The following is a 139861-nucleotide window of genomic DNA, read 5'->3' as shown; positions in this document are numbered from 1 at the left end:
GCATGTGTGCAAGAGTTTTTTTAGGTTATAGGAACAGAGTCATAGTGCCTATGGTTTTTCAATTTTATGATATGGAAATACAGGACTGGAAGCGTTTGCAGATTCCCAAGTGAGGTTGAGGCCCTCAGTGACTGAGCTGAGGCAATGAGAACAGAGATAAAAGCCAGGATCATAATGCTAAAATGGCCAAGAAGCTTCCTACATCCCCGTGAGATCTTTGATGTCTTATTTTTCTAGGATCAGTTCCCTCAGTGGAATAATAGATCTTGAGGTGAAGAAGGCACATGTCCAACATTTCGTTTTTTTGTCAAGCCAAGGGCATTGAGACAGAATAAACACTGGCGATTTTGGAGCAGTTTGGGTACTGATCACGTGTAAAGGGAAAGGAAGAACACTTAAAAGATTAATTTCTAGAGAGGTACCATCCAGAAGGCTGAATAAATGTGTACAGATAAATATGCTTGTGTGTATCTACAGTTACAGCTGCTTCCCGCTATAGAACAGTCTGTGAGAGATGCTAATGGTAGAGTTCTAAATAGTACTGCGACCATCCAGCTCTTCATCGTTGCTGACGGGGACGTTTTATTAGCCTTCTGACTGCTCTCTTGCCGATCTTAAATGCATTTTTCACGCTGCAAGTACAACTCATAGATCTACAACGAAATCAGACCCGGTCCAAAGAGCAGAACTAGCTCGAGTACAGCAAATAAGAGAATCCCCCCATACTAGCGCTCATCCAGGATGGCCCTTGGCTTCCTCCGTCTCTTGCGAAGGTTTAAATTCTGTGCACCCGCAAGCCCTTCAAAGAGCAGGTCGCCTCCTCCTCGCTGGGGTAGGCCCGCGTGGGGGACCCCGGAGGAATCCCAAGAAGCTCCAGCAGCCCAAGTCGAGGAAGGGCGAGTCCGGGAGACACGCCGGCGGTGACGCACTTCCGGTGCGCCTGCTGCGGTGCGCCGGCCGCCCGCCGCCGGCCGCTCGCCTCCTGAGGTGAGTGCGGAATGAGAGGCTTCGTTGTGGAGCCTGAGGCTGGCAGTTCCGTGATTCCCGAGGCCTCTGGGAGATCGTCCCGGGAGGCTGACCCAGGAGGGAGTCCGGCGACGGCTTCGCTATGGAGGAGAGCGGGGCGGTTTGCGGGCTGTCCGCCCCTTCCCGCCGCGCTCCTTCACTCGCTGCGGCGGCCACTTCAGGAAATGGGGGCCGAGGCTGTGGGCCGCCGGTGGAAGGTGCGGCCCCCTTGGGTGACCGACGTGCCGCAGTTTAGGCCGCTACCCTCGCTGAGCGCAGGTTAAGTGCAGTGTCATTCCGGTTCCGGGGATGCAGCACTAAGGAAGACAGCCGCAGGGACTTTGAGGCTAACGGGGAAGTGGCTGCTAATTCTGATCATGCCTCTGCCCCTGCTCGTAATATCCCCATTGATTTTGGACAAAAACGCGCGGAGTGTTCACGGGCCCCGCTTCGCCTGGTGTCCCGCAGCTTCTTTCTCCTCGGTCTTGCCCCACACTCCCTCGGCCCCAGCTACAGGCTTCTTGGCCTGGTACTTGTAAAACATGCACCTTTTGGCCTAGTTAATTGCACTTCTCAAGTCTTCCCTCGACTGGGGCAATCCCCTGCTTGCACTGGCACTGTTGACCTCATCATGGGTTTTCAAACCACCGAATACTTAGCACATAACAAATGTTGTAACCTCACACTTAAGTTTTAGTGTAAATTGCACGAGAAGTTGTTTGAATCCCTAGTGCCAACCACATTGCCGTGCACACAGTATCTCGATAAATATTGACTGAAAGGGCTGATGTATTTGTAATTGCAGCGTAAGGTTATATATATCTAAATAGATAGATAGGTAGATACTTGATATAAGAAAAGGATATATGCCCACCAGATCTCACTTAATTTGGATCTTCCAGGATAGGACTTTCAGATTGAGTTCTGAAGCTCTGAAGAGGAGTTAACAGGTTAAAAAAGGTGGGCAAGTTGGGAAAGGCTGTTAGAGGCAGGGGGAAATAGGTGCTAGGATGGATTTGGGACCCAATAAGCCATTTAATAGTTGCACTATGACATTTCTTTTAATTTGAAAAGTAGTGTATTTCTAGTAAGCAGACTGGGGAAATAATTAAAGTGGCATGAAGGAAAAAAATCATCAGTAAGACTACCATTCCCTGTTTTCAAATTTATATCCATCGAGTGGTTTTGTGGATATTTGTAAGCACACACATGATTTTTATGCAATTGAAGGTTGAAGTAATGAAATTTTCTCACAGCATTTGAATATTTTCCTATGTTGTGAAATATCCTACAGCATGGTTTTTAATGGCTACTCTTTTTCTGATTTGTACCAGATATTTGGATATTCAAGTTTGCATCTTTTTCATATTAGAAGTGACTGTGATGAATGCTTATGAGTAGACATGTCTTTGAACACATCTCAGATAAGTTCCTCAAGTTGGAATTTTAAAAAATTAACTACCTAAGCAAATTTAAACAGTACTACATGTGTGTGGTAAAGAAAAAGGATTACTTAAGATTGTATAGTAAAAAAGAAATCTCCCTCTCTATTTGGACCCACAGGTCCATTCTCTGGAGGTAACCACTACTAACAGTTTTCTAAATTTGAGCAAATCACACACAACTGAATTGGCATTTTATACTTAACAGTATAGATAGGAATATTTTTAAGTAGGTATTTGTTTTGAGGAAAAAATGGAACAATTTACATTCCTACCAGCAGATACTGGTTTTCTGTACTTTCTTCAGTATAAAGCATTATCCCTTTTTTTTTTAAGTTCCCAATTGGATAGATAGAAAAGTTACATTTTATTGTTTTAATTTTCCATCTTTATACAGTAAAGGGTAAACAGCTTTTGGCATGTTTGCTGGCCACATATAGGAGAATTGCCTATCAATGGTATTTTCTAGAATGTTTGACTTTTTCTTACTGGTTTTGTAAGGACCTGGACTGTTTATATTTTTTACATATTTTGTAGAGGTAGTTCCTAGTTTGCTTTTGAGTTTTCCTTAGTCATTTAAACCAGAAGTTTTAAAGTAATTTAATTTGTCATTTTAAGACTTTTCTCTTTGTTTCTTTGTCATTTGGCTTGTGATCCTACCACTGTGCTGGAACTGCTTGTGCTAGATGTCTCTGCACCCAGGGATATAGACTTACCTTTATTTTCTTTTAGTGTTTCTTTGATTTTGTTTTTCACACTCAGAATTTTAGTGCATATGTAATTTATTTCAGTATATGATAGGAGATAATTTAAAGATTTTTTTTTGTTTGTTTTTATTTATTTGACAGACAGAGATCACAAGTAGGCAGAGAGGCAGGCAGAGAGTGAGAGAGGGAAGCAGGCTCCCCGCTGAGCAGAGAGCCCGATGTGGGACTCGATCCCAGGACCCTAAGATCATGACCTGAGCCGAAGGCAGCGGCTTAACCCACTGAGCCACCCAGGCGCCCCTGATAGGAGATAATTTAATTACACATTTTTCTTCAGTAGTTAACCAGTTTTTCCAATGTTGTTCATTGAATAATCTGTCCCTTTTCCCCACTGATTTGGAATGCCATCTTTCTGATTTACTTTTATGCTTTAGTCTTTCCTGGGTTTTAGATTCTGTTTTATTGTTCTAGCAGTTTGTTCTTGTACGAGTGTACCTTTTTCGTTATACATTTCGCATCTGGTATTGCAAGTTTTTTCTTTCCTATTTTCCGTTTTTATTTATATTTTAGTGACTATTTTGACTGTTCTGTATCAACTTTGGAATCACTTTATCAGATTTCTAAATAAATTATGTTCATAATTTGCTTGAAAGTAGTATTGGTTAGCTGCTTACAAGTATGGCTCTTGGAATCTGACAAACTTGAAATCCAAGTTTGGCCTAAAATCCAGGTTTGATTCTCTATTCTTTGTGTGAACATGGTGAAGTTAATCTCGTAGCTTTTGTTAATCCATCTGTTTGGAGGGGGGTGGGAACCCAAAACCTAAATCTCTTTTATTTTTATTTATTTTTTTTGAAGCTTCTATTTGTTTATTTGACAGAGAGAGAGAGAGAGAGAGAGAGAGAGAGAGGGAGGAAGCACAAGTAGGGGGAGTGGGAGAGGGAGAAGCAGGCTTCCCGCCAAGCAGGGAGCCTGATGCGGGGCTTGATCCCAGAACCCAGGGATCATGACCTGAGCTGAAGGCAGACTCTTAACAACTAAGCCACCCAGACACCACCCTAAATCTCTTTTAAAGGAATGTTGTGAGAAGTAGATGAGAAGATGGGTATAAAGCATTGTAGTGTGGTGCTGAGCATGCACAAGCTCTTTGTAAAAGGAAGTTATTACTAAATATGTAGATTAATTTGAAGGAAAGTCAGCATTTACAAGAAGTTTAACATTGATTGTTTCAATCCAGGAACATGTTTTACCTTTTCATTTATGTTTGTCAATAATATTTTATGTAATTTTCTTTACATAAATTTGTTATATTTCTTACTGAGTTTACTCCTGGGTTTTTTTTTTTTTTAAGATTTTTAAACAAGCCATTATATTTAAAAATGTGTTAAGGTACATGCTAAAAATTTGAACAGTTCACAAGGTATGGAGTGAAAAGAAAGTCTGTTTTCTGTCCTGGATTCCAATTTCCCAGTCTTCCTGCACCAGAAGCAACTTCTGTTGCCAGTTTCTCACATGGATTCCCTGGGCTCTTTTTTAAATGTTTGCTTTGTTTTGCTTTTGTTTATTTATATTTTTGCCCTGCTGTATTGTTTTTACTGAGGAGAGATAGCACTACGTAGTGGTTATGAATACAGCTCTTGTGGCCTAAAATAATTACTTAAACTTTCTAAGTCTCCTTTCCTTGTTTTGGTAAAATGAAGACAATGGTTTTACATATCTACTAGTATTTTTTTAAAGATTTTATTTATTTTATTTGACAGACAGAGATTACAAGTAGGCAGAGAGACAGGCAAAGAGAGAGAGGAGGAAGCAGACTCCCTGCTGAGCAGAGAGCCTGATGCGGGTCTTGATCCCAAGACCCTGGGATCATAACCCGAGCCGAAGGCAGAGGCTTTAACCCACTGAGCCACCCAGGCGCCCCACATATCCACTAGTATTATAATGAATATAAAGTGTTGAGTTCTGAAGCTGGCACACTGCAGGCCTAGAGAGAATGTCAGTTGTTATTAACAGCTAGTACAGGTTTGCACATTTAAAGGAAGGTCACTGACTGGGCCAGGCTCACTCTTGGTTCTCTTTGCTTCTTCCCTCAGCCCCTGCCCTTCACTGAGAGGGAGCCAAGGTGATGGCAGCCATGCCCCTGAATGCCTGGCACCAGGTGAGCTGTGCCTCCCTCAGATCCATCAAGAAATCTTATTTGAGGAAATGGGAAATAAGAGGAGTGATTTGGGCAAAAGTGTTAGAGCCAAAGCAGCAGGAAGGCCCCGCTTCATCCCCACAGCGTGACTGGACAGTGACAGATTGAGCAGCCAGAGACCCCAGCGTCCAGGAAACAATGGCTGGAGATGGCTAGAGAGAGTGAGGAATCAGAAGTACAGCCTCTGGGGATCTCTGCTGAGCTGGAGAGCTCCCACGTTCAGTAGGGACCCCGACACAGGGATCCATGAGATAAGAGACTTGGACTGGTGGTGGAGGCACCAGTGTCCAGTAGGAGTATTCAAGATCAACAAGGTGGCAGGATTCTTGGGAGGTGGGATCAGAGGGATGGTGGGAGAAACAAAAGAAAAAGGGAGCCTATCGCATTTGTCCTCCAAAAAGAGAGCAAAGTTAGAGGCTTGGGATCAGTGAGGAAAGAATTGGTTCCAGGAAGGGCACATGAATGTCTGTCTTGAGAGTCAGTACTTCTGGTTGAGGCCAGCAGCATGCTGCAATATGAAATGTGATACGAGGTGACAGGAAATTTAATTTCAGAGGAGAACCCCATCAGCCCTCAGGGGCACTGTGACTTTGAGCTAGTCACCTAACCTCTTTGTGCCTCAGCTGACCTCATCTGTCAGATGACAACAGTGCTGCGCGTTCCAGGTTAGGAGAAAGATTCTGCCAGGTGCCTTTCAGCTCTGCAGTTTGCTGGGTTGTTGAGTGCAGCTTGATGGGCTCAGTCTTCTTCATGTCGCATCTCGTCGTCCATCATCCTATCCCTAGTACCATTCCCAGATCATCCATTATCTGGGTTCCTTTCCATTAGTATGGCTTTGCCTGGAAGCCTGATCTCGATGCATCAGTTTATTGTACCCATTGTACCTCCCACTCCTCCTGCACTTCCTGATAATTGCTAGTTTCCCCATGCCACTATCCATGGTCACTGTTTTCAGATTTTTATCATTAACTCTTCACTCTTCTTTGTCACCTTATTCATTCAATCCAGGTTCGTTTGTTCCTATCTCAGCACCCATTTGTCCCTTCTTTGGCTTTCCTGATTTTTTTGGAAGGTTTTATTTATTTATTTTTGAGAGAGGCAGAGAAAGCATGAGTGGGGGGAGGGGCAGAAGGAGAGGGAGAGGGACAAATAGACTGCCTGCTGAGGGAGGAACGTGACACAGGGCTCAGTCCCAGGACCCTGATCTTGACCTGAGCTGAAGTCTGACATTTAACTGACTGAGCCACCCAGGAGCCCCTGGCTTTCCTAATTTTATCATCCCTTTCCTGGATATTGTCAGCAGAGCCTTTCAGTAATTTCGTTTGTCTTCTATCTTGGGCCATCCTGTCCTCTAACATTTATTGCCTTTAAAACTCAGGCTCAGGTTCTTGAATTTGAGTTTGTTGTTGTATAGTGATCCATCTGAGTGCATTAGCTCACAGAGTTGAGGTCAGACTCGCATTTTATAAAGATCTTTCTATGTGCTGGACAAAGGTGGACTTGGAGGATAAGCCTGGAGTCAGGGATTGCAAGTCGCCATGGTCCAAAGGGCAGTTGCTGAGGAGTTGAATTATGTGGTGACTCATGGTGTTGCATAGGAGTCAGATTCAAGAAATATTTAGGAGAGAGAATTGGCAGGATTTGATTACTGATTGCTTGCCAGAACTAAGCAGTGACTAGGGAGATAGTTGAGAATGATTCTCAGGTTCCCATCCAGGGGGACCAGGCTGAAAGTGTTGCTACTGGCTGAGACTGGGAACCAAAATAATGACCAGCATCAGATGTGAGCACTTACCATTTGTTTCTCCTTGTACTGAGCAGGATTAGAAGCACTTTAAGGGAGAGTGAGGGTTCAGAATTGGACATGTCAGAATTATAACTGGCATGTGGGTCATTGACATCTGAGGCAGGCATGTGACTGATGCCAGGACCACATGAGACCTTGGAGTGAGGATCATGTTCACATGGGGAAGGCACCAAGGAGACAAGAAGGACCACATCATTGTGCTGTCTGGGAAAGAAGAGTTTGGGCTGGCAGCTGTTTGATTGGCAGAGGACAGCTTATCCAAGAGGTATAGAGACAGCCAAGGAGCCACCCAGCAGCAGTTAGAATCAGGAAGCATTTTGTCCTAGGAAGACTGCCTGGAGTTAAAGAGGCTCTCCCAACACCAGAGTTCTTTCTGAGGGAGGGGCTCAGGCAGAGGCAGCATAGGCCCCTTTGGTGAGGGTGGAAGGGTGGATGGCATAACAGGGTTCTGTATCAGGTGAGGGCTTCAGGGGGCGGGGCCCCTTTGGACAAACCATGACTATTCTCAGTAGGTGGCTGTAAGGGTTGGGGTAGGCAGGTAGATGTGGACATATAGCAGGGCTCGGTGTAAGTGCAGGGAGCAGGATGGGTAGGCTGGACTCTGATCAGGAAAGTGGGGACGGCAGCAGAGACATCCCTGGGATGTCACTCATGAGAAGTATAGTTGGAGGCCAATCATCTGTTCATAGAGTGTCTGAAACACCAGAAGGGCATGTGCAAAAATGAAGAGGGTTTATTTCAGGGAGGCGAATTTGTGAAAGATTTTCTTGCTTCCAGTTTTCTATATTGTGACATTGCCTCTTATAATAGTAAGTCTTATGCGTAATTAGAAGCTGCTCTGACAGTGAAGGGAGTCTCAGAGTTGCTGATTGTAGGTGTGGTCATTCGTTAGCACTCAGCGCCATGTCCTTTTACTTTTCATTTCCTATCCATCATGGGACTGTCCCTCAGAACCTCACAATGTCCCCTGTGCTCCACACTCTGGTTCTGAGCCAGATGATTGGCTCTGGGGTAGCAGGAACCTCTTGTTTTAGGAGGCGGTGACTTTCAAGGATGACTTTCAAGACATCCTTTCAAGGATGTCTACTTCACCTGGACAGAATGGGCTGGCCTTTCTCCTGCACAGAGAGACCTGTACAGGGAGGTGATGCTGACAAATTATGGGAACTTGACTTCCCTGGGTAAGGCTACTTCGCCTTTGGGACTCAGATGCCTAGGACGAGGGTAGGGTGGATTGTGGTGTGAATCTCATAACCTTTTACATATTTACAGGGGAAAAACTGCTACACCCTCAGCCTCAGAAGATGTCAGGCAGGGATGGAGGGAGAAGTCTGAGGTTAGTTTGGGTCTAATGTGGATTGGCCATTCTCTGGTGAGAACACTTCCCACCATAGGAGTTCTGTGCAGGGCACCATGGGAAAGAAGTATCTTCTGTTGAAGGTAGTGCCTTCAGCTCTTCCAGTGGTCTAAAGAAGACTTCCCTCATTGCTTTTCTTTGCTTGCATGTGTCTCACAGGATTTCACTGACAAACTTTAAGTGATTTTTCATAAAGAGGTCACAAATACTCAGTTTCCTTTTGATCAAAAATCTTGGGTTCCCCATTTTCCAGCCCACTTCTGTGGGCCTTATCCTTACTGAGCTGCTTTGGGGTTTCCTCCTCTGACTGCATACACAGCCTTATGTGGTATCTCAAGAACACTAACATGAGACTCCCTTTCAGTGCCATTTTCTGCTTCCTTTTCAGCATACCCAGTTTGCAGACTTGCCCTGATCTCACTTCTGGAAGGAGGGGATTTGCCTTGGGGTCTGGAGACACAGGATGATCCCCCTGCAGAGGGTACCAGTGATGTCTCTAAAGGTAGGTGAGGCAGGTTTAGAACCATCAACCATAGTCCTTTGTTAGATGCGTGTTTTGCCAGTTTTTGAGCACTTGCTGTGTGCTAAAATAGCACTTCCTTGTTTGAGAAGCTCTGGATGATACCAGTTACGGAGACAGAGTTAGAGAGCTAAAAAAGAGTTAAGTACTTTTAAGTACTGTTGGTATATTGTTGATATATACGCAGCAGGCTATGGGACAAGCAGGAAGGGTTAGACGAATTCCCGCCTCGAATATCAGGTGACGCTTCTTCAATGGCAGGCTATATGTTCTGCATGCAGCAGATAAGAACACATTGCAGATGGGGTGGGGGAAGATAATCTGGCTGGAGGAAAGGAATAATATAAGATCCAGTATAATTCCTGGCATAATATAATATCTGGAAAAGGATTAGTGTCTGGAATATATAAGCAACTCTGAAATCTCAGCAACAAAACAAAAAACAACCCAGTTAGGAAATGTGCAAAAGATATGAACAGACATTTCACCAAAGGGAACACAAATGAAAGCATGCTTGACATCATTAGCCATCAGGGAAATGCCGTTTAAAACCACAGTGAGATATCACTACACCTTGGTCATGTATGTCACCATATAATTGTGAAGAGCTTCATAGTTTGATGTGCAGGAGAATTACCTGGAGAGTGTATTTTAAAATGGACATTTTGGGTGCCTGGGTGGCTTATTGGGTTAAGCCTCTGCCTTTGGCTTGGGTCATGATCTCAGGGTCCTGGGATTGAGTCCTGCATCAGGCTCTGCTCCGCTGGGAGCCTGCTTCCTTCTCTCTCTCTCTCTTTCTCTCTTTCTCTGCCTGCCTCTCTGCCTACCTGTGATCTCTCTGTCAAATAAATAAATAAAAATCTGTTTAAAATCGACATTTCTGGGGCCAACTGTGAGCATTCATTGTTCTGTCTTTTTAAGTAAGTGTTCAGGAACATAGGCTTAGGACTGAAAGCCTAAGCAGGACTTCCTTTTGTCTACTTCTGTGCAGTTGACATGGTGGCCACTGGTCCTGTGTACTTACTAAACTCGTAAGCACTTGAAGGGGGGGCTAATTCAAATTGAAATGTCCTTTAAGTATAAAATACCAGATTTTGAAGACTTAGTAAAAAAAAAAAGTGTAAATGATCTCATTGATAATTTTTTTTTCATTGATAATTTTTATGTTGACTTCATGTTGAAATAATGTTTTAGTTTTATTGGGTTAAATAAAATACATTATTAAAATTAGTTTTACCATTTTCTTTTTACTTTTTTAATGTGGCTCCCATAAAAACAAAATTACATATGTAGCTTTTGTTTATGGCTCACATTATATTTCTTTTAAACAGCCCTGCTCTACTACAGAGCATATCCTTAAGCCCTCTTATTTAGCCAACCATGCATAAACATCGTAGGTGTGTCTAGAAAAGCCTAGAACATAGAGGTTATGGCAGATAACCATAGACTTCTGAAGGCTTCTGTCCTAGGGAGCTTATTGCATGGAAATAGGAAATGAGAGAGCTGGCAAAACAACATGGAGCAGGAGTGGGGACCCCTGCCACAGTGACCTTGCCACTAGCGGCAGATGACGTAAGCCCATGATTGCTATGTTTTAAAAATATTGGCTGGACATCATATATTGGACATCATTGATTGGACTATGGGGGAAATTAAGGTATAAAATCCTGTTACATTATTACTGTATTGCAGTTAGTAACTTCAGAGGCCTTCATAAGGGTAGGGACAGGGTGATGCAGGGATAGAAAGGCTTGTAGACGTGTCAGGGTAGCACTGGTAAAGCTTACCAGTAAACATAAATGAGCCTTGATATGGTGACAAGCACAGTAGAATTATCCCATGAAATTTTCTCTGGGACATACAGCTCCCTGGGTATAGCAGGCTCTTGAGAATGCAACTGTGATGTTGGGACAGGGTCAGGGCTGGGATTATACAGGGTGTCAAAGTCTGGAAACCTAGGCAGGCATACATAATGGTGTCAAAGACATTTTAATCTATTAAAAAATATATCTTCTTCCAGACTTTATGATCACCCTGTATATGTGAGAGTCCTCTAAATCCGTGGTTCTCACAGGGCCAGCCACTTTTGTTCCCCCAGGGGACATTTGGTAATGTCTGGAGACATTTTTGTTCAGTAGACAAAGGAGGGCACTGTGCGGTCTCTGGGCCTCAAAGCAAACCGTGTTCTCCCCTTTCTAAGTGGTTGAGCGGTCCCACAAGTCCCACAACAGCACATACTCAGCCATTTCTAACAGTTAGATGGCATATGCTCAACTCTTGTAGCTCACCAGGTGTTGCTTCTTGCTCTTAGATTCTGTGTTTCTTCCTCTGTGAGCATTTTCAAGCATTTAGGTACTATGAAGTTACAATTTATTGGGGACATACAGGGACAAACTCAAAATCTCATCTCCTCTTCCACAGCTACTATTTTCTGCCTCTGTGATATTTGGCTCTTCCAGTTTAACAGGTTTCTATTTCTGGCAGGCTACATGGAGGTTGGGATAGTAATCTCCAAAGGCTCTATAATTTTAGTGCTCTATTGTTTCCAGAATAATTCTCAGGTGGCATATGTCTTCCATTTCTCATGTCTGGAATGTTGCCGAGACCAACATTGACAGTGAGTCCACATCAACTCAGGGAATTTCTGAAGAAAGAGATGTGATGATATCACATGGGCTGCCACAGAGTGTTTTTCTGGAAAGTCACTTTCCAGAGACATGTGATCCAGAGAAACACCAGGAAATCTCCACGGTGAAAAATACTTGAAGTAAGGATGAGAGTATCCTCTGTTCGAGGAAACGCTTCAGATGTGAGGAGTGTGGGAGATGCTTCACCTTTTTTTCTTACTACGTTAGACACCAGAGAATCCACACTGGGAAGAAACCCTTTGAGTGTAATGAGTGTGGGAAATCCTTTAATGGCAATTCTTCATTAATTTGGCACCAGAGAATCCATATTGGAGAAAAACCCTATCAGTGTGAGGAATGTGGGCGAGCCTTTAATAATAGTGCAGATCTGATCAGGCATCAGAGAATCCACAGTGGAGACAGGCCCAGTGTCTGCCAGGAGTGGGGAAACGGCTTCCTCAGTAGTTCTGAGTTGGTTATACACTAGAGTATCCACACTGGGGAGAAACTTTATGAATGTAATGAGTCTGGAAAAGCTTTCATTGTTAAGTCAACACTAAGTAGGCATCAGAGGATCCACAGTGGAGAGAAACCATATGAGTGTCTTAAATGTGGGAAAACCGGTGGAATTTCCTCCGCTACATCATCATGTATGCTCACCCTAGAGAGAGACCTGTCCTGGATCTTGGTTCCTTTGGTCTCCCAGCATTTTTTACCCCCTTTTCATGGTAATTACCCTTCTGCTTTTTTTTTTGGAAAGCCACTCAACTCTCACTCAGCAGTTGATATGGTATGTAGGTGGGGCTTGCTACCCCACTGTAGGGGCGCAACATGTGGCCTAGTCTAACCCATCTCTATGTTCCTTCCCCTGCCACAGTGTTGGGTTCAGGTGATGAGGCCCATCTAATCAGGCGCTGAACCTACCAGGAAGCAACATTTCATTCTGCCGGACTCGGGTGTTAGCTCTGATCCATCATGAAGGGTGAGAAGAGGCTAGCCCTGCATATAAGAGAGAAATGCAGAGAACCAGATCTACCTCTGGGTGTTTCAGTGACATGAATCAACAAATTTCAGGTTTTTGCTTAGGTAATTTTGAGTTGGGTTTTCTTTCCTTGGTGATACTGATCCATTTCAATGTCTCACATGTTTCAAAGCCTTCAGAGTTAGCATAAACTTAATTTGGAGTCACTAAGTCCATGGTATGCAGAAACCTTTCGTACGTATGGTATGTTGGCAACACTGTAGCTGTGATTTTGATGGTTTGTGCAGAGGCACTTTAGTATGAATGTGGGAAAGCCATTAACTCTCAGTTAAGGCATGTTAACATTCAGGTATCCCAAATGAATGGAAGTTACAGCAATTTAAGCACTGAAATGAAAATTTCAAGTTACTGTAAGTGCTTTTCTTTGTTTTAAGTAGGATCCCTGCCCAACACAGGACTTGAACTCATGAGCTAAGAAGTCACATGTTCTACTGAATAAGCCAGCCAGGCTTTCAAGTTACTCAAAAACTAAATCTTGGGACACCTGGCTGGCTCAATCTGTTAAGCATCTGCCTTTGGCTCATGATCTCAGGGTCCTGGGATCGAGCCCCACATCAGGCTCCCTGCTCAGTGGGAAGCCTGCTTCTCTCTCTCCCTCTGCCGCTCTCCCTTACTTGCTCCCTCCCTCTGTCAAATAAATAAAATCTTTTAAAAAAAACAAAACAAAACAAACAAAAAACTAAATTCTATCAATGAATATTCTGTAGGGAAGATGTATGGTATTAAATGGAAAGCCTTGTTTACTTCCTACTCAGTTTCTGACAGAAGTGGATGCTGAATTTTTAATCTTATTTTAGATCTTACCAGATGTTTCCTTTTTGACCTATCTATAGTTAATTATACTAGTGTTTTTCTAATATTTAGTCATATTTATATTCTCATAATCCTAGTTGGATATGGTAGTACACATTTCTTTATATCTTGCTGGATAGTATTTGTTAGTATATTTAGGATCTTGTCATCTATATTCATATGTATGAGTGCCCTGTAATTTTTTTCCATCTTTGTCAAGATTGGGAACTGAGTTATATGAGATTGCTAGAAATAGCTAGGAGGCTCTTCTTTTTCTGTACATTAGAACAGTTTCAAAAGCCTAGCAATTATCTGTTCCCTGGAAATTTGGAGAAAAGTCCACCTAATAATGCTGGCTAGGCCAGTTGCTTTAGTTGGGGGTAGCATAGAGGACAAGAGATCTTTGATTACTTTATCAGTTCCTTCTATGGCATTGATCCAATTTCACTTTTTCTTCTTGAACCAATGTTGGTAATTTATAATTTCTTACTGACATTTACAAATCATTAGCCCTGCCTTTTACCCAGACGATCCTATTTTTAAAAATATTTTCAATATATGTTCCTTAGCATTCCTAAATCTGTTGGTCAGCAAAATCTGTATGAAGAGTTTTTATTACTTATACATTTGCATGCAAAATCTTGACATTCATCCTTATAATGCCTGGAATAACATGGCTACCATGACCTTTGATTTGGTTAGGGGACTCTAATAACCAAGGAAATGGCCTTGGTTATCTGTCTACAGCAGGATTCCTCAAACTTGATTCTGTCAGCATTTGGGACCTGATGATTTTTTGTTGATGCTATCCTATACATTGCAGGATGTTTAACTTACCCACTGACCTCTCCCCACTAGATACTATTTGTAACACTCTGCCTGACCCCAGTCATGAAAATCGAATTTTTGTCCCCTAATCTAGAGAGATCATAAAGGTATATTTTTGTAAAATTAGGAACAAATCCTCTTCTTTGCATGCATGTCAGTCTGTACCTTGTTTTGTCCCATGCCTCCCCGTACTATCGTCTGCTTGTCAGGACAGTTCTCAATTCCATATTACCTTGCTGTCTGCAGTCTTGCCTTGAGAAGACAACTTTATCAACTCCTTATTTGACAGCAATTTCCCCAGTGGGGAGGACATTGGGAGGTCATCTTTTAGTAATGGACTTAAAATTGTGCAGAGATGCCCAAAGTCATTCAAGCAAGGAAATGGTTGAAGTCACTTGAGTTAAAGTTTGTTTCAATTGTTGCCTCCCCAACAGAATATTAGTCTTTTATTGTTATAGCTGTTCTTTAATAAACACTAATAACCAGTACATTGTGTGTGCTTTCCTATGCTAGGTAATTCCCATTAACTGGGATCCTCCCAGCATCCTTTGAAGTAGATACTGTTACCTTGTTTCAGTTAGGAAATTGAAGAACAAAGAGGTTAAGTAGGTTGCCCAGAGATACAGCAAATAAGTGTAGGAGCTGAGACTCAAACCCAGGCAGTCTGACTTAAGAGCCCTTGCACTATTACCCAGTATTGCCCTCCTGTCTCTACTGCTTGTTGTTGTTGTTGTTGTTAGCTTTATTGTATGATTGACATATAATTGAGTCATTTTATTCACTTCTGCAAAAGGTTTTGCTGGGATTTTGATTGGATTGCTTTTAATGTATAGATGAATTGGGGAGAATTGACATCTTAACAATATTTTTCAGTCAATGAATACTACATCTCTCTGTGTGTTAGGTATTCTTTCATTTGTCATTATTTTGTAGTTTTCAGCATGCATATCTTGGGTATATTTTTAGATTTATACCTAAATATTTTGTGATTTTTTTGTGCTATTGTAAATGGTACTGTTTTTGAAAATTTATTAAAATTGTATTTGTATCATAGAAAAGATTACTATTAGAAATTTCAGTTTCCAACAATTATTTTTTTTTCTTTTTTGTACCTTGACTTTAATTCTGTGACCTTGCTAAACTCACTTGTTAGCTCTAGGAAATTTTGTAGATTCTTTGGGATTTCCCTTTCTTTCTTTCTTTCTTTCTTTCTTTTTCTTTGACAGAGAGAGAGAGAGAACACAAGCAGGGGGAGCTGCAGGTAGAGGGAGAGGGAGAAACAGACTCCGCACTGGCAGTGATCCCGACATGGGACTCGACCCCAGGACCCTGGGATCATGACCTAAGCCGAAGGCAGACTCTTTTTTAAGTTTATTTTTATTTTTATTTTTTCAGTGTTCCAAGATTTATTGTTTATGTACCACACCCAGGACTCCATGCAGTAGGTGCCCTCACTACCCACCACGAGTCTCACCCACCCACCCATCCCATTCCCCTCTAAAACCCTTGAAGGCAGACTCTTAACCAACTGAGCCACCCTGGTGCCCTGGGATTTTCTGGGTAGACAGTTATGTCCTTTTGCAAATAGTAAGTTTTATTTCTTCCTTTCCGATCTGTATGCCCTTTCTTTTCTGGCCTTCCTTGTACTTGTTAGGACTCCCAGTACAGTGTTGAATAGTAGTGGTAAGAGCAGACATACCTGCCTTGTACCCAATCTTGGATGGAAGGCGTTCTTTCTGTCACCATTCAGTATATTTTCAGCTGCAAGGAAACAATCCATACCAAATCCTGTGTCTTTGTAGCCACTGCAACAAAACATTGAGTTTTAACAGTGCCTTTTGGGGCAGCCAAGTTTTGTGTGTGGAACTTAAGTTCCACTATAACTTCAATCCATTTGTGGCCAGGCTTTTCAGAGAGCTGGGAGAGAAGTTGATATTTCCCCCACCACTTTAAAGTCAGGAATAACAGCAAATGTGTCGTGATCATATGCTATATTCTGGGTCCCCTGACTTACAGTGCTCTTAGTCTAAATTTAAGTTAGATAACATAGGAGTTAGAGGGAGAGCCGGTTATTCAGGCCATGAAGTGACCAAGACAGGAAGTGGCCTCTATTGGAATCTGGGGAGTGGCCAAGGCTTTAAGATAATTATGTTTGATGGTAGATATCACAATAGACCTGGGTATGAGTATACATTTTCTTGTAGGTGGTACAATAGAACAGTACCAGTTAGCTATTTATTAACCCTGAAGACTCAACTGGAATACCATGTGGGCAGCTGGGAGTGGAAATTACTCATCATTTAAGCAAAAAGAATTTCAGGTGGCTAGCTTTTCCCCATTCTAATGATCCTAAGGACATTGGATTAGAGTCTTGGACAGGGAAACCCAGATTGCAAAATCCTGCTGAATTTCTCTCTAAATATCAAGAATAGTATGCACTCTGATTCATGAAATGTGACTATGCAGGAAATAAGTAACACTGCTTAAGTTCTAATTCTCCCCCATAAGTCACCTGTGACAGTAATTGTTCACCTGCCATTCACCTGTGACAGTAATCTTGTTATATTTACTAAATAGTTTGAAGGGGAAAAAAAGACTTGCATAAAAATCAATACAATGTCATGGAGAAATAGGGCACCTAAGTTCAAGTCTTGGTCGGACACATCTGCTAATGCTCACGGCCAGGGTTGAAAGATGACACAATATGTAGTTTGTCCAAAGTACTTCAGAGTACAACTCAAATCACACTGTCTCTCTGCTTGGAGTAGTCATTGACCAGAGATAATTGAGACATTTCTCCTCATTGGGGTAGTCTTTTGCTGTTGTTGTTTTTGAGTTTGTGCAGATTAAAAGTATAGCAACCTTCTTCCCCAAGCAAATTAATCAAGCTCTTCCCAAGTCTTGCCACTCAGTAAACACATAGGTTTCCATTATTCTAAAGACTAATAAAATTACCAACAGTAAAAACTTTGTTTGTTTCTTGTCCAGATTTAATGGACATTATATGAGTAAATGCCCAGAATAGGCAAGTCTGTAGATCTGAAAGTAGATCAGTAGTTGTTTGGGAATGGAGGAAATCTTCACATGGGGGTTGTATTAATTTTCTGTTTGCTGCTGTAACAAATTACCATGAACAGTGACTTAACACACACTTACTCTATGTGTTTATTAATTTATCTTACAGTTCTAGAAGTCAGAAGTCCAAAATGTGTTTCATTGGGCTAAATTCCAAGTGTTGGCTAAGGAAGGACTATTTTCTTGCCTTTTCTAGTTTCTAGAGGCCACTTTTCTTGGTTTGTGGCTCTTTTCCTCTAGCTTCAAAGCCAGCCATGTTGGGACAAGTTTCTCTCAATCTGTCACCTCTGTGGTTCCAGTGACCTCTTCCTGTGATCTCTCCACTTTTAAGGACTCTTATGAGTATACTGGGACCATCTAGATAATCCAGGATAATCTTATTTTCAAATCAGCTGATAAGCAATTTAATTCCATCTGCAACCTTACTGTTTCTTTGTTACGTAACCTAACATGTAAGTTCCAGACATGTTTGAGGGGACCATTACTCTGCCTATCACAGGGAAGATGGAAAGTGAATGCTAGTGCTGATGGTTATAGGGTTTCTTTTTGGGAATGATGAAACTGTTCTAAAACTGATTGTGGTGATGGTTGTGCAATTCTTTTAATATACCTAAAACTACTAAGTTGTATACATTAGTGTGGGATATGAATTACATTTTAATAAAGCATGTGTTTGTGTGTGTGTATTCAGTATTTCTAGAACCAATTTCTATAATCTTCCTGCCTGAGTCCAGCTCCTCTTCCTGAATTCCTGAATTAACTGAGTCTTAGTTAATGACACCTTCATCTATCACGTTACCCAAACTTTGTGGCTAGAATAGATTGTTCCCTTTCCTCATTATCCGTTATTTGATCTTTTTTAAAAAAATCTCCACTATTTTCATTTCCTAAATAGTTCTAAAATAGTATCCCTTCTCAATCCTGGTCTTTCTTAATGTGACTGGATCTTTACCCCTGAGGACAGGATTTTTTGTTTGTTTGTTTTTGTTTTGTTTTGTTTTGGTTTGGTTTTATTGCCTATCTCTTTGGCATTGTGATGACATCTGTGGACCACTCTAAAACTAGTTATATTAAAATATAGTTAAATGGTTGGGGTGCCTGGGTGGCTCAGTGGGTTAAAGCCTCTGCCTTCGGCTCAGGTCATGATCTCAGGGTCCTGGGATCGAGCCCCACATCGGCCTCCCTGCTCGGCAGGGAGCCTGCTTCCTCCTCTCTCTCTGCCTGTTTCTCTGCCTACTTGTGATCTCTTTCTGTCAAATAAATAAATAAATAAATAATCTTTTAAAAAATTAAAAAAAATCTGGGATACATTAGTATATGTGTGCCTTTACCACTGTGGTAAAATGAAATGTCAAAATCTAAAGGTGAGCCCTAATAACAACAATGACAATTTCAAATTAGGGATGAGAATAGCTTATATTTTGAGATACCTGCATTAACTGTGATATGATATGAAAATATCTGTGATTTCTTTTGGTGGCAAAGTCACAGGTTACTGCTGATAGTAATGTGGTTTGTTGCCAATACATAATTGAAGGAAATGCTAAATGTCAGTTAGAGATCAGCGAAAACAACCGTCCGCTTTCTCTGCCATTCAAGGTCTCCGAGGACCGCTGGTTAAGAAGCCCCCGCCCCCCGGGGCCCGAAGCCTGGGGACCACCGAGCGGCGCGCTCCGACGTCCTAGAGAGGAGCTCGTGAGTCTCGGGCGACGGGGCCCGGCGGTGACGCGCTTCCGGTCACGCTGCACACTGCGCCTTTTCTGAGGTGAGTGGTGGGCTTCGTCGCCGGGCGTCTCTGCTAGGGGCGCACCCTTCGCCCTTGGAGGAGGCCGCCTCCAGCGTCCCGGAAGCCGTGGTGGAGGGAGGCGGAGGCTGGCTGCCTGCCGGCCAGTGCTGCCGTCCCTTGGGTGGCTTCGCTCGCCCCAGCCCACAGCTGCCGCTTTGGGACGAGGAGCTGTGGACGGAAAGTAGGCGCTCTGTGTGCGCGACACGGCGGCGGAGCCCTGCCCTTCGGCTCCACCACTACCTACCGAGCCGCTGCCGGGCAGCTGCGGCTCCAAGTTCCGGGGATGCGGCTGGAAAGGAGCCCAGCGTGGGCCTCACCCTCCGGGAGCTTTCAGTTTAGTGGGAAAGTCACATAGTCCTCAAACGTGATCGATGGACGCCACCTGCTTGCAGCCCAGTAGCTGTGGCCTGTTGCGCTCCGGCGAAAGACCAGCTCCTTAACGTGTGCACAGGTCCCTGCATGGCTGCGTCTTCTACAACTCTACACCCTCGTTTTGCAGCACACTCTTCCTTGGCCATGCTACAGCCTTCTTGGCTTTTCACCTCCAGAACATGTGTTTGTTTTTTTTTTTTTTTTAAGATTTTATTTATTTATTTGACAGAGAGAGATCACAAGTAGAGAGAGAGAGAGAGAGAGAGAGAGGAGGAAGCAGGCTCCCCGCTGAGCAGAGAGTCCGATGCGGGACTCCATCCCAGGACTTTGGGATCATGACCTGAGCGGAAGGCAGAGTCTTAATCCACTGAGCCACCCGGGCGCTCCCAGAACATGCGTTTTTAACTTAGTTAATTCCTATCCCTAAGTCTTCCCATCTAGGATAGGTTTCCCTGGCACTGATCGCAGTTATGATCTTTGTTATTTATGAGAATCTTTGATTTGTATGTGTCCTTCCTTTAGTGTGGACAAAGCTCCATGACAGAAGGTCACACCCGTTTTCCCTCTCTCTCCTGTATCTCACACTTGGCCTGGAGTGAATGAGGTATACGATAAATGTTGAGTGAATAAAGCACAAATTAATGCAAATGTATAATCTCAAACTGGGAGAGGTGGTATACAGTAAAGGGAACACGGTATGAGTGGAGATTCTAACATGGGAAGCTAACTTGGTTTGTAGAGGACAATCTGAAGGATGATCTAGTATTATCTAGGTGAACTAGGGTCAGGCTGCTGGAGAGTATTGTAGGCAGACCCTATCAGTTACAAAGGTCCTAAGGCTGATGAAGACTAGTTCATACAGAGGCAATAGCAGGTACAAAGGCCTGGGATTAGCACAGTAGAGAACTGAAGGAAGGCCAGAGTGGCTGAACGAAGGAGGGGGTGGCACAAGATGAGGCCAGCAGGAAATGACAGCATACAGTGAGGTTAGGGAAGATGGTGGCTTTGGGGCAGGATATGACTGCTTAGTAAGAATACAAAGTGTCGGGGCACTTGGGTGGCTCAGTTGTTAAGCATCTGCCTTTGGCTCAGGTCCTCATCCCAGGACCCTGGGAACTAGCCCCGCATCAGGCTCCTTGCTCAGCAGGAAGCCTGCTTCTCACTCTCCCGCTCCCCCTGCTGGTGGTTCTGCAGTGTCTCTCTCTGTCAAATGAATAAGTAAAATCTTAAAAAAAAAAAAAAATACAAAGTGTCTGTAGGGGATGATATGGTTAAAGTAATAACCTAGCATTTTGGCTTGGTGAGGTGGCCTTTCATGGTCCTTTGCTAATCAGTCACCACTGGGTCCTAGAATAGAGTGGTGAACAAAAAGAAAAGAAAGACTTACTCTGTGATTCTCTTCTCTCGATTTTCTTGGTGACTATTCCATATTAACCTCAGAATCACTGTATCAGGCTCTAAAAGATCCTTTTGGGATTATTACTGGAAGTGATCTAGTGTAGTTAACTGAAAATGTGACCTTTGGAATATGGTACATCTGGTTGGAATCCAGGTTCATCTACCACCTTGTGACCTTGGTAAAGAAAATTATTCTCATAGCCTTGTTTTCTCATTTGGGAAAAAGAAAATTCAGAGCATTAAAGTGGAGACTGAATGGATTTTACATCCAATAACATTTTTTTCCTTTTTAGGTTTCTCTGTAAAAGTTTTGAGTTTTTAAAAATTTTTATTTATTTGCTTGTTTGACAGCACAAGAGTGCGAGCAGGGGGAGGATCAGAGGGAGAGGGACAAGCAGACTCTGCGCGGAGGGCTCGGGGGGTACTCAACGTGGGAGTAGATCCGTGATCCCTAGATCCTGACCTGAGCTGAAATCAAGAGTTGGATGCTTAACAGACTGAACTAACCAGGATCAGTTTTTTTTTTTTTTTTTTTTTTAAATAAAAGCCTGGGTTTCCTCTTCTTAGGTTTTGCTCTTTGGTCTTTGCTTGTTTTGCTCTTTGTGTACTCCTGTTCCCCCCGCACTTACATCTTACCCAGGACAGGCGGAATGGCTCGATGGTGGTACAGGCTCCGGTGCCTGAGGGCAAGTTACTTACCCTTTCAAAATCTGTTTCTTCCGAAGTCACACTTCATTTTATGGAGTGGGTGAAGGAAGAAATACATGCCACTTCTCCAATGGGCATTGGATAAATGATGGCTGCTGTTGTTATTGGCCCCAGGTTTGTTGGTTTAAAGGAGAGCCTTTGACTGGGCCAAGCTCACTCATGGTTCTCTTTGCTTCTTCCCCTCAGCCCCTGCCCTTCACCGAGAGGGAGCCAAGGTGATGGCAGCCATGCCCCTGAACGCCTGGCACCAGGTGAGCTGTGACTCCCTCAAGTTAGCCTTCAGAGATCTAATCTGAAAGAAATGGGACAAGAGAGGGATAATTCTGGCGAGACTCTTAGAGCCAAAGCAGCAGGAAGGCATCTTTTCTTTCTCTCCTGTAGGACTGGATGTTGATGGTGAGGGGCTAAGCAGCCAGAAGCTTGGCAAACACTGGCTGGAGGAAGTGTCCGGGGAATCAGTGGTCTCCTGTTCTCTAGCTCTCTGCTGAACTGGAGAGCGCCCAGGTTCAGTAGGGACCCCCATGGAGGGATCTCTGAGAATGAGGGACTCAGGTTGGTGGCATAAGTATCCAGTGTTTGGTGGAAGTGATTGAGATCAGTGAAGTTTCGAAGTTCTTGGGAGGTGGGGGCAGAGGGCAAGCAGGAAGAAGACAAGAAAAAAGGGGCTCTTAGCCTTTGTCCTCTTAAAGAAGTTTGGCTTCATAACCAGGGAAAATATATCATCCTTAATGTCAATATTGCTGGCTAAGGTGAGGCACCAGCAGGCTGTGATGGGGGAAATCTTCTGCGCTAGGATGGGACACCCATCAGGACTCTGTGGTCTTGAGCCAAATGGTTGAACTCTGTATTCTGATGGACTTTCATTTGTAAAGTAAGCCTTAAAGACTTTACATTTGTGGAACTGGGAAATTGATTTCTTGAGTTGTAGTTCACTTTTTAACTGGGGAGTCGCTAGGTGTTGATTATCATTTCCTCTTTTTGGGACTTATTTATCCAGTAACTTAACATCCATGAATCATATCCCAAGTCCCAATCCTGGATTTCTGACATCTTTTAGGTCCCTCTCCTTCACTTTAATCGATGCAGTATCTTCCCGATAGCTTCCACCCTCTTCCGACCTTCTGTAAGTGCTAGTGAGTCACTGGTACCACCATATCACACAGTCCTGACCAGTCAGTTTCCAGACTGTGGAGCGATTGTTGACTCACTCTCCTTTGATACCACTTCTAGAGAGGCACCAAGTCCCAGCTCCTTCTGCCTGCTATCTCTCACTTGTCCCATATTTTATATTGCCATCATTCATGGTTTATCATTCCTTTTCTGGGATTTTTGTTGGCAGATCATTCCAGCTAGTTGCTCTGTGTACAGTCTCATGCCTTCCTCTCACTACTTACCACCTGATGAAGCTCAGTGTCCTGAGCTTTGGTTTTATCCTCTAGTCCAGGGTTCTCAAACTTTAGTGTGCTCCAGAATCATCTGGAGGGCTCATTAAAGCAGAAATTGCTTTCAGGTGGGGCCTAACAGTTTGATTTCCAAAAGGTTTTCAGGTTCTTCTCCTCCTCCTCCTCCTCCTCCTTTCCCCTTCTTTCCCCTCCTTCTCTCCCCCACCCCCCCAGTCCTCTTCCTTCTCCTGGTCTTCCTCCTGCTGCTGCTTATGCTCTGGGAAACCACACTTTAAGAACCACTGTTGTAGTTAGTGCTGACTCATTAAGTCATTGAGTTTAGTGGGTCATGTTGTCATTTTTAAAATAGATCATTGTATATGCTGGCTGAGGATGGATTCAATGCAGGACAGCCTGGAATTGGAGCTGTTTAAGTGTCCCCAGCTGTTGAGCTAGGGTACTGATTATATGATGGTGAAGAAGAGTCAGATTCTGGAAATATTTGGTCAATGAAATGGCAGGATCTGATTACCAGCTGCATATGAGAAATGGGGAGTGACTGGAGTGAGTTAGTCTCGGGTAAATTTTAGGTTGTAGTGTAGGTGTCCGGGCTGAAATTGGTACTGTTAACTGAGGGAAACAATATTGTCGCTCATTGTGCCGATTAGTTTATGTGAGTTAGAAAAGCCAGTTTTGGTTGGAAGATAAATTTGGTGTAGTTGATGGGTCAGGCATATTAGGTCACCAGGGAGTGCTGGAACTAGTGGAAGATGGGGATCTGCAGAATCAGCTGAGGCATTAGGAAGTCGGAGGATATTCATTGCATGTTCAGGTAACCAGGTTGATACTGAAGTCTAAGGAGTAGGTAGAGGGTCTAAACCAGATGGTGGCACTTTCTGGGGAGGTAAAGCTGGGGCCGTCAGAGAAGGGAAAGGAGGGGCTGTTGAAAAATCTTGAGACTTGGTTGGTAGAAGCGACTGTAGATTGTCTTGGATGTATAAAGAAAATCCCCTAAAAGAGCTGTCCAGCAGCAATTTGATTCCAAAAGCAGATTCTCCCAGGAAGACCCATCAGGAAGTCCATCAGAGTAGACTGCTCCAGGCGGCACTAAGATCTCTGCTAGATGTTCTTGAGGACAGGCAGTATAGCTCTTCAAACACAGATCGGGATTGGATGAGACAGGCTCATCAGAGCAGACCATGATGCTCTTCTTGTTAAGGTGGACTTGAGATCTGGGGCAGAATGAGCACTTGTGGGCGCCTGGGTGACTCAGTTGGTTAAGCAACTGCCTTTGTCTCAGGTCATGATCCCAGAGTCCCAGGATTGAGTCCCACATTGGGCTTCCAGCTCCACAGGGAGTCTGCTTCTCCCTCTGAGCTTCTCCCCTCTCATGCTCTCTCTCACTGTCTCTCTCTCAAATAAATAAAATCTTTAAAAAAATTAAAAAAAAGAATGAACATTTGTCGGGTACAGATGGATTGATTACCTGGGCACTGAGGCAGTGAAGGGGGAACAGGTAGGTCCTGACATGCTACCTGTGAGTGGGAATCTAGATCGATTGAAGCTAATGTCCATTCGTAGGTGTAACAACAAAATATTAGAAGTATTTATAAAATCAAAGAATTTGCTTTGGGAAGTTTAATTAATGGGAGATTATCCAAGGTTTTTGAGTGTTACCATGTTATGAAATATTATATTTCATGTCCTAATGGAAGCCCTTCTGTTAATTAAAGAAGTTTTGGATTTTGGGTTGTAGAAATAGTGATTTATTGGTACAACATCCAGTTTCTTCCCTTCTTCTTATTAGCTGTCCCTATTAGGACCCCTCATACATAGTGTCCCCTGTGCCCTGTACTCTTGTCCCTGAGTCAGAAAATTGGCTCTGGGGCAGCAGGAACTTCTTGTTTTAGGAGTTGGTGACCTTTAAGGATGTGGCTGTCTACTTCACCCGGACAGAATGGGCTGGTCTTTCTCCCACACAGAAGGCCCTATACAGAAGCGTGATGCTGGAGAATTATGGGAACTTGACATCCCTGGGTAAGTCTGCTTTCCTTCTGGAACTCAGAGCTGTGCTTTCCTGTTTCCTTCCTTGTTCTCTCCTAATAGGCTGGGTGTGCATTGTGGAGAGGGAGTGGTTGTCTCTGGTATCCTCCACTCTGGCTCCAGGGCTGAAACCAAATGACCCACTTCAAAGGTTGCTGGGTAGGGAGAGATCTTGGGTCAGTTTGGTCGCAATTTATGGAATTGCTGTCCCCTGGTAAGAGTACATCCCATCTTCTAAGGGGCTCTGCACAGTAAGGAGTACATAGTTTTCATTGCCAGAGCTAATTTCTTAGCTTGTCTAGGGAAGGGTGTGACCCCTTCCCTGTGTGTGTAGGATCTCACTAACTTATCTATTCTTTTTTTTTTTTTTAAAGATTTTATTTATTTATTTGAGAGAGAGAGACAGTGAGAGAGCGCATGAGCGAGGAGAAGGTCAGAGAGCGAAGCAGACTCCCCATGGAGCTGGGAGCCTGATGTGGGACTCGATCCCGGGACTCCAGGATCACGCCCTGAGCCGAAGGCAGTCGTCCAACCAACTGAGCCACCCAGGCGTCCCTAACTTATCTATTCTTTAAGTAGGAAAGGATCACAGATGCTTGGTTTCTTGATCAAATCTTGGCTTTCTCCAGTCCTGAGCCTTGTTCTGTGGATCTTATCTTACGAGGCCCTTGGGGTTTTCCTTCTTTTGACACATTGGACACACAGCTAAAAGGTGCTGTTTTCTCCCCCTTTGCAGGATACCCAGTGCCCAAACCTATCCTGATCTCACTTCTGGAGGGAGAGAATTTGCCTTGGGGCTTGGAGGCACAGGAGAACCCATCTGCAGAGGGGACCAAAGACATCTGTAAAGGTAAGGAGGAATGTTTAGAACTGGCAACTATGGAACTTTATAGGGCACTGTATTTTCAAACAAACCATGCTGGGAAGAATTTAAATAAATGGTTGATTTCTTTTATAAGTAAAATATGAAACCTTTCCCATTAATTTTAACTCTTAACAAGATAACAGGTTCCCCTTAGGGTTCATGTAGTTTTTGAATCCATTACTCCTTTCTGAGTTTCAGCTTTTCCTATCTAAGTGGTTCCCCCTTCTTTGGACAAGATGGATTTGTTCACAGGTGGTTTCCAGCCTTGCCATGTGCCAAGCTTTGTTTAAAAACCTCTGGAGGATACATGCTATGGGGATAGATGTAAAGAACTTTTAAAAAGTGTGTTAAAAGCTGTTGTTTGTATATAGGTAGTGGGCTGTGGGAGCACAGCAGAAGGAGAAGTTGAGAAGTTACCAGCTCAAGTAAGCTGCTTCAGTGGCAGGTTTTATGTTCCAAATTTGACTTACAACAATGGATCCCATATGGAAAAAAAGGAGGTAGATTATCTGGCCTAAGAAAAGGAGTAGAGTATCCAGTAAATTGTTCGGAAGAATTTTACAGTTTAATGTCCAGGGACAGTCACCTGGAGAGCATATTTTAAAATGGGTATTTCTGGAGCACTTATAAGTATTTGTCTTTTCTAGTAAGCAGTAGAGGAGCATGAAGCTTAGGACACAAAGCCCAAGTAAGCTTTCTAGAGTCTGAGGTTGGCCTAGTTTACAGTATACCCTGACCCCCTTTACTCAGCCAGTGATGTGGATGAAGGTAGTTGCTATGTCTTAGCCACTCAGCCTGTGTTAAAAATCTAGAATGCAGGGTGTGTGGTGGATCTGAGTGCTTTATCCTTTTTTTTTTTCATTTATTCATTTGACAGACAGAAATCACAAGTAGGCAGAGAGAGGTGGAAGCAGGCTTCCCAGTGAGCAGAGAACCCGATGTGTGGCTCGATCCGGACCCTGATCATGACCTGATCTGAAGGCAGTTTGAAAAACACTGCTGTAAGAAAAGGTTGGATGTGAAGGGGTGATCATTAAGCCCAAGTGGTTTTGAGGGTCTGCAGAAGGAAATGGTTGGTGATGAAGAGGAGGGATGAGAGAGCTGGTAGAGCAGTGAAGCTGGGGAAGGGAGGAGACGGCCTGAGGTGGCTGGGAAGCACGAGATGTAAGAGGGCAGCACATGGCTTGAATGAGTGGGGGCAGAAGTGGGAGGGAAAGACCTTGAGGGCACTGCATCTGGGCAGCTTTGTGTTTTCAGCAGGAAGGTGGCGGTAATGGCTAGGAAGGTGGTGTCTTGGAAGAACTGCTGAGGGGATCCTGATCTGGATGATGGCAGATTATGAGGCAGCAGGAAAAGAAACAGTATTTTGGTCATTGATTGCCCAAGTCCTGGTTTCGTAAATGAGCACCCTCGTAGCAAGAACGAGGCCGGGTGTAAAGAGCAGACCGCCAGGGCTCAGCTGTGAGCACTCTCTTCCATACTGCTCGTTGCCCTGTTCCCTTCAGTCTCCAATGTCTCCTCTCCCACCGCCTTTCTCCAAGGGCTCTTGCTAGTTTAACTCACACTGGAAGGATGAACTTGATTAATGAGCAGAAGAGTCCCAGGTAACCCAAATTAATGTTAAAACAAAATTAGTCCAGCATTTTATATAAAACAGATTGACTTGGGGACACCTGGGTGGCTCGGTTGGTTGAGCATCTGCCTGTGGCTTGGGTCATGATCCCAGGGTCCTGAGACTGAGCCTGGCCTTGGGCTAGTTGCTCAGCAGGGAGCCTGCTTCTCCCCCTGCCTGCTGTTCTCCCTGCTTGTGCACTCTCGCTCGATCTCTGGCAAATAACTAATCTTAAAAAAAAAAAAAAAATTAGATTGACTTTAACTGAGGTAAAATGGCATCCAGTCTTGGAATACGAATGCCATTTTACAGGTGGCTGTTTGTCTTCTTTTTCTAAAATGAGAAGAACTGCTCTGCAGTCTTGCTGTATCTTGCTGTATTCTTCCTTTCCAAATAAAGTTTCTGCATGTTTGAGAGTCAGACTTTTGTGAGAGTCTGATAACAAGACAGGAATTTCCAGCAATTTTAGGGAGTTCGTTGTCCTCTGTGAACCTGCAGTGAACAACTTTGGGGGGATGTCCTGCAGCTGAGAACCTCTGACTGGGATTTTCTTCTCTCTCTGCCTTGTCACAGCCTAGTGCCTTTAATGCTTAGTGTCTCCAGGCTTTGGGGCCATTTGAGTGTATGAATTTTTTAAAAGAATCTTTTTCCTTCATCACCTTTGTATTCTGACTCTGTTCTTTTGTACATTCTGACTCTGAGTCTCGCAGCCCCAGTGTCACCACTTGCTCTTAGGGCCTGTGCCTTTGCTATTTTGTAGGTCTATGAATATGGTAGGGTGGAAAGATAATGGAATGTACCAGAGAGAAGTTATTCAAAAAGTCTGGAGTCTGGAAAACTTTGGGAAGCAACCTGGTGTGTGCTGTGTATACCGATACCCTATGTCTCCTCGACTGTTCGCACTTTGATTTTAGTCTTGCCAGCAGTCCAGTGTGGGGGTTGGAATAATAATCTCTAAAGGCTCTATAATTTCCAATACTGTTTTGTTTCTAGCATAATTCTCAGGTGGCATTTGTGTTTTATGTTATATTAGATACTGAGACCAGCATTGGCAATGAGTCCACATCAACACAGGGACTTTCTGAAGAAAGAGATGTGATATTGTCACATGGGTTGCGGAAGAGTGCTGTTCAGGGAGCCAACGTTCTAGAAGCCTGTGAACTGGAAAAGCACCAGGAAATCCCCACAGTGAAAAACATTAAAGGAAAGGTTCCGAGAATGCACTGTGCAAGGAAACCCTTCAGCTGTGAGGAGTGTGGGAAATGCTTCAGTTATTTTTCGTATTATGTGCGACACCAGAGAATCCACACTGGGGAGAAACCCTTTGAGTGTAATGAGTGTGGAAAAGCCTTTAATGGCAATTCTTCATTAATTCGGCACCAGAGAATCCACACTGGAGAGAAACCCTATCAGTGTGAAGAGTGTGGGCGAGCCTTTAATGATAACGCCAATCTGATCAGGCATCAGAGAATCCACAGTGGGGACCGGCCCTATCTCTGTGGAGAGTGTGGAAACAGTTTTACCAGCAGTTCCGAGTTTGTTATACATCAAAGAATCCACACTGGGGAGAGACCTTATGAGTGTAATGAGTGTGGAAAAGCTTTTGTTGGTAATTCACCACTACTTCGACATCAGAAAATCCACAGCGGAGAGAAACCCTATGAATGTAATGAGTGCGGCAAGAGCTTTGGAAGGACGTCCCATCTTAGCCAACATCAGCGTATTCACACGGGGGAAAAGCCTTATTCTTGTAAAATTTGTGGGCAGGCCTTCAATTTTCATACAAAATTAACTCGGCACCAGAGAGTCCACAGTGAAGAGAAACCCTTTGACTGTGTAGATTGTGGAAAAGCCTTTAGTGCTCAGGAACAATTAAAAAGGCATCTGAGGATCCATATTCAGGAGGCCTCCTATTTATGTGATGCGTGTGGGAAAGTCTTTACTGGCAAAAGAAATCTTCTTCAGCATCAAAGAAGCCATACTGCAGAGAAAACCTATGAGTGTGTCAAGTACGGAAAAACCTTTAGGACTTCTTCCAAGCTAGGTCATCATGAGCGTGTCCACCCTGGAGACAAACCTGTCCTGGACATTTGTCATTTTGGCCTTCCAGAGTTTTTCACCCCCTTTTACTGGTAGTAGATTACTGAATTTGCCTTTGGCTTTTTTGTCTTCCACTCAGGAGCAGGATGTGTGACACAGGCCCGGTTCAGTTGCACATTCCTTTCCCTCGGCCATGGCTGGTGGTTCAGATGTCAGTAGTTTGCCCAGCGTGGTCCAGTCACAGCTGCAGGACTTGGCAGGAGTTACTAGGAAGAAATACTCTTCTTTTACCCCCCTAGTCTTAAAGCTGAGAGGAGCTCTTAGATTCTTGTGGAGGCTGAGGAGAACGTCAACGCAGCAAAAGAGAAATCAGAGTTGAAGAGCAGTCACCCTCAAAGCTTCTGTTTGAACAACTACATTAAACTATATTTGAAGCCAGAAATACAGCCTGGCTTTTGAGTTCCAGTAACCAGTACAATTTAACTCTGTTTTTGTTTCGTTGTCTTTTTGTTCAAGCAAGGTTAGGGTAGGTTTTCTTCCCTTGCAAAAGAGCCACTGTAACAAAAATCTTCAGGAATAATAAACCTGGTGGGGAAATGTTTTTATGTGTATAATGTGTGGGAAAGTCTTTAGCTGTAGTCCCAGCAGTCCCTGTGGACTGCTGAGGACCCTGGGATCATGACCTGAGCCGAAGGCAGATGATGCTCAACTGACTGAGCCACCCAGGTGCCCCGGGGGGAGGCGGATTATTTTGAGGGCAGATCATGTAAAAGTCACTTAGAATAAAACTGGTGAGAGTAACAGGCTCTGGGACTTAGTTTCACATGTTGCCACGTCAGCCATAGCTGCCCTTCAATAAATGATGTCACAGCAGTGATCTGCTTGTGACACATTCTGTGCCAGGCACTTTTCCTAAATCACTGCATATACTTAAACAATTGTATGAAGTAGTTGTTGTCATTAGCTCCATGTTACAGTTGAGGCAAAGATTAATTTGGCGACCCAAGGACACAGTAGCAGAGCAGGGGTTCAAATACAGGCAGCCAGATTTCAGAACCCACCAGTGTCCTGGCCATTCCAGTATTGCCTTGTTGAGATCAGAGGGAAGGTCAGTAACAGTAGAGGGATTGTTGGAGGAGACTGGTAAGTTCCTTAGAGGTGGAGGAGAACATCAAGAACAAATCAAGGAGTTCTGTGAAGTGTGTAAACCTGGCGATTCACAGACCTGTACCCCTGGGGCTAATAATACATTATATAGTTAATTTTAAAAATTAGAAAAAAAAAAAAAAAGAACAAGTCAAGATCAGGCTGTACCTGAGGGGTAGATGGGAAATAGGCAACAGCGAGGGAAAGCATAGATTACACTAAAACAGACATGTCTACTACAGACAGTATCTTAATATGGCACACCCAGGAGGCTGCAGACCTGACTTTTAGGTCCCTTCTCCCTCAGAAACACCATTTGAAACTGGGTATTTTCCATCATGTACCCAAACCAGACAGCTGGGTCCTCTGAGGTGTTTCAGCTTTGAGATGTGGTGACAGCCTGAGAGATGTGTAGCCGTTTTCATCTTTGTGGACTTCTTTATTGAGTAATTAGCATCCATGGTCCCTGACCCCATTGCCACTATCAGGAAGCCCTCTCCAACTTAGTAACTGTCTTTGAATTAGTGATGGTTAGTGTATTAATTTCCTGTGGCTCCGTGACAAATTACCACAAATTAAGTGGAACAGAACAAAACAAATTTATTTTCTCAGTTCTGGAGGCCAGAAGTCTGAAATCCATTTTCTTGGGCTGAAGTCATGATGTTGGGAAGGCTGCACTCCCTGGGGCAGCTCTAGGCCAGAATCCATGCCTTTCCTCTTGCAGCATTTGGTGGCTGCCAGCATTCCTTAGCTTGTGGCCACATCGGTCCTCAGTCTGTGCTTTTTGTCTTCACATCACCCCCCCATGTCTGATCTCTATTTGCTTCTCTCATAAGGAAACATGGCATTTAGGACCCACCCAGGCGATCCATGTTACACCAGCAAAAACTGCCATTTACGGCAATATTTACCAGGTTCTAGAAGTCAGGACCTGGTATCTGGTTGGCTGTTACTCAGACGCACAAGTCAGGTGGAAGAGGAAAGAAGTTAACTATTGAGCAATGCCTGAATCCCAGGCCATACTGTGCGCCTTAAGTGAAACAGCATATAATATGTACAATAACTGTGTGCTCTTACCCTTTTTTCAGATAAATGAGTGAAGTTCCAGAAAAATGAAGAGGTTGCCCAGTGTGTCATAGCTAGTTAGTTAGTGAAGGAGCCAGTGAATTGCATTAAACTGTATATCAATTTGGGGAACACATGACATCTTTCTTAGGCTGAATCTTCCAACCCATGAACCTGGTATTTATTCCCAATAGTTTAGATCTGATTTGATTTCTTTCATCAGCACTTTGTGGCTTTCACCATGCACATCCTTTACATGTTTTGTTAGTGGTCATTTATTTTTAATTTTCTTTTCTCTGTGTGTTACTTTCTTTTTTTTTCAAATTTCAGTTTGTTTTACTATGATTTAGATTTTTTCCAAAAACAACAAAATTTTATATATAGCATAAAAATTCATGTATCAGAAAGACTCAAAAGGCTGTTTTTCACTTTGTTCAAGTTTTGTTTCCAAGCATTTAGTGTGTCATACAGTTGTTGCCACTGCTGTTTTCCAAATGTCCGATGTGTACTATGACTGACAACTACTTTCCTCTGGGTCTGATCAATTTTGCAGTAGACCATTTTAGTTCTTACTGCATCAATAACAAATGCTTCAACATCATCGGCTCCAATCTGAAGTTCTTGCTGCATTGTGTCAAAAGAAATTTAGAGAACAGTATTCAGGAAGTGGGACTGAAGTTGAGAGAGGAGGAGGAATGGGAGAGCTAGGAGGCTGGGAGAGTGAAGTCGGACTGACTGCCAACCACATTCCAGTGCTGTAGCATCTCAGGGATCAGAGCTAGAAGAAAGGCCCGCACTATCAAGATTGGGAGGGAACTTAAGGATGGTCTAATCCAGTGGCTTTAGTGCCGTTCCCCTTCCCCCTTGGCTCATTTTGAAATTTTATGGGAGTATTTTCCACCTACTTGGAAAAGTTTTCACAGACTTTTTGGTCTTTGTGGATGTTCATGTAGGGAAAACTGTTTATAAATGACCCGAATCTAGAACCTGTTTTTCAGCTAAATGAATTTTTACACAGTTTTAACATACGTTGATTTTCCAGGAATATAACTACTGTATAATCAAAAGAAGATTATACTGTTTCACTTAAACCTTACCAAGAAGCATTCACCATTTTGGATCACAGTTTGCGATTTTTTGAAACATCAGTAAAAGACAGCACTGTGGCTTTGGCGTTCAGGCACATTCAACATGAAAATGCAAGTATCTGACCTTTAGGTCTATAGCAGTCATGACCAGACATTTACATATTGAAATGTGTATTTTTACAAATCATTTTCCTTTTATATCTCCTCTATGAAAGCATAGTATTATGGGGTTTTTTTGGTAGTTTCAAGTATTTATTTAAATTCTAGTTAGTGTATTATGCAGTACTAGTTTCAGGAGTAGAATTTAGTGATTCATCACTTATATACAACACCCAGTGCTCATCACAAGTGCCCTCCTTTATACCCATCATCCATCCAGCCCATCCCCCACCCACCTCTCTTCAGGATCCCTCAACTTATTTTCTATCCTTAAGAATTTGCTTTATGGTTTGCTGCTTTATCCCCAATGTTCATCTGTTTCTTAAATCCCACATATGAGCCATATGGTATTTGTCTTTCTCTGACCGACTTATTTCACGTAGCATAATACTCTCTAGCTCCAACCACATTGTTTCAAATGGCCAAGGTTTCAGTTTTCATGGTTGAGTAATGTTCCATTCATCTATCTACCTATCTCACAACTTCTTTATCCATTCATCAGTCTTTAAAACTTGGGTTGTTCCAATGATATTCTAAGGCGTGATCTGTGAGCTTCATGACAGGAGACTAAAGCGGTCACTAGAAAACAGTTGTTACAAAAAGGCAGCCTTAGGTGTGACAGCCTGTGATAGATGCACAGGCAGGCCCAGCCCAGAACTCCCCAATCCGGTTGCACCTGCAGCTTTACTAAAATACAGATACCTGGCGCCACCCCCAGGGGTGAATCCAGCTCTCCCCTCTGATGCTTTCCCAGCCCACCTCGAGGAATAATGGCCCTTCGGCCAGGTCCCGCAAGAAGGGGGCGCGGGGCCCAGGAGCCCCTGTCACTGAGACTCGGGCTGCAGGGGCGGGGACAGAGCACCACCAAGAGGGAGCAACGCTGCTCCTAGAGAGGCTCGGCCGCGGCGTGGTGACGCACTTCCGACTGCGCCGTGGTAACTTCCGCGGCAGAGGTGAGTGTCGGGCTGCGGTCGGCGGGGGCGGTGCCCTGGCCGCTAGCTGTGGGTTGGGTAGGGATGCTCCTCCGGCTCTTGGGGGAGTGGGTAGGGCGATGGTCCGCGGTCCTCCTGCGTCCGTCCTAGATTCCCGCTTTGGACTTGGTGACCGAATTGGAAGGCGCGGCGTGGATTACTGCCACAGCACTCTGTTCCGGGAAGATGCCGCTGACCTTTCGGGAAGATGTGTCGGAGCAGCCCCGGGGTGGAATATTTGCAGGGGTGAAGCAGGTTATGATATCGCGAGTCTTGACATGTTGAAGTCGTACAGGGGCTGTTACCTATATGCGTTTCAAGTATGGACTGTATGCCCCCTGACACCTAACATTGGGTCGTGAATCAGGGTTCCGTGAGCACAGAAAAAGCAGAGCCCCTCCGGGTCACCGGGGAGTAGAAGCAGTCCGGTTTTTCGAGACCATCGTCTTCTGGAGCTGGCAGTTCCAAAAGGTAATTTGGCCGTGTCTCGGGCTGTTGGGATGACAACGACTTGGGCATGATTTCTACGTTGTAATCACTTATTTGCTCAGTTGTAGAATACACATGAAATACACATCATAATATAGTTCCAGAGTGACTCATTCATACCGTAATGAAAGTTGTACGAAAATTATACTACGCTAAAATTATGAAATAGTAATTAAAACATGAAACACAAAAAAGAAAACCTCTGTAATGTGGCTAGTCATATATTCAGAGGAAAATTTACGTTCTTATAGGTTTTCATTACCAAATAAGAAAGCATGAAATAATAAATCGTGCATCCTCAAGAAGCATTTGGACAGAGGTTTTTTAACCTTATAGTACCTAGTTCCTACTTAAAACACTCCTTTCCGAAGTTATTTAGTTCTTTTCTTTCCCACCACTTCAGTGTGGTTATGTTATTCAGTTGTAGTATAATTAGACTCATTTGATGTTTGTATTCCTTTTTGATTTGTCACCCCATCCCATCCTGGTTGGTTTATTTAATATACATATATTTGTTTATTTATTTATTTGGATATATGAAACATTACTATGGTTATGAAAGTCAGAAGAAGGGGCACCTGGGTGGCTCAGTGGGTTAAGCCTCTGCCTTCGGCTCAGGTCGTGATCCCAGGGTCCTGGGATCGAGCCCCGAATCGGGCTCTCTGCTCAGCAGGGAGCCTGCTTCCCCCTCTCTCTCTGCCTGCCTCTCTGCCTACTTGTGATTTCTCTGTGAAATAAATAAGTAAAATCTTTTAAAAAGAAAGAAAGAAAGAAGGTCAGAAGAGAAAGGCAAACTCAGAAGCTTCACTCCCCCCCTCCTCTCTTCTACCCGATTTCCTTTCATCCTCTTTTCCATCCCAGACTCCTTTCATTTCCTGTCCATATCTGAAGCAATGATTCTCCTTAGTTTCTTATTTATCCTTCTATTTCTTTTTTGTACAGGTGACCAGATACACACATATTTTTTTTATACTCCTGTTTTTTGTACACAAGAGGTAGCACACTGCCTTTTGCACTTTGCTTGTTTCATTTAACAATATATTCTGGAAATCACTCCTTATTATAGAGCTAAGTATGTTTTTTTAAATGTTACTCATGCATACTGAGCACATCATCTAGCATGACATTTAAGAAGCATAGTAGTAGCAGGGCGCCTGAGTGGCTCAGTTATTAAGCATCTGCCTTTAGCTCAGGTCATGATCCCAGGATCCTGGGATTGAGCCCCTCATTGGGCTTCCTGCTCGGAGGGAAGCCTGCTTCTTCCTCTCCCACTCCCCCTGCCTGTGTTCCCTTTCTTGCTGTATCTCTCTCTGTCAAATAAATAAATAAAATCTTTTTAAAAAAAAGAAAAAAGAGGAAGCATAGTAGTAAAATGTGTACCCATGAACACACCGCCCCGCTAAGGAGGACGTTTCCAGTACTGCTTCTCAACACAGCTCCCAGCTTCCCAACCCTCTAGAGGTAACAACTATCTTGAATTTTGTGTTAGTCATAGTCTTACCTATTTATAAAAATAATTTTATCTTATAAAATATGTCTGTAAACAATATGTTTAATTTTTGAGCTTTATGCAAATGGCCTTGTAGTGTATATAGTCATCTGGGACTTGTATGACTCAATATTATGTTCCTGAAATCATCTCTGTTGTGGCGTATAATGTGAGCCATTCATCTTTGCTGCTGGATAATACTCCTTTTTAAAGATGAGGACAGTTTATTTATGTATTCTAAATGGATATTTGGGTTATTTACAGTGTTTGGTATTCAGATACTCACAATGAATAATTTTGTACATGTTTTCTACATAATGAGGGTTTCTCTAAGGCATAAATTTTAAAATGTAAGCATGAGTATTGAATTTTATCAAATGCCTTTGGCATCTGTTGGGATGGAGAGTGTTTTTATCTTTCTTTGATTTATTCATGTGGAGTATACTAATCTGTAGTATTGGGCTTTACTCGCATTCGTGGGATGGTCCCTTTTAGTCATGGTATGTCACTGTAATGAAATACTGAAGTGTAATCCTTTATATTGGGGATTTTTCTGTCAGTATTCATAAATGAGACTGATTTGTGGTTTTTGTATCAGTGTTGTGCTGGCATCATAAAAAGGACCAGGAAACTTATTTTGCTGTTCTCTTCTACAGTTTCAGTAGTGTTAGAATTACTCATTTCTTAAAGACTTGAAAAGATTTGTCCATGATACATACAGGCTCAGTGTTTTGTGAGAGTTTGCTCTTTACTGGCTGTCTCAGTTTAATTAGGTAAAAGTAATCATGGATTCCAGAGAAATGTCTACATAATAAAACTAGTAGAGTTGATTTATTAGATCCAAATAGAATTACATGTTCTTCTATCATAGAATAAGTTTTCTTTGTAAGTACTTACACTTCAGCCAACAGAAAAAGACTCAGAATCTGTAAAGCAGAAGTAAATAGATCAGGTTATTTAAACACTGGCAGTAAAGCCAGAAATTATGAACAGAAGAAATTAGCAACAAACTATCCTAACAGTCTGTGGTCGGAGACAAAACACAGTTGCTGACAGGCTACGGAATGTAATTAACATAATTAAAACATGAAATATTAAAAAAACACCTCTGGCATGTGGCCAATAGTGTATTCAAAGGGAAAATTTATGGGTTTACAGATTTTAATTGCTAAATGGGAAAGAATGAAAGTAGATGAATAAATCATGCAACCTCAAGAAGGTAGAAAAAAAGGATGCCTGGGTGACTCAGTCGATTCAGTGTCTGCCTTCAGCTTGGGTCATGGTCCTGGAATCCTGAGATTGAGCCCCCGCCTCAGGATCCCTGGAGAGCCAACTTCTCCCTCTGCCTGCTGCTCTCCCTGTTTGTGCTCTTTCTCTTTCTCACTCTCGCTCTATCTCAAATAAATACAATCTTAAAAAAAAAAAAAAAAGTAGAAAAAAGCCTGTAGTCCAGCTTCCCCCAAAAGCAGAACACAGGACAGAAGCTTGTGTGCAGGCATTTTACTCGGGAACATTTTCCCAAGGGCAGAGTGGAAGACAAGGGGAGCAAAACAAGAGGGAGAGCCAGTCCAAGGGCACATTGTCTGGCTGGCCTGTCGACAGGCTACTGGTGCTCACTTTTGTAGGATCCTTGAGGAGCCTTGGAATCTCACGTAGGAGACTGAAGGGGAAAGTATTTATCCACTGACCTCTGTCCCCTGTTGGTAATGGGTATTCTCATAGGCATTAACTTCTGCCTTCAGGACCTAGCAGGTGTCCGTGGGTATCTGCAGATGCCCCCCACAGGACACCAGAGAAGCCCCAGGGCAGGAATCAGCTATATGTGGTATAGATAGATCCTTGAGGATGCATTGGTGGGTTATACCCGCACAAAGCCGGTCAAAGTCTCTGGTACTGGACTGAGACGAGAGGATTTAGAGGGGAACAGAAGGTGTACCTCCCACAGAAGTACTGAGGAAACAAAGAAAGCAGAACTTAATGAGCTAAAAGGAAATAGAAAAGAGTAGTGTTCTAAATAAATAGAAAAAATTGTTCTTTAAAAATAAAACAGCATTCAGGTACACAAACCATTGTTCAAGTTAACTTTATTAGTTTGCTCAGGCCACCATACAGAATACCATAGACTGCATGGTTCAAACAACAGAAATTTATTTTTCTCAGTTCTAGAGGCTGAAAGCCCAAGTTTAAGGTGCCAGACAATTTGGCTCTTGGTGAGGGCTCTCCTTGGGTTGCAGGTGGCTGTCTTCTCACTGGGTCTGCACGTGTAGAAAAAGACGTCTGGTGTTCTTCCTCCTTTTTATAAGGACCAACCCTATCAGAGTAGGGCTCAGACTTATGGCTTTGTTTAACCTTATTACCTCCTCACAGGTTCTATATCCAAATATAGTCACATTGGGGGATAGGACTTCAGCGTATGAATGTTGGAAGGGACACCTTCCATCTGTAACATTAACAATGGGGAAGGGGTCTAGAAAACACATGTATCCATGTATTCAAAAGTGGGAAAAGCAAAGTAGCTCCAGATATGGAAGAAATGGAAAGAATCCTGAACCAGTGGTTTCCACAACTCTGCACTCAAGTTGAAATCTTAGAAGACATGAGGGTGTTTTAGGAAAACATGTATTTTCAAGACTAACTTTGGCAGCAATAAAAACCCGAAAATAAGCAGTCCATATGTTTTGAATACAGTGAACAAGGGGTGCTGGGTCCTGGGACCCTAGATGATACAGTGACCCCCTCTCTCAGGGAGCTGAGGCTCTGGCTGCTTCACTGTCAGAGGCTGGAGAACATGAGGAGGCGGCCTGGGACCTCAAAGGTAAGCCTGGGCCATGCGGAGGCTGGCTTCCCAAGGTCTCTACAGAGATAGTGGGGCTCTTGAGGACACTCAGCTGTGTGAGGGAGCAGGCGGATTTTGGGGGGTGGGGGAAGTGGGCAGCTGTCTCCTTCAGCTCCCAGGGGCCTGGCTCAGGTCTCTGTGCGGGGGCCGCAGTCCTGCCGGCGTGGCTTTTCTTGCAGCGTAATCGAGGGTGTTGCTTGTTTAGAGGGAAGCAAGTAAGTCCAACATCTTGGTAATGTTTTGTTAAGCTGAATTGTTGCTATGTGGATCTTTGTTTATTATCCTTTAGGCTCTGATTACACTTTATGTCTGCCCTGGTGTGTGTGGTATGTGTCAGAATTGTGAAATCCTGGGGTTCCTGACAGCATCCGTGTCCTGGCTGGGGGGGGGGGCTGGGCACTGAGCCAGTGAACGGATCACCCCCTTCTTCGTGTGGCAGCGCCTGCTGCTCTCCTGTCTGGACAGTGGCTGCCTGTCCAGGGCAGCCCCTGTGAGGGGCTCTGTGGTTCCTTCTGGGACGGGGTTCACCTCACACTTCTCTCTGTTTTTCCTCAGCTCCAGCCCTGCTCTGAGAGGGAAAGCACGTGATGGCAGCCATGCCCTTGACCGCCCGGCCCCAGGTGAGCTGTGGCTCCTTCAGCTCTTCCTCCGAACAGTTTCAAACTGAAGCAAACCGAGAAGGGAAGCTGGTGAGCTTTGTGGTGGAGGCTGGAGGGGCCCTCCTCGCTTCCGCCTGGCCCTTGTGAGAAGAGCGGAGATGTGAAGGGACGGAAGCAGCGGGAGAGCAGCCCCGAAGGCAGGAGTGAAGTGCTCTGCACACCGAGGTGCTTTGCTCCTCTGGTGACAAGGAAGCATGGAGCCGCCCGCAGAGGGTGCTCCATTCGTGGGTGTGCGTGGAGGGGGTAGCAGAGGATGAGGCTGCCCAGGGCCGGGCCGTAGGCGAAGAGGAGCGGTGGGACTGGGTCATCATGAAGGCTGGCTTGGTGGGGGCAGGGAGACAGAAGAGTGGGGTCCAGAGAGGGGGAAAGAAAGTCCTGTGGGACACGATGTCTCACTGTGTCCCGGAGAGGCCTTCAGGGCTTGGGGCAGGAGCTCCAAATTAGGTCTCTGATGAGAGCTCTGGACCCTCCCCCGGCTCAGAGAAATGCAAACCACATTCTCCATACAGTTTCAGGGACTTCATGGACGCCCTGAAGCGCATCCATGGGCCTCCATGGACTACAGGTTGCCAATAGCGGTAGTCACAGGAATTCCAGTAACCTTGTTTGAGGCCTGCTCTCCTGCGGGCACCACACTCAGCGCTCGGGTGGATCGCTTAGTCCTGACACCCGCCCCTGCGCTAGGGGCTGGGTCGTGCTCTTTCTGCCACAGAAGACACGAGGGCAACGGGGAGTAGAGCGCCTTGCCCAAGGTCATACAGCCAATGTTTGATTTTTTTTTTTTTAAGATTTTTATGTATTTATTTGAGAGAGAATGGGAGAAGGAGAGAGCACGAGAAGGGGAGGGCCAGACGGAGAAGCAGACTCCCCACAGAGCAGGGAGCCCAATGCGGGACTTGATCCCGGGACTCCAGGATCATGACCTGAGCCGCAGGCAGTTGCTTAACCAACTGAGCTACCAGGCGTGCACTCCCCTCCCCCGGGTTTGATTCTTCACTGCTCGTCCTTATGATACGTGTGCGGCCCGTGAAGTTAACACGGTCAGAGTTGCGATGGCTTTGTAGGGAATAATTTTAAGGGGTGATTTGAAAAGAAGCTGACCACTTCAGTAAGAATTCCATTGGTCCAGGTTGATGTGGGCTTCGTCAGGGAAAGTAGTTAAAGAAAAATAATCCAGCTCAAGTAATGCTTAACATGAAAAGCTTTAGGATATTGAGAGTCAAAGGACTGGGTTGGGGGGTAGGTAAGGGAGAGGGAGGAGTCAGGAACAGTCCCCAGGGTTCTGGCTGAGGCTTCCTGCATACATGGTGGGGATGTTGGGGTTCAGGAAGAGGCGCCAACTTCCTAGGGTGAAGGGTGGTGGTAGCGGCAGTGAAGGCATTTAATACTGTTCAGAGAAGTTCCATGACCCATCCAAGGTCACAGACAAGTGACTTGCAGACTCACGCAGAGGTTGGACTAGAATTGCTGATGGCTGAGGTCAGTAGAAGGAAGCTAGACAGATCCTGGAAGAGAGGAATTGAGGGCCTATATCCCTGCCAGTGTGTCTCCAAGGTTGTTGGGAAGGGGGCAGAGAGAGAGAGAAAGCAACCAGAGGCTACAGCTCCTCAAAAGGGAGGCATCAGCCCTGATGGCGGAGCCTGTGCTGGGCACATGGAGTAGTGATGCAGAGACGAGCAGCTGGCCACCCGGAAGGCTGACCTCCCCTGTTTCCCGAACCTTCTCGGAGAAACAGTGAATTCTTGTGTAAAGTTGAAAAGGATGAGAGGCTTGAACGGGAGAGGGTAACAGAAAATGTTGGATTTTCAGCAGATGCCTCTGGAAGCGGGATGGACCGCGGCCCCACCTTAGCCAGTCAGGACAGTGCTGAGCGGCTGGTGTGCTCAGGCAGCTGCACTGCCTGTTGTAGCAGCAGCAGTGACAGCCGGGCGCTGGGCCAGATGGAGGCCATAGCTCTTCTTCGGGGGTGGATGGAGGTTATCAGGGGAGGGGAGCAGGATGGAGAAGCCGAGATTCCAAGTGGTAACGCTGGTGGGTTGGTCCTGAGCTGCATCTGCCTCTAAGGATGGGGCCTAATGGAAACAGTTGGGTTGCTTTGGGGAACTGGATTATGGGAATTTTCTTCCTGTCATCTCAACTTAGGATATCGTTTATAAATGTAAAATATGGCATGAGGTTCCCTGCTGTGAGAGAAGTCAGATATTCTCCATCATGTATTTTTCAGGTGCTATTTCTCAAACCTGTCCCCTTTTCATTAATTCTGTGCTCTTCGCAAGCTCCCTCCCCAAGCCCTTATACTGCCCTCTGCCCCTCACTTAGGGCCTGAGCCATGGAATTGGCCCTAGGGCAGCAGGAACCTGTTGTTTCAGAAGTCGGTGACCTTCGAGGACGTGGCTGTGTACTTCACCCAGACGGAATGGGATGGCCTGTCCCCTGCACAGAGGGCCCTGTACAGGGATGTGATGCTGGAGAATTATGGGAATGTGGCCTCCCTGGGTAAGGCCTCTCTCCCCCTGGGACCCGGACTCTGCCAGTTGGGGTTTCCTGGCTTATTGCCCCCTAACAGGTTGCAGGTGGGGTCTCTGGTAATCCTTTACTGAGTGGGAACCCCAGGGGCTGAGATTCCTAATCCCCCCTTGAGTCAGGGGCTGCTGGGAAGGGTGAACCTCAAGCCTTTTTTGGGCCCATACAGGACTTTGCCAGGACTGGTGTGCCCTCTCATCCACCCTCTAGAAGTTGTGGTTTGGATACAGTGTGGAAAAAAGAAACTTACTGTTTCACACAGCATTATCTTTGGGTCCACCCTCACCCAACCTGTGTATTTTGAGGCCTTCTGGGCCCAAGTCTGGGCCATTCTCAGCTCCTCCCACACCGTCTCAGGCACTCCCCCCCACACATATACCTTGCAAGCCTCCCATCTTTCCACTTGTCCCCCTGAACCCTCGCTTTCCCATAGTTTTTAGGCATGGGATCCCCTAGCACTCTTTATTTTGCCATCCCATTGCCAAGACAGTCTGAGGAGATGCTTAAGAACTCATCTGTGGGACATTAATTCACCTGTGTCTTCCATTTCTTTCCCCCTAAACAGGATTTTCGATTCTCAAACCTGCTGTGATCTCACAACTGGAGGGAGCAGGTGAGCTGGGGCGCCCATCTCCACTGCTGGCTGGAACAGAAATAGGCCCCCAGGGCCTCTGGACTGGTAAGGGACATACAGGTTGCCTAATATGGGGGAAAGTTTAAGTCTTTTAAGAAGGAGGTCAGCTCAAGCCAGCATATAAGCCTGCCACATTTACGAGCCAGCTATACAGAGAAAAATTTAAATAAATGATGATTCATAGAGATAGGTACAGTTGGACCTCTTTTTCTAGTTTGTTGTTTCTTTCTGATTCCAAGAACAGATCTTTTTTCAGATGTCTCGTTCTGATTCTTTCCAGTCCTAATTTTGGAATTCTACCTTTCTCAGATGAAATTAATGGATGCTGTGTTTAGGTCCTTGCTACTTCGAAGCATTGTACACTTAATGTGATGGGTGGAGAATTAACAGTCTTTTTATACAGAAAGACAGAATAGCCTGGTGGTTAAAAGTACAGTCTTTGGAGTAGACTTCCCTGAGGTACCATCCTAACTGCTCTTCCTAGTTATATGACTTCCTACTTGTGACTTTAAGCACGTCCATTATTTGAGTTCTCGAAGGTTCAGTGTTTTTAATCCCTGAAAGTAGGGTAACATTATATGAGAAAATAGTGCTGGTCTTATGGGTTGAGGATTACACAAGATAATACATATTAAGTGCATAACTTGTAGTGTGTGCTCAATGAAGTATTAGTTTTTATTAGGTTTTTTTTTGTTGTTGTTTTGTTTTTTTGGAGGAGACAGCTGTATAGTAAGCTGTGGGAAATAAGGTGGAAAGGAGAAAGTGTTCTCAATTCAGTGCTTCTCAAATGATACGCAAATGAATCCCTTGGGTGTCTTGCAGATATGCATATTGTCATTGAGTAAGTCTGGCGTAGGGTTAAGATTCTGCATTTCTGTTAATTCTCAGATTCTGCCAATGTTTCTGGTTCCTAGACCATAGCTGAAGTAGCATGCTACTCTTTGGCTTAAGCAGAGTTGTTGCGAAATGATTTCCCATTTCCCACTTGTATGTGAGTGTCTTCTTTGCTTGGGGTCTAGATTTTAGTGAATCCTTCTTTTTAAAAAGACAGTTTCAGGGCACCTGGGTGGTTCAGTTGGTTAAGTGGCTGCCTTCGGCTCAGGTCATGATCTCAGCAGGGAACCTGCTTCTCCCCCTGCTTGTGTTCTCTCTCTCTTTGTCAAATAAATAAAATATTTTTCAATAAATAAAATAAATAAAATAAAAAGATAGTTCCAGTGGATTTTTGTTCCTTGTGACCATTCCAAGGAAGACATGTTTTGCAAAATGAGGAGTTTAAAGCGGATCGCATATCGAAGGGAAAAGAAGTGATGTTGTGGAGCTCCTCAAAGGAGTCTGGAGTTCATTCTGTAGTTAACAGAAAACCCCAAAGTCTGAAGTTTTCAAATAACCATCATGATCTATGCTGAGAATGGAAACATTAATTAGTGTGTGAAGGTTAATTGGAACAAGGAATCAAATGGCTTGTAGGCAGACAGAAGGGGAAGGTAGGTACAGGGCCCAAGGCCCATGTCAGCAGAGTGGACTCTCTTCTAAAAGAAAAAACTTTCAGAAAACAAAAAAACAAAAACTTTCAGAAGTCCTATTTGGTGACTTCTGTTTAAATCTCATTTGCTGGGACGCCTGGGTGGCTCAGTTGGTTAAGCAGCTGCCTTCGGCTCAGGTCATGATCCCAGCGTCCTGGGATCAAGTCCCACATCGGGCTCCTTGCTCGGCAGGGAGCCTGCTTCTCCCTCTGCCTCTGCCTGCCATTCTGTCTGCCTGTGCTCGCTCTCTCTCTGACAAATAAATAAAATCTTTAAAATAAATAAATAAATAAATAGATCTCATTTGCTGGAACTGTCTTATGGCCTCCCTACTGCAAGAGTGTGGAAAATACAGTTTTTAGCTGTAGTTTTTATTGCTACCTCAAAAAAAATTGGAAAACATATTAGTAAGGAAGAAAGGGAGAATGGAATTGGTTAAGCAACTGATAGCATCTGCCACACCGTAGGATTTGGTAAATAGAAGGTCACTAGTATAGAAAAATTGGCAAAGAATATAAGTGTGATCCACATAAGAAGTACAAATTTTAATAAATGTGAAAAATCTTCACCTGCTTAGAAACCAATGAAATACAAATTAAAATAGAGATGTTCTACCTGACACACTTGACATAGGTAGGCTGCGTCCAAGGACCCGGGGGTGAGGAGGCTCCTGTAGGACCAGCCAAGAGGGTCCTGGACTTTGAGCAGGAAAAACATCAAGTGCGAGCCAAGAGGAAGTGAGAGCAGAGTTTATTGAACAGCATAAGTGATAGAATATAGCAGATGGAGTGTTTGCGAGACTCAAAGGAAAGGAGAGTGAGTGTCTTCTTTGGGGTCTAGGGTTTTTACTGAGGATTGGGGTGGGTCCAGTATACATGTCCTCTTCAGACACCCAGGAGCTGGTCAGAACAAAGACAAGTGCCTAGGTGTCCTCCGTAAAGCACTTACTACCTGGAGCTAGGTGATTTTGGCATCAAGAGTTCTAGAGTCAGTGGTCTAGAAAACGTATGTGACGACCCTGCTTGTCATTAGATGTTATCACCTGTGCTGGAAGACTCCAAAAAATCATTAACTCCTTGACCCTTGTAAGAAGGACATACATCATTTGTACTATAAGGCATGTACAAGGCAGGGGTACAGGTCCTAGCAAGAACAGAAGCAGGAAAATAAGCAAAAAGCAGTTTTCATGGAGTTCCTTCAGTTTCCCTAGTTCATACAGAGAACAGTTACATTGATGGAGAGAAGACACCAAACTGGAGTAGACTTTGGGAAGTGAATGTGAATCTATAGTCTTTCTAGAAAGTACTTTAGCAGTACATATCAAGAGCCTTTTAAAGTCTGTCCTTCATAGTCTGGATATTCTCTCCTAGACTATCCTAATAAAGTAATCAGAGATACAGACAAAGATGTACATGCACAAAAGTTCATCATAATTTTATATAATAAAATGTTGGAAATAACATTTCCAACAGACATTCAGTATAGAGACATTCAGTATAAAGAGAACTGGTTAAATTAAGATACCTCTACAGGATGGAATGCTATTTAAAAAAATAATTTTATAGTGGAGCCTGGGTGGCTTAGTGGGTTAAAGCCTTTGCCTTTGGCTTGGGTCATGATCCCGGGATCCTGGGATCAAGCTCTGCATCGGGCTGTCTGCTCAGCAGGCAGCCTGCTTCCCCTTCTCTCTCTCTGCTTGCCTAACTACTTGTGATCTCTTGTCTGTCAAATGAACAAATAAAATCTTAAAATTTTTTTTTTTTATGAACTGAAGATACTGGAAAATTGTCATTATTAGTGTTAAGGAAGAAAAATATTTTCAATTTTGAATAAAAACATTTTTAGAAAAATGATTGGAGGAAAAATCTTTGGGGAAGGAGATAACATCAGAAAAGTAGGTATAGTTGTTAGATGGTTATATTTCATGTAACTTGAATTTTCTTCTTTGCACGTTTCTGATATTAGGGATGAATACTATTTTTATAATTAGGAAAAGACCAGCAGTGTTTTGAACATGATTGCTAGGGAAATCCACGTCACTTGGGTCTCTTGAGGGTGATTAGAATGAAACCTGGGGCAGGGGGCTTATGACATGTGTTGAGGAGAGATAGGAGATGAAAAATAGGCAGCATTTTGAGGTCAGTTTTGAGAAGTTTGGGAACAAAGACATCCCTAGCTCTATTGGGACTGTAGGGATTCCAAAAAGAATGTTAGGAACAGGATCTCCTGGGTGGCTCAGTCCCCCTGCCTTCAGCTCAGGTCATGATCTTGGGGTCCTGGAATTGAGCCCCGTGTCAGGCTCTCTGCTCAGTGGGAAGCCAGCTTCTCCCTCTCCCTCTGCCTCTCCCCCTGCTTATGTGCTTTCTCTGTCAAATGAATGGATAAAACCTTTATGTTACTGGTTATTTGTGTAGAGGTTGGTAATCTTTTGAAATTGTTCATGCTCAAAACTGTACAGGAAGTGTGTAAAGCACATTGGAGAACAAAGTCTCCCAGACTTCCTGTACTAATTTGCTCAGTTTTTTTGTGTATTCTTCCAGGAGTTTTCTAGGCATGCCCATACAAATATATAAGTACATATCGGCCCATTTTATTTTTCCTTCATACAAATGGAATTTGCCTTACATCCATTTGTCAGCTTGTTTTTCCATTTAATAGTGTATCTTGGACATCTTTTCACATCAACACATATGGATTTGTTTCTTCCTTCCCCCCCCCCCTTTTTAAACCAGCTACATATTACTCTACCTTGTGGATGAACCTTAGATTCTTTGACCTAGTTTGGTGATATTCAAGAGACCCTTGATTAACTAAGATTCTTTATTCCTTTTACCATAGTTCTTTTCTCTAACATGGTTCTTACATGATATTTTATGTTTTCTGGGTTTTCTTAATAGTAGATATTGATATCCAGACTGACAATAATTTGACAAAGGAAGTGTTTGAAGAAAAACACAATACATCATTTGAACTTCAGAGGCACTTTTCCCAGGGGATGGACTTTTCAGAAGCCTGTATTCTAAAGAAAGAGCAGGAAGTCCATTTAGTAGGAAGCATGAAGAAAGAAAATAACGTCATAGATGGAACAGCGAAAGACAACACAAGCCCTGTGGAGGAGTGTTTGTTTAGTCAGAGTCCAAACTTGGGTCAGTGTCACGTCGTCAGCCCTGGAGAGCAGCCTCCTGAATGTATAGGATTGGAGAGAGCCTTCAGCTTTGACACAAAACTTATTCAGCATGAAATAATAAATTCTGGGGAAAGACCTTTTAAATGTGAAGAATTAGTGGAAACCTTCAGGTGTAACTCTGAGCATCAAGATGGCCACACTGGGGAGAAGCCCTATCGGTGTAAAGAGTGTGGCAAAGCCTTTAGCATTAATGCAAAATTAATTTGGCATCAGAGACTTCATAGTGGGGAGAAACCCTTCAAATGTGTGGAGTGTGGGAAAAGCTTCAGTTATAGTTCCCATTATATCACACATCAGACAATCCACAGCGGGGAGAAGCCCTATCAGTGCAAGGTATGTGGGAAAGCCTTCAGCGTGAATGGGAGTCTAAGTCGGCATCAGAGAATCCATACAGGAGAGAAGCCCTATCAGTGCAAAGAGTGTGGGAGTGGCTTCACCTGTAGCTCTGCATACATCACGCACCAGAGGGTCCACACTGGAGAGAAGCCCTATGAGTGCAAAGACTGTGGGAAAGCTTTCAACGTGAATGCAAAATTAATTCAACATCAGAGGATCCACACTGGAGAGAAACCTTACGAGTGTAATGAGTGTGGGAAAGGCTTCAGGTGCAGCTCCCAGCTGCGGCAGCATCAGAGCGTCCACACTGGGGAGAAGCCCTATCAGTGTAAGGAGTGTGCAAAAGCCTTCAGTAATAATGCAAAACTCATTCAGCATCAAAGAATCCACACAGGCGAGAAGCCCTATGAGTGTACTGAATGTGGAAAAGCCTTTAGTGTCAAAGGGAAGTTAATCCAGCACCAGAGAATTCACACAGGTGAGAAACCCTATGGGTGTAACGAATGTGGGAAAGCCTTCAGGTGTAACTCCCAGCTGCGGCAGCATCTGAGAATCCACACCGGGGAAAAGCCCTATGAGTGCAGTGAGTGTGGAAAGGCCTTCAGCGTTAATGCAAAACTAATGCAGCATCAGAGGATTCATACTGGGGAGAAACCCTTTGAGTGTAACGAGTGTGGGAAATGCTTTACTTCTAAAAGAAACCTGCTCGATCATCACCGAATCCATACTGGAGAAAAGCCTTATCAGTGTAAGGAATGTGGGAAAGCCTTCAGTATCAATGCCAAACTAACGAGGCATCAGAGAATACACACTGGGGAGAAACCTTTCAAATGTATGGAATGTGAAAAAGCATTTAGCTGTAGTTCTGACTATATTGTACATCAGAGGATCCATACTGGAGAGAAACCCTTTCAGTGTAAGGAGTGTGGAAAGGCCTTCCACGTTAATGCCCATTTAATTCGGCACCAGAGAAGCCACACTGGGGAGAAACCGTTCAGATGTGTGGAGTGTGGCAAAGGGTTCAGCTATAGTTCTGACTGTATTATACATCAGACTGTCCATACTTGGAAGAAACCCTACGTGTGTAACATGTGTGGGAAAGCCTTCAGGTTTAGCTTCCAACTTGCTCAGCATCAGAGTGTCCATAGTGAAGGAAAATCCTAATGAGAAGGATGTGGAAAACTCTCAAAGCTAATGAAATGGATCAAGTATCATCAGATTCACTGTGGTGGAAAACCTTGAGGGAAATGAATATGGCATCTTCCCAAGGAAACACATCTTTCCCCTCTTACTTTTAAAATCAGGAATGATGACTGGCTAAAAAGTAACAACCAAAAATATATAGCTTGTCTTACACCGACAACCAATTAAAAAATATGAAAAGATCCCATTCCCAACATCATCAAGAAAAGTGGCTCTCCTAGGAATAAACTTAAGTGTTACACAGGATTTATATGGAGAAAGAAATCTCCACTGAGGGCCACAAAAGGAAAAATAAATGGGGAGAGAGGGAAACCTTGTTCTTGGATAGGAAGACTCATGAAGATCCTCCCTCTACGTAAATTTACTTCCCTTTCATTTTGGACACCAAGCATGTATCCCTTTTGTAAAGAGGATAAACAATAAAGATTTCCTTAGAAAGAAAAGATGAGTAAATTCTTTATGTTCATGGAAGGGAGAAAACCTTTCCTAAGCATCATATGAAAGCTAGAAACCAACCATAAGGGAAAATATCAATTTGCTGGTTTTTCAAAATTAAATATTTATTTTCTAGATAACCCCAAATAAAGTTAAAAGATAAAGCACAAAAAGTAGAAATACCTTTGTGCAATTTATAAGTCTTTAATATGTAAAGATAGATTTTATAATCAAGAGAAAAGTAATCTAATAAAACCCAGAAAAATGACATCAGCAGGCAGTTTTTAAGAATATTAAAATAATAAAGAGATGTTTAGTCTCTGTCCTCTAAGGATTGAAAATGAAACATGCACACAGTCATACATGGGGAGCCCTCCGACCTCTCTTCCACAGACCCTCCAACAGACACACACATAGCCACAATGTCCCCTATGTATGCAGAGACAGTCCACCCCCAGAGGCCACTGACACCTGCCCTTCCGTGCTCTGTAGCTCAAGCAACCACTGTTGGCTAGGGATGCTATCTTGAATATTTCAAAGGAACCATTCCTGTTAGAAAGCAAATGATGTGATATAGGACCCCAGCAGATTGTTGGGGGGATGCCATTGTGTGTAACTCCCATTGCTCTGCCCCCAGGCTCCTGGCAGCTAAGCAAGGGTGGAGGCCAGACCCTGGAGCCCCCCCAGAACATAGGAAGGAGCATGGCCTTTCTTCCCACTGACTATCTGACCCTGCTCCTCTGGCAGTTCCAGATGATACACTAAGACCCAAAAGTGCCCGAGGCCATGGGTCCAAGTCCTTCATTTACTTAGAAACAGGCCCAAAGATGGATGGTACTACCTCTGGTCACACAGCAAATGAGCTGCTGATGTGGTCTCTTTACCCAGTCCACAATGCCACAGCACTCCCCAAACCATCCTGGTCCATGAGCAGCCACTAGTTGAGTTTATAACCAACTAGGCCTGGTCCTGCAGGTCTCCCAGGAGGGTCTGGCAGTTTCTCTGCCATGGCAAGACCAAGGTGGGGATTCTAGGAGGGTCAAGAACCACTAAGGATAGAACCTACTGTCTGGAATCGGCTACCAGTGTCCTATGTGACCATGGTCTCTCTCTGGGTCTCAAGCTCTTGTCAATGGGTAAGGGCTGGTCCCAGAATTCAAGGTCCCCCTTCCCACCCAGATGGCCCTTGAGGGTTTTCTTCCTCTCTGTAGGTTTGTTACTGTCCAGGACAGGTCCTCTGCTCAGAGCCTAAGGACAAGAGAAGGAAGAAAGACACCTGCAGAACCTCAGGAAGTTACGTGGCTCCATCACCCAGTAGCCCGCCATCCTGTATCCTCAGTGCTCTTTACTGCAGCCCAGGGCTGCCTGGGTCCAGTGGAAGCCTTATCAGGAACAAAGGAGCCATGGCACTGAAGACCTCGGCCACCTCACAAAAGCTCTTCTCTTTTTCTGAACTGGAGCTGTGGCCCCGGAAAGGCCAGGATTAAATAAACCCTTTCTCCCTTGGTCCCAGTCAGTGTGTTCTACCCCTATAGCACACCCTTCCAGCCTGGCCTGTCACACTGGAAGGGCCCTCAGAGGACATCTAGTTCTGCCCTGTCCAGGTCAGGAGGACAAATTGCCATGTCCAGGTCAGGGGAAAATGGCTGTCCACAGTCGCCCAGCAGGTCAGGGGACAACCTGGGGAGAAAGGCCAAAGCAGGACAAGTCTTCAGTGTCATCTGGGGGAACAAGAGGCCAGGCATAGCTACTCCCGGGTTGGTAACCCCCTCCTGGCACTGGGGCTGGGGGTTGTGAGGAGAGGCTTCTGGACCTCTACCTCTGAGGTCCCCACTATCCCCAACCACAACCCCACTATGTGTCATCCTGTCTCCATAGGCAACTGAGGATACCCTTCCCCTTCCACAGACCAAGTCTGACCAATGGTGGGGAACGGAAGATGAGGCCAACCTCGGTAGTCTGTAGTCCATAGTCCCCGTCTGCGGTCTACGGGCGGGGAGAGCTCCCGGCAGTCCCCTTCCCCGGCTCTCAGGCCCGGGCGCAGCACAGACCACGTGGTCCTCAGCAAATCCAAGCCGTGCCAGGGCTCCCGGGCTCTAGCCTGGGTTTGAGCCCACTCTGCGGGGCCCTGGCTCCTCCGCCTGTCCTGGACTGCCAGCGGCCCGAGCCTCTCTTCCGCTCCAGCTCTCCCTGCCACGGCTTGCCAGCCCTGGGTGGCTCTGGGATCCTGCAGTGTGACCCACCCTTGCCGGCCACCGAAGTCCCACCCGCGCTCAGCCGAAGCCCAGCCTCCGGGAATCCCCCCGCGCTGCTCCGCCGGCTTCGCCCAGCCAGCTACGGTAAGGGGCAGTTGAGCCACCAGTTCCGCGTGTCGGCCACCCTCCTTTGGCCTGTGAGCCCTTGGCCCACGTGTTCCCAGGGTAGGGACTGGAGGCTCCGGATCCCAGCCGCCCCGGGCCACCGCGCGTGGGTAGGGAGCCAGGCGATGGCTTTCTGCGGCCGCCTCACTCCCCCCGCCCCCGCACCGGGGCGCCTGGCCGCCCTGGCACTATTTTGGCCTCTGTGTGACAGCGGGCCGGGCCGGGCCGCGCGCGTCCAGGGCCCTGTGACCTGCACTTGAGCATGAGAAGCCATTAGCAGCCAGTGGCCGCCAGCCTTGAGCCCCTGCTGTCCCCGGTGGCCGGTTCTCTCCCTGCAGGGCTCCTGACGCCCAGCCGGCTCTCCGCAGAGCCACCACCGTGAGGCTGCCGGCCGCGGGCCGCTCCTCCCTGCCCTGATCCCTGGAGCAGAGTCCTGGGGCAGCCGAGCCTGAGCTTGGTGGCAGCTCTCCTGGAGGTCCGGCGGGGGTGGGGTGGACCTGACCTTAGATGCCAGGCAGGGCGGGGTCCGCAGGACCCTTAGAACGCTTAGGCCAGCGTATTGCAAACTTCTCAAGAAGTAGATCCCTCTCGACCCATCCCCTCTTCCCCGCTCCCCACCCCACAGGGAAATCTTAGAGGCGCTTATTGTATACTCTTAAGTAGAGCCTGTGTGGAAGACCCCGGGGTGGGGTGGGGGGCAGATGCCAGTGGGTCCCAGAGTCAAGGGAAGGGGTTTTGCTTAAGGATGATGCCTTGGAAGGTAAGAGGGGATACAGGACGGAAACTGGAACGTCTTCCACAGAATCCAAGAGTCCCACGCAGGACCACAGATGTGAGGTGGCTGGGAAGGACAACAGATGAGGGAGATGGGGTCCCCAGCTGGGCTCCCCGGTGAAGGATACATAGAAAAGAATGGTGAGTTGGCCTCCCCATGGCAGTGGAGGAAGAGAGTTAGTACAGGCAGCAGAGACCTAGTCATGCTTTGCCCTGTCCCTTCTGCCCAGAGGGCTCTCCCTGCCTTCCAACTGAGCTCACTCAGCCGAACTCCACACCCGCCTTGCTGGTCTCCCTGGTCTCCTCCACCAGCACTGGGTGCCCCGCGCTGGGTCCTCCACCAGTTCTCTGAGCCCTCGATCTGAAGTTGCTGTTTCACGACCTTATCCTGTGGACCACGAAGTCACTGGGGGGTAGGCGTGGGGGCAGCTCATCTGGCTAGGCCAGACCTTGCTGGTCGAATCATTTCAGTTGAGCGGATAATGTTAGTGAGTCAGTAAGGGAAGACGTGTTTCGTGCCTGTGTTTATATGGTTTATATGTCTTCATCAACAATGGGTGTCCAGGTGAATTCTCAGGGAGGCTCTCATGCTGAAAGAGAAATAAATTCCCCGGGCTTGGGAGCCATCAGACAAGCACAGCCATCCAGCGCACTGGGCTAGGAGCGCTAACATCTTAGAATTTGGTTGCATTCCGGTTGCCCACCAGAGGGCGCTCCACCCCCAAATAAAGATCCGGAGGCTGACGTTGGAGATCCCGCTCTGGTGACTCAAGTTCTCTGACCTCAGTGTTTGCCCCCTCCCCTGGCCCGGCCCCGGTGCTGCAGCGCACCGTCCCCGCCCCCAAGCTGCCATTAGACTATAGCTGGCCAGGGTGTCTGGGGACAGGGGCACCTGCAACTGGCTGGCTCTTCTCCTTGGGGAGCAAAGATTAAGAAAACCACCAGCTAAACTGCCTGGTGTTTGCTAGATGAAGGAAGAAAAAAAACGCCGTGGGAACTTGCAAGACCTCTAACTCATGACAGAACGACCGTTTTTATTTCTTTATGGTGGTTAAATACACATGACATAAAACTGACCATTTTAACTATCTCAGAGTGTCTAACTCAGTAGCATTAGTACATTCACAGTGTGGCGTACCCATCACCACCACCTAGTTTCAGATCTTTTCCATCAACCCGAAAGGAATCTCTATTACAAAAGCAGTCTTCCATCCCCAGCGCCTGGCAAGCACTAGTCTGCTCTCTGTCTCTGTGGATTGCCTATTCTGGGTATTTCATATGAATGGAATCAGACAATATGTGACCTTCGTGTCTGGCTTTTTTCACTTAGTGTAATGTTATCAAGGTTCCCCCGCATTGTAGCATGAATCGGCACTTCCTTCCTTCTTATTGGCCACTAATAAGTCATTGTGTGGATATAGCACATTTCATTTATCCATCCATCTGTTGATGGGCACTTGGGTTGTTAGCTTCTGTTTTCAGTTCTCTTGGGTATATACCTAGGAGTGGAATGGCTAGTTTATGTGGTAATTCTGTGTTTAACTTTTTGAGGGACTGCCAAACTTGTTTCTACAGGGGCTGCACCATTTACCTTCCCACTAAGAGTGCCCAGGCATTCCAGTTTCTCCACATCCTCATCAACATTTATTACTTGCTGTAATTTGTGTTGTTGTTCTATCCATCCTAGTGGGTGTGAATTGGAATCTTGTTATGGATTGGATTTGATTTCTATTTCCCGGGTGAATCCTAATGTTGGGCATCTTTTTTTTTTTTCAAGATTTTTAAAAAATTATTTATTTCTTTGACAGAGATACAGCGAGAGAAGGAACACAAGCAGGGGGAGTGGGAGAGGGAGAAGCAGGCTTCCTGCTGAGCTGGGAGCCCAGTGTAGGGCTCGATCCCAAGACTCTGGGATCATGACCTGAGCTGAAGGCAGACACTTAACGAATTTAGGAAATATGTCTTAAATAAGACTCAAAAAAAAAGAAAAGAAAAGAAAAGAAAAAAGGGCTAACCTTAAAAGACTAGATAAGCTGGACTGAATTAAAATTAAGAACTTCTGTTCATCTACAGACACCATTAGGAGAGCTCAAAGGCCAGTCCGAGACTGGCTGGAGACACAGCCGGGGCATATGTTCTGCCAAAGGATTCATAGGCAGAGCAGAGAAAGAACCCCTATGATTCAATACAGCTCCCTCACAAACATATTTTTAAAAATCACGTAGGCCTGGCTTTGGACCCTAGCCCTTCTCCCCTGTTCAGTGAGATCCTGTCTACGAGGTTCCGAGCCCCTGAATTAATTCTTGTATTTCCAAACTGGGGATAAAATCCCTGCCTCACTGTTGTGTTTCCTGTAAGAATCAAAAAAGGGACTCATTCGCCAAAAATGGATCATCGGTCAGCTGGGGAATTCTATCAATAGCCCTCTGTCCCTCCCTCACACGTCAGAGCTCCCCAAGTACTTGGGGCAGGTGTTGGGCTGGTCTCTGGTAACCTGTTCAGAGTACAGGGGAGTGTGAATGTAATATGTGAGTGGACAAAGACCAGCATTCCTGGCGGAGGGAACAGCATGCGAGAAGTGTTGAGGGTGGAAAGGTACAGTCAAGTTCTTTGGGGGGTCGGGTTAAGGTACAATCAGGGGAAAAGTGAGAACAGGCTGGGCTTGGCAGGGGACAGATCTTAAATACCGGACCGAGGATAATGCCAGGCATTAACGGGAAGGCCACAGGCAACCATAAAAGTTGTGGGACAAGGGGTGCATAAATGATGGGGAATGAAGGAGAGACGGAGAGCTTTGGAGAGAAGAGATGAGGGGTAGTAAAAGATTTCTCTGTACACAGCAGCGATTTCAGGAATTCTGCTTCGAAAGAAGGAAGAAAGGAATCGGAGTGAAAGAGAGTATGTGTTCAGGGGGAGGGGTGGGCCAGAGGTAGGAGGTTCCTGGGGGAGAAGAGCGGGAGGGGGATCACGCTTCAACTCCCGCTCACTCCTGCGGAAGAGGACCACCAGGCAGAGGGGCTGGCCGGGGTTCTCCAATGGGGCACCTTTTTGGAAACAGTTTGGGTCCCCATCCACGCCAACAGAATTAGGGTCTCTGGGGTGGGTCCTGCAATCTAGGGGATTCAGGTGCTCAAATTGGAGACCGTCCTGGCCTGGCATGACAGCCACTGAGGAGAGAGGCCTCCCTGGTCTTCCCTTTCAGAGACACTGGTGAAAGACAAAGCCTCACAGAGCCAGGCGCATTCAGGGCGGCAGAGGTGCCCCCCCCCCCCTCCGTAGCCCATAGTAGCCTCAGCCCAAGCCAGGCTTCACCCTAATGGGGTGCACCTGGTGATGAGAATCCGCACCCCTTCCTGGGGACAGCTCAAGCAGCTCTCCGTCTCTCCGCAAACACTGGCTCTTGGGGCCAGCCCGAGCCCGAGCCCGAGCTTAAGACCTAGCCCTTAAAACTTTCTCCATCTTGCCTCCAGCCCTTGACTTTCCTCCACGGACCTCCATCCCATCCCTCTCCCAAGGCCACGGGGGCTAATAGGAAGACGTCAGTGGTGGCCACGCCCCGGAAGACACCTGCCCCAGGTTCTGACCCAGGGCTTGATTATCAATTAAGCTAAGGTTTAAAAATAGCAGCCCTGCAGGGGAGAAGGCTGTACCTGGGTGTGGGAGGGAGGGTCCCAGCGCGGGTTCAGTTCTGCGGCCTTCCCTGCTCCGGCTTTGACCTTCTACCTTCAGGGGTGAGTTTCCTGCCAGTGGGGGGATTGGTGAGGGCCTGACTTGCCGGCAGGAGGGACCCGTTCCCCTCCAACACCCCCCCCCGCCCCCCGCAGCTAACATTTTGTACTGAAGCTTGCACAACAGTTGCCGGTAAGGGGAGGAGTCCCTGCATTTCCAGTTCTGGGGTCAGAGCATAGGGGGTTTCAGTGATGTTGATTCTTCCCTCTGCTGAAAGCCTTGTCTTACTCTTAGGGTGAAGTCCTCTTCATATGTGAGATCCTGGCTAAATGGCCTCACTGCCTTTAAGCTTCACCTGAGGGCCACTTGCTCGTCCCTTCCCGCCTCGCCTCACCACACTGGCCGGCGGGGGCGGTGGGGGGCGGGTGTTGCTCTGCGAATTGGCCCACTTCGAGGAGCGTGTCAGGGTGCATTTATTAAAATTTTTAAACAAGTACGTAGGTAGGCATCCAGAGGACCCCAAATTTTAAATTTTAAATTTAGGTTCAAAGAGCCACACCTGTGCAGAAACGAGCCCAATTTGGGCAGAGACCCATCTTCCTCCTGCTCTTCTTGCCCGCGTGGCAATTTGCATTCCCAAAGGCAACTCCTCCTCCTAGGTTCTTAGGTGCACACAAACATATGCAAAGACAGGTTCTAATGGCCACGCTCCTCTCTAAAGCTGCGTATTAGGCACTTTGTTCTGAACCTTGGATCCACCCCTCCCCGCACTGACCCACCTGGGAATTTTCCTGGTCCTCCAGGTTGTGTCCTTTTTTTTTTTTTTCCACAGCGGCTTTGTATTCCAGGCGATGCAGGTCCTGTAACGTTTCTCCGGTCCCTTCCCGTGGACGGGGGTTTGTCCAGTCACCTGCTGTCCCGGCCGGCACTGTGGCTAGAGCCTCCTGTTGCCTGGACTTCAGTGTTAGGTCAGAGGGCAACGGCCTTTGTACCGTTTTTGTTTTGGGTTTTTTTTTGTCCTAGAGGGAAGAATCAAATGGCTGAAGAAGCGGCTGTTTTGTCTTCCTTCTGGTGGGGAGGCAGGAAGGACACTGTTCAGAGCCAGACCTGGGCAGGGTGGGCAGGGAGGAGGAGGTGGATTTGAACCTTTTCCTTGTGTTTTCTAGTTATTTGTTCACCTGAGCTTCAGTTTTTAAAATATGTAAAATGTGGGGAGGATGCTGTGGGATCCCCTGTGTCAAGTGTTTAGTTCAAGGCCAGATGCAGAGCGAGAGAGCTCGAGGCGTCCAGTAGCGTCCAGAGTAGTGGCGATACAGCGGCCCGACATCGTCCCTGGGGTGACCGCCGGTGCACGTGGGGAGCGTGGGGGTCTATGAGCAAGGACCAAGTTTGGTCGGCCGGCAGTGGTTCCCTGGGGAAGATCCCTTCGTTTTGTCCCTGAGCCGCTGTGCTCCACTGTGGAACACTGGGGCTCCCCAGGCCCTTTCTGGGGCTCCCCGTTGGGAGGCCTGGAGGGAGAAGGCACGTGGTCTGCCTTAACGTCCTCAAAGCTCTGGTCCCCGGCACAGTCCACAGATGAATGCACTCGCTGCCGGTGACAGGGCTGCCGCTACCGTACAGAATTCTGTGTATTCTACCTGCGTGATTCCATTCATTCCTCAGAATTACCCCGTAGGGTAGGAGACACGAATAGCCCCACCAGCCAGCCCCTCGGTCATGGGGGGGCCTAGCTCCATCCAAACGGAACCTCGTGTTTGCCGCACGGTTCTTCCACGCTGCCCCCCTCAAGGCAGGGAAGGAGCCCGTGACACGAGCAGAGTTGCCCCATGTTCACACTGGGCAGGAGTCCTCCGTGGAGAGGTATGGTGCCAGACTAAAGGGTGACTTGGATTTCGTAGGACTAGAAATGTCCTCTGTGGGTCTGGAAGGAAAAACAAACACCTGCTACTAACATCTCGAAACGTCTGTGTGCACTTTCGCCCTTAACACCATCACTGCCAACATGTAGGATAAAACACTGGTCTGCAGCCAGTCTTTGGCATCCTTTCTGCAACACCGTGTTCTCGGACCCTTGCAAACAGACCCCCAGCAGGGCCCATGCCTGTATCTGCGTCTGTTCTCTTGCTGCAGGAGCTCAGGACGAATTGGCTGCCCGGACGCTGTTGGAACAGCCCCAGAACTGGGTGACTAGGGGACGGCACTGACCTGAGAGCATGAGTGGACAGAAGGATGAGGCGTTGTTTCGCATACTCCGTATTTATGATGAGCCAGAGGAGACGAGCAACGTGCCCAAAAGCTCTGACATTTCCTCCCAGTCCCACCAAGCACAGTCCCAACCGGAGGGGGTGTATGGAATGCCCCCGCAGGCCCCCGGTTTCCTGACACCGCGGGGCCCGCTTTATCAGGAGACGAGCGCCGGGATCCCACAGCAGTGGGTCCTCCAGACTCTGGGCAGATCTGAGCTCCAGGCCAGTTGTCTCCCCCAGGCAGAGCCAGAAGCAGCCGCAGAGCTGGCCCCCAGGTAGGTGTTGTTTGAACCAGACCACGGGGGGAGGGAGCAGGAGCTGTCCTGGGGAGAGGAGATCCTGGCACCGAGCTCTCCAGATCACACTGTGTCCCCCTACCCTTCGTCCACGTGTCATAGCTTCCTGCCAGGACCCATGTTTGGTAAGTCCCAGCTTGGACGCGTGGGCAGGGAAGGTGGCAGCCCCAGGCCGGGCCTCAGATGGGGGGACGAGGCGTGAGGCCTGGTGTCGGGGAAGCAGGCTTCTCCTTGGGTCCTGCGGTTCTGTTGCTGTGGGCCGCCCTCTCCGTGAGCCGGTGGGCCTTGATATTTCCCTGCAGGCCAGCCTTGTCCCTCACCTCTGCCCAGTGAAGAAGTCTGGTCGTTCCTCGGGACAATTGTAAGTGTCTTATTTTTCCTACGCTTGGGATCTTTGTCTTCCCCACTCCTCCCCAAAAGAGAAGCTAGTAAGGGAAGGGGAGGGCATGTGGAGTGCCTGGATTCTCTCCCAGAGCGGTGGGTGTCCTGCAGCTCCCTGCTGCCTTTGAACTTGGCTGCCAGGCGCTCGCTGCCGCTGTGTGGGGCCTTTGGCTCACAGTGTCTCCTCTACTAGAGCTGTGTCGGGAGCGGGGGGGGGTGTCTGAGCCGGACCCTGCTGTCCGTGCTGGTGCCGGAGCTGTCTCAGAACCTCGGGTGAACACTGAGGAATTCAGTCAGAGGACTGGGCAGGTGGTCGCCCATGGGCGACGGAAGGCTGGGACTGTGCCCTCTGATGGGCACCCGCGTTCTCCTCTCCCTAGCCGCCTGTTCCCAATGAAGTGGTGGTCAGGCAGAGGGTCCCCCGGCGGTGCTGGAAGGTTGGCAGGCTCCGCCACGGGAAGAAAGTCTACGCCGTGGCCATTAGCAGCTCGACTCACCACGTGTACACGTGTGGCCACGGCTACATTAAGGTCTGGGACGAGAGCGCCCTGCATGCCCGCAGCAAGGCCCCACAGGCCCAGCTGGACTTGCAGGTGAGCGGTGTTCGGGAAGGGCTGGGGGGACCTAGACGTGACTTCTGTCGCGTGACGCGAGCCTGGCGCTCGAGGAGGTTAAGTGAGGGCGGGGACTGTTCCTGCAGGACCGCCAGAACTGTGTCCTGGCCTGCAAGCTGTTCCCGGACGAGCAGTGCCTCATCACCGGGGGTCTGTCCCAGAGCCTGACCCTGTGGGATCTGGCGCCCACACCGCGCGTCAGGGCCCGGCTGGCCTCCACGGGCCCCCTGTGCTATTCCCTGGCGCTCTCCTCCGATGCCCAGATCTGCTTGGCGTGTTTCAAAGGATTTGTCGAGATTTGGGATTTGCAGAACCAGATCTTGATCAGGTACGCCCCCGGGGAGGGCTGGACGGTGAGGTCTTTGGGAAGCCCTGTGTCCCTTTCTGGACCTCCCTCGCCCCTCTGTGCAGTAGGACTCGGTGAGTCCGTGTGGAGACTAGATGTGGGGGCTTCCTGGGCCCGAAATGTCCTGGTGTTGACACAGTGCGTGAACCTCGGAGATCTTCTCCTGTCAGGAAGCATGAAGTCCCTGAATATGGGTCCCGCTGCGTGGACATCGCCGGCAATAAGTTCTGGACAGGAGGTGAAGACACCAGACTCTATTCCTGGGACCTGAGGAGCTACCAGAGGTTGCAGGAACACGAGTTACGGCATGAGGTGTCTGGCAGCCCCCGGTGGGCTGCGGGCGGTCCCCGTGGCCGGGAGTGGGGGCCCGAGTTCCACAGGGGGGCGGGGTGTGAATGACTGTGTAGACGGCTTGGACCGCTGACTCCGGTCCTCCTTCCAAACAGATCCTCAGCATTACCCACGAGCCCACTGAGGAGTGGGTGCTGGTAGGCCTGAGAACAAGCGACATCATAATTCTCCACACACACCGGCCAGAGAAGTTTAAGGCAGTCTTGCATAAATACGTCAACCACCACAACCTCAAGTTTGCCTCCTGTGGTGAGTGGAAGCCAAGTGACCCCTCTAGGGGTCCTGTCCCTGATCGCCCCCAGGATGTCTGGTCCTCTGCAGAGTCTGGGTCCAGCCTTGTTTCAGGCTCTGCTCTCCCCTCCCCTCCCCCGCCCAGCCCCACGCCTGTTGGAGTGGAGACCCAGGTGTCCGGTTCCCTGCTGCTGTCACCTCTGCAACCGCTTTCCCACTGCTGCCTCTCCCCCCATCTCCTGGCCTCCTACCTGTCTTCTGTCCCCATCTGTCTCCTCTCCGACTCTTCCTGTAACGGTGCCTTCCTACACAGAACAGCAGCCTGGAGACCAGGGCCGACAGAAAAGGCATGAAGCCCCATGTGATTGTCCTTTTGTGCAGTGATACTGAGCCCCGTCCCGTGTGGGGCTGGAGGGAAGGGCCAGATGAAGGAATGGTTTGGCTCTTGTCTCTGGTTTTTCTAGATGGGCACAGTGGGCCAGAGGAAGAGCTTCTCTCTGCTCAGTCACCTTGGGGAGGGACCTGGGCCCGGAATGCAAGCTTGGTCTCTGGCTTCTCCACCTGCCTTTCCTTCGCCAGGGAGCTACTTTGTGACCGCGATCGATGAGTCGATCCACTGCATAGCCGCACCTTCTCTACAAAGGTTGTTTCAGGTATCGGGAGGAGGGTTCTGCAAACCCAGGCTCTCCGAGCTCACAGGCCCAGATCCCAGTGGGTCGGGTCCTGAGGACAGTGACAGAAACCATCCCTGGGGTAGTATATGGGGCCCTTTACTCGACCCAGGGGAATGGGGACTCCAGGTTCTGTGACCTCATGGGCTCTGCCATGAGCCCCGAGACCTGCCCCGTTGTCTCCAGACTGAACCTCAGGTCTGTCCTTCACCTTGAAACTGCCCCCAAGTGTGGTCTTCATCTGTGGCCCACGCCTGGCCCCTGCCTGTAATCGATCTTCTGGCCTCCTTCCCTGTAGGTAGAGGAGCCAACAGATGTCCTGTGTTGTGATGTGTCTGCTGACAACCAGTATCTGGTCACGGGCTCCAAGAACAGTGCCACGGTTTACCAGCTCTTGTACTGAAGTTTGCATGCTGTGTTCCTGCTGGCGAAGACCCAAAGGAGGCCAGCAGGCCGAGGGCACGGCAGCCTCTGTGGCCCGATACCTTCATGTGACCCTCGGTGGTTGGGCCTCTGTCTGCTCCCTCTGCCCCGGACACACCTTGCCTGTGCTCGCAGGTTTTTATGATACGATGTAGGGGGTTTTTCCTTTGTTACTATTCTTACTGCTGATGTCTGGGTTTGGGTGGGGAAACTTGCCTTCGTAATTAACAAAATAGAAAAGCAGAAACCAAAATGGCATGATAACATGGTCAGTTTTTTTCAAAGAGCAAACCCTTGTGATGGATTTCTTAGACCCCACTCAGCAACTTCCAAGGTGGGGAAGGAATTTTATAGCAGACTTAGTTTGGCTTGCAACTTTTTTGGCGGGTCAGAGATGTCTTGGAAACTTCAGAAAGCTCAAGAAGAAAGGTATGCGCCTGTGCAAACCTTCAGGCTGTGTCACGGAGTCAGCACCCCATCAACTCTCCATTCCTGACCCAGGTTAATAGTCCATGAGCTGGTCTAACCATATCCCAAGGAAGGGCTTGCGCTCTCCCTCTCTCTCTCTCTGTCTCCCCCTCTCTGCTTTTAGTCACTGTGTGAAGATATGTGGCTTTATCTGAGTCTTTGGAAGGCTTGAGTTTTGTTCTGGCATTCTGTAATATTTTTGTCTGGTCCCCAGCAGGTGGATAAAGCCCAGTTCCTGAAATCAAGCCATGTAGGCCTGCTTCCTTATCCTCACCCATTCTGCCTCCTCTTTGTTTGCTTAGGGTTGGCACGGCTGAGACAGCTCAAGTTTGTAGCTCAGAGTTGTCATTGGGAGGAGATGCAAAGCCAGGGACCAAGTGTGCCATCCTTTGACCGAGATACAGTCAGGTGCCTAGCTCTTGCCGACGGATCTTGAGTGAGGAATGAGTCTCTCATTCCTGGATCAAGGCTAAAGGAGTCAGGGGCATTCCACCCCCAGGTTCTGGGTCCCCTTCTACCAGCTCAAGGCAAGGAGGTGGAGGTTCTTGGGGACTGCAGGGCCATGAGGTGGAAGCATCCACTGCGCCAGACACAAAATTACAAGTGTCCACTGATAGATGAATGGACAAGGAAAATCTGATATATCGGTAATACACACACAAGGGAATGTCGGGTTCAGCCCTTAAAAGGAAGAAATTCTGACCTCTGCTGCAACACGGATGAACCCTGAAGGCCTTGTGGGAAGTGGAATGTCCCAGAAGGACAAACACTGTGATTCTACTCCTGTGAGGGCCTCCGATCACTCACAGAGACAGGCAGCAGAAGGGTGGTTGCAGGGGGCTGAGGGAGAGAGAGAAATGGAAGGTGAGTGTTTGATGGGGACAGAGTTTCACTTCTGCAAGGTGACAAGGATTCTGGAGATGGAGGGTGGCCCCAGTGACACAGCAGCTTGGGCGTGCTCAATGCTGCTGACCTGTACACCTCCAGGTGGTGGCGATGGTGTAAGATCTGTTACGTGCATTTTACACCATTAAATCAACAACTAGGGAATTGCAAAGATCAAGTTCAGAATAGTGGTGATCTCTGGGGAGGGAGGGAGAGAAACTGGGCCGTAAAGTGAGAAAGAGGGAGCTTTGACTCCATCTGCAGTGTTTTTTTTCTTCAAAAATGAAGTTAGTCAAAATGAAAAATGAGCACCTGGATGAGACCATCAGGAAAGGGGACCGACAGGCCACAGAAGGGGAGAGGATATTTGCAAATCCTATTTCTGGTCAGGGACTTCTATCCAAAATACACCAGGGATTCTTATAACTCAACAATAAAAAGACGAGTAAGCCAATTGTACATGGGGCAAAGGATTTGAATAGGTTTTTCTCCAAAGGAGACACACAGATGGCCAGTAAGCACGGGGAAGGCTGCTCACCATCGCTGGGAAAGTGCCAATCAAATCCACCCTCTAGGAAGGCTAGAATAAGACAGACAACAGCAGGTGTTGGTAAGGATGTGGAGAAAGTGGAACCGTAAAGGGAGCAGCTGCTTTGAAAAACAGTTGGGTAGCTCAGAGCGCTCACCCTAGTTACCCGATGACCCAGCAATCCCACTCTCGCGCATGTGTCCGAGAGAACAGGAGGAAGAAGAAAACCATGTAAGGGCGGAGGCAATAACTAGAGTGATAAAAGAGTTCTAAATTTTTTTCTGGGGAAGTAAAAGTCTGGAGTGCTTGGCTGGCTCAGTCAGTAGAGCACACCACTGTTGATCTCTTAGGGTTGTGAGTTCGAGCCCCATGTTGGGCAAAAAGATTTTTATTTTTTCTTTTTAAGATTTTATTCGACAGAGAGACAGTGAAAGAGGAAGCTGGAGCAGTGGAAGAGGAAGAAGCAGGCTCCCTGTTCAGCAGGGAGCGGGGCTCCATCCCAGGACCCTGGGATCAGGACCCGAGCCCAAGGCAGACGCTTAACAACTGAGCCACCCAGGTGCCCAAGATGACCTTAAAAAAAAAAAAAAGGTAAAAGTCCCAGTTAACAGTAGTCTTCATCAGTCAAGTAGTGGCATTGGGACTTCTAGGTTAATTACTAAAAGAATATTAAACAAGGGTACAGTTTCAAAATAGAGGGAAAATGTTGGCATAATAGAATATAAGAATAACATTAATATTAGTATTTAGAATCAGTATGATCTTAATATGTATAATTTGATATTAATCTATGAATATAAATATAATAATAAAGCATTCCAAAAGAAGAGAGGATATATGTTAACTAACTAGAATTTTTAAAAAAATTTTTAAAAAGATTTTATTTATTAGAGCGTGTGTGCGTGAGTGGGAGCACATGTGTGTCCACATGTGAGTGGGCAGGGGGGAGGGGCAGAGGGAGAAGCAGGCTCCCCTTTGAGCAGGAAGCCCAATTCGGGGCTTGATCCCAGGACCCTGGGATCATGACCTCAGCCAGAGGCAGACACTGAACAGACTGAGCCACCCAGGTACCAGTAAAATAACTAGAATTAAAATAAAACAGGCAGAACAAAAAGGGAAACCTTATTCAAATGGTAGATTTAAATCCAAACATACCAGTAATTATATTAAATGCAAACAGAGTAAATATTCCTATTAATCTGTAGCGGTTGTATGACTGTGTTAAAAATACCTCAAATATGTGTTTAAGAAAGATATATATATGTATATTTAAAGAGATGTATATTTAAGAGAGACATATATATTTAAAGATTTTTTCAGAGAGAGCAGAAGCAGGGGGAGCAGCAGGGTCCCCACTGAGCAGGGAGCCCAATGCAGGACTGGATCCCAGGACCCTGGGATCATGACCTGATCTAAAGGGAGATGCTTAACTGACTGAGCCACCCAGGTGCCCCTAAAAGAAACATTAAAACAAGGATAGAGTATGAAACTCAGAAAAAGATGCTTCTACACACAAAGCAAGCTGATATTACTGTTAGACCACACATTTAAAATGAAAAGCAATACTGGCAGTAAAGGAAACACTTCGTAAGTGTTCAATTCAGGTTCATTTCAGCAGGAAGACAGGAGAATTCTATGCTTCATGCATTAATATGGGCTCAAAATATATACAAATTGACAAAACAGACAAATTTATCAATAAGTAATATTTCAAGCAGACCCAAAAAACCATAGATTTTAAAAAAAAGAATATAGAAGATGAACAGGAGTAGAAAATGTAGTTCATTGCCTATGACCAATACAAAATACATACTTTTCCCCACATACACAAAAAGCATTTACAAAATGTGATCATACACTGAGCTATAAATTTCAGTGGATTTAATTCTTACAGAGTATATTCTATGACCAGGGTGCCTGGCTGGCTCAGTTGGTAGAGTTATGTGATTCTTGATCTCAGGGCCTTGAGTTCAAGCCCCTCACTGGTGTAGAGCTTACTTTAAAAATTAAAAATAAGGGGCGCCTGGGTGGCTCAGTGGGTTAAAGCTTCTGCCTTTGGCTCAGGTCATGATCTCAGGGTCCTGTGCCGCACATTGGGCTCTCTGCCTCTGTCAAATAAATAAAATCTTTAAAAAAAAATTAAAAATAAGTAAAAAATATACATATATAAAAACTATATAATATATATGTTTTATTGATGTGAAGAACAAAGGCAAAATGAGATAAAATTAAATTTTCTTCTAACTTGCTGCCCATTGACAAATACTTGAGGCAGGCCTAGTATGACATTCCTCCAGAAATTCCCGACGGTTTTACTGTTAATGCTTTGCTAAAGGGAAAAACCACCTTGGCTAGACGATCCCTACCTAGGCCTCCAGGATCCTCTAAATCTTTAACATACGAAAATCCTTTTGGAAACTTCCTTTGTCTTGACCTCCCCCCAGCTCCAAAGCAGATCGTCACTTGCCCCTCAACAATCCCAGCTCAGCTCCTGCCCAGGGTCCTACCTCGGGTCTATAACAAAGCCCCCCTTTTTGCACCAAAAACCTCTCAAGGATTCTTTCTTGACTTTTTGCTCGGGAACCCCACTTCAAACCACATCGCTATGACCACAGTGCGACCAATTAAGATAGAAATCAATAATAAAAACTAGAAATTTCCCTATTTTGGAAAATAAGAAATATCCTTCTAAATAATAAAAGACTAAATCACAAAGTAATTGGAGGCTATTGTAAACCGAATAATCAAAACTTGCAGGGGTCAGCTGGAGCTATGGGTAGAGCCGTGGCCTCGCCCGGGCCGCCAGGGTCGCGGCCCACCTTGCCGTCCTGGGCCACGTGGGGGGCGCCCCCGCCCTGAGCGCCCAGGTCCTCCCCCACCACACCTGGGCGGGCTCTTGAAAGCGGGGTCTGGGATGGAGCGAGGACACAGTCTCCGGAGACAGCCGGAAATGAACGTAGAGACCTGGTCCTGCTCCGAGTGAAGTTGGGGCAAAGCGAGGGGTCCAGGAGACGCGGTTTCGCAAGTGCTGCAAAAGCAGGCGCACCACTCGGCCACGCTCTGTCCATCTCCCCGCTGTCGCGACAGCACGGCGAGTTTTCTCACTTACGGCTTTTTATTCTTGGGAGGGGACCATGGCCCTTGCTCCCGCCTGGGGCTCGCGTTCCCGCTGAGTGAGGTCCCCGGCAGCTGGGGTCTCCGTCCCTCCGTCCGCGGCGTCTCGGTGTCCGGGGGGCTTCAATGCACCGTCGCAGCAAGTTTTTCTGCTCACAGTGCATTGGAGCGCGGCAAAACCCCCATGCCCTCTCTGAGGTTCGAACTCAGGACCTTCAGATTATGAGACTGACGCGCTGCCCCCTGCGCTAAGAGGGCCCCGGGAGGTCCGTTTCTTTTTATCGCTAAAGGGACGTGTCTCTCCCCGCAGACCTGGGGGTCCCTGCCCCGCGGCGGACCCCAAGCGGCTGGCTTGTACCGACACGCGGGGGAGGAGGGTCGCTCCTGGGAGAGGAGCGGTTTCCGCGGAGAGAACGCGCGCCGAGCCGCGGCGCGCCGGGCAGGTGCCCAGGCTGCGAGGGTGACCCCGCCGGCGCGCTCCGGCACTCGGGGGGCGCGCGCCTGGCTCGGGTGCGGACAGGTGAGAGGGGGCCTCCGACTCCAGGTGTCAGTCCAGAGGGCGGGGGCGGGAGGGAGGACCGAGGGCTGGCGGTGCTGACCCTCTGGGACAGAGGCTGCGGGTGGGCGGCAGGGGGCGCCCCCGAGTAAGGGGGGGGTGGGTAGGGCCCCGGTTGCAGGCGTGGGGGGCGGAGCGGATGACGGGAGAGCGGGGCATGAAGTCTCCAGGCTTGGTCCTGGATTAGGGGTGGGAGTGAGGTAGGGCAAGGGAGAAAAGATTTCAGAGGACTCTTGGGATGTGAATTCGGGAGGGAAGCACAGGGAAGAAACTATGGTAACTTTGGACTTGCCGGTATTTTTGTATTTTCTTTTCAATGATTTGCTCCCTTGTTACACATAAGGGTATCTCATCTGGAAGGTCAGAAGGCCGGCACCATTGCCCCCAGCAGGGTTTTAAGTTTCATTTTAATAAGATGGGTGAGTGGCAGAACATACAACCATCCCTAGAAAGGCTTTCCTTCCTTATTCCTTTTTTTTTTTTTCTTTCCCCTCTTCCTTATTCCTGAAGGGAAATTTCTGCTGCAGATACCCGGACAGATGGCTCCCAAGGAATCATTCATTGCCTGTCCCATGTACCCAGCGATTATTACAGGTAAGATGACTACGTTGGACTTGTCAGCTTATTTGCTCCCCAGCTCTTGTGGGATTCTTGCTTTCACCCAAGTAGCAATATATTTTCATATCTGGTAGGACTAGCCCCTTCCCCCTCCTTGCACCTTGAAGGGTTTTGGTGCTCCATTGCAAACAGGTTTCAAGTCACTCTTATAACACAGTTCACATTGATTCCCTCTTATTTCCCCGATTTCCTATCCTGTGCTTCCAGATTGTTCTCAGTTGTTCCCTCTGTGTCAGTTCTGTCTCCTGTCTTGACTGGGTGATCCAGGGATAGAAGCTGACCCACCTCTAAGTACGCCACATTCAGAAGGATGGGTGGCAGGGCTCTGGGCCCCACCCCAAGCCACCCTCTGCTGCCATCTCCTGCCCAGACTCAAGAGCGGGTGGGAGAATGTGCACTGAGCAACGAGTACTGCATGGAGAGTCAACGGCTTGGGTTTGGTTTTCTCTCAGCTGCTACCCAACCTTGACTTTGTGGCTTCCCCTCCTTTTCATCCTGGGGTGGCACAAACTCTGCCCCAAGAATAGGAGGCTGAATCTGACAGGGGAAGGGCTTTTCGGGGGACAGGGTGTATCAGAGCCGTGAAGCCCGAGTTCCCTCTACCTCTCCCACCTTGAGAAGTTGCAGAGGGAAGGACACACTTTGTTCTAGGAGTCTCTCTAAACATGCTTTGCAAGGTGTCCCCATGCCTAGGCTTGAGCCGTTTCTCACTGTCCTTTAGGGGAAATAGCCATTAGGGCCCTGCAGTGGTAAGACAGACCCTTGGCCTCCCAGCCAGGTGAGACGTACTGTCCATCCAGGGCCTTCCTGCCTTCCTCCCGTCTGCCGGCTCCTCCTAATCTGTTTCCTGGGCTCCTCTTGCACAGCGGCCTGAGACCAGCAGAGATGCTTTTCTCTCTCCATCAATTCTTCGAAACCTTTGCTATTCCCCTAAGATGATTGCTTTTTCTTTGGGGCAGAGCTGGGTATGGAATCTTCTGGATCCTCTGCAGCAGGTATATAAGAACTAGTTTTAACTCATTGATAGGCCTGAGAGGGGAGGGCCTGAGAGGAGAGGCAGGTGCAGTGGGAGGGGTGGGGGTGGGGGCTTATTGTGAAGAGTCAGTGTTGGGAGACACCCCCCCCCCAGGACTTGGGTGGGCAGGGAGTGAGGAGCTGAGGGGAAAAGCAGACCCCAGGAAATGTGAGGGGGGTCTCTACTTTCTTTCTTTCCCTGGGGCTTTCTTACTGGCTTCTTCATTACTAAAATCATTCCCTCTTCACACTTAGCTCAGCTATGATGCCTCCCATGAGCCCCTCCCTTGATTCGCTGGTGGGTATTTGGTCCTCCCTTCTGTTCCCCTCCAGCTTTCTGGGTGCTGCACATTGTGTTTGAGATGCCCAGCACCTTATCACCTCCGAGGAGACAGACAGGTTTATCTTCTCACAGTCGGTCTCCTCGGCATCCATCCCAGGACCTCGCCCATGAATGAAAAGCCATTCTCTCTAGGTGTTCCTGCAGTCTGTGATTTCAGGGATGCAGGGAGGAAAAACTGCTTTGTGTATGTTGGGTCCCTGATAGGACTTCGTTGACAGGGTCCTGGGGATTCGGCAGGAGGGCACTAGCAAATCAACTAGAACCTCCCGCCCTTCTGCCCTGGCAAGGAGGGTCAGGGTCTTGAAATCCACCAGCATGCAAAGTGAAGCCTTTCAGGGTCCCAGGAAAGGATGCCTGCAGTTTTCCAGCCCTTCCACCAGGGGGCAGCCTTGCATCGCCTCTAACATCCAAATGATTTGCATTGAATGCCAGGAGCCTTGCCTATGAGATGGGGCCTCTGGTTTCTGTTTTGGCTTTGACCGGCTGCATGATCCGCAGAAAGTCTCTTCACTTTCTGGATTTGTTTCTCCTCTATGAAGGAACAGGGCCAATCCCTTCCATCTTATTCTAGGTTGCCAGCATCCCATAAATTCCCTGAGCCGTGCCCATGCCTCCAGGGTGGGGGCACTAAGTCCTCTGCCGTCTACTTCTCATAATACCCTTACAAGACCAGGTCTTGGAGACAGCCGTGCACGGCTGCTGGAGTGAGGGGCCTCTGTTCATCTCCAGGTCGGCCGTGATGGGTGGCCTTGACCTCTCTATTCCCATAAAGTGGTGACCACACCTGCACCGGCCTTGACAGGCTGCAGCCTCCAACCTAGCATGGACAGGCAGCCGTGGTGACTGTTATCACTGATCGTTCGAGCACTGTGAGTCGGAGGACCTTTCTGGCTTTGCTGAGCTCCGCTGCTCACTGCCTGGTGTGGAGGGTCCAGCATTCTCAAGGGCATCTGCTAGGGAACAGGAGCACCCCCCCCTCCCCGAGCTGCACCACCCCAGTCCGCTTGGTTCTAGTCCCCTGGTTTCCAAACCTGGCTGCCCATCAAAATAACTGAGGAATGCTTGTTATTCACCCACAAGAAAAGTACTTATTTAAAGCGTTAAATTCATCGTCAATTTCTGAGTTACTTGTAGAGCTGAGAAGAGCTAACCCTAACATGAGAAGGTCATTCGGTAGGAGGAACGCGTTCAGGCAGTGGTCTTTGTAGTGGTCAGTTTTTGAAACACCCCAAACCTCAGATTGTTGTCTGCGTGCACCTTCTTGGACAAAAGGAAATTCTCAACTTGGGGAAGGTGCATATTGCGTCTTCTCAGTAGGTCTCAGGGAACTAACTGTGTGTGAAATCCTTGGGGGGGGCTCAGGGGCTCCTCCTGGGTGGGGCTGTGCTGGAGCTCCCTGGTGGACGGGGCGTCTTTGTTTTGGGATGTTCATGGGAATCACAGAGATGACAGGTGGCCTGTGACATCCACTCTTTCAAGGAGAAGGATTTCTTTCTTTCTTTTTTTTTTTTTAAGATTTTTATTTATTTATTTGACAGACAGAGATCGTAAGTAGGCAGAGAGGTAGGCAGAGAGAGAGGAGGAAGCAGGCTCCCTGCTGAGCAGAGAGCCCGATGCCGGGCTCAATCCCAGGACCCTGGGATCATGACCTGAGCCGAAGGCAGAGGCTTAACCCACTGAGCCACCCAGGCACCCCAAGGAGAAGGATTTCTCATATCTATTGGTGGGACCCCAGCTAGGCGAGCCAGGAGGAGGCCTGCCATTCACTTGACACCCCATGTGACTCCTAGGAACTGGTTTTGGGGCTTCTGGTCCATGTGGAAGGCAGGAAGAATAAGACCCCACAGATTGGCTTCTTGTTGATGTCGCCAGATTTCACCTGTGCTGATGGTGGGCCAGAGGAACTCTCTGGCCATTGGGGGTATCTTCTAGGAAGTTTCTGGTGACTTCTTACTTCTTGGAGTTGTTTTGAGGGATGGGGTTTGTTGATAGTAAGATTCATATGAAAAATAAACTTGCTAGAATATCCAGGGAAACATTGCAATGTTGAAAAGGGGGAGGGTCCATTAGTGCTTGTTCACCAGACATTAAAGCAAAAAGTAAATCCTCGTAATTAGAACAGCGCGGCCGTGGCACATGAGTAGACCAGTGGAATAGAACAGAAAGTGCAGAAATAAACCTAAGTACAAAAGGAAATTGAGTGTGGGATAAAGGTGGCATCTCGAATCTCAGAGGCAATGATAGCCTTTTTAATAAATGGTGCTGGGAAATGGGGCAGTTATTTCAAAACAATTAAATTCGTAGGTCACATCGCATGGAAGAGTGCCCTCAGATGGTTCATGAATGTAGATGTAAAAAAATGAAGCCATATAAGTACTAGTGTGAAAAGAAAAAGCACGGGTAGATTCTACTTAAGCTCCATGTAAGGAAAGGATTTCAAACACCATAAAGTCCAAAGACAACTAAAAAATAGGGAGAAAATATTTGCAACACCCAAAACGAAGGGCTTCTCGACAAAGATGGAGAGCTTATGCTCCCTAATACATAGAGAACTCTGGAGAACGGAGGGACAGAGGATGAAATCTCCAAAGGAAAAATAGAACAAGACTTGAACAGTTTGCACACACGCCCGAAGACCATGGTCCGCGAACATGGGACATAGTGAATAAGCACATTCATAGCCCGAGATCCGTCGGTTCCAACAGCTGAGGGCTGGGTGCTGCCCTGGCTTGGCTCCTGGAACGTGGAAAGGACATTACTGAGCAACTGACGAAATGTGAGCGCGGTCTGTGAATTAGTTAGCATCTCCACGTTCATTCCCTGCTTTTGCTCCTGGCGTTCGCCGTTACCTAAGTGTTAACATCTGGAGAAGCCGGGTGAAGCGTGTGTGGGAGCTTGATTATTCAGTCGGAAAATTACTTAGAGAAAAGTTTTAAAAATTAAAAAAACAAACGGATAAAAGTGAGCACCCTCTGGTCTCCCTCTAGAGATTCTTATTAGTGACTCTTAGAAAGGGGGCTATGGGGGTTCTATTTTTAACAAGCTCTTCTGGTATTCGGGTGCAAAGCCCCCTGGACCAGGTGGGCTGTAACATCTGTTTTATTCATTGGCGCAAGAGATGTTTGAGAGTCTCCAACCTCAATAAATAATCAATAAAACCTGCAGGCATAATGGCTGCCCGAGTTGGAGCACAGACCTGGGCCGTGGGTGTGCCAGGCAATTTCATGTTTCTCTGTCAGGAAATACATCTGATATTTTTAAAAAAATGTTTATTTTTTAAAAAAGATTTTATTTATCTATTTGACAGAGATCACAAGCAGGCAGAGAGATAGGCAGAGAGAGAGGAGGAAGCAGGCTCCCCACTGAGCAGAGAGCCCAATGCGGGGCTCAATCCCAGGACCCTGGGATCTCGACCTGAGCTGAAGGCAGAGGCTTTAATCCACAGAGCCACCCAGGTGCCCCCATTTTTTTTTAATCAAAGTCTCCCTATGGATCAGATACTTCGTGCATTAACTGAATCCCCAAATTCATTTACTCAAAATATATCGATGGCTTTGTGTGCCAGGCTGACCCTGTTTTGTGGGGATGAAAAATGGAAGAAGAGTCAGTTCCCGTCCCCAAGGAATTTATGATTCACTGGCTGAGACATACCGTACCCTGGGAAATAACGCTAACAGACGCCAGAGTGTGGTCAAGTCTCAGGGGGCTTGGATTTGAGCTGGGCTGCAGATGGGCGGTTGGTCAGTTGGAATGTGGGGAAAGGGAACAGCCTGAGAGGCAGTTGGGGGGGTTGGTTCCAAGCAGAGAGGACCGTTGGGAGAATGAGAAGGTTCCTGGAGAGAGGTGGCTCAAGGGGACAGCTTCAGGTCTGAGATGACTTGATGAAAGGTAGTGCTATGAACCAAAATAGGGGAGCCGGGAGGGCTCGCTGGTTTGAGATAGGCGAGTCTCCCTTACCGTGCTTGGGTCTGTGAGGGGCCCCTGAGGACCCTACATTGGGGGCAGGAGACCAGCATGGCCACGCTGAACTAGCCTTCTGGAGAGAGTGGACCCAGTGCTCTTGGGGGGGGGGTGGCAGAGGCTGGAGGGAAGAGTCAGGCACTTGGAGCTGGTTGGGTTTCAGGGGAAGACAGACGTCCGTGTGCATATATTTCCCTGGCCTTTGAAAATGTGGGTGTGTTGAAAGGAAAAGAGGGAGACTCAAAACAGATGCCCCCCCCCCCAGCTGCCAGGGGAGGGGTTATGGAGGGAGAAGGCGTGTCTCAAGGGTCCTGGGTGGGGCCATGTGCACCGGGGCTTAGGAGAGGGGTGTTTGATCCAGTAACCCCCGTTCTGACCCCTATTTGTGTGCATGTGGGAGCTCTGTCCTTCATGAGTTTTCTCGCCTTAAAATCCAGAAGGAACACAACACGTCTGGAAAGCACTGTGGTAGGATTAAATGGCTCACATATGTAAAGGGACTTCAGGTTGTGTGCAGGACTTAAAAATGCTACCATTTAATTAGGGGTCAGGAGGAGACTGAAGGAGCAAGTCAAGGGGCTGCAGAGGCTTCCCAAGCCCTGGGAAGAGTGAGTCCTAAGAAGTGGAATGGAGTCGTCCTGATTTCAAGCAGCCGTTAGATGCCAGGTAGGGAAGGCATATAGCATAGACAGTCCTCACTCTAATCTCAGGAGGGATTTTTTGGTTACCATCTCCAGTCTATGCTGAAACAGGCTGAAGATACAAGAGTGTGACTTACATATTCTGTTCTGATCTGGACTCTGAGTATTAAGTGGCCCTTGGGTTAAAAGTTGGCCGCCTCTGGAGATAGTCATTTGCAGGATGTGTTTAAGTGCTGAGGCTCTGCTAAGTGCAGGTGACCTTAAGCTGTCCCCACCCTCCCTAGCTGGAGTGCAGGTTGATCATAGCTCCTGCAGAGAGACTGGCCATCCTTTGTCCTGGAAGTCTCTAGAAGTATACTCACTATGTCTCTTTCCTGCATCCAACCTTCCAGCTGCCATCTGGGAAATCACTCCTTGAGACGTCCCACATCCGGCGGACTCATCCTGAGCCTTCCTGCTCCAGGTCTTTTCTCCTGACTCTGCCTCTCCATCCCACCCATGCAGAACCTGCCACCATTGCCCATAGGGACCACATCCCTTCCTCCCCACTTCCTCTGGCCTTAAAAGGGGCCAGAGTGAACTTGATCCTTCCTCTGAACTTGTAGAGAAACTTCCCTCAGCATGACTCCCTTATACCTTTCCTGCTTGCCCCGGAGGATTTCTGTTTCTTCGGCTGGTTTAGACTTTGCTGAGTTCCCTGGGTAAGAAACATCTCCCAGGGATTGAATTCTCAAGTGTCCGGATTGTGGACAGGTTTGTGCAGGATTCAGGAAACCCAAGTGTTCATCAGCAGGGCTGGGAGAGTCCCACGGATCCCGGCAGACGTGGACCTGGCCAGAGTGGCCGGCCCAGAGAGGTGGGTAGATTCTTGAGGTGGACAGCCACTGTGAGCCATGGTGAGTTAGGGGGGAGAGCAGAAGGAAGGAAGAGGAAGCAGTTGGGACAAGGGATGAATGAGGAGGGACGTTGGCTGTGTCTGTTCCTGCCCCCAGAAATGCCTTTCCATGTTCTTCTGCCTCCCTCTGTTTTCCTCTAGAGCTCACCGTATCTGCCACTAGAGTACCCCATCCCCCAATCCATTTGCTTGGTACTGGGTCCCCCATCCCTCTGCACTCATTCCTCAAATCTTTGCTTCACTGTTTCCTTGGTTATCTGCCTCACTCTGGAAACTCCACGGGGGCTGGAACAGTGGCTCACCATCGCTGGTTCTTAACGTACCAGAGCCCAGTGGCTGGGCTGCCGAAGGCCACCAGTATGTGATCCTGACCAGACACATTCAGGGATGCAGCAAGGGAGAGAAAGGAAATGATGGTGGGCATGAGTTTCCCATTAACAGGGATACTGGCGGTTCCTCCGGGGTTGTCTAGAGCGAAAGGAGAAACTCCCCAGGGAGGGGGTATGCACTGAACCCCACCCTCAGCTTCCCTGGGCAGGGACCTAAAGAAATCTGTGAGGCCTACCTGAGGTTTGGGTTCCTTAGCAGTTAGACAGCAGGGGGCGCTCTGGCCCCACCTAGAGCCCTACCTCGGACACGCTAGTCCTCTCCCTCCTGCCAGGAAGTGCTGACCCCAGCTTCAGGATGCCCACAGGTGACACTGTAGCAGCTGGGAACCTAGGGCGGTTGGCTGGCTCCTCTTCGTGGGGCTGAGTGTGGGGAAAGAGACCCTCCTCTTCACACCCTCCAGCCCGTTCTAGGATGCAGACCATCTCCCAGACCATCCCGGGCTGTGGTGCTGCTCTGTGGAGCCTTCATGCTCTGTGGCTTTAGACATTGCCCTTAGGGGACCGGAGTCCAGAAAATCCACGTCCTCCTGCTGTGGGGACTGGCCCTACACCGGGTATTTCCCGTCCCCTTCCCAGAAGCCACCCAGACACGACTACAGGGACGAGCAAGCCAGGCAAGGAAAGAGGGGGGCCTCGTAGGGAGGAGCCCCAGGCGGGGCGGATGGAGGCCGCGTTGCACACACGGCAGATGGGGAAGGGCTGTCGCCCGGGGGTGGCGGCTGTTTTCTGAAACAAAAATTTTTCCATTGGAATATGACTATTTGCAAACTATCAGAAAAATGTGCCTGGGAAGACAGTTGGCTGGAACGCAGTCTCCTGCTTGTCACAGGCCTTCCGGGGACACGAAGGTGCCACGCTGGGTGGCTTTCCACAGGAAGCCGGTGGCGAGACTGGAGAGTCGTCGGCTGGAAATGAGGACAGAGGAGGAGTCCCGTGCGCGGGTGTCGGAGCGCGGGCATCGATCTCAGCTGGAGGAGGAGAGTCCCCTCGGTCCCCGCACCACAGCCAGCCCGCCCCGCGTCCCCAGCCATCTCTTGCCGTGGAACAAAAGCAGACACAGACTCCAGGACCGAGGAGAGGTTTAATGGAGGAAGGATGAGGACTCCTCGGGGGCTCCGGTGATTCGTCATTTCCAGAGGCTGACTGGCAGCGGGGCCCGTGAGGAGCTCAGAGAGGGGCCCAGAGGAAGCCTGGCTGGGCGGCTTTGGTGCCCACAGATGCACAGGCCATGTGCCTGGGAGCTGACTTCGCTGGCCCCGTCCGTCGATCGCCGGGGTGGCAGGTGGTGTCCACAGGTGAGCGTGGTCGGAGATGACCAGGCGCTGACCCAGACTGCTGCTCCCTGCCTGGCCTGAGCCCAGGGTGGCCCCTGCCCCGCCCTGCCACTCAGGGGAGGCAGCACAGGGCCCTTTGCCCGCAGATGGGGCCTCCAGGGGAGGGCACTGCCTCCACATGGGTGGGTGTCCGCACCCAGGCCAGCGCCTGTGGAGCTGCGGCCCTGCACAGGGTGCTGTCACCGCGCTGGCCCTCGAGTGGAGGGCGGCCCAGGAGCGTGAACCCCATGGAAAGCCAGCCTGGAGCTGGAGTGCCGGGGCCTCGCCCGCGGCTCTGCTACTTGCTGGCTGTGCCACCTTGGAAAAGTTTTCTTAAGGCTCTCTGTGCCCCAGTGTCGTCCTCTGTCTCATGGTGATCATAACAGTCGTGACCCGGTTACTGGGCTGTGAGGTCTAAATGAGGTAAAACGGGCCACAGGTTCTTTTGAGCAGGATTTCTTTTACTTAGAAGGATTTAAAAAAAAAAAAAAATGGAATACTTCCTAAGAAGGGTTCCTGATCTCAATATCTTTGGGTTCCTGATATTGCGGGGGGGGGTGGTGTGGAAGGGCATCAGGGGTTGAATGGCATCAAGGACTCCTCCAGACCGCAAAGCCTTGTGTCTGTGTGTCTGTGCGTAAGTCACTTGCCCCTCCCTCCCCAGCACAGGTTCTCTATACTAAGATGCTCAGGGGGCGGGTCCTGACTGGAGATTGGATGCCTGGGGTGGTGGTGGGGGGTGGTTCAAGTGTCTTTATTTGAGACCAGCGTTTCTCAGCCTTGGTGCTATTGACATTTGGGGCCGGATGACTCTCTGCTGTGGGGTGCCGTCCTGTGCATTGTAGGATGATTAGCAGCATCTGTCGCTCTTCGCCACGAGATGCCAGTTGTGACAATCAAAAATGTCTCCAGATGTTGCTAAATGTCCTCAAGGAGGGGAGAGGGGGACAGGGGACAGACTGCCTCTGCCGGAAAGCTCCTGCTTTGTCCAGTTTTCTAGGCAGCGAGCCCTCCCTAAGTAGACATTATTCACTGTCCTGAAATTTATAACAAAGTCACTTTTCTGAGCCTCCCATTTGTCTGCGTCGTCCTGTGCACAGTCCACATGGGGTCCAGTGAAAATCCTGGCAAAGGGTTTTTCAAAATTGGTGGACCATGGGCTTTGCAAACCCCAGTCCCGTCTGATAGAAATTACTGGTTCCTTAACCTGGCTGGGCAGCTGGATCAATTGGAACTTGGTTTTTATTATATTTCTTTTTCGCTCAAACCTAAAGGGTTTTTAGAGCATTAAATGCAACATAAATCACTTAGTCCTTTACTATTAAAACCCGAGCTATGATGAAAATGAAACAGTTAATTCTGTGGAGAACAAGATCTTGAGGTAATCTTCTTTTGTGGTGAATACATTTTTTTTTTTTTTTTAAACCACAGACCTCAAATGGGTAGTTCCACATTCAGGGGAAAGGCCAGAGAAGGGTTTTAAGGAGAAGACCCAGCAAGAAACAGATGTGGAAAAGGATTCGGAAGCATTGGAGGTTCCCACTGTTTAGGTTTCCCGGCACAGGTACCCTTGTGCTGAGGCATCCTGTTTTTTTCCTAAATGCTGTGGAGCTTGCTTTGGGGCAAGTCCTTTCAGCCGTGGGTTTGCCAGCACCAAGGCCCCCTGTCTCGGGACCAGGGTGCCCAGGAGCGGGCATCAGAAGCAAGCTTTGGAAATATTGGGGTTGCAGCCGGGAGCGCCTCTGGGTGACGGATTGTCTTAAACGAAGCGGCTGGTGTTTGCCCTGTGGGATTTGGGGGGTCTTGTCAGTAACACGCGGGTTCAGAAGCAGCATGGCGTCCAGCTCGCCGAGGTGTGTGTCCGTAGCACGGAGTGTGGTCATTTGAGTCCCCTTTGTATTTGGTGGCCTGGGCTGTCATCTGCACAGCTGGTCCTGTGGGCATGGTGATTAAGATTCCAACCAGCGCCTGGGGACACCATGGCTGTACCAGGATAGATGGAACCTACACGGAGACATGTAGGGTCCGTTAAGGTGTGTGCACCCTGGCAAGGATGCTGGCTGCTTGGAAGGCATCAAGATGGCTTGGGGCAGAGCAAATGCGGGGTTTCTTAAGAATGCACTTGGATGCTGTTCCGTGTGGACAAAGTGGATGCTGTGGGTCATCCCAGCCTGAGCTGTAGGAGACTCATGATTGGCAGATGGGCGTGGCAGCCCCAGGGCAGGGATATCTGTGATGAAGTTAGTTGCAAATGGGCCCCTCAGAGAGGAAGTTTCTTCAAGCCAGACAAGCTAACACCAAGGGTTATGGTGCAAATCGCCCTAACCACGTAAAGCTGTTGTGTAGACGATCTTTCTGTGTAGACGGTCTAGCTGATGCTAGAGTGGATCCGGTCTCCTCTGGTGGGGCCACAATCTCATTTAGAAGAGCCAGGGAGGACGGATGGGGCAGACGATGACGGGGTTGGCCCTGGATTGGCCATCTTTGTGGGCACCGAGTTGGGTCCTCTTTGACACTGTGACACAGTGGTTCTCCTGCACCTGCCTGCCGAAGTGAAGGGTTTCAGCAAAGCACAGAGATGAGGCCAGGAGCCCGAGACCTCAGACAGGCCTAGGACAAGCTGTGGGGGCTTCCTCTGCAGGCCTGGACTCTGGTGGAGGCTAAGCTCCTCCAGTGAACCATGAGGAGAATCTTACGGTTTGGCTCATTGCTGGCGCTGGAAAGAAGCAGTTTGAGTGATGGTCTTTGTAGTGCTTAGACAGTTTTTTGAACCCCCAAACCTCAGATTGTTGTCTGCATGCACCCTCTTGGGCAAAAGCATGTTCTTACTTGGGGAAGGTGCAGATTGTGTTTTCTCAGTAGGTCTAAGGAGAACCACAGGTTCTGAGCCTTCGTTTGTCTGCCTCCTCCTGTGCACGGTCCACATGGGGTCCAGTGAAAATCCTGGCTAAGGGTTTTTCAAAATTGGTGGACTGTGGGCTTTCTAAACAGAGGGAAGGACAGGAGGTCCTTCTGGGTGGGGTGGTGATCTCTGTCCCCAGTGGGCTGGGCATCTCCATCTTGGAAGTCGTGGAGTCGATGGAAACAGCAGGTGGCCTGTGACATCCGGCTCTTCAGAGGGGAGGATTTCTTGCCTCTATTGGTGGGACCCCAGCTGGGCCAGCGAGGAGGCCTGCCGTGCCCTCAAGGCCTCAGATGACCCCTAGGAATCAGTGTTGGGGCTCCCAGTCCAGGTTGGACTCCTTCAGCAAGAAGACCCTGTGGGTTGGCTTATTTCCGATGCCAAGAGGCAGACCCCACCTGTTATGGTAGCTGGGCCAGAGGAGCTCTCTGGTCATTGAGGGCGCCTTCCAGGAAGTTTCTGGTGACTGCTTACTTCTTGGAGCTGTTTTGAGGGACACTGTTTATTGAAACTCTCTTTCTATCTTGGTGTGTTTGTCCTGAAACATATCTCCGATTGGAAGCTTCCCATCTCTGTGGCAGGAGCTCTTGTAGTGTCCTGTGCCATGGATGGGATTTCATGGCTTTCCTGTTTAAAATGCAACTGTAAATTTTACAGGACCTTTCTTGATGGTGGTTTTTTGCTTTTGTTTATTTTTTTTTTAGTTTTTTCTCCAGGGCCTGGATTTCCTGCTGGTTCATTTTCCCTTCCTCAAGCAGCTTCTGCTCTTTTCCCTTCCTGCTGGGTTGTCCGTGCGTGGACATGACGTGTTGCCCGTGGACTTCATTAGGGCCTGCGGGGTGCTGCCTTCCTACCCCATGCGAGCAGTCACCCAGGGCAGGGAGCACCTGCCTCCTTCGCTGCTTCATGCCCTCTCGCAGTTCTGGCCGCCGGCCCCATGGTCCCGCGGGGGACTGGACGGCTGCCTCTTTCTCAAACCACTCTCTTTCTTCCCGACTCTGTGTTGCAGGGCCGTGACCCGCTGCCAGCGGCCTCCTGAAGGCTTGTGTGATGTTCTTCTCGATTTTTGGGTAGTGTCTGAACCCTACCTATTCTTCCTTGTTCTTCCTGCTACACCCTGGTGGCCCCTCCCTATCCTGGTGGAAGAGAAGGAGGCTGCCCGTTTCAAGCCAGGGTGGACAGTATTTCTGTCTTGGGGTGATCATGATCAGACACGATCATCAGACTTTGTCTTTTCTCAGCCTGGGATAAAACTGCTTTCTGACTCATTGTGAACTGCACGCTGGTGGGGGAGGGGGTTGGCGGTGTGAGCCAGGGTAAACGCCCCCGAGGATGTGGACTCCTGTCCAGCCTCCTTGGTGGAGGGATGCGGTGCACGTGTCAACTCTCCGGAGCTTTTGTAGCCTCCTCACCTTTGGGGGCCCATTTCTTTTGCCCTTGGCTCTTCCGCTTCTTCCCAGTTAATCCAGCTGTGGCTTCAGCTGTGTGGTCTTTGATGCAATATCCTGCCTTCTGAGGAGTGTCTCCTGACTTCAGTGATTTTTCACGAAACCAGAGGCCAAAGAAACAGTGGCCCCGGAAAGGGGGTCGCAAGCAGCAGCCCGGCTTCTCAGGACTCAGGCCACCTTTGGAGACGGACTAAGACTCTGCCCTCTAGGCGGTCGGTCCCTGCCTTCAGTTTCACCTTCATTTTCTCCTTTCCGGGGGCGCTGACAGTAACCCCTGGGGGTTGCTCCGCCCTGAAGCCAGGGCCCGCCTTTTGTGATTTAGAGCTGGATTTTGTTGTGGGGGGAAGAACCCTTCTGAACTTCACTTTGGTTTTTAAAATTACCATTCCAAAACCTTGCTTTCCTTTAACCCTTTAAAATCTGTTTGCAGTTTCTGCTCTAACAAATTGTATCGATCCCTTTTAAAGAGGGGGGGAGTCCGTGAGATTCTGGGTCCTATTAGTGGTGAGAGCCCGGGACCGGGTGTTGCAGGCAGGTCTGTCCTGTAAGGCCCAGGGCTGGTGGTCAGCAGCTCACTGGTCTCTCTGTGTCCCAGAGGGGCAGGGTGGGGTGGGGATGGGGGGCGGGCGCTGGCTTCAGGGACTTGCCCCCTCTGCTTGGTTTAATGCTCTGCTGTCATTGTCTTGAAATTCTTCGTAATTTTTGGAAGAAGGAAGCCATGTGTTTTCTTTTAGCACTGGGCCCTACGAATCACTGACGTGGTTCGTCCTGACCAGGGGCAGTTCGGTGAGGGAGCTGTGGAAAGAGGCGGGGGTTGACGAGCGGGGGGGTAGAGGGTGGGTGTGGATGGGAAGGGAAGGAGCCGTCTTAAAATCAATGGGATGAGGAGGGCGAGATTAGGCATTTTGTATGGGACTCAAGGCAAGAACATCCGTGTGATCATCCGCCATCTCATCAGACTGGGAGCTCCGGGCACGCGGGGACAGGTGCGCTTTGGTTCTTGGCTCTGTCACCCCCCGCATGGGTGCAGCACAACTCTTGGTTGTAGTTAACCCCCCGGAGAATGGTTGTTAGCCAGTGACAGGCCTCAGAACCCAATTGAGTGACAGCGGAATGTGCTGCTTTGGCAACTGGTGAGTTTCCTCCTGGTCAGGGCACTGGCTAAGCAGAAACCAGCTCCTTATTTGATGTTGTCGTGATGGTTTTCTCGTTGTTTTCACACAACGGGAGCATGCCGCCTTTGGTACCTTCCTTTCCGTGGCCCTGAACGTGTGGATTACTCTGCGCCTTTTGAAGAGCGTTGTTCTCCCAGCCTCCGGCCCTCCAGTCAGGATTCTTTGTGTCTCTGCTGGGTTGCTTTTTCCTAACCCCCACGACCTCCCCCAGTTGGGCACCATGACATTCTTAACTCACGCACCTTAAAAACGTCCGCTGAACGGGATGGCGGAGGCTTCCTGCGCGGGCCTCCCCACTGGCTGGCCCTCCCGCACTCATCCCTGCAACTGAACCAACGCTCCGGTCACCAGTGAGGTGGTCTGAACATAGTGAAGATGCTCGCATGGACCTCTGAGCTCTCTCCCTACCCCGACCTGCCTTCCCTGTCCTGGGAGCTAATCCCTCCCAGCTTGTGGGTGTGGATGTTTCCCTGCTCTTTACTGTGCGTGGATTTGCTGGAAAAACTGCCTATAGGTGATATGTCTTTAGGAAGGAGGTAGTGCTGGAGCCTATGAGAGGGTCTGTGTGTGGTGTCTGCTCTGTCCTGGGCAGCTACAGCTCAGTGGGGGAGCCCAGAGGTACTTTGTTTTGGGGGTGGGGGCTTGGGATCCTCCCCTCCCACGTGCAGAGGGTTCCTGTAAGCACACTTCTCAATTCCTGGCAGGTCATTATCAGTGGTCTATGCCGGGTTCCTCTCTTGGTGTCGCACTCCCTTGGGGTGAGATTTCCCACAGCCATTCATCCCCCTTGGGGACAACCATTTGGGATGTTCAGTGGGGGTCCTTTTTTTTTTTTTAATGCTCTAACAAAACATCGTTACTGTCTTGTGTATAAGCACATTTAGTTCACATAGATGAAATTGTTACGCCATTTCTTATTCTGTTTCCTTCCTCCTTTAGCACTGTGTTTTAAGGTGCAGTCTCCCGCTCTACGTTCTTCAAATGTATTGCGATTACCCCAAGAGCTTTTGTTTAAGTGGGTTAAAACTATCGATACTTGCCTCATTAGAAATCAAAACAGACGTTTACAAATTTTTTTTATTCATTTGCAAATAGAAATGGTGAAAACATTGCAAGTTAAGATAAATAATATTTTAGCATTATTATGAAAATAGTTTTGACCCTGCAGACTCCTTGCCCTGTAGTACGGTGTCCGTTTGTTCCAGGATCCAGAAGGATACTATGAAGGGTAAAGTTTGTAAAGTGAATTTCATTTGTCTTGCTTTATAAAACCTGCATCTGAAGAGAAATGGTGAAATGTAGTGTATTGTAGGAAAGTTTGCTAGGTTTGATGGGCTTGCCTCCCTGGTTTACTGATCATTGCCTGCAGTATGGAAGGTTATTCTAGCAGAGTCTCTAGCAGAGACTGTGTCTTACCAGAACACTTTTTGGTGCTTTATGTTGAATTTGTCCGGTTGTAGGATAGGTGATTTTAAAGCACAAAAAGCCAAAAACGTATCCGTTATGAACATGCCATATGTATATGTATATAAACAGGCATTTCCTGTTTATTTTACTATCCATAAGGATTTTTTTTTTAAGGAAACGAAGAGGATATTCACTTATTTTTGGTCCTTGGTTTTCAGTATATTATTAGGTTGTGCAGCCCTCCCCACTCTCTAATTCTGCCTGATTACAGACAGAATTAATTCCTAATTAATGAATTCCTGATTGTTAGGGCCCTAATTAATTCCCCAGCTCCCGATTTGAAAATGAAACCCTGCGCCCACTAGTGGCCGCTCCCTGTTAAGGTTCCCTTTCCCCACCCCCTGGCAACCATGACTCCATTTCTCTCCTGGCCTCTGGGTATACGTGGCATCGCCCAAGATGGGGCCTTTTTTGTCTGGCCTTTTCTACGCAGTGTCACATTTTTTAGGTTCATCCGTGTTGTAGCCGTGTCAGCACTTCATTGCCTTTTGTGGGCGACTCTCCAGTCATCCCCTTGTATGGATGTACTGTATTTTGTTGGTCCATTGCTTGATGGACATTAGACTTGCTTCCACTCTTTGGCTATTATGAATGATGCTGCTGTGAACACTGTGTGCTAGTTTTTATGGGGACGGAGGGCTTCTCATTAGCCCCGTGTCTGTTTACTTTCAACAGTCGGCACTTTTTGACCTGGGTGACCAACGGGTTATTTCTCAGGCGCCCATGATCGTATGTTAACCAGGTGTCCAAATCTCATCTGACAACTCTGTAGATGTTTGCCTTCTCAAATACTTTAATAAGTAGAGGAGGAAAGAAAACAGAGGAAAGGGAACTTTTTAGGATATCTTCTACACCTGCAGTGGTCTTTGAGGTGCCCCAGAGGAGTCCTGGAAAATCACGAAGATTTGGGTTTGCTCCTTATTAGAAGAGGGCTTCTAGCAATTATTAGGTTGGTTTGAAGTGTTGCTGTCATAAGATTTGTACTAGAGGAGTTGTCAGATCAGAAGACACGTTCTTCCTTCCTGAAGTTAAGCTTATATGGATGAAATGTGAGTGTAAATATTTTAGAAGAATTGTGAGTCTGTGAGTGTGAGTGATGGGAAGTCCCTGGAGATTTGTCCGTGCCCTCACTGCCCACATGTGTGTGTACCCTCAGGGGAAGCGCCCGTCTAAAGTCTTAGGAAATGGTTCTGCACTGTCCTCAGATAGAGACATGTGCTCTTCCCCATTCTGGTGATCCTGGTGAGAGTAATAGACAAACCACAGCTCACAGGCTTTGTCATACAGGCGTTCTGGGGCAACACTGTACAACTTGTTCTGGGACACGTTTCCCCGGGGGCTCTGCTCTAAGCCCCAGGATGCAGTTTGTGTGTCTGAGACAAGGGACAGTCCTATAGCCTCATGAAGAATGACTGTACCAGGTACTTCCAACCATCCCGCCTTGAAAGAATAGACTCAAGGGTTCGGGCTTCTGAGCAGATGTCGCTAGAGCAGCTTTCCGACTAGCCCTGTGGGCCGCAACAGGATTTCCAGAACTCTCTTTGTTCCAGAAGCAAGAAGGCGTCCTGAAAGCAGACCGCTAATCCAAGCTCCAGTGGAACAAGAATGGATTACATAGGACTGCATGAAATGATGTGGGAATTTTATTGTGCTTTTGTGTTTAAACTAATAATGTCTTGTGGCTCTATATTTTTCTGGTTCTGTGGGGAAGACTTCTCTTCTTCGGGCTCCCTGTAATTCACACAATTTAGTAGACTCTGCTTTTCGAAGCAGAAATAAGGCATTTAAAAACGGTACTTGGTCCCCGCTGGTGTGTAATGGTATCTCATCCCGCCAGTGGCTAGCGATGTCAATCTTGTGTTTGTTTTCAAGTAGGCTCCCTGCCCAGGGTGCAGCCCAGCTTGGAGCTTGAACTCACAACCCTGAGATTAAGACCTGAGTTGAGATGAAGACTCAGATGCTAAGCCAATTGAGCCACTCCGGTGCCCCAGTGATGTCCGTCTTTTTTGTGTTTGTTCGCTGCTCGCAGACACTTTCTGGTGTCTTCCTGCCTCTGCCGGGGGTCAGCGTGGGCTGCTCAGCTCCTCAGCCGTGGCAGACAGACCTGCGCCCCTAAGGTGTCTGCCAGGTTTGGAGGACTCCCGTCCCCGCAGGAGGGGACAGTGCATCAGGGCGGGCACATTCTCTGAAAGCTGAGTAGGACTTCCCAGATTTGGAACCAGCTGAGTGAGTCCCTGAGAGTCCTGGGGCAGCCAGGAACTCCCAGCTGGCGGTCGAGGAAGCCTCCGGCTCTTGGACCTGGGCAACCTTGTGTGTCTGCAGTGGACTCATAGGCTCTTGCTGCTGTATTTATCACAGTTATCACAGACTTGGGCCTTAAAACAGCCCACGCTACTATTTTACCGCTCTGGAGGCCAGAAGTCCAAAATGAGCTGCTGTCAAAGCCTCGAGGGGCTTCTGCAAGCTCTGAGGAGAATCTCTTTTCCTGCTTCGCTGAGTTTCTGGATGCCTCCAGCTTCCACCTGGGATGGCCAAACCTTTCCCACAGTGCCTCCCTTGACTTCTGCCTCCCTCTTTGCCACCTAAGGACCCTTGGGATTACTTGGGGCACTGGGGTGATCTCCCTAAAGTCAGCTGATGAGCAGCCTTAATTCCTTCCAGGACCTTAATTCCCCTTTGCCTGGTAAGAGGACATATTGAGTACGTCCTGACATCTTTGGGGGCCCCTAACGCAGGACAGTGTTGGGGTACTGGGTGGGGACGCTGGGAGGAATGGGCTCGAGGTGTGTGAGTGGAGCAGGCATGGGCAGTGGGAGCTTGCCGCCCTCGGGAACTCCCGCTCTGGCTGAGGGAGCGCCCGGAACACACACCAGGTCACATGCTCATGGTGCCATGGGGGAAAATGCTGCCTGGAGGAACTAGGGGTGATGGGGTGCAGTGGCTACAGTTTAATCAGGGTGGGCCTCACCGAGGAGGTTCTCCGTCTGAAAATAGGATCCATTGCATAGGATTCCTGCAGCATTAAATATGTCAAAATGCATCCTGTAGACCATGAATGATTGCATTAAAAAATTAGTTATTTCTGTATTCTAGGATCTCAACTCTGTGTATGCCTGGGCCAGGCTGGCCCCCTGCCATGGGGCATCTGAGGAGTGGTGGGGCTCATTACATTGCGAGGAGGAGAGGTTGGCTTTGTGGTGGTCTAGACCTCCTGGTCGGAGGTGTCCCCAGGTTGGAGGACATCACCTGGTCCCACTGTTGCCACACCCAGCCGGTGTCCCTCGTAGAGAGAACGTGGGTACAGTGTGTGGGAGTGTGCCCTGGCTCTGCCCCCACACTGGCAATGAGACGTGGGGCTCTTCCTTAACCTCTTCAATCTTGAGTTTCCTTTTCTGTGCAGTAGAGGCGGTCACAGCACCTCTCTCCAAGGAGTGGGGGATACCTCAGGTCCACCATTTAGCATAATACGGGGCACTTTGCTTTCAGGGAAGGGATCACTGCTGCCATTATCTCAGAGGTGAAGAGACAGACATGCAGCAAAGAAGGGACAGGTTGGTGAAGAGACAGGCAGGGAATGACGAGGGTCATTCCAGAGTCATTCCAGAGGGACATTTCAGCCCAGAGTCCTGGGGTCCTATGCCCCTGCTTTTTGTGGTTACTCCCCAGTTGGGTGGTCCCAATGGCTCCCCCCTCCCCACCCCATAGGACAGGCGCTTTTCTCCTCAAGAGCTGCTGCCGGCAGAGAGAAGTTGACCACTTGACTAGAACTGGGTGAGCTTCCACGCAGAACGTTTCCACTTTATTGTCTGTAAACTCTTCTTTGGTAAACAAGGAGACAAGGAACCCACAGAGCAAAGGAGCACGCTGAGTCCAGAAGACAAAGGGCCAGCACCCACGAACAGGGACTCTGAGAAGACAGCTATGCCATTAGCGAGGTGGTGGGTGGAACTAGGGAGTTTGGGTGGGTCGGTGGCACCGGGCAGAGGGGAGTGGGAGGGAAGAGTCTGCTCGGTGGGACAGAGAAGCCTGGATCATACAGCAGAGGAGCTCATGCATCACAGCGAAGAGGGGCAGGGAAGCTCCGCCCATGTCCCCGCCCACCGCCCACTAGGGTGGTGCACTTCCGTGGGCAGAGCAGCGTGCCGGTCGGGTCAGGTCCGGGGAGGCTGGAGAGGGCTCCTGGAGGCCCGTCAGCAACCCACCCTCCTCTCCTCTCCTCTCGCCTGTTCTGCAGGCTGGTGGGTGCAGGCGGCAGGGGCGGAGGAGGGGTGCTCACGATCTCGGGGGTCCGGGGAGAAGTGGCAGGGCAGCGGGGGCAGGGTTTGGGGGAGGCGGAGAAACAGCCCCCGACCCCGCTTTACATGGGGGGCTCGCTGCAGAGGACGATCTCCAGGTCCTTGCGGTAGAGCTTCCCCGCCTCAGCCAAGGACATGACACTCTTTCTGTAGTTGGTGAGCTGCTGGATATTCATTTCCTAGGAGACACACGGAGAGAGAAAGAGCCCCTCACTGGATGGCTCCAGTGGAGCGTCCTTTCTGCGCATTCACAGACACACCCACCAGAAGGCTCCTCTTCTCCCATCCCTGCAAACGTGGGCTTTGGAGGCCGAAAGCCCTGCGTTAAAGCAAGGCTGCCTTGCTTTGGGGAAAGCAGTCAACCTTTCTGAGTCTCAGCTCAGCTGCCTCATCTGTGAAATGGGTACATTACCAGCGTCTGCCTCATTGAGGTGTTAGGATGGTTAGCTGAGGGAATGAACGCAAACGACGGGCAGTGCGGCCCCTGGCACACAGCGCGCCCTCCCAAATCGGCTCGTCCCTATCTGCATGCCTTGTATCAAGTTCTCCTCTCGCTGGGGCTCTGGTACTCGCTGTGGGTCCTTTTAGGTGAGGAAGCGAGCACCAGGGAAGCTCCCTGATTTTGTCCCCCGGCCCCACGGAAAATACTTTCCCAAACCTCCCCCATTTAAACAAGGAATCCTAACTCCTGCCGCCTCCCAGCAGCAAAGCTGTCCGGCCTACTTCTTGTTCACTGGCTTCTGTGGCCATTCAGAGGCCACGAGGACAGGTGAGCCATGGACATAGGGCCACTGTCTTGTGTAAAATGGAGGCCAACATTAGAACATCAATACCTAATATGCCTTGGGTCGAATACATGCTTTACAATAACTGATTGGGGTACAGATAGCCAATAGGTCTAACATACAGCGGAACCATCACGTACACTATCTTTTTGTCTCCCTTCCTCCCTCCCCTGCCTCTTCCCTCCTCTTGTCTTGAAAATGTTGGCAGATCTTCCTTCCTCGCTCCTTCCCTTCATTTCTCCCTCCCTTCCTCTCTCTCTCATTCTTTTCCTTTTTTCACCACCCCTTCAGGCTGATGGTGTTTATCTCCATTCAGCTAATGAAAAAACGGAAGCATAAAAACTATGGTATTTGTTAAAGGACTGGACCAACTCTACAGCCACAATATCCCTGGTCTCCCGAGTCTATGTAATTCTTTGCCTGGCTCGCCTGTCCTCAGTCACCTCTTTTTTGAGTGCTCAAAGGTCAGGCCTTTACGGGGTCCCAGGACATTCCCTCATGTTACTGATTCCTGGTTCTGTGCCAGCAGCCACCCCAAAGGCACTTTGCAAGCATCGTTAGCTTTGGGGAGCATCTTCCCTAAAGGTCTGATGTCCCTGCAAATACCACCTAGTTTGTTATACTATCCACCATTCAAATTAGGAGCCAAGGGGGCGCCTGGGTGGCTCAGTGGGTTAAAACCTCTGCCTTCGGCTCAGGTCATGATACCAGGGTCCTGGGATCGAGCCCCACATCGGGCTCTCTGCTCAGCAGGGAGCCTGCTTCGTCCTCTCTCTCTGCTGCTTCTCTGCCTACTTGTGATCTCTGTCTGTTAAATAAATAAATAAACTCTTAAAAAAAAATTAGGAGCCAAGGAAGGGACTCCATATATCAACATGGAGCTGGAGAACCACCCCGCCCCCCACGCCGATTCAATGAGAGGGCTGTGCTCACTTTCTATCTAGAAGTTCTGCTTGAAGCTGAGGAAGGCTTTAGTGAGCTGCAGTGGCCCCAGGAGTGGTGAGAAATACTGAGGTTTGGGGTGCCTGGGTGGCTCAGTGGGTTAAAGCCTCTGCCTTCGGCTCAGGTCATGATCTCAGGGTCCTGGGATCCTGATCGGGCTCTCTACTTAGCAGGGAGCTTGCTTCTCCCTCTTTCTCTCTCTGCCTACCTCTCTGCCTGCTTGTGATTGCTGTCTGTCAAATAAAAAAAAAAAAAAAAAAAAAAACTTAAAAAAAAAATACTGAGGTTTGATGGCACCAGCCTGTCCCTCAGGGACCTCAAACATGAATCTGTTCAGAAACCATGTCCGAGACCTCGCTCCATCCAAATGGAATGTCACTTGCCATGTGGGTTCACAGAACACGGCCCGCTCCCCTCCCAGCACAGGTGCTGTTTCCAATCCTGTGGCTCTCTCTACTGGTTCCTGCTCTCCATCCCCAGGGGCCACATCCTGAACTTAGGGCAGGTGGAAGACTCCCAGGTAAATGACTGTATCATTGTTCTCCAACCTTCAGAGTTGCTTCCTAACCCTCAACACCTGTTTTTGTTTCTACATCTTGAGTGAACCTGTGCGGCTGTAGGATTTGTATTTTGCGGTAATTAAGAAAGAACCTAGGAGCACCTGGGCTCAGCTGGGTTAAGCATCTGCCTTCGGCTTAGGTCATGATCCTGGGGTTCTGGGATCGAGCCCAGTGTTGGGGGGGGGTCTTAGCTCAGCAGGGAGTCTGCTTCTCCTTGGCCTTCTCCCTCTCTTTGTCTCTCAAATAAATTAGTCTTAACAAAAAAAAAAGTTAGGTGAAGAGCAGAAAATTGAGGTCACTCCCAAGATTTAATGCTTGCCTTCAGGGTCGATCAACCTCAGGTGTCGAGCAGGACCACATGGAGAATAATGATGCCTCATTAATACAATTACAGTTGAAGATATTTTCCACTAGGATGCCAACATTCCTTGGACACATAAGGTTGCATAAATAATTTTCTCCTAAAGTTTGCTGCCAGGAAGGAGTCCGCTGAATTCAAACACCTAGTGAAGATATCCTTCTTCCTACGAAGCATGTGTTTACTTATAATTTATTTTCTGCCTCTTTCAGAAAGCATTTGTAGGTAACAAAAAAAAATGTAGGATGAAAGAAATGAATCATGATATTCAGGACAAAGATGAAGCGGTCAGAAAGCAAGCAAGTGGCAGGGGAGACAGATTCAGGCTGCAGTGAATTTTTTTTTCCCTGAAATTGAGCAGTAAATTTAGCTTGTTCCTGGCAGGCAAGGCGGTTAGGTAATGTGAGGAAGTATGGAGTGTTTATCATCTAATTAAAGAAAACAGCAAAACCCTTTGCTTAGAGAAAGGCATCCCAGGAGGTGAAGGAAGGTGGCTGCTAAGAGAGCCGTGGGCTCCTGGTCCCCCTGCTGCCGCCGGCCCTCCGGCCTGGGATGAGCCCGCCGCCTGGGGTCTATCCGCCTGGGGTCTATCCGCCTGGGGTCTATCCTTCAAGCGACACCACCAGGCAAAGTAATAGTTTGGTTCCCCACCTTTTGCCTTTTCTTTGAGGGGAACAAATGCTTACGTGGCTCCTCAGCCTCTTGCCCACCTCCAGACTCTGCATTTATTTATTTATTTTTCCAAGATTTTATCTATTCATTTGAGAGGGAAAGAGCACACATGCACACACGGAGTGGGGAGGGGCAGAGGGAGAAATATCTTCACCTTCACCTCCCACCGGCCCCTTCTTTCCCAAATCACTCCCCCCCTTTTTTTTTGCTAAATTTAAATTCAATGAACATCTATTATTATTGGAAGTTCCCCCAACTCTCTTTGTGGGGAAAGTCTTTTCCGATGGCGGTTAGGTTGCCAGCGTCTTATCATCGCAACACTGTAGAGGGCCAACAGGTGGGGACACCCTGAGTGTCTGGGGATGGCTGAGCAGATAGAAAGTGCTGGACACAAACCCTGGAATATTACTCGGCCTTAAAAAGGAAGGATGTCGGCACTGCCACAACATGGGTGAACCTGGAAGGCGTTCTGCTGAGGTAGGTCTGTCACAGAGACAGGACCTGGATGCCACCATTTGTAGGAGGTGCCGAAAGCAGTCAAGTTGTAGACAGGGTAGCCTGGTGGGGGTCTCGGGGCCTGAGGGCCTGGGGGCTGGGAGAGGGAGGGCTGGAGAGCTCTTGTTTGCTGGGCGCGGAGTTTGGGTTTTGCGAGAGGAAGAGCGTTCTGGACCGGGTGGTGATTACAGTGTGGGTGTCCTCAGCACTGCTGAGGGCTGCTCAGAAATGGGGAAGAAGCTTTGTGCGAAGGGGGTTTTACTACAGTTGAAAGAAACGTCAACGGAGCATCCATCCAGAAACCAAACAACAGCCCCCACACTGCCGTTGCCTACTTATGGGTGATCAGAGGAGAGCGAACGCACCCCACAGGCCTTTCCCCCTCCCTCAGAAGCCTGTCTCCTGCCCCAGGGCCCGCTCCCTCGGCCTCGGGGCTCCGCGGCTCACCTTCTTGTTCTTCTCATACAGGTCCTTCAGCAGGGCGTCCAGCTCGTTCTCGTCGATGTAGCCGCTCCCGTCCTGGCGGTGGGGAGCAGGGGCACACAGAGCTCGAGAATCAGGCCCCACCACCCTTGACCTGGCCTCCCGATTCCCCCGGCTCCTCCCAGGGAGCCCGCGGAGTCTGACCTTCCCTCTGCTCCGTGCAGAAGGCGTTCACACCCCGTGGTGTCAAAATAACACCGAACTGCTGACTTCCCCAGCCAAGGCAGGGACGGGACACCCCAGGGCAAGTGTGTGTCCTGGTGTTTTGCATTTGCATTGAAAATACAGATGAGGTTCCAGAAGCATTTAGCTAACTCCCTAAGATGTCAGGATGAACACAGGGGCTATTTAAAGCTTACCCTCCAGGCTTTGGTTATAAGGGAGACTACTGGAGTCACACAGGTGAGGCAGCAAAGGAAGGGGTGACAGCGGTAAGGGGGTCCTCTCCCTCCCAAATGCCTAGCAAAAGAGTTGGCTCCGATGCGAAATGATGAGCCGGCAACAAGGGAGCAATACTGAGCCCCTCCTTCCCCCGAAAGGACAAAGAGGAGCCAGTGGTTGGGGGCTCCCCTGCTGGCGGGGCCCCTGCTCTTCCCTCCCACACTGCTCTCTGTCTCCCACACTGCTCTCTGTCTTACCTTGTCGTAAAATGTGAAGATCGCGTTGAACTCCTCTGAGGTCAGCTTCATGCCCTGTAAGGCCCGAGGTATTAAAGAGGGAAGGAAAAGCCTGGGAGAGTGTGTGTGCGTGCACGTTGCGTGTGTGCATGCCGGTGTGTGTATGCAAATTAGTGCACCGCTTGTGTGTGCACGAGAGGGCGTGTATATCCGTGTGCACCTGCGTGCACACGTGTGAGTGAGCGCATATGTGTGTATGTGGGAGTGTGTGTACAAGGATGTGTGCATGGGTGCATGTGTGTACACGTGAGCAGACACAGGGCTGCGTGTGTGTCTGCACGTGCGTGTGCGCCCCCGTGTGCTGGGGTGCCAACAGTAGGGTGACAGCATGAAGTGCGTGGGGTTGAGGGAAGGGAGGAAGCGAAGAAAAGCAGAGGCTCTTTTACCTGAAATTTAAGCAGGAAGTTTTCCTGTACAGGCAAGAGTCTGGAAAGGAAGCGTTAGAGCAGAGCTTAGGAGACAGGGCAGAGGCTGGAACAACGGGATGGAGGGGGATGTGGAAGCTGCGCCTGTGGTTCTGGAAACTGTCTCTGAGCACGGAGGAATTAGTGGCAAGGTCTGCACGGAGGGAGGCGGACGCACTGAGGTGCTGGGACTCTCTCTAGCTTGGTCTTGAGCTTCATGACACCTGACCTGTCACGTCTTACAGTCCTCCCCCCACCCCCGACTGGTCTTCGAGCCAGGGAGGGTGGCACAGGACCGCAGGCAGAGGTCCTGGGAGAAGTGACCCTGGAGTGGGCTCGGGCACTTACCGGGACATCTCCGAGAGGCCCAGCTTGCCATCCCCGTTCAAGTCAAACATCCGTAGCTGTTGGGGACAGACAGAGGTGCCTGGGTGATTCGCTTTGACCTCTCAGGGGGGACCTTGACCCGCCATCCCCTTGCATAAGAGAGGAAGGGAGAGGGGTGGGTGTGCTCTGCCCCCTCTGAGGTCACCCAGAGGCCAGAGACCAGCAGGGTCTAAATGGGTCCCTGCTCCTCTCTCCTCTTCTTGGGGGAGGGCCCCAGGAGCTGGGCTGGCCAGCAGCAAAGGCCCACCACCCTCTCCCAGAGCTGGGGAGGTTGTCATGGAAACAGATGCTCCCGTCTCCTCCTAGCTCAGTGAGGATCTCAGACAGAGGGTGCGTGAGGCCAGGGACCAGCAACCCTTTTGCCACTGGGAGTCACTTCACCAGGGCCTGAAGACTCAGCCAGCAAAGAACCCTGGAAACCCAGAATCCCGCTGGCGTGGGGCGGGCCCCAGTCCCGTGCCTCTGCCCACTCACTATGGTTTGGGTGTATTCCTGCAGCTTGGGTTCATCATATGGCCGGTTCGCCTTCTTCAGCAGGTCAGACAGAAATCCCTAGAACACAAAAGGTCTCTTGAGAGCTCCTGACGCAGTCAGTTCCTCCTTCATTACTTGCTCCTTCAGTCAGTCAACACTGTTTTCTGAGGTCTCCCATTTGTATGGCTTACATCCCTCCTGATTCCCTAATCCCTAATGCTTGTGGGATGATCACGAAGGCCTGGATGCAACTTCAGCCCCTCGGAGAGGCTGCAGAGACTGGCTCTGGCACCTTAGGGAGCCCAGGACCCAGGGCTAAGCAGCGGCCTGGGCACCACTGGTTGCAGAGGGATGGTGGTGGGCTAGACCCACAGGTGGGGGACAGATCTGCTGGAGTTGTCTCGAAGGTGCCTGTCCCGGGCACTGATGTGCAAAGGAGTGGAGTCTGGTCAAGCTCCCTGGCCCCGTGGCTCCCTGCCTATCCTCCCTCCCTGGATACCACTCTGGCCTCAGTCCATTCTCTGTGCATACCGTACCCTCCCCAAGGCCCATCCTACCTTGAGCTCGTTGGCTTCAATGTAGCCACTTCTGTCTGTGTCATACTTCCGCCAAGCCTGCAATGGGAGCAACAGCCTATGTGCAAGGACCCGTCAATACCTCTAAGCCTCCTTCCAGTTCCCTTTAATATACCAGGTTGGGTCTTGATGTTCAAGAATATTACCCGGGGATGGGGACGTGGAGATGGTCTAGCCCAGTCCCTTCCGTGTCACAGATGAAGAAATGGGGGAAGTGTCTTGGCCAAGGTCACACAGAGAAGGGAAAAAAAAAAAAAAATCCCTGAGACGATATCTACCTACTCTTAACTGGCTGGGGTCTCTTTTTTGGATCATTTTGTAACTACGGTTATGGTTTTCTTTTCTTTTTTTGGACAGGGTTATGGTTTTCTAAGGTGCTAACCAAGCAACTTCTAGCACTAGGATCTGGTAGATCCAATTTTTGCTGTGGGTATACAGCATGTTCTGCTCTGGAAGCTTATGATTGTCTGGGTGGGGCCTGGGCCAAGGGTGAGAATCTTCTGGAAGGGTCAGATACAGTCACTGTACTCCCTCCTCCATCACCATGGTGCACAAGGCATCCACAGCTGAAGGGGAACAGAAGTGGTATGCTGTCAGCCCATTTAGACTGTCCCAAGGCTACTCCCCATCTGTGTGATAAAAAGCATTTCTTTCTCTGTTTTTTTTTTAAGGAAACCACCCCTCTCCCTGATCAATCCAGAGGGCCCCACTTCCCCAAATCTTTGATCTAAGTTGGTGCCTGAATATATTCCTTCTATTTTCTTTCAAGGTTTCTTCCCTTGACTTTTTCTCTCTTCTCCCTCACCTCCAAAGTGCACACCCCACACCGGTGACACCAGGTTTACTAAGAATCAGCAGGTACTAATTATTTTGCCAAATTTGGATCCCCTGTATCCACTCCCTTCTCTATGTCATGTCTCCCTTTTATTGTCCAGAGGGTGAGTTTCCAGATAACCCAAGACCTTTCTTCCATACCAGCAAACAAGGCTGTGTAATTCTCATGGGATGGCAGTGACTCAGGGAATTTGGTAGTATTTTTTTTTTTTTTGGAACCTGATTGCTTAAAAAGTTATGAGACATGAGCAAATCCCAGCAAAAATGTAAACTTATGCCACGGACAACTTGGATAGATGGTATTTGATCAGGGAATTGTCTTTTCTCTGGGGAGGAAAAATGCTTTGGTTCCATTCAAATATTCCTTCCTGTGCCCAGAAAGCCTGCCCTTGAGAAAGAACCAGTAAGAGCAGGTTTATAAATATGATGTCACCAACCACCTGCATGTACCCAGTGCCTTAGAGTTTAGCTTATCGGAGTCTTGACTGAGAAAATAGGCAGATAGCCCCTAAAAGTTGGGGCTAAAGCTGCCTAAAAGGAGGGTAACCTGGGGGTGCCTGGGTGGCTCAGTCGGTCGAGCCCCACATCAGGCTCCTTGCTCAGCAGGAAGCCTACTTCTCCCTCTCCCTCTGCCCCTCCCCTGCCCTCTCTCTCTCTCTGACAAATGAATAGAATCTTGGAAAAAAAAAAAAAAAGGAGGGTAACCTGAAGGCACCCCAGTCCTCACTCAGAGCAAAGCATCGCTTTGATTTTTTTTTTTTTTTTTTTTTTTGCCGGGGGTGGGGTGGGGGTGGTGGGGGGTGGGGGTGGTGGAGGGGGCGGAGATCCTCAGCGGCTCTGACCTCCCTCCCCCCTGGCCCCGCCTCCCCCACCTCCTCCCCAGGCTCTCCCCGTTCACTTCTCTTCCCGCCAGTGCTTTGTGCTCGTCCATCAGTGGGTCATTCTCTTCCCATTCAAGGAAAAGAGTTCAAGGGACCTGGGCTTTGTGAAATGTCAAAGAAATCCTGAGGCATCACTAAAATTAGAAATTACAATGTTGTGCTTAGCAGCGGGACAGAGCTCTCTGCCCGCGCTAGCCTTTCAAGGCGGCACAGGGACCAATTCCTGTTTCCAGCTGATGAAAATGGAAGAAGCGGCCAAGCCCGGGGGGGGGGGGGGGGGGGGGGGGGGGTGGGGGGGGGGTGGGTGTGTGCTGCGGGATGGTGGGGTCCCCTGGAAACTCGGCTGCGGGGGTTGTCTCAGCTATACCGGGGATTAAAGGATGGAGACAGATAAGAATATGGAATCATATCAACGACACAGAGATAAACCACTAATGACTTTGAGAGAGAGAGGGACACAGAGAGAGAAAGGTCTTTTTTCCAGCTCCCCTCACCCCCGCAAACTATTCATCATCCCCATTTTCCAGATCAGAGATGGAAGAGATACCGATTTTTGGCTGCCTCCCTCCCCATCAGGGAAGGAACCATCAGGCATAAGGCTCTCTTTTCTACAGACAGAAAAATGGACTCTCACAAAAGCAGCGCTCTGGCAAGGAGATGCAGACTTTCCACCCCCCCAGAAGACAGGCAAGAGAAGGACTAAGAACAGAATCCAGAATGTCAATGACTAGCTTACAGAATCTGGCCATCTTGAAAAGCCTGGAGAAAATCCGTTAAGGCACCATAAAATTAAATCCATATCTGAGGCTTAGGCAAGCTGCCACTTAAAAAATGACTTTTCTGCCCTGAGAATTGGTTCTTTCTAACCAATTTTCTACCCATGTGGGGAACTCCATGCCGTGTGGGTTTCTGGGCTAACTCTCCATTAGTTTTAGGCAGTAAATCACGGAGAGGGGATTACCGGTGTCTGGACATGGATTTAACACGAGGAATGGCAATGTCAAGTTGAAGGCCAGTCATTCTCCTAGCAGGCAGTGTGTGTGGGGTATCGGTTAAGTTTCCCTCTGGGGGACATATATCTTAAACAGCTAGGGTGCAGAGTCCAGAAAAATACCAAGAAATAATCAGCAGTTTGCCTGGTATCAGGATTAGTCATGTATTTGGTTGAATCATGGAATTTCCAATTTTTATAAATCAAAAACGGTCAAATATCAGCGGTTTTACATGGCTGCATCTATCTGTTCAATATTACTAAAAAAAAAATTGAGTTTGAGTGGTCTACTTCACTTGAGGATTTCAGAGTTTCTTTTGCAAAGATCTCTTTTAGGCGGGGGGGGGGGAATGGGCACTGATGTGTAGACCACAGTCAAGAATCAGAACTGGAAGGGGTGCCTGGGTGGCTCAGTGGCTTAGAGCCTCTGCCTTCGGCTTAGGTCATGATCCCAGAGTCCTGGAATCAAGTCCTGAGTAGGGCTCTCTGCTCACCGGGGAGCCTGCTTCCTCCTCTCTCTCTGTCTGCCTCTCTGCCTACTTGTGATCCCTGTCTGTCAAATAAATAAATAAAACCTTAAAAAAAAAAAAAAAGAATCAGAACTGGAAGATGCTGCAAACTGAAATTCCGCCCCTCCCCCAGGCTTTTCCAGCTTTGGGATGGCACAGAAATGTATGCTCCCCACTCATGCTCCTTGGAACCCTGACCTCAAGGGACACCAGTGTTATTGAGAACACAGTGCGTGAGCTCTGGAAGCCAAAGGACGTGAAACAGGTCTCTTCACTGCAAGATTTCTGAGATACGGCAAGATGCAAATGTCTATGGACCAGTTCCCAAAGGGGAGATAAGCGTGTATCTGGCATTTTCCACATGTACGTCCCCACACTTACTTCTCACTGTATTCTGCACGCTTTGATGTGCACATATTATATGGGGATCTTGCTGAAAGGCAGATTCTGAGTCAGTGGGTCAGGGACTCTGTGTTTCTCACACGCACTCAGGTGATGGTGATGCAGACGGCGCTGGTCCAGGGACCACACTCTGAGTCATGGAGCTCTTAGGGGTTTAGCATCGCCCCCGGGGGGGGGACCACTTCCAGGCACTGGGGTGGGCCTGGCCCTGAACATGGGAGAAAGGCAGAGCCTTGGCCTCACCTCCATAAACTCGGTGCTGGAGCCCACGTGCTGCCGAAAGCACAAAAGAAAGTTCTCTTCCGTCGGCAGGATCTGTGCCAGCTGCGGGGGGCCAGAGAGCAACACAGAGACACAGACATGTTACCGGAGGGCCCTGCCAGGAGCGGAGCCCACTTTGCCAGAAGGTGGTGAATGGCCAGTGGCAAGGCAGTGTGGGACCCGCATTTTGCTCTTCTTCCTGAGAACAGCCCCTCAAAAGGGAAGAAGGATGTTCTGAGGAGTGCATCCCCCCCACCACAGCTAGAGGGACAGATAGTGGAGCCCCTTTAAAAATTAGTGTCTAGTCTCCCAAAGAATACTTGATAGATGATTCCAGTGATATAAAATTCTAAAGAAGGCAAACAAATCTGAGATGAGTGGTGGCCTGGGATTTTTTTTTAATATTTTACCAAAATTTATGATTTTTAAAAAAATTTTAAAATTTTAAAAATAAATATATAATGTATTATTAGCCCCAGGGATATAGGTCTGTGAATCGCCAGGTTTACACACTTCACAGCACTCACCATGTCATATACCCTCCCCAATGTCCATAACCCCACCGCCCTCTCCCTACCCCCCCCCGTCACTCTCAGTTTGTTTTGTGACAGTAAGAGTCTCTTATGGTTTGTCTCCCTCCCCATCCCATCTTGTTTCATTTATTCTTTTCCTACCCCCCTCACCTTCCGATATGAGTTGCATCTCCACTTCCTCATATCAGGGAGATCATATGATAGTTGCTTTCCTCTGATTGACTTATTTCGCTAAGCATAATACCCTCTAGTTCCATCCACGTGGTTGCAAATTGGCCTGGGATTTTTAAGGGCAATAGCAATGCTCTATCTTGATCGCGGTGGTAATTACAAGGCTGTGCACACCGTCTAAGCTCCCAGAACTCGGCTCTCCCAATCAGTGCAGCTTATTGTATATAAATTATACCTCAACAAATCTGATTTTCAGAAAATGCAAAAATACCCTTGTTCAGCCCCCCTTATTTTGCTCCCAGCTTCTTTGGGTCACAGGCGAATCCTGATTGGTCTGAGTCAGGTAAATGGGCTAATTCCCTTGCCAGGGACTGGCTTATGAACAGGCATGTGACCCAGTTCTGGCCAATGGGATGTGAAGGGAGGTCTGCTAAAAGTACTCCTGGCAAAGCTTTCCTCGCTCCCAGGAGGAGCCAAATGGGACGGATCCTTTCTGCATCCCGACGTGGGTGCTTGCAGATGGGGTGGCTGGAGCAGCAGGCCAGCCTGAAGATGAAGGTATTTTGGGGGGCAGAGAAGTGCAGAGAAGCAGAGCTGGGGACCTGGCCTCCTTCATCTAGAGCCATTCCTTCTCGTGGCACTTGTCTCACTAGGAGCCTCTCATGGTTTAAGCCAGGAGTAGGTAAACAATGGCCCGTGAGCCAAATCTGGCCCATTGCCTGTTTCTACAAATAAACTTGTCTTGGAACATGGCCATGCCCATTCATTTACATACTGTCTATGTCTGCTTTTCTGCCACAGTGGCAGAGTTGGAAGAATTGTGGCAGAAACTATGTGGTCTAAAAATCCTAAAACATGTACCATAATCTGGATCTTTCCAGAAAAAAGTCTGGTGACCCCCCGGTTTAAGCCCATTTGAGTCAGGATTCTCTGAGACTTGCGGCTTAGACATCTATGCTCTTGGTGCCCTTCCCAGACCCCCCTTAGCTAGGCTGGTGGGCCACCCCTCATGCCGTGAAGGACACCTGCTAATGGCTCAGAGCTGCTCCCTGCATCAGAGCTGCCCTCCAACAAACCACCACTGCCTCAGGCACCCACCTCCACTTTCCCCGACCTGGAGGGGGCAGCCTGTATTCAACGATTGACTGAACTGGGGGTACGAAGGACCACCCCATCCCTTGCCCCAGGATGAGACCACCTCGGGTGCGGTCCTCATTCCAGAGGTCCCGGTGAGATCGGGTCAAGACCCAGCTCCGTCGGACACCATGTCCTTCCTTAGCTCCTTCCTCTGCCTGTTCCTGCTACGTTCTTCCCTTCTTTCGAGAGTTCTCTCTCAATAAATCCCCTCCACTTGAGTCCTTTCTCAGTCTCTGCTTCCGGGGCACGGACTAAGGCAGCATCCCACCCAATCCACCCTGGGAGGAACTATGCCCTCATTCCTGTGCTGCCGTCATTGTTCCCGAGCCTTAGACCACACATCACAAACGGATCGCGAGCGGCACGCGCACGCGCACGTACCGTGTACGTAGGAATGTATGTGTGTATATGTGTGGATTCGTAAGTTGTTTAATTAGACAAGGAAGCCATTAAACTGAGATGACCTTACTGCCTTAGTAGCCTATGTGAGCAAACCCAAATGGAAACCAGTCACAGCAGCCCAGGAGGGGTTCCCGAATAATGCAACCACTTAAGCGATAGCCAATCAAAGACCTTCCTTGCTCTGCTCCCACTTCTTCTCTATAAGATTTTTTCCCTGGCTACTGTTGGTGGGAGTGTTCCTGATCACTTGTGGTTTGGCACTGCCCCATTTGAATGCACTTTTGCCCAAATACACTCTTAAAATTTTTAATATGCCTCGATTTGTTTTAGCAATCTGTATTTAGGCAAATGTATGTGTGTGTATATAATATATAAATAATATGTGTTACATATGTAAATTATGTGTTTACAAATTAATTAAGTAATTAAAACTATTGCCTTGGGATGCCATTTGGCGGGGCATGAACTCTCTTGTTCTCCAACGGTCCTGCTCCTTCCTCTCTCAAGCTGGGCTCCTCACCCATTCGGCGTAGCTGCTGGGACCGTGAGAGCGCGTAAGGGCTCCCTCCCTGTCTTAGGCCACTGTTTGTTGCTTCTTTCCTTGTGAGGCTCAGAAAAATCCTGCCTGTTCTTGTTGATCAGCCTAAGTGCTGGAGGTGGGGTGGGGGCTTCCAGACCATCCCCTACCCCCTTTTAGAGGCCTAGAAGGACACTTGTGCTTGGCAGAGTGGAGGTGACAGGAACCCCTCTCCCCCATAGCTCTTAGCCAGGATGTAGGACTCACCTCTGCCATCTCGATTTTGCCGTCGGAGTTCTTGTCATACTTCTGCATGAACTCCTTCATCTTCTCCCCAAAGTTGTCACTCTTTGACATCTGGGGAAAAACAAAGGGGTGGGGGCTGACTGTGCTGCCGGGCCCCACGGGAACCACAGATCTCTCACCTGCTTGGTGTGGCAGTGGCATGGAGCGTTCTATGCCCCAGATCTGCAGGCCCAGAACCGGGCCGGGCCGACGCTCTGACTGGTCAGGGCCCCACTCCTTCCCAAGGATCTTCTTCTCAAGATCCCTCCAAGTCCAAGCGATCTCTCCTCTGAGGCTTGGTCACATGGGGACATACACCCCCATCCCATGTAATTTATGCAATCAAACATGCCCCTCTGCCTTTGAGATGGGATTAAACCACAGCTTTGTCAGAAGGGCGAGGACTTATTCCCATCACTCAGACTGAGGCCCCAACATTTCACCAAGGCAGCTTCTCATACAAGCCAACTTATTCCAGGAGGAAACTAGCACTACCTGAGAGCAAGGTAAATCATGCATTTTCTTCTGTCAGGTCTAAAGGGAATTTACGGTATTTTTCACTCTGATTTTAAGCCAGGAGGAAGGTGAGGAGAAAGTCTGCATAGAGCTGAGGGGTAATTTCAATCATCTGTGCGATTATTGTGACTACTCCCAAGGCAGAGAACTTCAAAAGCTCCTTTGGCCCATCACTGCCCACTGTAAATCTAAGGCTCTCTGAAATTCTCCAATCTTAGCCTGTTTTGGGTGCTGCTGAATAGTTCCGTGTATGAACACGTTCTTCCTTAACCTTCACCGATGGGCAGTCTGCTTGTACAGCTGATGGCGCCTCTTGCCTTCTCTGATGACTTGGGCGCTTCCTCAGATCGGGCCCCGGAGAATTCTACCCATTCTTCAGATTAGAGTCTGTTCTTTCTACCTGGGAAGCGGTTTTAATTTGCCAGGATTTATTCATCAGTATTTCCTGCCTTATATGTTCGAGTGTGCGCGGGATGCTCCTAGGCCTGGATCCCAGATGGGGTGAGCTGATTGAATTTTCACAGCAGCCCCAGTGGGGTGAGTGGTCTGTCCGTTCTACACACCGGTGCATGCTGGGGTGCCGTGTCTTCTCCCGAGGTCACCAACCGGTGTAGCTAGAATTGGAACTTGAGGCTCCTGCTTCCAAGGCTACTATCCCTTCTGCCCAGCTGCTCTGAACACCAGTCACGGATGCTGTCAGTTGAGATGTTGTTGACAGACTTGAGAATCACCCCTGAAGCCATCTGAGATGGGGAGTGACTGAGATTTCACTGATCCCAGAATCAGTTTTCATGCCTGGGATTTCTAGGATGCAGGCTTCATTATCCTAGTAATGAGGGGTGATGGGGGAACAGTTGATAAACAAACCCATGAATCAAGGCCATCGCTGAAGCCCATGGCTGGCCCTCCTTCTCGCTGGGGCGCTCTGCCGGGCTCTGGACCAGGAGCTCACTGGCGGATTTGCTGCTTGTCTCCCAGACTGCCCCATGGAGACTTGCTAAGAGGCAGGGGATTGGCCAACAGACACACATAGCAGGAGAGAGTGGGGAGACCCCCAAGGGACCAGCGGGAGCTGGGGGAGGTGATGGGTCTGACTGTGTATATCTGAGAACCAGACGCGGGGATTGCAATAAACTAGGTCCAATTACCTCAGCTTTTCGGTATTTCAGACAGTCCTCCCAAGGCTTTTGTGAATTTAATAGTGTAAGCTTGTGACTACAGGCCCCACAGTGACCCTGCCGGGAAGGGGTGGGACGTGATTTGGAGTCGCTTCAGGCAGGCTAAGAAAGGCAGACTGACACCACCACGAATGAGGCCAGGCCGTACTCTCTGGTTCAGATGCTGGTTTGGAGCAACCAAGTTTCCCTCTAGGTCCTTGCTGAGGATTCCAGAACTCTGTTGGTCTAGAACAGTGGTTCTCGGGTGAGGATTATTCTGTGGCTCCCACAGGGAACCTTTGGTAATTTCTCGAGACATTTTTGATTGCTACAACTGGAAGAGGATGTTGCTGACATCTCATGGGGAGAACCAGTGACGGTGCTATATATCCTACAATCACAGGACACCCCCCCACCTCCCCACGACCAAGAATTATCCAGCCCTGTCCATTGAGCCGAGGCTGAGAAACTCTGGTCTCGAATAAAGACACTTGAAACCCCTGAAGCATCCAATGGAGTCATGACCCCCCTGAGAATCTTAGATAGGCTCTGGACTATTTTTATTTTCCTTAGGAAAATAAAAGGGTTTTATACACATATACATAGACACAAACTTTGCAGTTTTGGGGGGTTCAGTAACCCCCTGGTACCCATTCACGAACACCCCTCAATCCCAGACACCCAAAGGTATTGCAGGAAGGTTCTCTTTTTAAGGGATTATTCCAATTAAAAAAAAAATTCTTACAAATGAAAGAAAAACTTGGAAGGTCAAGACCAGAGATGTCAGGCTGGCTTAGGAGACGCAGAATTTGAGACAGACAATGCTGACCGAAGCCACGATCAGGATGATAGAAAAAATCAAACAGTTCGACAAAGTACTGGGCTTACCATGCCAGAGCCTTTTCTTGCTTTCTCCAGCTCCTGGAAAAAGTTTTCTAGCTCTTTACCTTCAATATACCCATTTCCTGTGAAGAAAGCAAAGAAAAAGAAAAAAGCAGTTGACCTAGGAGCTGAATAGTAGGACTGATGGGGTGGGTTGAGGGGTGGGGAAGTCAGGGGCTTCAGGGAGAACTTCTTGGTCAACAAGCAGGTGTGTCTGGGTTTGCCTCCGACCGTGCAGCGTGAGGGACGTGGGTCCTGCCCCCAGGGTGTTTCCAGCTGTACAGCTGCAAGATCAGTAACTGCGGGCTTTTGGGGTATACATTCAGTAGAGGGGAGAACACTGGCAGGGACCAGGATCCGGGCCAAGCTGGTAGAAGTGGGCGGAACGGTCCGCAGCTGGCTGGGTGAGCCCAGGATCCAGAATTTAACGGGATGATGGTGGAGTGGGGGGGGGGGACACAAGGTCATCAGCATCCCAGCTAGTCAGCAGGTGGCAGACCCTGGTTGCAGGGGTGAATGAGGCCCGAGACAGAATTTGGGTCTCTGGAGTGGGAGGGTATACCGAGTTGAAGAGTGTCCCCCGTGCCCCCAAATCCATGTCCGTGGAGAATATCAGAAGGTAACCTCACTTGGAAATAGGGTAATTAGTGAAGATGAAGCCATAGTAGATTATGTAGGCCCTAATCCAATGACGTGTGTCCTTATAAGAAGGCCTTGTGGAGACACACAGGGAAGAAGATTATGTAAAGACTGAGACAAGACTGGAGTGATGTTATCTCCAAGCAAGGGACGCCATGGATTGCCAGCAACCACTAGAAGCTGGAAGAGAGACACGGAAGGATTGTCCCCAAGAGCCTCCAGAAGGAAGCAATTCTGTCAATGCCTTAGGTATGGATTTCCAGCCCCAGAACAGGAAGAGAAAAAAACCTCTGTTGGTTTGGGGCTCCTGGGTGGCTCAGTGGGTTGAGCTGCTGCCTTCGGCTCGGGTCATGATCTCAGGGTCCTGGGATCGAGTCCCGCATCGGGCTCTCTGCTCGGCGGGGAGCCTGCTTCCTCCTCTCTCTCTGCCTGCCTCTCTGCCTACTTGTGATCTCTCTCTGTCAAATAAATAAATAAAATCTTTAAAAAAAAAAAAAAACAAACAAACCAACCTCTGTTGGTTTAAACCACCTGGCCTGTGGGACTCTGTTACAACAGCTCTGGGAAACTAACACAGAAGGGAAGAGTGGGAAGAGAAAGGCAGGGCGTCCCTCCTTCGGGCTGGGGGCACCCGAGAGCATCGGTCACCGGGATTATGAGGAGGGGAGGCAACCCGCCGCATGGCCATGAAGAGAGGAGGCCCTTTGGTCTGTGAGCGCCTGGGAAAACCCTGTTCTGCTCACTCACTGCCTGTAGGGCTTTGGGAAAGTCATTAACCCGTATCAGCTGCAAAATGAGTTCTGACACTTAAATGGGATTTTGTATGTACCAAGCCACCCATTATGAGTGCACCGTGAACGTGACTGCTGTTCCAGTTCAATGACCAGAACCTGTGCAGAAGATGGAATGAATTAGGGCAAAAACTGCAATGATCAGGACTGGGCCTCAAGGTCAGTGCCTGACTTTGAAGATCACCTTTAGTGGTGAGAGGCCCTTTAGGTTCTCAAGTCTTTGTTTTAAAGATTTTATTTATTTATTTGACAGACAGAGATCACAAGTAGGCAGAGAGACAGGCAGAGAGAGAGAAGGAAGCAGGCTCCCTGTTGATCAGAGAGCCCGATGTGGGGCTCGATCCCAGGACCCTGGGATCATGACCTGAGCCAAAGGCAGAGGTTTTAACCCACTGAGCCACCCAGGCACCCCTAGGTTCTCAAGTCTTAAACCAAGATAGCCTAGAGACTGGGTAAGCTGAGCCCATGGCCAAGGTCACTAGTCCCTGCTGTGATTGAGAGCAGGCATTTGTGGGCTGGAAATCAGACAGGCCGAAGGGAGTGCTCCCCCACACTCCCCCAAACTGGAATCTCCTGGGATCTTTTTTTTTTTAAAAGATTTTTAAAAATTTATTTGACAGACAGAGATCACAAGCAGGCAGAGAGAGAGGAGGAAGCAGGCTCTCCACTGAGCAGAGAGCCCGATATGGAGCGCTATCCCAGGACCCTGAGATCATGACCCAAGCCAAAGGCAGAGGCTTTAACCCACTGAGCCACCCAGGCGCCTCTCTCCTGGGATCTTTAAAAAAAACAAACAAACATATGGGTGTCTGGCTTCCACCAGACATGCTGGTGCCATTGGTTTAGGGGTGCATCACGGTTTGTTTTTGTTTTTAAGCTCCTCAGATGATTTCCATGAGCAGCAAGTTTGGAAACCACAGGCCTAAAGTCAAGTTTTCCAATCTGATCTAAAACAATCGAGCAAGGTTCCTATAGAGAATAGCCAACTGGTGGCTTTCGTCAAGGGCAAATGGAATTACAAGTGAAACAGAGACAATAAAAAAGGAGTATTTATCCTGGCCCTTAGGGGTAGGATGGGGTTGCGGTGGGGGTGGGGGTTCTCCCCACCCTCTGCCCCTGGCATCCCCTGAAAATTTAGATTCCCAATAAATAACCACAGAGGCGCCCCCTAGTGGAGAAGATGCCACAATAAACATGGCATGGAGAGGATCCCATGAGATAAATGATATATTTTTCTCAGCAGGGAAAATGTGTGATTGTTTTTAGGGGGTGGGGGAAGGGGACTGGAGCTTCCCTTTTCCCCCCTGGCATACAGTGGTCATCGTTCTTGTGACGGTTGGAATTTCATGAGCGTGCGTCTAATGGCCTGTGAGGCCAGCGGTGGAGGGGGTGTGAGCGGAAGGGCCAAGGGCTTTCTAGGCAAAAGGCAGTCTAGTTGATGATGCCTCGGAGTTGAAGGAACAAGTGCTTTTTCTCTGCCTCGCCAGTCCCTGCAATGATCCGGAAGGATGGGTTTCAGCTCTGACCAGCATCTCTCCCCACCCTCAGAGCTGGCCCTGCTATGCCACTTCCCTGCCAGCGCGGCACCTGCTGTAGAAGGGGGGTGCGGGCGGGTTACCCACACTTCTTGCAGAGGCACCCACACCCACTTCCTGTCCTGCCTCTATTACTCAACGTTTCGCTTTGGGATGTCACCTCTCCGGACCTGTTTCCTCACCTATAAAATAGGGATAATGACGGCGCCCGCCTCCTACTGTTGGCAGTGAAGACTCCACGGGGGTAAAAACACATGGAAAGTGCTGGCCCACAGTGAGCCTCCAAAATGCCAGTGGTCATCACCACCACGGCAGGTGTTTCTGCCCAGGCCAGGGGACACCTTGTCCTTGGGCTGCTTGCTTTTAGCCAGGAAGAGTTGGGTACAGGAGGCCAAAGCAGGTGAGGCCAGCACTGAACCACCTCCCACTGAGCAATATGAACGAGAAGAAGAAATCTAGAAGAGTACAGACCTGTGGGACCCACCTTTTCCTTGCAGTTTCTCTGAAACTTACTAAGAATAAATGTCCTTGTGTTTATTCCTGTTCTAGAAAGGTTTTAAGGTGGTTTAATAACCTCCAGAACCTGACAATCAGCCTGTGCCTTGCCCAGCAGGAGACATGGACACTTGTGAACATCAGGAATGGCTCACGGATACAACGCTTTGAATTTTTCAAAGCACATTCGCTTCTCTCTTTGCTTCAGGAGATAATCTGAAGCCTCACTATGTGTGAAGCCCTGTGTAGATTGCCATGGGGGAGGGATATGACACTGCACAAGACCAAGGTCCCATTTTCCAAGTTGTCCTAATCCTTCCAGACTCACAGGATCGTAACAGGGCAGAGTAGAGTCCTCCTCTTGTGACAAAGAAACTTGAGGCACAGAGACTGTAAGCAATCTGTTCAGGGACACACAGCAAGGCGGGACCAGAATTGGAGTATCCTAATTGCTGGTCTAGGTTTCATCCATCCATTCATTCATTCAACACTTCTTGAGCATTCTCTTTGTGCCTGCTGTATGCTAGGCCCCAGGGGTATAAAAGTGAGCTAGATGGGGTCTGCCAGGATGGGTCTTATGTTCTAACTGGGTGGGGGTGGGGCTGGGCAGACAAACAGCAAGGAAAAGGAAAGATGACATAGTAGAATGGGGAGGGGCTCCCAGGGCTACTTGACAGGGTGGGCAGGGAAAGCTCTGAGAACCCCCAGCTACCAGGAAGAGGAGGAGAAAGGGAAAACTAACCCAGGACCCAGCAACGGTAGAAAGAGGTCCCCTCCCCAGCCTACCTTGCCCAGCCTGAGCAGCAGGAGGGTCCCAGAGGCTGGCAAGCCCCTCACACCCTACTAGAAATCCCACCACCACTTCCTCTCCGTGCCCCCAACGAAGAGACAAAAGGCGGCTCAATCCAACAAACCTATACTGTTGGAAGTAACAATAGTTCAACTTTGTGCCTGGTGCTCGGCGGCGGGGGGTGGGGGGTTGGGGGGGCTATAGACAAGTCCTCGATGTGGGCTTACTCCCCAGAGCGGTTCATGGTCCAGCGGAGGCAAAGCAGCCAAATAAGAATTGTCAGGATCTACAAGCTGAACGCAGAAGGAGAGGGGCAGAGACTGGATAGGGAGGCAGGGGCTGTGGGGCCCGGAAGGGGGCATCCTCCACCACTGGAGGGAAAGGCCTTTGTTACTTGGTCTCTCTCAGGCAAATCTCATCCATCCCCCAGGAGGCAGCTGCTACCCCCGTCTCATCTGTGTGGAGGGGTAGGCCGGGTTGACCTACATCCTTCCAGAGCAGACTTCAGCACCAGACGAATGGATTGCTTTTTTCTCTGACCCCAGTATCAGGGCGTGGGGTGACTGGCCACCCAGCAAATCTCATGTGGACCGGTATTGATAAGAATGCGGTTACCATGGCAACCGCCACTCCTTCGCTTCCTATCAAACTGCATCCTGAGAATATTAGGAAGAGGGGGCTGGGTGGGAGTCAGAGACCCTGCATCTTTCCTTACTGTACTCTGGCTACCATTCTTTGTCACCACCGTGCCTCAGTTTCCCCCAGTTGAAACCGAGACAGCATTTCTTGGGGGCGCCTGGGTGGCTCAGTTGAGTGTCTGGTTTTGGCTCAGGTCGGGATCTCAGGGTCCTCGGATAGAGCCCCTTGTCCGGCTACTTCTTCCCGCTCACTGTGGAGTCTCTTTATCCCTCTCCCTCTGCTCCTCCCCTATCCCTCGAGCCCGCATGCACCACCCCCCAGATAAACAAACAAACAAAAAATCTTAAAAAACAAAATAAAGTGACACACCACTTCTTTACTATTAAGGTGATCACAGACACCTGGAAAGCCTTGACTAAAGGATGCTTTGCCCCCTGTTGGAAAGAGGCCCCCTTGTTTCTCACTGAGATTCACATGTAAAGATTTTCTAAGAGTTGAACAAGGAAGAGAATAAGAGGTATAATTCTGCTACCAGCTCCATGACTGCCCATGTGACATCGAGCGAATCAATCTCACTGAGCCTCCATTTCTTGATCCCTAAAATGGGTATAACTGTTTATGCCCTTTCTGCTTTATAGAGCTGCTGTGAGAGCCACACAAGGTATTATTGTGAAAGCATTCCAGAAAATGTAAAATCTCACACGAATGGAAAGCATCATTTCTAACCTCTGTCCTCTGAACCAGTCCATGGCTGTCAACTCGTCAGCTCAGAGAGTACTGGTTTTTAGCCAAACTCTCTAATAGAGTCACCTTGGGGGACACCTGGTTAGCTCAGTGGGTTAAACCTCAGGTCATGATCTCAGGGTCCTGGGATTGGAGCCTCACATCGGGCTCTCTGCTCAGCAGGGAGCATGCTTCCCCCCCTCTCTGCCTGCCTCTCTGCCTGCCTGTGATCTCTCTCTCTGTCAAAAAAAAAAGGGGAGGCGTGCCTGGGTGGTTCAGTGGGTTAAAAAAATAAAATAAAATAAAATAAAAATTAGAGTCACCTGGGAGGCTTTTAAAACACCATTGCCTGGGTCCAGCCCCTGGAGGTTCAGATTTAATTGATGGGGGTGGGGACTTCTCGTGAGCCTGTTTTCAAAAGCTCTGTCGGTGATTCTAACGTGCAGTCAGAATTAAGGACCGGTTTATGGTGAGTCTCAAGTGTTAAGGTGTGCAAGAATTACCTGGGGATCTTATTAAAGTGCAGAGTCTAATTCAGCAGGTCTGGAGGGCAAGGGCTTGCTGTTTCTAGTGGGGTCTGTGGAACAGCAGCATCAGAATTACCTGGGAGCTTGTTACAAGTGCAGAATCCCAGGCCTTCCCCAAGAACTCCTGAGGCAGAAGTGCTGGGAGAGAGACCCCGAAATCTGTGTTTTCACAAGGTTCCTACGCTTCACGTTTGAGAACTAGGGGCCTGGCCGCAGTAGCGCTCACGAGTTCGTGTCTCCCCGTGATGCACAGGTTAGAGAAATCCAGGAGACGGATTGCCAAATCCCAGATGTCCTCGTTAAGGAAGTGTTCCTGAGACCCAAGCCGCTGCTTGTCTGTCCAGAGTTCAGATTTATGGAAAGGCAAATAGCCCTCTGCCCACCCAAGCCTGAGCACCCTTTGGGATAGTCACAGCCCACCCCCTGGGGCAAGAAAAGGGCTGAGAAAACACAGAGCTTTCAGACATGACTTTCAGTCTGTGTTTCTGGGCCGAGCTGCTTCTCGAACAGTGGTTCTGGAGCTGCTCTGGGTCCTCTGAACCTGGGGACATCTGGCCGCCGAAGGCTGGGCTCGTTCCCAGACTTGGGGGAGTCCAGAAGGCTGGGGACAGATTGGACAGCAGAGAGCCAAGGAGGAGCGGGGGAGGGCCAAGCGAGGCCAGAGGCCCCAGATGGGTCCGGCTGGGCCAAGGAGGGCATGGCCTGCCACAGGCCGGGAGAGCCGCCAGGAGAGGCCCTGTTTTCCAAGAGCCTCGTGCCTGTGCTAGTAATTCGGGCTCCCCAGGTGTTGGAAGAAATTTCCCCGAAGGGTCTTCTCAGCCCTGGAAACCTCCCTCAGGGGTTCAGCCAGGACAGCCACTGAAGTCCGGAGGGGAATAAGCTGGCTGAGCAGGCAGAGGCGCAGGCTCCCTGGGCTGGCAGCTGCCCTGGGCGAGGCGGGCTCAAGCTACCTTGTTTGTGAAAACTCGTCCCAGGGCTGCCTCCCCGGGGAGCCCCAGCTCCTCACAGACACAGCGCCTCCCTGGCTGGTGTAATCATCCCCAAGGGCAGGCTGCGGGGCCCAGGGCGTCCCCAGAGGCCACCAGCGCGGGGCGACCCAGCACGCTGCAGACACCACAGCAAAGGGCCCTGTTAGCAAAGCATTTGGGGGTTTAGGGGTGAAAGTGGAATGGGGGCTGATTCCTAAGGCTTACCCCGGGTGGACCAGGAGGCTGCCCCCAAAGAACCCCGCGTTCTGCCATCACGACCCCCAAGCCCCTTCTTTGCTGTCCCTGATGAGACCCACAGACCCCACAGAGATTGGCAGACAGGGTTAAAAAAGACAGCTCCCACCTCGGCTCCCCGGACCAGACCCCCCGGACTCTCTTGTGCCAAGAAGCAATCGTTTGTAGGAGTCCTGGAATCACCCTAGGAATGGCACAGTGATACTGCATTGTACATGTTACAGTGTTTGCCGAAATACTTAATATATACCAAGTATTCTGTAGCCCTGTTTGGGCAAGTCTTTTTTACTGTTCCAAAAGCCTTCACTTAGTATCCCAGTGCAAGCTGCCCCGACCTCTCCCCAGCTTGGAGAGGCCCTGGGGCTTCGCTGTCCTCCCCTCTCACTGCAGGCACACGGGCTAAGCCGTGAGGCTCCACCAGGCCTGCCTGGGTGCTCAGGCCTCCAGGTGATCATGGTGCCTGCATCTTCTGTTATTACCGTCGGGTGTGGGAGGACAGAGGAGGGAAGACAGGTCAGGGCCTTCCTCTCGCTCATTTTCAAAGGCCTTGAGGCCCCCATGGGTAGCAAACAAGGCTCACTCCCTGTAAGAGGCTTTGAACCCCACCCCCCATCCCCTCAACACCAGGGCCACCTGGACGCAGGCAGATACCCTGAAGTATCTGGGCAGATTCCCACACCTGGAGATACAGATCTTCTTACATCTTTACTGTTTTGCGGATTCACCCCAGAAACATAAACTCTTAGAATATTTGCAAACATTCTGGAAATTAACTTAGTTAAAGCAAATGCCTTCTAATTTTTACCTCACCTGCTCTGTAGAGAGAACCACCATTTTCCATGCCGCATAATGTGTGGCATTCTCTCGAATCTCTTCCAGCATTTGAGCTTAGTGAATAATGAAAATGGGTTCATAGGGTAATAGCGTCCTGCTACCATTAAAAAACAAAACAAAACAAAAACCAAAAAAACCCTTAGTAGTCCATCTTGGATGTTTTCCCATGTCAGTGGAAAAGCTCCCACTCCCTATGCTTGGTTGCATAATATTCCCCTGTAGAGATGGGTACAATTCATTTTTCTCCTCCCTGGTGAAGGGCATTTCCTTTCGAATTTTCAGCATTCCCAAGAACTCGGTAACAGATGCCGTTGTTTGTCTAACTTTTTGTACACGTCACGGTAGAGCTATGTTAGATTCCGGGGGTGAGTTGCAGGCCCTGTTTGGATCCAGGTGTCTGCTGGCCTCTGGGAGAGAACCCATCCTGTCCCTGTGATTTCAGTGGCTTCTAAAGGCTGTGGTATTTTTCCCTGTTGAGCCACACCTTGGCTTTCCATGGAGATTCCTACTGGTCATCCGTGAAACTGGAGCCTGGCGGCTCATCTGATCGGAACGACACGGACAGGCCAGTGTGGGCTCCAAGCTGGGCCTCGCACAGCTGCTTGGATCGTGCAGGGTGAGGACGTTCCGGAGAAAGAGGTGGCCAGGCAGCATGGGATGGGGCTCAGACATGGTGGGCCGTGTAAGGGTCACTCCGAGCATGGAGGCGGCATGTGGGGTCAGAGCGTGGGCTTGCCTGCGGTCTTCCCTACTTCTGCCTTGGGGGGATGACATCTGAATTCTCCCAAATGCATGGCTGCAGCTGACCTTGGAGGGAGAGCCCAAGGATGGAACCAGGCACGAGGAAACAGGATCCCTGGGTGCCCCCCACCCTCCCACTTTGCCGTGTGAAAAGAACTTGGCCTCTCTGAGTCCCAGTTTTTCTCTCTCCAAACACCTACTCCTTCCTTTCTCCATGAGACTGATGCAGATTTTGAAAAGAATCTCTTAGGGCAGCGTCACCAGGTTGACCTTCCTCCTGGTTAGTAATGGGCTGAGTTAGGGTCAGAGTCCCCCGCCCCAGCTCCCCTCTCTTTGGCATCCAGCTTCTCCTAAGTTTGCCTCATCTGTTTCCTAGAGGGTCTGGGAAGAGTGGGGCAGTGGCTCCCTCCCCTGGGGGGCTGTGCCTGACTGGGCTCCCGGGTCCTGGTGGGTTGCAAACGGGAGTCCTCCCAGAGCTCTTTGAGTTTGTAAGAGGCAGGGGGACTCCGTATCAGGGAGCAAGTCCAAAGTGAACACAGAAGCCAGACTTAGTAAGGGGAGGCCCAGATAGGGCATGGAGTGCCTCAGGGGAGGGGGTGGGCTCCCCAGAAGTCTTTGGCTGTGCTCGAGGGGTTAGGTAGGAAAGGTATGGAGCAAGGCCGTCCACAGCCTCTTTCTGGATCCTTCTGTGGAACTCCAATCTGGCTGTATCCTTCTTTTCCTAAATCACCTCTGTGCCATCTCTGGCACTGTAAGCCCCTTTGTCTTCTCTCTGTGTTAGGTCTGGGGCTCCTCCTTGGGACCTCCCTGAGGCAGTGGCCGGAGAGGGCAACGGGGTGTCTGGTAGGCAGGAATCAAGAAGCAGGCATTGAACTCCCCTTTGCTATGGGAGCAGGATGGAACCAGAGGCACAGTGGCTTTGGGGGTGTTTGTCGGACTCTTGGCGTCTAGTGCTAGCGCTTAGCTTTGCTCCAGCCCGCACCAGGACCCCTTTCTGAGATTAAAGAAACAGCTTATTGCCTCGGAGGCAGGGGGTGGTAGAGGCTTTTCGCTGGGCAAGTGGGAAGGTGGTTTCCAGCATCACAGAAAAATCCCTCTTGCAACCCAAATGCATGTTCCCAGGGAATAAACCCTGGCCGGGAAGGAGCCCCACGACTCCCTTTCTGTACAGCCTGTGAGAACCCGCCCCTCATACCCCCCCCCCCCGTCCTCACCTGCGCCAGGAGCACCTCCCCTGCCCAGCAGCCTCACAGGGACTCCAGGAGGTGTGATTGTGTTTGGAACACTATGAGGTCTCAGATAGATGTAAGGATTTGCATGATTATTGAGTGTGCTATTGGTTGTCCCCACGAGGACAGGGGAAAGTAGGAACCATGGAGTCCTCTGTCTGTTATAGCTGACTCATCTGGCAGGAGGCTGGTGGCATAACCTTGGCCACTTGGTAACTTTCCTTGAATCCTGCAAGTCTCTGGTGCAGATAAACTGGCAGAAGCATCCTCGGGGAATGTGCGTGTCATCTGGAATACTAAGAGGCTGCACCTTACATCCCTTTTCACCCAGGCAGTCTATGGTCCAAGCTGGGGATCGGAAGTACAAACCCTCCTTAGCCCCATTTTACAGATTTAACAGCCTACCCGCCTCCTTCAGTAATTCACAGGCAGATCACCATCCCAACCCGGAGATTACCTGCCCGGTCCTCTGCCTGGCTCTCAACCCAGCTTTCTCAGGTGGCTCCCAGGGAACAAAACTTGACTCATTAACTTTACTAGACATTAACCCTTGCCTCTCCAAGCACCCTGGGCAGAGGGCCTCTGTTTAGCCACCTGGGTGCCCTGCAGAGATGAGGAAAGGAGGAGGGAGGAATTAAGTGAGCCACCCCTGATCCTCCCTCTGGTTTCCATCCCCCCTCGCTGTCAATCCCAGGCTAAAACCCCGACGCCACAACCCTGCCAGGAGTCGCAGATGCCTGAACATTTGGGATGCCCATCCCGGCCAGGCCCTGAGAAGGGAATCAGATCACTTAGTTTTTTTTGGAGGGGTGGAGAAAACGTCTCTAGTAAGATCAGAGGCTCCTAAAGGGGTGGGGGTCTCCCTTTATGCCTGAATCAGACCATCATAGACTCATGGAATGCCAGCCCAGGGAGACACCTCCTAAGGTCATTCTGTCCGGCCCTCGATTTCTGGGGGAGTCAGTGTCTCAGTAGGCATTTAAGATTGAGCTTCCCTCCACCCAGAGATGTCACCTAAAGCAGCCAGGACTATCACCATGAGGGAATATGTTAGGCTGGTCCCCCAACCCTGCCCCCACCACACCCACTGCTGCTGTGTACAGACGCATTTGCCCAGGGAGGATGGGAAATGGGCAAAGGAAGCCCAAGGGGTGTTCAGGGCCCCCAGGTCACTCCCAACTCCTACTCCCAGCCAGTTTGTCTGGGGGAGGCCCAGGCTTTCCCTTTAGTATCCCCCTGCTTGTCCTAATCTCCAGGACAGTGGGGGGGGGGGTGCTAAGCTGGCATTAAACAAGAGGAGAACCCCGAGAAAGAAGAGAGTGGGCTTGAGACCTGTGGCTGCAGCAGCTGAAGGCAAGCCATTACCTTGAAGAGAAAGGCAGGGATGATAAGATGGCAGGGGAGCCTTGCCCGCCCAGGCCTCCTCTCTGGGAAAGCTCCAACTTGCCCAGAATGAGGCTGCAAAAGCCGGCGGGCTCTCCGCCGTCTATGTCGGAGAAGAAAAGTTGCTGACAGTTGTCACCTGAGCAGCCCGGGCATCTCCCAAACTCCAGACCCCGACCTCAGCAGGCTTTGGGGCCCAAACACCACCACCACCGTGCCCCCGGGACGAACGTACACCTGCCCGCATCAGCGCTGTCCCCTTCCCCACCACCGCAGGTTCCCTGGGGGCCAACGGGCCCAGAAGTTGAGAGATCTACTGACCGTCTGCGTCAAAGTGCTTCCAGATTTCCAGGAACTGGGATGCCGTCAGCTCGGCCAGGTGCAGGTAGGGGGGCTGCTGTTGCGGGCTAGCCATGGCGAGCTGCTGGGAGACCTCAGGCGCGCACAGCGTTGTCCCTGCGCCCGGCTCCGCTCCCGCACTCGGCCAGGTCCTGCGCGCCACGCTGCCTTTATATACGGTGCGGAGGCTGCGCCCGCGCCCGGTGCCGGCAGGGGGCGCGCGCGCTCAGAGAATCGGCCCGGGGCTCGGTGGGGCGGCGGCGGCGCGGGGCTTGGCCGGGAGCGCGGGGTGGGGGCCAGCGGCGCGCAGGTGGGCCCTGAGACCCCTGGAAGCAGAGGCCCCCCGGGTGCGGAGGCGAGGGAGAGGCTATTTTTGCCTCTCTCTGACCTTCTTGAGTACAGCCACCCCGTATTGTTACTAGCATGGAGCAGTAGTAATAGCAGTAGTAACAGCAGCTCCACGAGTAGTAATAATAATACGAGCTTGACAAGGAGTTAGCACCTGCACCTCGCAGCTCGCTAGGTCTCTCTCGGGGCTCCTCTTGTCCGGCCCTTCCACGGTAGCAAGAACAGGGACTGCTTTTTTGAGGAGGGGACTTGAGACTTCACATGACGAACTGACTTGCCCAGCAAAGAGGGGCCGAGCTAGAATTTGAACCCAGCTCTTTCCCGTGCTCTCATGGCCCATGCTTGGGGGAGAAGCCGTGAGTTCTCAAGGCTTTGTTGGGGCGGGGCGGCTGGAATCAGGGACACCCAGGGAGGATCCAGATGGAATGGAGGAAGGGCTTCCACGGTCCCCTTGGGTGGTGGTTGTCGCCCTCCCCCGCCTGTGTCCCTCAGCGCTCTGGTTACCCACCTCTCCCTGAACAGGCTCTGAGGGCTTTTAGACAGTTGTTCAAGGAGTGTCTCCCCTATTGGTGCTTAACCCCATCCACCTAAGAACATCATGGGAACCTGCCTCTGCCAGCGGGCAGAGAACATCCATTGCTGACCTTGGAATGTTCCATGCTGGTCTCAGAGAAAACAGAAGTAGCTGCTGAGGGCTCAGTTCTGAGGACAGTTAACCGGACTCCCCAAACTGGGCACTGGGCTCCCTCCCCATTCTCTCCAAGAGCCTGTGGGTACCCATTACCCCTGGAGTAGGCCTCCTTTCTCCCCTCTCCTGCTGGCTGACTGAGAAATGAATTGATGCTCATTAACACGTGCTAATGAGTGTTAGCTGAACTGCCTTCCGAAGGGAGAGCGAAAGGGAAGGAGGTAAGTGAGAATCAAAAGAAGGTCGCTGGGGCAGAGGAGCCAGCGGGAGACAGAGGGGGAAGGTTGTCCCTTGGAGGGAGGGACAGCTTAGAGCGAGACTCAGAGGGGCAGTACAGAGCGAATGCTCCAAAACCTCTTGATTTTGCTTGGAGCAAATGTGTTTAGAGTCTCTTGCAGGAACACACAAAGGGAGAGAAGGAGTCCTAAAAAGCCAGAAGCCCAAATGTATTCCCCTCCCCCTTGTGCCACAGGAGAGCCTGGGCCTGGGAAATTCACCAAAGCTGCCGGGTTTCTCTTGTACTGCCTCTGGGAAGGTAGAATGGCTCAGGAGTTGGGGGTGGACACTCTGGAATCAGGTCTGAATCCCAGAATAAGCTGTGTGACCTTGGGCAAATGACATAACCTCTCTGTGTCTCAAATGTTCTCTTCTGCAAAATGGGAATGTGGGTCTTTACCTCTTAGGATTGTTCTGAGGTTTCAATGAATTGATGTTCCCACTGCCCTTCATGGATCCAGAGATCAGCAGTGATGAGCTTGGCAAGAGAGTCCTTGGCCAGCATCCCTCTCCAGGGTAACCATGACTCCCAAAGGGGCCAATCCCAGAGGGAGGCCAAGGGGAAGTCCAAGCACAAGCTCCTCACCACAGTTCTTCAGAGTCCCGCAGGGTGCAGGTTCAGCCCCTTCCAGCTCTGCCACTGTCCTTTGGGCTCCTCTGTTTCGCCTCCTGCTCCTCCCCTGGCCCAGATCGGCGGGGCCAGTGAGCTCATCCCTGGTTCTCTAAGGAGCAAAGCCAATACTTCCTTGCTGCTTTGGTTTTCCTGTTGAAGAAGAGAGAGTAGAGCTCATGATTCCTACTTTCCAGAGGCTGAGATGGGTGTTGGGTACGTTGCGGGGTGGGTGGGGGGGCATGTTGGTTTGCCTGGGGGACGTTCTGGGTATGATGGTAGCGTGGCCACAGTGACCGCCAACTCTGTCTCGGGACAGCCCAGCATCATTCATGTTAGATGCGTGATTGGAGTCTTTCTGGGAGGCCCATCCCTGGGCCCATCTCAGACACAGAGGGCTGCAAAGCCCAAGCAAGTCCCTTTGTCCTTTGTCCCCAAGCCAAGCACTGCAGAAGCAGTTGTGTTGAGGAGTTACAGGCTCTGCGCAGGGGTCAGAAAGCTGCAGGTTCAAAACCTACTTAGTATTTGTGAAGCCGTGAGCAAGCTCTTTGACCCTTAGGAAAAAAATAGAGATTAAAAAGTCATATTGGGCACACAAAGTCAGTGTAGGGACCAAAAATATTGTAGTCAAGGAGTTAGCTAGCAAGCATCCTGGCAGTGGGGGCGCCTGGGTGGCTCAGTGGGTTAAGCCTCTGCCTTCAGCTCAGGTCATGGTCTCAGGGTCCTGGGATCGAGCCCCATGTCGGGCTCTCTGCTCAGTGGGGAGTCCGCTTACCCCCCTCTCTCTGCGTGCTTGTGATCTCTCTGTTAAATAAATTAAAAAAAACTTACCAAAAAAAAAAAAAATCCTGGCAGTGATGTTTGCTTAACTGAAACATAGTTATTATATGAACACAGGATGTTAGAAGGAATTTTCCTGGTTATTCTGAAAAGGGGCCGAGTGCCCCACTTGTAGAGCTCTTGCAGAAGCCAGGCACCTCCTGTCTACAGGACTCCTGAAGCCTGACCTTCACGTCAACCCAGGCCATGGGCTGTACTGGGAGAAGGCTATGTAGGGGGGTTTAGGGAGAGAGCCTCAGTCTTTGGGGAGTGCAGCCTTTGTGGCTTCTATGAAGCCGCGTTTTGTTGGGGAGTCCCCAGAAGACCTTTCCAGGTTAGGAGTGCCTGCAGTGGGGGCGGGGGGCTCTGACCAGCCCAGCCAGTCCTGCAGCAGAATTCTGGAGTCTCGGCCCCCTGTGAAGACAGAAGTGGTGCTGTTTCAGACTTAGAGTCGTCTGAAGGCCCACACTGTCCTGTCCAGTGCCTGGAAGGATTGCACCCCATCCCTGCTCTGAGCAGCCTTTGGAGGTCGCTGTGCCTCCCAAGAAAGGTGCATGGAGTTGAAGGGCAGAGCAGAAGCCAGACCTGTCGGTTCGCCTTTGGTATTGAAGGAAGTCAGGGTAGAGCTGAAAACTGATCTAGGAAAACTGTCGTTCCACTCTGCTGGACCCTGGACTCCCCGGAGCCCAGCAACAGTTCCAGCCCACGGGGAGCAGCTAGGTGAGGAGCGTTCCTGTTCCCCCTCTCCTCCTGGGGAGGAGATGTCCCAGAGCCAGACCCCCTCCATCCCCCACATCATGCTTAGCCCAGGAGGGAGCCAAGGTCCTTGTTTGGCAGTGGGGGGAATGGGAAGCTTTACATCCGAGAAAAGAATGGGGTTTTGCTAGACTGGACCAAGTTTAAATAACTAAACATGAAGAGAAAGCCGTAGACCCAGAACAGGAGATTGCTAAGGGATGGGAAAGAGATTCAAGGAGTGTGTTTGAAAGCAGTGATGACGTTTGTTTCTCCATGAATGGAGACTTTTGCAATTCCCTTAGATGTCTGAGGTTTTGGTACCCTCCCCGGAGCTCCCTCTCTCATTTATAACACTAACAGGGATGACAACCCTGAGGATACCTTTAAATGCTTTGATAGAGGGCTTTGGTATATCTTGTTTGGTTTGGGCCTTACAACTAGCCTATCGGATAGGCAATGCCCATTTTAAAAGATAAGGATACCAAAGCTCAGAGAGATTAATACACAACCCAGCCCCAGCAGGGGTGGGATTCTGGGAACCCTTTGGTTGCTGCATTTTCCAGTTTCCAGGGTATATGCAGTTCTTGGGGACCAGATTCCAGACCTCCTCTTTCCCCCAAGTGTGTGTATGCAACTATGCAACATGCTTCCTAGATCCTGGCCACAGGTTCCTTTCTTGTGGCCAGGAGTGATGTCATGTCCACTGTTTCCAGGATGCCCATGAGTTCAAGTGATGGCTGGCACCCCCCTTCCCCAGAAGGGGAAAATTGGGTGCCTTTTTCCTTTTTGCTCCCCCAGCTCACCAGCTGAACCCCAGGTGCCGCAACCGGATGTCAAGGATCAGCAAGGAGGCTTGCCCCACTCACCTTCTGCCTCAGAGCCCTGAGTCGCTTTCCGAAGGGAGGGGGCCTGCGGACGGTGAGGTGGTGGGAGGCTGGAGAACAGCTGACAACTTTGCAGCCAGCACCTACTGGGCCCAGATAATTGGCAGGGCTCCTCAGAGCACCTGGTGTTCGTTTGGAGCACATCAAAGAGAAAACCAGAAGCCCGATCCCGTTCCTCCCTCTGCCTGGAACTATTTCTTCCAGATATTGCTTCTTTGGTCTTTATAATGGTCAGGCCTAGCGGCCCGGGTGCCAGAAAGCTGGCTTTACTTCCCGGGAAGGAGGATAAAAGGGACGCAGGAGCCCAGCAGTTTCCATGGAAACGGATCAGATGGAGGAGAATAGAGTCCAGAGGAACCCAGAGGTAGGAGCAGGACTTTTGAGTAAACTCTGTCTGAAGCCTGAGAATCTATGGACAAAATAGTTGCCTCTGAGGAAGAGATTTGGGTCACCAGGATAGCAACAGGTTGTGGAATAAGAAAAGCCGGGGGGGGGGGGCGCCTGGGTGGCTCAGTGGGTTAAAGCCTCTGCCTTCGACTCAGGTCATGGTCCCAGAGTCCTGGAATCGAGCCCCACGTCGGGCTCTCTGCTCCGCAGGGAGCCTGCTTCCTCCTCTATCTTTGCCTGCCTCTCTGCCTACTTGTGATCTCTGTCTGCCAGATAAATAAATAAAATCTTTAAAAAAAAAAAAAAAGAAAAGCCGGGGGGCTGGTGAGTGACACCCTCCCCCAACAGGCAGGACACGGTGGCTGAGAGCTCAGGCTCCAGAATCCCATAGGTCCCTTTTAGCTTTTGCTTTTGCTGCTAATCAGCAGTTTTGCCAAGTGATGGCTGTGTGAGCCTGGGCAAGGTATCTGCCCTCTCTGAGCTTTCATTTTTCTCATTGGTGAAATGAGGACAATTCTAGTAACTTCCTTGTATGGCTTTTGTGAGAGTTAAACATGGTAACACATGTAAAGGGTGGTGTAGGGCCTGGGGAGTCATAAGCACTTAAATATTGTTACAGGTGGGAAAACTGATGGCAGTTGATAGGTCTAATTCAATCAGTGTAGCCCATCCTCCTAACCAACCTGACCAGTTCAGGGATAGGCAATGAAAGATTATTTCTCAGAATGTGAAAGAGCTACAGAAAGGGCTCCCTCTCCACTCGCAGACGTTCTGGTATGAAGCTGTGAGGTCTGGAATTGCTGCAGCCATGTTGACACCATGAGTGAAGAATCTAGAGTGGTCCAAGTTGAGGAAGGGCACAGGATGGAGACCGAGGAGGAAGCCCACGTTGCAGAAGGTGGGACAGAGAGACTGTAAGAAATTGGGTGCATGTGATGTTGGGGTCCTGGAGCAATGGTCAAGAAAGAATTCTTGAGACATTTTTGGTGCAGAAAAGGTGGTTTTATTATAGCACGGGGACAGGGCCCGTGGGCAGGAAGGGCTGTCCTGGGATTGTGGAGTGACTGATTGTATATTTTTTAGTTAGTGGGGATTAGAGATGGTGTTAAGTCTTGCAGCTGGGAAGAGAAGATTCACGAGACCATTCAGATGCCTATCAGTGGGCCGTGTGTTTGAAGGATGATTGCTAGCATATATCTTATGGGGGGTAGAGATAAGGGAAGTTTCCGAAGGGATATTTATTTATTTATTTTCATTTTATAAAATTTTTTAGAGAGGGAGAAGAAAGAAATAATCTCAAGCAGGCACCCCGCTGAGTGTGGACACCCCCCCCCCAATACGGGGCCGGATCTCAGACCCTGAGATCATGACCTGAGCTGAAATCAAGAGTTGGACGCTTAATGGACTGAGCCTCCCAGGTGTCCTTCCAAAGGGATTTTTTAAAAAGACTTACAGGATCTCGGAGGTCAGGCTAATGTCAAGGTAAGGTTGCTTTCCTCATCTAGCAAGGTATGAACATTAAGGCAGTTGAGTTCCTCAAGGAGGTCACTCTGTTTGTCTCAGGTACTTGTCAATGGGCTGCAAGTTGTAAGGAAATTTTATTTTTTTACATTTCTTTGGTCTTTGACATCATTTGAACTGTTGGATCCAGCTGAGCCTGAAGTACCTTTGGACTTTCTGTTGTGTGAATCAACATACACCCATTAGTGTTTAAGCCAGTTTATGTTGGGTTTTGTTTCATTTGCAACGAAAAAGTTCCAAGTCTTGACCCAAGGAGAGGGCAGTTGTTCTAAAGGAAGCTGGAATTGGGAAACCTTTTGGAAACAAGGCTTCTGTCTTTTCTGTTTTCTTAGGGTACCAGGACCCCCTTTCATAGATTCTGCCTCCATCTGGATCCTTCTTCCATTTTCTGCTCTCTCACACAGCAAGGACCCTCACACCTTGCCTTTTCCTTCCCACCCACAGCCACCCAGTGTCAGTGTGTCCTCAAGAGTCATAGCTTCCATTTCTCCCCACAGTCTCGGCCTCTCTATTTCCCTGTTCCAAATTCTGAAGGGAAGAACGTGATTGGTCCAGGTCATCTTTTTGTGTCGGGCCATTCAGATCCTAGGTTGCTGTTGCTCTGGGCGTGGCCCCCACCTCCTGATCCAATCAGCCATGGCTGGGAACAGGGAGCGAGGGCAGTGCAGGGAGGTCACAGGGTCTCTGTCTCAACTACTCAGCTCTCCCTTTGTAGCACGAAAGCAGCCACAGACAATATGCCAACAAATGAACATCACTCTGTTTCAATAAAACTTTATTTACAAAAACATGTGCTGAGCTAGACGTGGCCTATGGGCCATAGTTCACTGACCCCTGATCTAGTGGAAAGAGTTCTAAACTCTCTCTAACCTCTCCAAGTCTCTGTTTCTTCTGTGAAATAGAGACCATAATAGCACCCATGTAGAAAGACTGTTGGAACACATCAGTAAAATGATGAATGGAAATTATTTAGCACCGTGTTTGGCACAGGGTGATAGATACTGGCTGCTTTGATTCTCTTTATTGTTGGATGGGATCGCAGAATAGCGGGATTCTAGATCCATCAATTTGCTTTGTGATCTAGAAGAGTCCCTTCATATTCTCTGAGCTGAGCTGGGAGCTGGTCCTCACCTTCTCAGAAGGTGGGATGGCATTACCAAAGAAAGGGTTGGAGGAGCTGGAGAAAGGCAAGACTCAGGCAAGGAGGGCAAAGGGAAATGTAGCTGCCATGAATCCCAATCTGTGTGGCCTCCTTGGGAGGCTGGCTTGGCCTCTGCTCAGGGATCTGGCAGGAAGCCCTGGACTCCATTTGCAAACAAACCTGCTCTGTTTCCTGCCAGCGTGGGACTTCCTGGTGGCCAGGAATTTGGAACCGTTCACCAAGGCTGGGAAAAGGGTCCCTGAAGGATCAGTGTCCCACTTCCAGGATTTCCCAGGATGCAGCGGGGATGCTGGGATGAAATGCTCAAAGATAAGGGATGCATTCCATTCATGAATGAATTCATTTAAAATTTAATTCCTCCATGCCGAGGTGGGACCCGTGGCCAGGGAAGGGGGTGGGGGGGCACCCAACAGTAGCTGCTGCCCCCAGCATAGGACCAGATGCACCTGGGGGGTCCAGGTGGGGAGAGACAAGGCTGCCATTCTGGACCAGTGGCCACGGGGAGGACCCACTGTTTCTCCAAGCGACCTCCACCCCCCCACGACTAGGTTTTTGATAATCCCTGCCCTTCCTCATACTCAGACACTGTCCTGGAGACACAGACAAGAAAAGGATGGAAGAGATAGCATTTATAAAAGAAACTAACTCCTCCAAAAGTTCCCACCTAAGCCAAACAGCACGGTGTTGCCATAAATTGGCAATTTTAACGTGAGCTCCCCCATTCCTGTCCCTGCTTCCCAGCAGGATGGGAGCCCCTGGAGGATGATCGCATCGACTATGGGAAAGAAAAAGCCTATATATTCCTTGTGCATCTGTCTGAGTGATCTGTGACCTACTACACTCAGTTTCTTTGTCACCCCCACTGGAACGGAAGTCAGGACCCATCTGTTCAGATTTTCCCAGCTCTCCTGGGCACTCAGTGAATAATTGTTGAATGAATGAATGAAGGGCAGCAGAGAGGAAGAGGATGTTTCTTTGTATAGAATCAGGACCCTCTGGAGGCTCTAGAAAGGACCCCAGGTGCTGACCTGGCCCGCTCATCTCCTGGCAGTCAGGGCCCAGGCAGTGGGCCCATCTGGGTTGCCCTCAGGAGGGCAGCTGCTCTCTCTGTGGGGGCTGCAGCACGGGCTGGTGGGGGCGGAGCGGGCTGGCTCTCAGCATCTCCTCATTCACTAATTCCCAGGCCCGGCTCCGGGCTGTAGCCTGCCCTGCCTTCCTGACCACGTCACTGGGAATCCCCTCAGAGGCAGGCCACAGGATGGGGCATGTGGGGAGTGGTTCTAGGCTGGAAGAGAGCGCAGTGGGACACTTCCTGGAACCTTCAGCTCCGGCTGGGATCGCTGATGGTCTGAGACAGGAGCCAGAAGGCCGGGCCAAGCCTAGCCCAGCTGGTGCCGGAGGGTGACAGAGGAGGAGGTTCAGAAGGAAGAGGGGGAGTAGGGAAAACGGAATGTGGTTTTCCAGGAGCTGCAGAGCTAGTTAGTGAGGTCTGGGCCTCCAGGGTCACCTGTTTCTAGTGGATGCCAATGGCACCCTGCCAAGGTCCTTCTAGCAAAGGGACATCATTCTCTAGCCGCTGTGAGTATTGACTGCTAGGACATTGTTCTCTGGAGAATTGCCACCTCGTCCAGAGATGCTCCCCACAACCCCGCGTGGGCTGACCACGGCCAGTGACTGATGGGTACATGGTGCCATGGGCCGGCCCCTTGCCTTGAGAGAGAGAGAACCCCGTGGTACCATTGTGCTCCAGAACTCCCTGTGGGATCTGGCCATGACCAGACCAGCTGAACCTGCACCTTTGCCTGGCTTTTCCCCTTGCCCCATCCCGCTTCCCTGCTTCTGCCAGGTTCCTCCTGGGGTCCCTCCCCATTCACGCAGTAACTCACCAGCATAAGAATCCCTGTCCCGGGCTCTGCTTTCCGATCAGACCTAAGACATAGCCTCAGACTAAAATCTCTCTTGCCACTTGCTGAGAAGCCCAGCTCCGCCGTCAGGACACTGGTTTCCCACGGTGTCTAGAAATGTGCGTTTTCACGTGAGGGCAAGGTAGTTTCCAAAATCTCGGTGTGTCAGCGGCTCTGACACAAAGCTCTAGCAACTCCGCTCATCAGATTCCTGAACTTGGACCAAGACTTTAGCTTCTCAGAGTTTCTCTTTCTGCGTCTGAGGCATTGGGGTCATTGACACAATCTTGCGGGGGGGGCTGCGAGGTAGGCAGAGCCGGGGAGCCAGGGACAAAGAATCTTGCTCGGAGTCAGAGAGATCTGCCCCGCTGCGTGCACTTGGGTGTGTGGTTAATGTTTCTAGGCTCTGTTTTCTAATCCATAAGACGAGGATAATACGAGTAGTGAAATCACAGGTTCCTGAGGGCACTAAGGATACGTACAGCACTTAATACAAAGCCTGGCCCCTTAGTAAACATGAGCCAGAGGAGGATTCTATGGGGCCTGCTCAGACTAAGTACTCAATACAGAGTGAATGTTGTTCTGAGTAAGAGGTATATGTCTACACTTAGTTGGTAATAATAATAATAATAATCTTAAGTAATTTGGGAGAGGTACCTAAAAGGTGACCCAGGAGTGTGGCGTATTGGACCCTTGGGGCCTGATGTGCGCGGTGAGCGCTTATAGCTGGCCAGCGCAAACCCCGGGACCAGGGGTTTATCATCCTGCCATCTCCTCCACACCCGAGAGCCATTCCCCAGGGATCAGGCGCCAAGCACGCAGAACAAGGAGCCGCCTTCTTCTCTAGGTCTGGAGGAGGGGAAGCAAGGGTGGCAAACAGGGAAGGGTGACCAAGGGCTTGTCCTTGCAGAGAGGATGGTTTGGTGGGAAGGGCGTGAGTTCTGCTGCTCGGGTGAAGCTGGGGTCAGTGACGTGTGGTTCCCGGGTGCATCCAGCCGCCTCCTGTGTCTGTGTGGCCTGCAAGCGAGAGACGGCCTTTTCCATTTGTAAGGGCTTCAAAAGAACGAAGTGGAAAATGATATTTTTATAAGAGATTTTTTTTTTTTTTAAGATTTCATCCATTTATTTGACAGACCGAGATCACAAGCAGGCAGAGAGAGGAGGATGCAGGCTCCCCGCTGAGCAGAGAGCCCTCTATGGGGCTCGATCACAGGACCCTGGGATCACGACCCGAGCCAAGGGCAGAGGCTTTATCCCACTGAGCCACCCAGGTGCCCTGGAAAATGATATTTTTAATGATAATGATATGAAATTCCCATTTCGTTGTCTGTAACTGTCTTACGGAGACCCAGCCATGCTGTCTGTGGCGGCTTACATGGGGCAATGGCAGAATGGAGAGAGCTCCCAGCTGAGACCCGATGATCTGCAAAGCTGAAAACATTTGCTCTCTGGCCCTTTCCGGGACAAGGTGGCCAGGCCCTGACGTAGAGCGTCGGGCTGATCAAGAAAGGTCAGAAAGTAAGAAAAGCAAAAAGCACGTTGCTTCTCCCCTGCTCACATTTTGGTTTTCCTCTGCCTCCCCGCTTTAATAACCTTTCCCTTGCAATGCTCGGTCCTTTCTTAATGCCTGGCTGAGGCCAAGGGATGAATCTGTTGAATAAACTCGCACTAAGGTGTCGGTGACCTAATGCATGTCACCCTTCTTCTCCCGGGAGGCTGGACTCAGGGAATAAATCTTTGCGTGGTGGAATTTGGGGAAACGTGGACTGTGTCCTTGTGTGCGCACGTGTGTTTGTGCGTGCGTGAGAGAGACAGGAGAGGAGACTTATCCCAGAGAGTGGAAGCTGCTGAGTCCTGGCCCAAAGGAAAAGGCCAAATAGATTTTTTGGGAACAAACCGGGGAATGAGCGGGAGGAGCTCACTTTAGCAGCTCCTGGAACCTCGGAAGACAAGTTAGATCAGGTGTTTCCTCTTCTGATGTGAGTTCTAAAGCTGCCCAGGGCAGGCTCCTTTGATGGCCAGAGAAGCTGGGAGTCCGAGAACAAGGTGGGACGTTGGAGGTACTTCCCTCTCCTGATGCTCTGCCCAGAAATTCGACCCCCTCCCCATGGTGTGGCCAGAGGACAGGTGATAGCTGGCTTTGTGCCTTTGTTGGCCTCAACACTCGCCTCTGCCGGCCTTTGGTGCGCCTTGGTGCCGCAGTGCACCTTTGTCCTTCCCTTCTCCCTGCTGCCTGGATCTGAAGGGCAGTCCCAGTGGGAGAGCCGGGAGGTTCAGCGTGCCCGCTGCTGCTCCTCGGCTGTCCCGCAGGCTGTGGCTTCGGCCTCTGACTTCAGGCTCTCATTGGCTGGATGGCTGCCGTGGGGTTCTGCCCAGCCTGCCTCCCCCCTGCTGTTAATTCTGCAGGTTGCCCTTCCTTACCAGAACCAGGGTGAGCTTTCTGAAATGCCAGCTGTTATGGGCTGGATTGTGTCCCCTGCCCCCCAACTCCTATGTTGAAGTCCTAACCCGCAGTACCGCAGGTATGACTGTGTTTGGGGATAGGCCCCTTACAGAGGTCATTAAGTAATAATGAGGCTGTAGGGGTGAGCCCTAATCCAATCTGGTGTCCCAAGAAGAGGATATTTGAACCGACAGAGAGATACTAGGGGTACACATAGAGTGAGAGGGTCTCCGCCTGCAAGCCCGAGTCAGGCGTCCCAGGGAAACGGCCCTGCTGACACCTTGATCTTGGACTTCCAGCCTCTAGATTGCATGAAAATAAATTTCTGTTGTTGACACAATACAGCTACGGGAGCCCTTAGAAGACAGATGCCAGCTTACCTCTCTGTCTAAAATCCTTGACTCTCTATCACGTGCCATGCCTTGGGTTGGAAAGCTCCTTCCCCAACCTGGCAAATCCCTCCTACCCTCTCGATTCCTTCCCAGTGCACCTCCTCTTCTGGCCTCCTTGAGGGGAATGCCAGGTGGGGCTGTGAGGGCCGTTCCATGCTGGATTCCCCAGCAGCCAGTCCGGGTGCTCCTGATGGATGAATCCCGAGCCTCATGGATCCCTGTGGCCCCAGGGCTCCACTCACCGTCGGACCTGTGGCACGCGTGGCTCCTCTTGGTGAGTGCACTGTTGGAGGTCAGTGCTGGGCTGAGACCTCATCTGCATGATCTCATTTACCTTCCAGCCCTAAAGTGGACGTCCTACACTTTCTGTCTCCTTATTCTGCGGCGAGGAGTAAATATAATGAACCTGAAATGTTTGGCACAATGACATGGGCGTGTGACAGCTTCTATGGGCTTTGCTTCCACCAGCTCACACCTGCTCCCTTCTTCAGCCCCTCCGACCCCCCACCCCCCGCTCACCCCGAGCTGCTTCACCTGCAAGGGGACAGGAAGTGCTTATATGGGGTCAGGCAGAGGCCAAGACTTTATTCAGTGTCACACCCCTGCTTGGCCTCCTTCCCTCTCTGTCCTGCTCCCTCACCCCTTTCCTGGTTCCTCCTGTGGCAGCATTTCCTTGGTAAATCACTTGTCTCAAGTGATTTGAAACACACAGATAAATCACAAATCCTTGTCTCAAGCTCTGCTTGTGGGAGAGTCGGATGTAAGACGGGGTTGGCAAACTTTTCCTGCAAAGGGCCCGATAATAAGGACTTCATAAATATTGAGGCTGTGTGGGCCAGATAGTCTCTGTCCTAACTACCCAACTCTGCTGTTGTAGCAGGGAAGCAGCCATAGACCATATGTGAATGAACATACATGACTGTGTCCCAATAAAACTTTATTGACAGAAAGAGGAGGGGGGCTGAATGGAGTCCAGGGGTGTCATGGTTTGCTGATCTTTGGCTGAAGACAACAGCCCTAGAAGCTTGGTGCTCTGTCCCATCCTTACAGGTGAGAACACTTGAGGTATAGAGAAGCTGAGTAGCCGGTCCAAGGTCACGTGTGGGTCATGTACAGGCAGGGCCTGCGGACTGGTTCTGAATCCTGTATGCTGAACTGGTCCCTGCAGTTAGAGGTCTAGTAAGCAGAAGGCTCCAGGTGTCCAGCAGGGAGGTAAGAGAAAGGAGTGGCAGGGGAGAAAGTCCTCGTTGACTTATCTCCCTTCCAGCTCCAGAAGGAAGACTGGCCAGTGTGTACTTGGGGTGGGTTGGCAGGGATGCATGTCCCCTAAAGTCCTAGGTGTTCGCCACTGATTTTCGGTCTGTTCGCTTGCCTCCCTAAAGCTCTGGGTGGACTGAGAAGGACTCCTGGAATCCTTTGCAAAACCTACGTGTTGGAACGATTTTAAAAATAGCACCGGGCCCTTTGACAAGATGAGCGTTAATTACCCTGAAGCTCCCGGGCCCCAGCAGTGTGCGGCACCGCAGAGGCTCAGAGGGAGGCTGTCCGTATGCCCCGAATTTTCCAGCTCAGGCCAGGGAGCTGCTTCACTGTCAGGGTCTCCAACCTGAATGTGATTCTTGCAGGGAAGTGGCAGAACCCTGCTTTCTTGGGCTGAGCTTTCTGGCCAGCCGTGTGTGTGTGTGAACTTTTTTTTTTTAGTAAAAATAATATATATTCATTGTAGTAAATGCTGCTAAATCAAAAAGAGAAAACCCACCTGCAATCCCATGCCCGGGTTAGTGATTTATTAATACTTTGGCTTAATTCCTCCCAGTCTTTTGTTTATGCTTATCTCTAGATATTATTATTACAAAAATGGGATCCTTCTGTGCCTATAGCTTAGAGTCAATGGCATATTTTGACCATGGCATTGTGTACCCTTCTACAGTGTCTTTTGAAATGACCATGTGTGCTATACTATTTGTGTCTAGACCTTAACTTTTCTACTTACCAGTTCACTATTATTAGGGGAAAAGCATCAACTCCAGTCTTTTTTTTTTTTTTAAGATTTTTATTTATTTATTTGACAGACAGAGATCACAAGTAAGCAGAGGGAGAGATGGGGAAGCAGGCTCCCTGCTGAGCAGAGAGCCCGAATAGGGGCTCAATCCCAGGACTCTGAGATCATGACCTGAGCCACAGGCAGAGGCTTAATCCACTGAGCCACCCAGGCGCCCCAATTCCAGTCATTTTACTGTTATTTTCTTTGAAGATTTTATTCATCCACTTGAGAGAGAGAGAGAAAGAGAAAAAACGAGTAAGGGGAGGGGCAGAAGGAGAGAGAGAAGCAGGCTCCCCACTGAGCAGGGAGCCTGATGTGGGCTCTATCCCAGGACCCCAGGATCATGACCTGAGCCAAAGGCAGCGCTTAAGTCATTTACTGTCATAAACAGAGCAGCTAAGTCTTTGTTTGAGTCCTTGATGATCCCCTTACGTTTTTAGGTGTGGAATGGCTGAGGCTTGAGGGAGCCATTGGGGCAGTTGAATCCTCATCGATCTGTTATAAATGATCTGCAGCCTCTTGACAAGACATTCTGAGGGGGCAATTAGGGGCACAGGTTCTAAAGCTTGAGCAGCTGGGTTTGAATCCCTGCTCTGTCTAAAAAACGTTTGGGACCCTGGGCACATGACTTAACTTCCGTTTCTTTATCTGTAATGTTGGAATGACAGTACTGTCCAACTTTGTGCTCCTAGGATAACCACGTGACTCTCTGCCACTGCTCTGGCAGGGTTCCCCCCTACTTTTCCCTTGGTTCTGCTCCCCCAGCCTCACCGAGGGAATGTGCGAGTGGCATGTCTACCACAGGGCCTTTGCACTTGCTGTGTGGCCATGGTGCCCCCCTCTCTCATTTCTCTGCTCCCTTTGCAAGGACACTGTCCCTCCTTCCCCAAACACAGCATCACCTCTCAGTGAATCCCTCCCTGAGCTGTTTGATTTTTTTTTTTAAAGATTTTATTTATTTATCAGAGAGAGAGGGAGAGAGAGCGAGCACAGGCAGACAGAATGGCAGGCAGAGGCAGAGGGAGAAGCAGGCTCCCCGCCGAGCAAGGTGCCCGATGTGGGACTAGATCCCAGGACGCCGGGATCATGACCTGAGCCGAAGGCAGCTGCTTAACCAACTGAGCCACCCAGGCGTCCCCTGAGCTGTTTGATTTTGAAGAGCAGCCAGGCGGCTGGAAGCCCAGGGAAGAACTGAGGGCCCTTCCTAGTCCTGAGCCCCCTCTCTTTTGGGCTCCATTTCTCTTCTCACTCACACTCAATCTCTGCTGCAGTGGCCTGGAATTGCTTGCTGCCCTGAATGCTCTCCCTGCCTGCTCCCCTCCTCAATGCTTTTAGTGCTGTTCTCTCTGCAGGGGGGTCTTTCCCTCCCCGCCACCCTCCCGCACCGCATCCCACTACCCCTTGCCCATCATTTCAGGGCTCTGCTCAGGTCTCTGAGAAGTGCCCCCGATCCCTGCCCCCCACCCCAGCCTCATGAGTCTGCAGCCCCCATGCTTCTCTCCACATTGCTTTTCTCACACCGTGTTTTCTTACTGGCTTCTCCAACACAACCGTCCTGGTAGACATGGGGACAGTGCAGCCCTCACTGTTGTGTCCTCCGTGCCTTGCCTGACACAAAGAAGGTGCTCGTATTGTCGGGTGAATGAATTGATAATGAGGAAATAAGGCACCCAAAAATGTCGGGGGTGGGGGGGAATGGCTTCTGGGTGGGACACCTGCTTGTGGTAACGGGGGGAAGTGGTGCCAGGGCCTGGGGTCTTGGGGCCAGGGCCTGGAGTCTTGGGTTCTGTCTCGGGCCAGGCACTTCCACAGTGTTTTGGATAAAGCATCCTTATGTGTCTGGGGGAGTGACATTCTCTGCTTGGTGTCCCAGCTCTGTCAGATTCAAATGCTTTAGCCAGTTTCTATAAATGTGAACATTTCAATTGGGCAGCAGCTGCCATGGTAACGGGCTGAATCTTAGAACTTGGGGACTGGGAGCAGACCAGAGACCAGATAACTTTCAAGAGGCCCTTTTTGAATTGTGCTGGTGTGTGGAAGCTCACAAAGGAGATCTGCCTTTGCCCAAGCGCTCCCCGATGCTGATACTCAGTGCTTCCCTCTCTCTGGAAAGGGACCTTCAGGGGTTTCACCAACCATATTTGTGCTATCATCAGCTTATCCTCTTGGACCCCAGGTGGTCTGGGGCTCAGATGAGGTAGGCTGAGATTTTTCTTGGGACGCTGAGGTGGTAGGACTGGGAAGGGGCATAGTAAAGCAGGGAGAGGAAGGTCACTCTCACCTTTAATATTCTGCTCTGGTCAAACTTGGAAGTGACAATCCAGGCTCACTGGCACATCCTCCTCTTGGAGCTTTCTCAAGTGGTAGGACATTGTTTTTGAAACATTAACTAGTATTATTTTCCTCATGGCATTTTTTTCTTCCCATTCAGACTGTACTGCCATGTGGTCAGTATTTTGCAACACATATGACTGTGCATATGCATACAGTTGTTCAGGTTGTGGACCGTGTAAGTCCATCCAGGCTGTGTGCATGAGGCTCCCTGAATTGTACAGTGTGCTTTCCCTGGGAAGGGAGGTAACAAAAGAAAAGGGGGATGCTTCAGGGATTTTGCATTCAGAAGTCTTGGCCTTGGGGGAACAAAATGATCTCTAAGTATAGATGAAAGGATGAGAGAATGGTGGATAACCAAGAATAAGGATTCTTCAGCCCCAGAGGTATCAGAGGGAGAAGAGAGGTAGTGGTTCATTGAGAAGAGGACCCTGAACTCTGCAACTTGGGCCAAGTCTGGGTCAGGGGATGGGGGGCGTGTATGGCAAAAACCCCACAAGTCAGCTGAATCTGGGAGTCTCTGAGACCTGTGCCCCATTTCCCAGATGGTGTTCCAGAAAAGAAATTGCTGCATGGTAGATCCAGGCCTCAAAAGGTGAGGATGATTTCAGTGCTGTGGGCACAGCTTCAGGGCCAGCCATGAGAGACGAACGATCCTGGGGCAGGATACGCCATGATTGAGCAGACTTCTCTGTGGACCAGCAATCAGGGAGGATGGCTTGGTGGCTGAATCAGGGGGCCCAGGTGGGGGGGATTGCTAGAATCAGATGTCCCTCCACCACCACTCCTCAATGGTCTTGGAAATCCAGGTGCAAGTATGTGGGGAAATGGGACTGGCGATCCTCAGTTTGGCCCAGATTTAGTGTCTATTCTACAGCAGATGAGGAGTGAGAGTAGAGATTAAGTTGAAGTAAAGACAAAAAAAGTCTAAATTACATAGAATTTTTTTTCTCCAAGTAGGAAGAAAAGAAGAAGCAGGAGGAAGAGGAGAAGGAAGAGGAGGGGCTATTCCATAGATAATCCCAAGTTAAAGCAATCTCAGGTTGTCCTCAAAGAGAGAAGTCTGGGCCTCCAGGGAACACAGCCATGTCTCTCTGACCCAAAGGTCGCAGTGCCTACCAGGCAGAGAGACATATGACTGGTGACCTAGACAGAGATTCAGGAATCACAGCAGTGAATTGGATAATCTATTTAGAGGCAGCTGGCTGAGCTGGCCTGGTGGACGAGCCACTGGGAGCCTGGCATAGGCAGAGAGACCTGGGGAGCAAGGGGTGGTGTGCCCCGGGCCTTGTAAAGCAAACAAATCCCATTTTTAAAGGTGGTATAGCCTTCCTTAGAAGGGATCACTGGGAATGTATCCACCAATACTCTTTATGAAAGTAACATAGTCTTAATAAGATGTTATTAAGTAACATGGCAAAAAATCGTAATGTGTGGAAGGAGCCAAATATAACAGAATATAGTCTCTAATATTTCATTTATATCGAACTCAAAAAGAACAGAATTAAACTATGTTGTTTGGAGATACATGATTAGGTGGTGATTTTAAGAAAAAAGAAGGATGTGAGGAGAATGGGCATCTTTTTTTTTTTTTTTAAAGATTATATTTATTTGAGACAGAGAGAGTGTACACAGTCAGGGGGCAGTGGGCAGACGGAGAAGCAGGCTCCCCGCTGAGCAGGGAGCCTGACACGGGGCTTAATCCCAGGACCCCGGGGTTATGACCAGAGCCGAAGGCCGGTGCTTAATCGACTGAGCCACCCAGGTGCCCCAGAGAATGGGTATCTTTAGGGGGGAAGGAGGGAGCTAGGGTCAGAAAGGACACAGGTGGGGCTTCTGGGGTCCAATCCAGGTGGCGGTCATGTGGGTGTTTGTCCTCCAGTTTACGAAGCTGCAAATTGATGTTGTATGTGGGCCCTCTAAATGTGTCCTGTTTCACGATATGGAAATAGAAACCATATACTTTGCCCATAGGAAATTAGGAAAATAGGAAGAAGTACAAAATGGAAAGAGAAAAGTCACCTATGAGCACTCTACCTAGAAGCTGACATTTTGGCGTGAATCCTTTTGGAAGGAGTGGAGCTCGGTAGTTAAGGAGAACACTCTGGAGTTAAACTGACCCAACAGTGTTCAGACCTTGGCCTTGCCACGTACTAAACGTGAGAACTTGGACAAGTGATGCAAGTTCTCAGCTGCCAAGTAAGGGATCCTGACAATACCTGTCTAGGAGTGTTGTCACTGTGTGTTGGAGTGTTGGAATTAAATAATGCACAAGGAGCACCCCGAATGTAATAAATGTTCAATCAGTGTTAGCTATTTTTAGTTCATTCCAATCGTTTTTAAAGCATACGTATATGTATATCTAATTTGTATATTATGTGCATATATATGTAATCTATATATTGTCTGAAATTGTGATCACAGTTCTTAGTAGTTCTGACTTGAGACAATTAAAAAAAAGCAGTGATCCCTTATGGAAGTCTTTAGAGGGACAGTTTGATACATTAAAGCCTGAATAATCTGACACAACCTCCAAAGCTGTCTGTAACCTGCACGGCTCCATCATTCTCCAAAGGCTGAGTATCTGCCCGTACCTTTCCTTACACGCCCCCTTTGTCTGGCATCCCTTCTCTTTTTTTGCTGGTTGAAATTGGACTCATCTTTTGGGACCTAACGCAAGTGCTTTGCATGAAACCCTCCTTCATCCTATGAACTGGGGCAGAAGAGATTAGTCCTCTACCTGGACATATCCTGCGGTAGGGAGGGTGGGGGAGTGGAGAAGCCCACCTCTTCTTCTACCTCCAAGGAACAGGTGGAGTGTTAGTGTTTACCTACGAGGGTGATGGACAGGTCCCCAGATTGCTTCCTGCTGATTTGAAAGTCACAGGAAAAAAGTCTCAGGTCAAGGTTCAGGGTGGGAATAATCTCCATAGATGCTAGGACCTTAGCAGAATTTTAAACAGTTCAAGCTACTCTGATTCCTTCCCTTCATTTCAAAGCTGAAAAAGATCACAGACTTGAACACAGGAGACTTTTTCTCATGTTGAAGAAATCTGGAGGCGGGTGGCTGGACCTCATACTGGAGACTCCACAGTGCCATGAGGCCAGCTGTCCTCTCTCTGCTTTGCCATTTCCAGGGCACAGCCATCGTTAAGTCACCACAGGGCGTAAAATGACTGCCAGTGCACCAGCCATTACATATCTGGGCCAGGCTGTAGGGCCAGGATGTAAAGGGACATAAAAGGGGGGCTTATCTTCATTTTAAAAGAGTCTTTCCAGTAGTCTCATTTGACACTTCTGTTTATATCTCACTGGCCAGAACTTAGTCACTTGGCTGTAGCTAAACTCAAAGGAGTCTGGGAAGTATCGCCACTGAAACACAACTGGCATGTCATTATAAAGAAGGAAGGTGAGAATGGTTTGCTAGGAGAAGCTCCCAGCAGCCTCTGCCTCTGCAGGGGGCTCTCCCAACAGGCAGTGTTAGCGGCATGGCTCTCACCTGTGAGGGGAGTTGGCACTGAACAGGCATTTCTTGGGGGGACAATGGGCTAAGGTAGGGCACATGAATGTCCCAATCACATAGAAAGGCCCTGGGGTCCTAGAAAGTCACTGTCCTGTGTGGCAGTGGTTCCCTCGGGCTTCCTACAGCTTCTTGCTCTGGTGTGTTCTTCTTTTGACCCCTCCTCAAAGGACATCCTCCCAAACCTCAGGTCTGAGGTACGCTAACGTGATTTCCAGAAACTTCCAGAGTTTGTTGTTTGTTTTTTACTACTCTGTACTTCTCAAATTCTTCCACACACGGGTCTACTTTATTCTCACCAAAACCTCACTTTGTAGTAACAGCTGCAGTTTCGGGGGAAATCCCGAGCACTTCTATATGCTGCATTCTCACAGTGACCGAGGGGCCAGGGCTGCTGGGAGCCCATTTTTCAGATGAAGATGTGGAGGCTCTGAGAGGAAAACTGGCTTGTGTGCGGTCACAGAGGATGTGGTTGCTGTTTGAACCTGGTTCTGTCTGATTCTGAAACCCCTGCTCCTTAACCATAAGACTAGGTTAGCTCTTATTCTTATTTCATAGTTGAGAAAAAGAAACCCAAAGGAGGTTAAAGTGGTTTGTAAAAGCTTGTAAACCAAGCAGGTGGATAGGCCTCTCACTGCTGAGTTGCATGGTCCCATTGCTCTGGACCTGGGAGCATCACCCAGGCCATGCGGACTGATACGGTCCAGAATTACCCTGAGGATCCCTGCCGCCTCCTCACCATTTCCAAACCAGGCAAATCGAGACCAAAGGGGTGTCTGGGGGAGGCCGCAGACGGACTAGGAGGGAGCGATAAGCATCTTCTGAATTGTGAGCCAAACCTCTTTGATCTGGAAGTCCATGGGAGGAAATTAGTTAGACCCCCACCGAAGCCTTTCCCCGCCATGGCGTCTGTGCGGTAGTTCTTGAACTTGCTGTGGTCGCCAGGCCTGCAGCGTTGTGACACACTCAGGATGGGCCCTGCTGCTGCCCGTGTGGAAAAGCAGCCATCAGATGAGCTTTCCTTCTGTCAGCACTAAACAGGAGGGTTTTTTGTTTGTTTTGTTTTTGTTTTTTGCTGGTTCCGGCCCATGCCATGACCTTGACTTCTCTTTCCCGCTATTTGGCAGGCATTGTCCCAGAGTCCAAGCTGTAAGAAGAAGGCCCAGATTTAAGAGACCTTTATAGAAAATGCCAGCTAGACCCTAGCAAACCGTCCTGGAGATCCCACAGGGGACACCTTGGAGCTCTTTCAGGTCTTCCCAGCTTCTTTCAAGGGCTGAGCACTGTGGCCACCCAAGCATTTGGGGTGCGTGTGCCACTAGTTTGTCCTGTTAATAGCTCTAAGGTTTTCTCTGGCCTCCTTAATGGTTTCAGGAGCACCCGGGATCAGCATGCCCAAAGCTGGAAGGGAACGCTACAGTCACCTTGTCCACTCCTGGATCTCCAGGCTGAACCAGACCTCCTGGGAATATTTACCAGTTGAAAATAATTCAGCAGGTGGTCCTATGCCCTGCATCAGTGCCTGACATCTTAGGTACTCAGTGAATGAACACGGAATGAATGAATATAGGAATCAGTGGCCTCTGTAACTAATGACTTTTGAGCCAGGAAGTTCTTCAGGGAATGCTGAGAACTCGTGTTTACTCATTAGTTGTATGGCACCCAAGACAAGTGTGAGCTCTGGAAACTAGTGTCTCAGTAGAAAGAGGGAACAATAACAGTGATTACATCTTAAGACCTTGCTATTTGCTAAATGCTATATACGAATCATCTTTTTAAATACTCACAAAAACCCTTCAAGGTAAACATTATCCTCCTTTTAAATATTAGGAAACTGAGGGCCAGGGAGGTCAAGTCACTTAGCCAAGGTCAAACACCTAGTGGGTGCCAGATCCAAGATCCAAATCAGGTTTTTCTGGTATGGTCTTAGCCAATGTACTTAAAAGAAAATCTTTGGGCTCTGAAGCTAATACTAAAAAAATCTTTGGGGGAAATTCTCACTTGTCTTTCCTTCATTTGCTTCTTTCCTCTTCAGAGAAAGTCTTTCAAGAAATGGGTAGAGTGTGGGCTGATAACCCTTTGTGTGGTTGGACAATGGAGCCACTATATGTCTCCTGAACCCCATTGATAAGGAAGTAGTCTCTGATAACTTTGAGGTTCTCCATATATTTCTCTTCTCAAATGGGGCCTAAGATCTTTTCATTTATCCATCCATCCACCCATCCATCCACCCATGTATCATAGAATATACTGATGCTCTGAATATGTTCTATGCTCGGGATACAATAAAAAATAAAAAGGACACAGTGAATCCCTGCCCTCATGAAACTTACTGTCTCCTCTCCGAGTACCTTTGGACAAAGAAGACCAATTCTATGATGGGCAGTGAGAGTGACCTTATACTATCCTCTGGTCTCTGTAGGTAATAGAAGGAAGACAAAGTAGTAGGGTATAATACAATAGAGTCAAGCGGGGGATTCTGGTAAACTAGAAAGCTCATGGCCCACCTAAAGCAGATAGCCAGTCCTGAATTCCAGCTGAGTGTGGTCCTGCGACGCAGTGTGGTTAGATATTTGGATTTTGTCAAAAGAAGCTGGATATTTACATATTTTCGTATGTGAGAGCTCCCACTTTTAAGATGTGGACAATTCTTTCTAGTAAATCTTCCCGTCTCCCCCACCGCCTCCGTCCCTCTCCATATACATTCTCTGCCCCTCCCCCACCCCACCATGAGTCTGATCAATCTATGGGCTGTTGGTTTGCAATTTTTGCTTTATAGCCACTGAGTAGATTACTTAAGAGTGGAAATCCGCATTAGAGAGATACTAGTTCATCTTTGCTACTTTTTGATCTTTTTCAAAATTCAAGCTTGGCACTTTAGCTGTACAACAATTATCCGTTAAGAATAATTTCTCCGAAGCTTGCCTCTGGCTAGTAAGATTAGTGAGGTGTCCCTAGAGGGTGCAGGCATGAACGTGCATTTAGCTGTGTGTGTATTACTATGATTGTGAAAGCCACCTTATTTAAGGTGGTTTAAGGAAAACTCTTTGATCTTTCAGAGCCCACTTTGAAAGCAAGAGTAAGAGCAGAGGGAGAGGACAATTCAGCTGAGAACCTAGAACTGGGACACAGACAGTCTTTGCTGTCTAGGTCACTGAATCACGCCCAGCCCGAGGCAAAACTGTCCAAAACGTGTAAGCATCAACAGCTGCCCGGTGGACCGTGTGTGAGGGACTCGGGATCTCAATTTGCTACGATATTTGGGTTTTCTGTTTCACTTCGAGGCTGTGCTTAGGTGCCACCCTTGAGAACAAAGACGCGCACATCGCCAGCCAGCGCTGTCATTCCCTGCTCAGTGGCCATAGGGACGGAGGGAGAAGGGGGATGGGCTGCGGTGTTCAGTGAGCCCAAGGAGAAGCCACGCTCCAAGGAGCGATCTTGAATTTAGGTTATTTGCCTGCTGTGCACTTTCCTCAATGTCAGGCGCTCTTATGTCGCCGTGATGATTCTTACCACATCTCGGAACAGCCTCTGCTCTCGTTTACACAGTTCAGAGCAGTCGACCCATATTTTTTTTGCTTAAATAATTTATTCTATAAGGAAAATTTATCTCACCACCATTAGGCCAAAGCCATTGTTGCTTGGCATACATAGAAGGTGATGATAAGGTTTGCTACAGTTTTATAAAGGCTTATCTGCACGTTTTGCATTTTGCACGCCCTTTGTGGGATGCGTGAGGTCTGAGTCCTTCTGTGTGGAGAGGAGCGGATGCCGAGCTGGGGGTCATACATAGCTAATGGGCTAGGGACACGGTTCTCATGTATCTCTTTCTGGGAAGCTGTTAGTTCGCCAGTGCATTCACTGGCTTGACGTTCATTAGATCCCTCCTCT

At 49.1% G+C, this 139861-nt stretch overlaps 4 protein-coding genes and 1 non-coding gene across 19 annotated transcripts; 3 read left to right on the top strand and 2 right to left on the bottom strand.

Moving 5' to 3' along the window:
- Positions 1 to 1095: 1095 nt before the first annotated feature.
- On the top strand, positions 1096 to 30844 carry ZNF19 (zinc finger protein 19). 7 transcript variants are annotated; one of them, XM_044255785.1, is made up of 9 exons: positions 1096 to 1223; positions 5248 to 5312; positions 8904 to 9017; positions 12540 to 12748; positions 18999 to 19164; positions 21850 to 21914; positions 24956 to 25082; positions 25825 to 25938; positions 28599 to 30844. In XM_044255785.1, the coding sequence occupies exons 6-9, from the start codon at positions 21882 to 21884 to the stop codon at positions 29699 to 29701; spliced, it is 1377 nt and encodes a 458-aa protein (XP_044111720.1). In that variant the 5' UTR covers positions 1096 to 1223; positions 5248 to 5312; positions 8904 to 9017; positions 12540 to 12748; positions 18999 to 19164; positions 21850 to 21881; the 3' UTR covers positions 29702 to 30844. The 7 variants fall into 7 exon arrangements, with proteins under 7 accessions (XP_044111720.1, XP_044111722.1, XP_044111718.1 ...); XM_044255787.1 differs by lacking the exon at positions 12540 to 12748 and having other exon boundaries at positions 25028 to 25082; XM_044255783.1 differs by lacking the exon at positions 12540 to 12748.
- Positions 30845 to 34043: 3199 nt separating this feature from the next.
- On the top strand, positions 34044 to 49354 carry ZNF23 (zinc finger protein 23). 6 transcript variants are annotated; one of them, XM_044255778.1, is made up of 6 exons: positions 34044 to 34505; positions 38758 to 38827; positions 39404 to 39537; positions 41877 to 42003; positions 42596 to 42709; positions 47091 to 49354. In XM_044255778.1, the coding sequence occupies exons 3-6, from the start codon at positions 39436 to 39438 to the stop codon at positions 48875 to 48877; spliced, it is 2130 nt and encodes a 709-aa protein (XP_044111713.1). In that variant the 5' UTR covers positions 34044 to 34505; positions 38758 to 38827; positions 39404 to 39435; the 3' UTR covers positions 48878 to 49354. The 6 variants fall into 6 exon arrangements, with proteins under 6 accessions (XP_044111713.1, XP_044111711.1, XP_044111712.1 ...); XM_044255776.1 differs by having other exon boundaries at positions 47088 to 49354; XM_044255780.1 differs by having other exon boundaries at positions 34045 to 34505; positions 39404 to 39468; positions 47088 to 49354.
- A 6796-nt stretch (positions 49355 to 56150) lies between these two features.
- TLE7 (TLE family member 7) lies at positions 56151 to 61972 on the top strand. 4 transcript variants are annotated; one of them, XM_044260385.1, is made up of 10 exons: positions 56151 to 56216; positions 58285 to 58675; positions 58799 to 58821; positions 58999 to 59057; positions 59458 to 59670; positions 59778 to 60019; positions 60208 to 60349; positions 60484 to 60637; positions 61199 to 61272; positions 61589 to 61972. In XM_044260385.1, exons 2-10 carry the CDS (start codon positions 58368 to 58370, stop codon positions 61691 to 61693), a joined length of 1320 nt encoding a protein of 439 aa, XP_044116320.1. In that variant the 5' UTR covers positions 56151 to 56216; positions 58285 to 58367; the 3' UTR covers positions 61694 to 61972. The 4 variants fall into 4 exon arrangements, with proteins under 4 accessions (XP_044116320.1, XP_044116322.1, XP_044116318.1 ...); XM_044260387.1 differs by having other exon boundaries at positions 61199 to 61262; positions 61589 to 61628; XM_044260383.1 differs by having other exon boundaries at positions 61199 to 61630.
- A 4922-nt stretch (positions 61973 to 66894) lies between these two features.
- On the bottom strand, positions 66895 to 66967 carry TRNAM-CAU. The gene has a single exon. It is a non-coding gene; the product is annotated as a tRNA-Met (tRNA).
- Positions 66968 to 87198: 20231 nt separating this feature from the next.
- CALB2 (calbindin 2) lies at positions 87199 to 116068 on the bottom strand. The gene is made up of 11 exons (XM_044260382.1): positions 115886 to 116068; positions 104022 to 104098; positions 101443 to 101532; positions 98398 to 98478; positions 94520 to 94576; positions 93963 to 94040; positions 93450 to 93505; positions 93084 to 93123; positions 92659 to 92712; positions 91985 to 92056; positions 87199 to 87904 (listed from the first exon to the last, which is right to left on the bottom strand). The coding sequence occupies exons 1-11, from the start codon at positions 115977 to 115979 to the stop codon at positions 87788 to 87790; spliced, it is 816 nt and encodes a 271-aa protein (XP_044116317.1). The 5' UTR covers positions 115980 to 116068; the 3' UTR covers positions 87199 to 87787.
- Between the last annotated feature and the right edge of the window lie 23793 nt (positions 116069 to 139861).

Source organism: Neovison vison, chromosome 7, assembly GCF_020171115.1.
Source record: "Neovison vison isolate M4711 chromosome 7, ASM_NN_V1, whole genome shotgun sequence".
Taxonomy (NCBI): Eukaryota; Metazoa; Chordata; class Mammalia; order Carnivora; family Mustelidae; genus Neogale; species Neogale vison.
The sequence above is the reverse complement of the archived record's forward strand: the minus strand, read 5'-3'. Positions and strand labels throughout refer to the sequence as shown.

Bases quoted from the DNA above. Each gene is read 5' to 3' on its own strand.
- ZNF19 (XM_044255783.1), top strand. From the start codon at position 21,882: ATGGCAGCCATGCCCCTGAACGCCTGGCACCAG. The intron at 21,915-24,955 runs GTGAGCTGTGAC...TTCTTGTTTTAG, and splicing joins CCCTGAACGCCTGGCACCAG to GAGTTGGTGACCTTTAAGGA. The intron at 25,939-28,598 runs GTAAGGAGGAAT...ATGTTATATTAG, and splicing joins GACCAAAGACATCTGTAAAG to ATACTGAGACCAGCATTGGC.
- TLE7 (XM_044260383.1), top strand. From the start codon at position 58,368: ATGAGTGGACAGAAGGATGAGGCGTTGTTTCGCATACTCCGTATTTAT. The intron at 58,676-58,798 runs GTAGGTGTTGTT...CACGTGTCATAG, and splicing joins GCCGCAGAGCTGGCCCCCAG to CTTCCTGCCAGGACCCATGT. The intron at 60,350-60,483 runs GTGTCTGGCAGC...CCTTCCAAACAG, and splicing joins AACACGAGTTACGGCATGAG to ATCCTCAGCATTACCCACGA.
- ZNF23 (XM_044255777.1), top strand. From the start codon at position 39,436: ATGGCAGCCATGCCCTTGACCGCCCGGCCCCAGGTGAGCTGTGGCTCC. The intron at 39,538-41,876 runs GTGAGCTTTGTG...CTGTTGTTTCAG, and splicing joins CAAACCGAGAAGGGAAGCTG to AAGTCGGTGACCTTCGAGGA. The intron at 42,710-47,087 runs GTAAGGGACATA...TTTTCTTAATAG, and splicing joins CCCCCAGGGCCTCTGGACTG to TAGATATTGATATCCAGACT.
- CALB2 (XM_044260382.1), bottom strand. From the start codon at position 115,979: ATGGCTAGCCCGCAACAGCAGCCCCCCTACCTGCACCTGGCCGAGCTG. The intron at 101,533-104,021 runs GTAAGCCCAGTA...GTTTTTCCCCAG, and splicing joins CAAGAAAAGGCTCTGGCATG to ATGTCAAAGAGTGACAACTT. The intron at 87,905-91,984 runs GTGAGCCGCGGA...TGTGTCTCCTAG, and splicing joins TGTATGAGAAGAACAAGAAG to GAAATGAATATCCAGCAGCT.